The sequence below is a fragment of the Leucoraja erinacea genome, chromosome 2 (genome assembly GCF_028641065.1).
Source record: "Leucoraja erinacea ecotype New England chromosome 2, Leri_hhj_1, whole genome shotgun sequence".
Taxonomy (NCBI): domain Eukaryota; kingdom Metazoa; phylum Chordata; class Chondrichthyes; order Rajiformes; family Rajidae; genus Leucoraja; species Leucoraja erinaceus.
In genome coordinates this window covers 28232817-28376995 of record NC_073378.1, presented here as the reverse complement: position 1 = coordinate 28376995, position 144179 = coordinate 28232817, and the positions used below count along the sequence as shown (strand labels likewise).

Here is a 144179-nt window from a genome sequence, read left to right as displayed (position 1 = left end):
CTCCCGCACTCCAAAGACGTGCAGGTTTGAAGGTTAATTGGCTTCGGTAAAATTTTAAATTGGGCCCCTAGTGTGTGTAGGATAGTGTTAGTGTGCGGGGGGGGGGGGGGGGTCGCTGATCGGCATGGACTAGGTGGGCCGAAGGGCCTGTTTCCACTCTGTATCTCTAAACAAAGCTAAAAAAGGTGTCAAGCTGGATAGGGTGCAGAGAAGATTTATGAGGATGTTGCCAGGACTTGAGGGCCTGAGCTACAGGGAGAGGTTGAGTAGGCTGGGTCTCTATTCATTGGAGCGCAGGAGGATGAGGGGAGATCTTATAGAGGTGTACAAAATCATGAATGGAATAGACCGGGTAGACGCACAGAGTCTCTTGCCCAGAGTAGGGGAATCGAGACCTAGATGGCATCGGTTGGGCCGAATGGCCTGTTTCCATGCTGTATCGCTCCATGACTCTATAGCAATATGGGGTTATTTTATTTAGTTTAGTTTAGAGATACTGCGCGGAAACAGGCCCTTCGGCCCACCGAGTCCACACCGACCAGCGATCCCCACACACTAACACTATCCTACACACACTGGGGGCAATTTATAATTTAAAGAAACCAAAGTAGCCGACAAACCTGCACGTCTTTGTGTGTGCGTGTGTGTGTGGGAGGAAACCGAATATCTCGGAGAAAACCCACGCAGGTCACGGGGAGAACATACAAACTCCGTGCAGACAGCGCCCGTGGTCAGGATGGAATCCGGGTCTCTGGCGCTGTGAGGCAGCAACTCTACCGCTGCGCCACTGTATGGAACGAGCTGCCAGAGGAGGTAGTTGAGGCTGCTCATGGGACTATCCTAACGTTTAAGAAAAAACAAGTTAGACATGGATGGGACGGGTTTGGAAGGGAAATGGGCCAAACGCGGGCAGGTGGGACTGGTGTAGCTGGGACATTGTTGGCCGGTGTGGGCAAGTTGGGCTGAATCAGAATCAGAATCAGAATCAGAATCAGAATCACACTTTATTCGCCAAGTATGTTTTGCAACATACAAGGAATGTCATTGGCCAGGTCAGTCATACAATTAAAAAGCAGCAGACTCAAAAACACATTTTAACATGAACATCCACCACAGTGACTCCGACACATTCCTCACTGTGGTGGAAGGCGAAATAAAGTTCAAGTCCTTTCCCTTAGTTCTTCCTCAGTCGTGGGCCTCGAGCCCCCGTTGATGGGAGGGTCTTGACTCCCGTAGCCGGCGGTATTCGGGCCCTCCGCATCGAGGCGGTTCACTCCCACATTGGGGGGGGATGTCAGCTCCTCCTCGCTGGGCGATCGAACCTCGTGTCGGGGCTGGTCGAACCTTCTGTGGCGTTGGAGCTCCCCGTCTATCCTCTCCCTAGACTGCGAGCCCTTGTTAGTAAGTCGGCAGGCCGCGGTGGGAGTGATCCCAGGCAAGGGATCAGCTCCGATGTTAAGTCCACGCCCCGTGGTGGGGCTCACGACAGTCCGAGGAGGCCTCCAGCTCCAGCGATGGTAGGCCGCAGAGCCTGGAGAATGGGATCCGAAAATTGATCACATCTCCGCGAAGATAGGAACGTTTCCCCCGATCCCCTTCCCCCTCCCCCCACATAAAACCAACTGAAGAACATTAAAACAAACTTTTAACACACTAAAGAATAATAATAGACAATAGACAATAGACAACAGGTGCAGGAGGAGGCCATTCGGCCCTTCGAGCCAGCACTGCCATTCAATGTGATCATGTCTGATCATCCCCAATCAGTACCCCGTTCCTGCCTTCTCCCCATATCCCCTGACTCCGCTATTTTTAAGAGCCTTATCTAGCACTCTCTTGAAAGCATCCAGAGAACCTGCCTCCACCGCCCTCTGAGGCAGAGAATTCCACAGACTCACAACTCTCTGTGTGAAAAAGTGTTTCCTCGGCTCCGTTCTAAATGGCTTACCCCTTATTCTTAAACTGTGGCCCCTGGTTCTGGACTCCCCCAACATCGGGGACATGTTTCCTGCCTCTAGCGTGTCCAAACCCTTAACAATCTTATATGTTTCAATGAGATACCCTCTCATCCTTCTAAACTCCAGAGTGTACAAGCCCAGCCGCTCCATTCCAACAACAAGGATGGAAAAACAAACAGACTGCCGGCAGGGCGGCCATCTCCCCGGCGCCCCCTGGTAGTCCTGAAGGGCCCGTTTCTACACTGTATCACTGTGACTCTATGTCCCACCAGAGAAAAGAAGCTGGTATATTCTGTTAGAGAAATACCAGTTAGTGAGTGAGTTAGTGAGCTGCTCACTTGAGATGGAAGGCCATCTCCGATTTCCAATCTCCTGCCCTGTCACGCACCACTGATATATTGGACTGAAAGCACATTGAAAGATGGGGATTGGTAAATATAAGTGATGATGTTTCTTTGCCCTGGTTATGACTGCCTCGGGGGATACTCCATCATACAGACTGAGGCTGACTGGCTCGGAGAGACATAGAGACATACTGCATGGAGACAGGCCCAGCCTACCCATAGGAAGCATTTTATCGGGATGCATCACAGCTCGGTTTGGGAACAGCTCCATCCAAGACCAGCGAGAAACTGCAGCGAATTGTGGACGCAGCCCAGACCATCACACAAACCAACCTCCCTTCCATTGACTCCATCTACACCTCACGCTGCCTCGGCAAGGCCAGCAGCATCATCAAGGACCAGTCTCACCCCCGTCCATTCCCTCTTCTCCCCTCTCCCATTGGGCAAGAGGTACAGAAGTGTGAAAACGCACACCTCCAGATTCAGGGACAGTTTCATCCCAGCTGTTATCAGGCAACTGAACCATCCTATCACCAACCAGAGAGCGGTGCTGAACTATTATCTACCTCATTGGAGACCCTCGGACTAGCGTTGATTGGACTTTACTGGCTTTACCTTGCACTAAACGTTATTCCCTTTATCCTGTATCTGTACACTGTGGACGGCTCGATTGTAATCATGTGTTGTCATTCCGCTGACTGGTTAGCATGCAACAAAAGCTTTTCACTGTACCTCGGTACACGTGACAATAAACTACACTGAACTGAACATTTCCCATCTACACTATTGTCCTCCAGAGCATGGAAACCGGCCCTTCGGCCCAACTCGCCCATGCTAACCACCATGTCCCATCTACATTGCCCCAACCCTCACTTCCCATCCCCACACGGACCTTTGCACGGCACGGTGGCGCAGCGTTAGAGTTGCTGCCTCACAGCGCCAGAGACCCCGGTTCCATCCTGACTACGGGTGCTGTCTGTACGGAGTTTGCACGTTCTCCCCGTGACCGCGTGAGCTTTCTCCGGGTGCTCCGGTTTCAACCCACACTCCAAAGAGGCAGGAAACATGTTCCCGATGTTGGGGGAGTCCAGAACCAGGGGCCACAGTTTAAGAATAAGTCGTAAGCCATTTAGAATGTAAACTTTATCTCACAGAGAGTGGTGAGTCTGTAGAATTCTCTGCCTCAGAGGACGGTGGAGGCCGGTTCTCTGGATGCTTTCAAGAGAGAGCTAGATAGGGCTCTTAAAGATAGTGTAGTCAGGGGATATGGGGAGAAGGCAGGAACGGGGTACTGACTGGGGATGATCAGCAATGATCAAATTGAATGGCAGTGCTTACTCGAAGGGCCGAATGGCCTACTCCTGCACCTATTGTCTATTGTCTATTGACTGGGAGAAATGTAGAACTCAACAGAGGAGCACAAAGGGTTTAATTAAAAGGGGGAAAGTAGAGCATGAAAGAAAGCTTGCGGGGAATATAAAAACTGACTGTAAATGTTTCTTTAGATATTTAAAAAGGAAAAGATTAGTAGAATGTAGGTCCCTTACAGTCAGAGGCGGGTGACATTATAATGGGAAACAAGGAAATAGCAGAACAGTTAAACAAGTACTTTGGTTCTGTCTTCACTAATGAAGACACAAACAATCTCCCAGAAATACTAGGGGACTGAGGATCTAGTGAGAGGGAGGAACTGAAGGAAATCCACATTAGTCAGGAAATGGTGTTAGGTAAACTGTTGGGACGGAAGGCAGATAAATCCCCAGGGCCTGATGGTCTGCATCCCAGAGTACTCAAGGAGGTGGCTCTAGAAATTGTGGATGCATTGGTGATCATTTTCCAATGTTCTCTCGAATCTGGATCAGTTCTTGTGGAATGGAGGGTAGCCAATGTAACTCCACTTTTTAAGAAAGAGGGAGAGGGAAAACGGGGAATTATAGGCCAGTTTGCCTTACGTCGGGAATGGGGAAGATGCTGGAGTTGATTATTAAAGATGTTATAGCAGCACATTTGGAAAGCAGTGACAGGATCGGTCAAAGCCAGCATGGATTTAGGAAGGGGAAATCATGCTTGACCAATCTTCTGGAATTTTTTGAGGAGATAACAAGTAGAATAGATAAGGGAGAGCCAGTGGATGTGGTGTATCTGGACTTTCAAAAAGCTTTTGACAAGGTCCCACACAAGAGATTAGTGGGTGAAATTCGAGCACATGGTATTGGGGGTAGGGTATTGACATGGATAGAGAACTGGTTGGCAGACAGGAAGCAAAGAGTAGGAATTAACAGGTCCTTTTTAGAATGGCAGGCAGTGACTAGTGGGATGCCGCAAGGCTCGGTGCTGGGACCCCAGTGGTTTACAATATATATTAACGATTTAGACGAGGGAATTAAATGCAACATTTCTAAGTTTGCAGATGACACAAAGCTGGGTGGCAGTGAGCGCTGCGAGGAGGGTGCTATGAGGCTGCAGGGTGACTTGGACAGGTTGGGTGAGTGAGCAGATGCATGGCAGATGCAGTATAATGTGGATAAATGTGATGTTGTCCACTTTGGTGGCAAGAACAGGAAGCCAGATTATTATCTGAATGGTGTTGGATTAGGAGAAGGGGAGGTGCAACGAGACCTGGGTGTGCTTGTACATCAGTCACTGAAAGTAAGCATGCAGGTTTAGAATGGATCAACTGGGCTTGTATTCACTGGTATTTAGAAAGATGAGAGGGGCTCTTATAGAAACATATAAAATTCTGAGAGGATTGGACAGGGTAGATGGAGGAAAAATGTTTTTGATGTTGGGGGTGTCCAGAACCAGGAGTCACAGTTTAAGAATAAGGGGTAGGCCATTTAGGACTGAGCCTTTAGGGTGAAGGGAATCAAGGGATATGGGGGGAAAAGCCAGAATGGGGTACTGATTTTGGATGATCGGCCATGACCATATTGCCTTCTGCACCTATTTTCTATGTCTATGTTTTTATAGGGAAATGCTAGGAACTATAGGCCAGTGAGCTTAACATCTGTAGTTGGTAAGTTACTGGGATAGGATATACAGGCATTTGGATGGGCAAGGGCTGACTAGGGACAGTCAGCATGGTTTTGTACGTGGGAGATCGTGTCTCACAAATCTGATTGAATTTTTGAAGACGTGACCAAAAAGGTCGATGAGGGCAGAGCTGTAGATGTTGTGTACATGGACTTCAGTAAGGCATTCGACAAGGTTCCGCATGGTAGGCTGCTCTGGAAGGTTAGATCGCATGGGATCCAAGGAGAGATACTGTAGCTGAATGGACAGCAAATTGGCTCCATGGAAAGAAGCAGAGGGTGATGGGGGAAGGTTGCTTCTCAGACTGGAGGCCTGTGACTAGTGGTGTGCCTCAGGGTTTGGTGCTGGGCCCGTTACTGTTTGTCATCTACATCAATGATTTGGATGAGAACATACAGGGCAAGATTAGCAAGTTTGCTGATGATACAAAAGTGAGTGGTTTTGCAGATAGTGAAGATGGTTGTGAACGATTGCAGCAGGATCTGGATCGATTGGCCAGGTGGGCGGAGGAATGGTTGATGGAATTTAATACAGAGATGTGTGAGGTGTTGCATTTTGGGACGTCAAACAAGGGCAGGACTTACACAGTAAATGGTCGGCCTCTGGGTAGTGTTGTAGAGCAGAGGGATCTAGGAGTACAGGTTCATGGTTCCTTGAAGGTCGAGTCGCAGGTAGATAAGGTGGTCAAAAAGGCTTTTGGCACTTTGGCCTTCATCAGTCAGAGTATTGAGTATAGAAGTTGGGAGGTCATGTTGCAGTTGCATAAGACGTTGGTGAGACCACATTTAGAATATTGTTTTCAGTTCTGGGCACCATGTTATAGGAAAGATATTGTCAAGCTTGAAATGGTTCAGAAAAGATTTACGAGGATGTTGCCAGGACTCGAGGGTCTGAGCAATAGGGAGAGGTTGAGCAGGCTGGGTCTCTATTCCATGGAGCACAGGAGGATGAGGGGAGATCTTATAGAGGTGTATAAAATCAAGAGGGGAATTGATTTGGTAGATGCACAGAGTCATCTAGTTAGATTAGAAATAGGAGGATATTGCAGATGATTAAGTGGCTTGAAAAATGGTGCAAGGGGGAGGGATTCAAATTTCTAGGGCATTGGAACCAGTTCTGGGGGAGGTGGGACCAGTACAAACAGGACGGTCTGCACCTGGGCTGGAATGGAATCAACGTCCTTGGGGGAGTGCTTGCTAGTGCTGTCGGGGAGGATTTAAACTAATGTGGCAGGGGGGTGGGTGCAAGTGCAGAGAAGCAGAGGGGTGTAAAATGAGGGTAGAAGCATTAGGTAGCAAGGTGAAAAGTAAAAGTGGCAGGCAGACAAATCCAGGGCAAAAATCAAAAAGGGCCACTTTTCAACATAATTGTATAAGGGGTAAGAGTGTTGTAAAAACAAGCCTGAAGGCTTTGTGTCTCAATGCGAGGAGCATTCGTAATAAGGTGGATGAGTTGAATGTGCAGATAGCTATTAATGATTATGATATAGTTGGGATCACAGAGACATGGCTCCAGGGTGACCAAGGCTGGGAGCTGAACATCCAGGGATATTCAATATTCAGGAGGGATGGACAGAAAGGGAAAGGAGGTGGGGTAGCGTTGCTGGTTTAAGAGGAGTTTAACGTAATAGAAAGGAAGGACATTAGCTTGGAGGATGTGGAATCGATATGGGTAGAGCTGCGAAACACTAAGGGGCAGAAAACGCTAGTGGGAGTTGTGTTCAGGCCACCTAACAGTAGTAGTGAAGTTGGGGATGGCATCAAACAGGAAATTAGAAATGCGTGCGACAAAGGTAAAACAGTTATAATGGGTGACTTCAATCTACATATAGATTGGGTGAATCAAATTGGCAGGGGTGCTGAGGAAGAGGATTTCTTGGAATGTATGCGGGATAGTTATCTAAATCAACATGTAGAGGAACCAACGAGAGAGCAGGCTATTCTAGACTGGGTATTGAGTAATGAGGAAGGGTTAGTTAGCAGTCTTGTTGTGCATGGCCCGTTGGGCAAGAGTGACCATAATATGGTTGAGTTCTTCATTAGGATGGAGAGTGACATTGTTAATTCAGAAACAAGGGTCCTAAACCTAAAGAAAGGTGACTTTGAGGGTATGAGACGTGAATTGGCCAAGATAGACTGGCAATTAATTCTTAAAGGGTTGACGGTGGATATGCAATGGAAGACATTTAAAGACTGCATTGATGAATTACAACAATTGTTCATCCCAGTTTGGCAGAAGAATAAATCAGGGAAGGTAGTGCATCTGTGGATAACAAGGGAAATAAGGGATAGTATCAAAACAAAAGATGAAGCATACAAATTAGCCAGAAAAAGCAGCCTACCAGGGGACTGGGAGAAATTCAGAGTCGAGCAGAGGAGGACAAATGCCTTAATTAGGAAAGGGAAAATAGATTATGAAAGAAAACTGGCAGGGAACATAAAAACTGACTGCAAAAGTTTTTATAGATATGTGAAGAGGAAAAGAGGCAAATTGAAAAACTACTTTGGTTCTGTCTTCACTAAGGAAGACATAAATAATCTGCCGGAAATAACCAGGGACCGGGGGTTAAATGAGATGGAGGAACTGAGTGAAATCAATCAATCAATCAATCGTTCAATCAGTTTTATTCGTCACATTGCACATAAAGTGCAAGTGAAATGAATATGTCAGCAGCGGTACAATGATAAAAAACACACAAAAACACAATAAAAATTTAACACAAACATCCACCACAGCATTCATCACTGTGGTGGAAGGCACAAAAATTGGCCAGTCCTCCTCCATTTTCCCCCGTAGTTGTGACCGCAACCCTCCGCAGCCGTTGCTGCGGGCGTCCAGATGATAAAGGATAAGGTAAAAGTCAAGGTAAGTCCAGGATCGCCTCTTCCCCACCGGAGACCGCGGCTTCAGGCTGGTGTAGGCCGCAGGCCGGTGGTCGAAGATTTAAAATTCGCACCGCAGCCAGAAGCACAGCAGACCGCAGGGCCGACGGTCGAAGCTCCCCTCCAGGGGTGATGGTAAGTCCACGCCGGGTCCGCGGTAGAAGTTGGCCGCGGGCCGGCGGCGATGACTTCTTCTTCTCCCGGGTCCCCCACGAGGGATCCCGGGCTGCAGACGCCGCGCCAGCTGGAGCTCTGCAGACCGCGGCTTCAGGCTGCCGGCTGCCGCGAGCCCCAGCGAGGGGTCACCCGCTCCATGCCGAGTCCGCACTGCGCCCGCCGCTGAAGCCCCGGGCGCGTCTCCGGGAAAGGCCGCGCCGATCCCTGGGAAAAGTCGCCTCTCCGTGGAGGAGGCGACCAAAGCAGTTTCCCCCTTAGCCCCCCACACCACCTCCCACACAAAACGCACCGAGAAACATCAAAAACATACTGTAAAACACACTAAAAAAACAAATCAAGTAGAAAAAAACCAACACGCTGCTGACAGGGCGCCGGCTTGCAGCGCCCCCACCGACCTAAAAAATCCAGGTTAGTCGAGAAGTGGTGTTAGGTAAATTGAATGGATTAAAGGCCGATAAATCCCCATGGCCAGATAAGTTGCATCCCAGAATACTGAAGGAAGTAGCTGCAGAAATAGTGGATGTATTAGTGATAATTTTTCAAAACTCTTTAGATTCTGGAGTAGTTCCTGAGGACTGGAGGGTAGCTAATGTAACCCCACTTCTTATAAAGGGAGGGAGAGAGAAAACGGGGAATTACAGACCAGTTAGTCTAACATCGGTAGTGGGGAAAATGCTGGAGTCAGTTATTAAAGATGGGATAGCAGCACATTTGGAAAGTGGTGAAACCATTGGACAAAGTCAGCATGGATTTACGAAAGGTAAATCATGTCTGACGAATCTTATAGAATTTTTCGAGGATGTAACTAGTAGCGTGGATAGGGAGAACCAGTGGATGTGGTGTATCTGGACTTTCAGAAGGCTTTCGACAAGGTCCCACATATGAGATTAGTATGCAAACTTAAAGCACACGGTATTGGGGGTTCAGTATTGATGTGGATAGAGACCTGGCTGGCAGACAGGAAGCAAAGAGTAGGAGTAAACGGGTCATAGAAACATAGAAACATAGAAATTAGGTGCAGGAGTAGGCCATTCGGTCCTTCGAGCCTGCACCCCCATTCAATATGATCATGGCTGATCGTCCAACTCAGTATCCCGTACCTGCCTTCTCTCCATACCCCCTGATCCCCTTAGCCACAAGGGCCACATCTAACTCCCTCTTAAATATAGCAAAATATAGGGTCCTTTTCAGAATGGCAGGCAGTGACTAGTGAGGTACCACAAGGCTCAGTGCTGGGACCCCAGCTATTTGCAATATATATTAATGATCTGGATGAGGGAATTGAATGCAACATCTCCAAGTTTGTGGATGACACGAAGCTGGGGGGCAGTGTTAGCTGTGAGGAGGATGCTAGGAGGCTGGAAGGTGACTTGGATAGGTTGGGTGAGTGGGCAAATGTATGTTAGATGCAGTATAATGTGGATAAATGTGAGGTTATCCACCTTGGTGGCAAGAACAAGAAAGTAGACTATTATCTGAACGGTGGCCAATTAGGAAAAGGGGAGATGCAGCGAGACCTGGGTGTCATGGTACACCAGTCATTGAAAGTAGGCATGCAGGTGCAGCAGGCAGTGAAGAAAGCGAATGGTGTGGTGCGTGGGTCTCAAAAGGAGGTACGAAGTCCAGTGTTTGAGAAGCACCTTTATTTTATTCCTCCCGGTTGAAGGGAAGACGAAACCAGAGGAAGATGGCACCCAAACCCTGCCTTTTAAACCCTCCGGCTGAGGGCCGCCTCTGGACTGCACCACTCCTGTGCCGAGGGGTTCGGCAGTATAATGGCACGACCCTTAGGAGCCGCCACAATGGCATGTTAGCATTCATAGCAAAAGGATTTGAGTATAGGAGCAGGGAGGTTCAATTGCAGTTGTACAGGGTCTCGGTGAGACCACACCTAGAGTATTGCGTACAGTTTTGGTCTCCAAATCTGAGGAAAGACATTCTTGCCATACAGAGAAAGTTCACCAGAATGATTCCTGGGATGACAGGACTTTCATATGAAGAAAGACTGGATAGACTCGGCTTGTACACGCTAGAATTTAGAAGATTGAGGGGGGATTTTATAGAAACTTACAAAATTCTTAGGGGGTTGGACAGGCTAGATGCAGGAAGATTATTCCCGATGTTGGGGAAGTCCAGAACAAGGGGACACAGTTTAAGAATAAGAGGGAAGTCTTTTAGGACCGAGATGAGAATATCATTTTTTACTCAGAGTGTGGTGAATCTGTGGAATTCTCTGCCACAGAAGGTAGTTGAGGCCATATTTAAGAGGGAGTTAGATGTGGCCCTTGTGGCTAAAGGGATCAAGGGGTATGGAGAGAAGGCAGGTATGGGATATTGATTTGGATGATCAGCCAAGATCATGTTGAATGGCGGTGGAGGCTCGAAGGGCCGAATGGCCTACTCCTGCACCTATTTTCTATGTTTCTATGTCTCTTGCCCAGAGTAGGGTAATCGAGGACCATAGGACATATGTTCAAGGTGAAGGAATCTGAGGGGTAACTTTTTCACACAGAGGGTGTTGGATGAATGGAACAAGCTGCCGCAGGAGGTAGTCGAGGCTGGGACTATTTTTTAAGAAACAATTAGATAGGTACCTGGATGGGACAGGTTTGGAGGGATTGGGCCAACCGCAGGCAGGTGGGTCTAGTGTAGATGGGACATGTTATCCGGTGTGGGCAGGTTGGGCCGAAGGGCCTGTTTCCACGGTATACCACCCAACGACCGAAAAGGTTAACTCAGTTCTCTCTTCACAGCTGCTGCCTGATCAGCAAAAGGCAGCAATTTCTGTTTTAAATATAGGTTTATTTTGGATATTTGGTAATCAACAGGAAACAGTGAGATATCTTTCTGATGCCAAGGAACATTTCCAACTTAATGGTCCGCTCCCCAAGCAGTTCCAGTTGTTTCCGTAGTTCACTGTTTAAGATTCACTTCTCTATTTATCTTGAAACATAGAGTCCGAGAGTGATACAGCGTAGAAACATCGAAAATAGGTGCAGGAGGAGGCCATTCGGCCCTTCGAGCCAGCATCGCCATTCATTGTGATCATGGCTGATCATCCCCAATCAATAACCCGTACCTGCCGTCTCCCCACTTCCCCTGATTCCACTAGCCCCTAGAGCTCTATCTAACTGTCATATGAGGAAAGATTGAAAAGACTAGGCTTGTATTCACTGGAGTTTAGAAGGATGAGGGAGATATCTTGTAGAAACATATAAAATTATGAAAGGACTGGACAAGCTAGATGCAGGAAAAATGTTCCCAATGTTGGGCGAGTCCAGAACCAGGGGCCACAGTCTTAGAATAAAGGGGAGGCCATTTAAGATTGAGGTGAGAAAAAACATTTTCACCCAGAGAGTTGTGAGTTTGTGGAATTCCCTGCCACAGAGGGCAGTGGAGGCCAAATCACTGGATCCTCCAAGAACTGGTCCTTCAGCACACCGGGTCCGCGCCGACCAGCGATCCCCGCTATTGTGGTTCAACATTATCCTACACACTAGGGACAATTTACATTCATACTAAGTCAATTAACGTACAAAGCTGCACGTCTTTGGAGTGTGGGAGACAATAGTCAATAGACAATAGGTGCAGGAGGAGGCCATTCGGCCCTTCGAGCCAGCACCGCCATTCAATATGATCATGGCTGATCATCCCCAATCAGTAGCCAAAACCGAAGATCATCCACAGCAGATCACGGGGAGAACGTGTAAACTTCGTACAGACAGCACCCGTAGTCGGGATCGAACCCGGGTCTCCGGCGCTGCATTCGCTGTAAGACAGCAACTCTACCGCTGCGCCACCGTGCCGTGTGTATGGACTGGAGGAGAAAGTGAGATAATTTGTCAGGCCCACCCCCCCCCACACACGCCCCGCACCCCCATCCCCCACCCCCCCCAACCCGCACCCCACCCCACCCTAAACCCCAATCTCCCACCCCACCCTCACCCCGCATCCACCATTCCCCCCCCCCCCCCCCCCACCCCCCCACACCCCGCACCCCCAACGCCCACCCTGCATGCTGGTGGGACCGGCCCTTTAGGTTGCGCTCGCCGCATGCAGGCACGTTCTGGTACTGGGACTGGCCCTTGGCGCATGGAGTCACATGCTCGTGAGACAGTCCCTTAAGTGTTGATCTGTGTGTGTGTTAATGGTATTGAGCGTGTGTGAGTGTGTTTTTATGTTAGTCTGTGTGTGCATGTGCGCCTGCATATGCGTGTGCCGGAGTGTGTGTGTGCGTGTGCCAGAGTGTGTGTGTGCGTGTGCGTGTGAGAGTTTGTTTGTGTGTGTGTCTGTCTGTCTGTGTGTTAGTCTGTGTGTGTGTGTGTATATAAGTGTGTGTGTATGCGTATATGAGTGTACCTTTAAGAACAGCTTTGGGGAGCGTGTGTTAATCTCACTCTCACTTCCCTGTGTGTTTCTGGGTGTGCATGGCCCCAGTGCCACGCCACACATGAGTTTGTCCTGATTCACCATCTCCATTGCGACATGTATATCTGGAATAAGAATATTACGCTCCAGGGTGTGAGCTACAGGAAGAGGTTGAGCAGGCTGGGTCTCTATTCCCTGGAGCGCAGGAGGATGAGGGATGATTTTACAGTTCAGAACTGCTGTAAATTTGGGAGGAACAGCAGCAGCAGATTAGCAAGAGATACAACTGATTGGCTCTAGCCCAAGTGGGAGGAGAGAAGTGAGTCAGTGTGGGAAAACAGTTGAAAACTGAGGAATTTGCTTTGTAAATTGGTAAATCAGGCAATTTATCAGTCAATTTAAGCAAGACGGCTCTTAGCGAGCGGCAGTGAGTGAGCGGCAGTGTGAGTCTTTGGCTCGAGAGTCTTTGGCGCTGAGGAGAGGAGACCATGCAATACGCTTGAGAGGTAGAGACGAAAGAAGGAGATGTCAGGCAAGCTGATTCAGTGCGATGCTTGCAGTATGTGGGAGGTCAAGGACACCGCTGGTGCCTCTGGCTGCTACAAATGCGAAAAATGCATCCAGGTAGAGCTCCTGAAGGGCCGTGTTGGGGAACTGGAGAAGCAAGTGGATGACCTCCGGTTCGTACGAGAAACGGAGTCGTTCCTCGACAAGTCCTACAGTACGATTGTTACACCTTAGGTACTGGAAGAGAGAAGGTGGGAGTCAGTGAGAAAGGGAGGGAAGCATGGAATACCAACGTCCCCGGGTGGTGTACCTCTTGTAAACAGGTTCATCCGCTTAGAAGCTGTCGGGACAGAAGACGTTGTTACACTGAGCGGCGGATTGGCTTGCGATGCAAACAGGGCTGTTGAGCCAAAACCAAATAGGCCAAAGTCAGGCAAGGCCATTGTAGTGGGAGACTCCATTGTGAGAGGTATGGACAGGGGTTTCTGCGGCAACAGACGGGATGCAAGGATGGTGTGCTGCCTTCCCGGTGCCAGGATCCAGGATGTCACGGACAGAGTGCAGAAAATCCTCAAGGGCGAAGGTGAACATCCGGAAGTGGTTGTGCATGTCGGCACAAACGATGTTGGAAAGAAGGGGATGAATATTCTGCAGCTGGAAGAGAGCTTGGAAAAATGTTGAAAAGCAAGACCTCCAGGGTTGTTATCTCCGGTTTGCTTCCAGTTCCTTGTGCTGGCGAGAGCAAGAACAGGGAGATACGGGACCTGAACTTGTGGCTGAGGAAATGGTGCACGGGGCAGGGATTTAGATTCTTAGATCACTGGGATCTGTTTTGGGGTAAGGGGGAACTGTACAAAAGGGACGGATTGCATCTTAACAGGTGGGACCAGCATTCTGGCAGGCAGGTTTGCCACTGCTACACGGGTGGCTTTAAACTGAATAAGGGGGGTGGGGTGTTGAATGGGATAGTGGAGGATGGAGTTAAAGGGAAAGGGTTTCTTAAATGTGTGAGCGTAGAGACAGAGGGGTGTAAAATGAGGGTAGAAGCAATAGGTAGCAAGGTGAAAAAGTAAAATGGCAGGCAGACAAAACCAGGGCAAAAATCAAAAAGGGCCACTTTTCAACATAATTGTATAAGGGGTAAGAATGTTGTAAAAACAAGCCTGAAGGCTTTGTGTCTCAATGCAAGGAGCATTCATAATAAGGTGGATGAGTTGAATGTGCAGATAGCTATTAATGACTATGATATAGTTGGGATCACGGAGACATGGCTCCAGGGTGACCAAGGCTGGGAGCTGAACATCCAGGGATATTCAATATTCAGGAGGGATAGAGAGAAAGGAAAAGCAAGTGGGGTAGCGTTACTGGTTAGAGAGGAGATTAATTCAATGGAAAGGAAGGACATTAGTTTGGAGGATGTGGAATCGGTATGGGTAGAGCTGCGAAACACTAAGGGGCAGAAAACGCTGGTGGGTGTTGTGTACAGGCCACCTAACAGTAGTAGTGAAGTTGGAGATGGTATCAAACAGGAAATTAGAAATGCGTGCGACAAAGGCAAAACAGTTATAATGGGTGACTTCAATCTACATATAGATTGGGTGAATCAAATTGGCAGGGGTGCTGAGGAAGAGGATTTCTTGGAATGTATGTGGGATAGTTATCTAAATCAACATGTAGAGGAACCAACGAGAGAGCAGGCTATTTTAGACTGGGTATTGAGTAATGAGGAAGGGTTAGTTAGCAATCTTGTTGTACATGCCCCCTTGGGCAAGATTGACGATAATATGGTTGAGTTCTTCATTAGGATGGAGAGTGACATTGTTAATTCAGAAACAATGGTTCTGAACTTAAAGAAAGGTAACTTTGAGGGTATGAGACGTGAATTGGCCAAGATTGACTGGCAATTAATTCTAAAAGGGTTGACGGTGGATACGCAATGGAAGACATTTAAAGACTGCATGGATGAACTACAACAATTGTTCATCCCAGTTTGGCAAAAGAATAAATCAGGGAAGGTAGTACATCCGTGGATAACAAGGGAAATCAGGGATAGTATCAAAGCGAAGGATGATGCGTACAAATTAGCCAGAAAAAGCAGCATACCGGAGGACTGGGAGAAATTCAGAGACCAGCAGAGGAGGACAAAGGGCTTAATTAGGAAAGGAAAAATAGATTATGAAAGAAAACTGGCAGGGAACATAAAAACTGACTGCAAAGGTTTTTATAGATATGTGAAAAGAAAGAGATTATTTAAAACAAATGTAGGTCCCTTGCAGTCAGAAACAGGCGAGTTGATCATGGGGAACAAGGATATGGCGGACCAATTGAATAACTACTTTGGTTCCGTCTTCACTAAGGAAGACATAAATAATTTGCCGGAAATAGCAGGGGACCACGGGTCAAAGGAGTTGGAGGAATTGAGTGAAATCCAGGTTAGCCGGGAAGTGGTGTTGGGTAAATTGAATGGATTAAAGGCCGATAAATCCCCAGGGCCAGATAGGCTGCATCCCAGAGTACTTAAGGAAGTAGCTCCAGAAATAGTGGATGCATTAGTAATAATCTTTCAAAACTCTTTAGATTCTGGAGTAGTTCCTGAGGATTGGCGGGTAGCAAATGTAACCCCACTTTTTAAGAAGGGAGGGAGAGAGAAAACGGGGAATTACAGACCAGTTAGTCTAACATCGGTAATGGGGAAACTGCTAGAGTCAGTTATTAAAGATGGGATAGCAGCACATTTGGAAAATGGTGAAATCATTGGACAAAGTCAGCATGGATTTACGAAAGGTAACTCATGTCTGACGAATCTTATAGAATTTTTCGAGGATGTAACTAGTAGCGTGGATAGGGGAGAACCAGTGGATGTGGTGCATCTGGACTTCCAGAAGGTTTTCGACAAGGTCCCACATAAGAGATTAGTATACAAACTTAAAGTACACGGCATTGGGGGTTCAGTATTGATGTGGATAGAGAACTGGCTGGCAAACAGGAAGCAAAGAGTAGGAGTAAACGGGTCCTTTTCACAATGGCAGGCGGTGACTAGTGGGGTACCGCAAGGCTCAGTGCTGGGACCCCAGCTATTTACAATATATATTAATGATCTGGATGAGGGAATTGATGGCAATATCTCCAAGTTTGCGGATGACACTAAGCTGGGGGGCAGTGTTAGCTGTGAGGAGGATGCTAGGAGACTGCAAGGTGACTTGGGTAGGCTGGGTGAGTGGGCAAATGTTTGGCAGATGCAGTATAATGTGGATAAATGTGAGGTTATCCATTTTGGTGGCAAAAACAGGAAAGCAGACTATTATCTAAATGGTGGCCGACTAGGAAAAGGGGAGATACAGCGAGACCTGGGTGTCATGGTACACCAGTCATTGAAGGTAGGCATGCAGGTGCAGCAGGCAGTGAAGAAAGCAAATGGTATGTTAGCTTTCATAGCAAAAGGATTTGAGTATAGGAACAGGGAGGTTCTACTGCAGTTGTACAGGGTCTTGGTGAGACCACACCTGGAGTATTGCGTACAGTTTTGGTCTCCAAATCTGAGGAAGGACATTATTGCCATAGAGGGAGTGCAGAGAAGGTTCACCAGACTGATTCCTGGGATGTCAGGACTGTCTTATGAAGAAAGACTGGATAGACTTGGTTTATACTCTCTAGAATTTAGGAGATTGAGAGGGGATCTTATAGAAACTTACAAAATTCTTTAGGGGTTGGACAGGCTAGATGCAGGAAGATTGCTCCCGAATTTGGGGAAGTCCAGGACAAGGGGTCACAGCTTAAGGATAAGGGGGAAATCCTTTAAAACCGAGATGAGAAGAACTTTTTTCACACAGAGAGTGGTGAATCTCTGGAACTCTCTGCCGCAGAGGGTAGTCGAGGCCAGTTCATTGGCTATATTTTAGGGGAACAGAGGGTATGGAGAGAAAGCAGTTACGGGATACTGAGTTGGATGATCAGCCATGATCATATTGAATGGCAGTGCAGGCTCGAAGGGCCGAATGGCCTCCTCCTGCACCTAATTTCTATGTTTCTATGTTTCTTATAGAGGCGTACAAAATCATGAGAGGAATAGATTGGGTAGTCGCACAGAGTCTCTTGCCCAGAGTAGGGGAATCGAGGACCAGAGGACAGACACAGACGCACACGGGCACGCATACAGCCACACGCTCGTGCACGCATGCGCAAGCGCACGCGCACTCGCACGCACACACACACGAACATAGACACAAACACACACGCACCAACACACACACAGACACACACAAGGGTGGGTGACATTTCGGGTCGGAACCCTTCATCAGACGACATTCCATCTTATTCCCCCAGCTCCCCTCCCCGCCCACTGGTGACTAAGCCACTTCACGGAACGTGAGTCTGAAGAAGGGTCCTCACCCGAAAGATCGCCCATCCTTCTACTCCAGGAGTAACTCAGCGGGTCAGGCAGCATCTGTGGAGAACATGGATAGGTGACGTTTCACAGAGTGCTGGAGTAACTCAGCGGGTCAGGCAGCATCTGTGGAGAACATGGATAGGTGACATTTCACAGTGCTGGAGTAACTCAGCGGGTCAGGCAGCATCTGTGGAGAACATGGATAGGTGACGTTTCACAGAGTGCTGGAGTAACTCAGTGCTTTCACTCTTCGGCACCTCTTGCATGATGGGAGAGGGGAGAAGAGGGAGTGATCGGGATGAGACTGGTCCTTGATTATGCTGCTGGGGAGTGTGGTCTGTGTGATGGACTGGGCTACATCCACAATTCTCTGTAATTTATTGCGGTGTTGGACAGAGCTGTCTATGGTGCATCAGTAGAAGTTTGTCCGAGTTACTGGAGACATGTTGGAATTCCTCAGTCTCGTCAGGAAGTAGAGGAGTTGGTGTCTTCTTGGCCATTGCTTCCATGTGGTTGGTCCACGACAGATCATGGTCCAGACTGTCTGTGGAATTCTCTGCCTCAGAGGGCGGTCGGTGGAGGCAGGTTCTCTGGATGCTTTCAAGAGAGAGCTAGATAGGGCTCTTAAAAGCAGCGGAGTCAGGGGATATGAGGAGAAGGCAGGAACGGGGTACTGATTGGGGATGTGTTCAAGAAGGAACTGCAGATGCTGGAAGATCGAAGGTACACAAAATTGCTGGAGAAACTCAGCGGGTGCAGCAGAATCTATGGAGCGAAGGAAATAGGCGACGTTTCGGGCCAAAACCCTTCTTCAGACTGATGGGGGGTGGGGGGGAAGAAGGAAGGAAAAGGGGAGGAGGAGGAGCCCGAGGGCGGGCGGATGGGAGGGTGGGAGGAGACAGCTAGAGGGTTAAGGAAGGGGAGCAGACAGCAAGGGCTAGCAAAATTGGGAGAATTCAATGTTAATGCCATCCGGACGCAAGATCCCCAGGCGGAATATGAGGTGCTGTTCCTCCACTGATTGGGGATGATCAGCCATGATCACATTGAATGGCAGTGCTGGCTCGAAGGGCCGAATGGCCTTCTCCTGCACCTATTGTCTATTGTCTACCTTAAACATAGTACATAACCTCAACGACTTCCGCCCAGTTGCACTTACCCCCATCATCACCAAGTGCTTCGAGAGGCTGGTCCTGGCACACCTCAAAAGCTGCCTACCCCCCACACTGGATCCCTATCTGTTTGCCTACCGCAAGAACAGGATACGGAGGATGCCATCTCAACGGCACTTCACTCCGCACTTACGTAAGAATGCTGTTCATCGATTACAGCTCAGCATTCAACACCATTATATCATCAAAACTGATGACCAAACTCGGTAACCTGGGCATCGACCCCTCCCTCTGCAACTGGATACTGGACTTTCTAACCAACAGACCCCCACTTATGAACTTAAATGAACATAAAACCAGTAATTATTTATTTAGTGTGGGGACACTTCCTGAGTTGGTACAAGGCTCATATCTGAAGGATATGGGGATTCATTGTTCCGCTCCGATAAGCATTCACTGTCACACCCCTTCATGATATTACTGTTCTGCCAACATCTTGGGGCAAAGTTAGACATTGTCCATGTATAGATAAAGACAATTATATCAGAGTGGCGCAGCTGGTAGTGCCCGCTGCTTCGTAGCTCGTTCAGCCCGAACCCGTCTTTGAGTCACAGGGCCCTAGAGAGACCACACCTGGAGTATTGTGTGCAGTTTGGGTCCCCAAATTTGAGGAAGGACATTCTTGCTATTGAGGGAGTGCAGCGTAGGTTCACCAGGTTAATTCCCGGGATGGCGGGACTGTCGTATGCTGAGAGAATGGAGCAGCTGGGCTTGTACACTCTGGAGTTTAGAAGGATGAGAGGGGATCTTATTGAAATAAATAAGATTATTAAGGGTTTGGACACAGTCACACACACACACACACACACACACACACACACACACACACACACACACACACACACACACACACACACACACACACACACACACACACACACACACACACACACACACACACACACACACACACAGAATTGTTTTTCTCTTTGATCATATTGTCTACAGTGGACTATGTTTACATATTCTTTTATAATAAATATTTTACTTGAAGGAAAGATACAATACAGCTGACGTAATGCATTACATTTCCCTCCATTTTGTTTTTTTATATATAACAACAAAGTTACCCTCACCCACACTCCCTGAACACACCATGGCAGCTGATTTGTTCACAATACAACATAACACAAATACGGATGCACATTTTGACACCAACACCTCTGCATTCTTCCAAGGAGCAGGCCCGTACGGACCCACAACATGTCAGATGGTCCAGAATGCACTCGTTCATTATGCATCAACCGTCCTGTGAGGTTAACAACATTTGTGTAAACAAAAATAAATAAATAAATAAATAAAAGTACAGCAGGCAGTGAAGAAAGTGAATGGCATGTTGGCCTTTATAACAAAAGGAATCGAATATAGGAGCAAAGAGGTCCTTCTGCAGTTGTACAAGTTAGGGCTTTATTCTTTAGAGCGCAGAAGGTTAAGGGGGGACTTGATAGAGGTCTTTAAAATGATGAGAGGGATAGACAGAGTTGACGTGGATAAGCTTTTCCCACTGAGAGTAGGGAAGATTCAAACAAGGGGACATTGCTTGAGAATTAAGGGACTGAAGTTTAGGGGTAACATGAGGGGGAACTTCTTTACTCAGAGAGTAGTGGCTGTGTGGAATGAGCTTCCAGTGAAGGTGGTGGAGGCAGGTTCGTTTTTATCATTTAAAAATAAATTGGATAGGTATATGGACGGGAAAGGAATGGAGGGTTATGGTCTGAGTGCAGGTATATGGGACTAGAGGAGAATACGTGTTTGGCACGGACTAGAAGGGTCGAGATGGCCTGTTTCCGTGCTGTAATTGTTATATCAATGTTCAAAGTTCAAAGTAAACTTTATTGTCAATTCAAATAAATTGGATTGAAATTGCGTTTCCCCATACTCCAAATGTGCAAGTAATATTTATAACACAGACAGACAATATACCAATAAGATAGACACTATACATTATTTAAAATATTCACAGTGTGCCACACTAGTAAAATTTTGAGGTATGTTATTAAAGTGCAATAATAAAGGTGCAATATAGAAAAGTGCAAATAGCATACTGCAGACATTGCGTTAGTTAAATGTTCATGGAATTTTCTTGAGTGTGTTGAGTAACCTGATGGCCTGAGGGAAAAAGCTGTTTTTGAATCTGGTGGTTTTGCTCCGCATGCTGCGGTAGCGTTTGCCAGATGGTAGGAGAGTGAACAGTTTGTGTGCTGGGTGGGTGGTGTCTTTGATGATATTGGTTGCTCCCTTGCAACAGCGAGATGGGTATAAGTCCTGGATTGCAGGTTGGGGTGATCTGGTGATCTTCTCTGCTGTCCTCACCACTCTCTGTAGTGCCTTCTGGTCAGCAGCAGAGCTGACCATATATGGTTATATGGTTATATGGTTACAGAGCCCTGGTGAGACCACACCTGGAGTATTGTGTGCAGTTTTGGTCCCCTATTTTGAGGAAGGACATTCTTGCTATTGAGGGAGCCCAGCGTAGGTTTACAAGGTTGTATCGGCTAACACAGACACATTCCTTGAGACTAAAAAAAACGAGTTCGGATCATGCTTTTTACTTTGGGAAACTTTAATAGCTTACTTGAGAGGTCAAATCATATCTTATACATCATACGCTGATAAAGAACGTTAGAAGGAAATGCAAACCCTGTCACAATCCATCTTGGTCCTGGACAGGCAATACACTGAAGCACCCACTGCTGAATTATATAAAAGCCCTGCTGATTTACAAGTAAAATACAATCTTCTATCTACTAACCAAACAGAACAACTAACTCGACTCGTGGTCTCTGTTATGTATATGGTGACAAGGTGAGCCGGCTTATGGTTCACCAGCCGCATCACGACTTATTCCTCAGATAAGAGACGCAGACCAAAACATAACAAGCAATCCAAAAGAAATTAATAATACTCCACAGCCTTTTATTCTTCTCGTTACACCGCAGAATACCCCTCAGATACAATAGACAATAGACAATAGGTGCAGGAGTAGTCCATTCAGCACTTCGAGCCAGCAGCGCCATTCAATGTGATCATGGCTGATCATCCCCAATCAGTACCCCGTTCCTGCCTTCTCCCCATATCCCCATATTATCTTTAAGAGCCCTATCCAGCTCTTTCTTGAAAGCATCCAGAGAAACGGCCTCCACCGCCCTCTGAGGCAGAGAATTCCACAGACTCTCTGGGCGAAAAAGTGTTTCCTCGTCTCTGTTCTAAATGGCTTACCCCTTATTCTTAAACTGTGGCCCCTGGTTCTGGACTCCCCCAACATCTGGAACATGTTTCCTATCTCTAGCGTGTCCAAACCCTTAACAATCTTTTATGTTTCAATAAGATATCCTCTCATCCTTCTAAATGTACAAGCCCAGCTGCTCCATTCTCTCAGCATATGACAGTCCCGTCATCCCAGGAATTAATCTTGTGAACCTACGCTGCACTCCCTCAATAGCAAGAATGTTCTTCCTCAAATTAGGGGACCAAAACTGCACACAATACGCCAGGTGTGGTCTCACTAGAGCTCTGTACAACTGCAGAAGGACCTCTTTGCTCCTATACTCGACTCCACTTGTTATAAAGGCCAACATGCCATTCACTTTCTCACTGCCACTGCCTGCTGTACCTGCATGCTTCTGCTTCCTGTTTTTGCCGCCAAAGTGGATAACCTCACATTTATCCACATTAAACTTCTTTCACCCTGCATAGCATCTCATAGATCACCCATCCCAATGTGCATGGCCCCGCGCCCTCTTTCGCATAGACTAATGAACAAGGACCCCCAGATCCCATTGTACTTCCCCTTTTCCCAACTTGACGCCATTTAGATAGTAATCTGCCTTCCTGTTTTTGCCGCCAAAGTGGATAACATCACATTTATCCACATTAAACTTCATCTGCCATGCATCTCCCCACTCCCCCAACCTGTCCAAGTCACCCTGCATTCTCATAGCATCCTCCTCACAGTTTACACTGCCACCCAGCTTTGTGTCATCTGCAAATTTGCAAATGTTACTTTGAATCCCTTCATCCAAATCATTGCTGTATATTGTAAATAGCTGCGGTCCCAGCACCGAGCCTTGCGGTACCCCACTTGTCACTGCCTGCCATTCTGAAAGGGACCCGATAATCCCGACTCTTTGTTTCCTGTCTGCCAACCACTTCTCTATCGATGTCAGCACTCTACCCCCAATACCATGTGCCCTAATTTTTCCCACTAACCTCCTATGAGGGACCTTATCAAATGCTTTCTGAAAGTCCAGATACACTACATCCACTGGCTCTCTCTTGTTCATTTTCCTCGTTACATCCTCAAACAATTCCAGAAGATTAGTCAAGCATAACTTCCCCTTCGTAAATCCATGCTGACTCATGTCATTGTTTTATCTGTGACACATGACAATAAGACACTCTTGACTCTTGACTCCTCTACTGAGCAGGACACTCTGGAATCATGCATCTAGCCTATACCAGCCAGTTGACTCCACCGCTAATCAGCCCTCTCTCACTGCAGCCCAGACGGTCATTTGTCTGTGCTCTGCCTCAGGGCAAAGCCTGGCCCAAGACGTGACTCACTGCGGAGAAATCCGGCTTCTGAGATGTAAGGTACAGATACTTGAAAGTGTACTTCATCAGGCTGCTTAGAAAAGCTGGTCTGCACTGTCGCCCTCTCACCCAGGTCTACAAAGGACTGATAGAGAGCATCCTCACCACAGGCATCACGGTGTGGTATGGAAACACCACACAGACAGAGCGGAAGGCTCTGCAAAGAGTCATAAAGACTGCAGAGAGGATTATCAGAACGGAACTCCCCTCCATGGATACAATCTATACACAGCGCTGTCAAAAAAGAGCAGAGAGAATCACCAGAGACACACTACATCCAGCTCACTCCCTGCTCAAACACAAAAACTGCACAAACAACCTCAGACACAGACGAGCGGACAGCATCGTCACAAATAGAACACGCTTTTTTAAGAGCTTCTTCCCTGCCACAGTGAGACTCTTGGCCAAAACAAAATGAACTGATGTCCTGACCTACCTCATAGCACATCATATTATATTATATTATATTGTCTCCTGGGCCTGTGCAATTTACAATGCAATCAACACTTTTTATATAGGGTTTGTGTAATTGACAATGCTCTCACTTTCCCCTTTATAGAGGGTTTTAGGCATTTTCTATCTTTTATAGTTCTAGAGAAGTATATGTTTTATAGATTATGTGACTTCTGTGTGTCTTTATAACTTGACTAGACTTGACTCGGTGAACAACCGCACAAGAGCTCCTATGTGTGTAAGCACAAATGGCAAACAAAGTTTTTGACCTTTGCCCTTTGACATCCAACCAGGAAAATGTATTGAACTGAACTGCTTCTTCCCCTCTGTTATAGACAATAGTTCGTGCCTTCAGTACCCTGTTCGTGCCTTTTCCCCATGATCCCCTGACTCTTAAAGGGCTCTTAAAAATAGCGGAGTCAGGGGATGTGGGGAGAAGGCAGGAACGGGGTACAGATTGGGGATGATCAGCCATGATCACATTGAATGGCGGTGCTGGCTCATAGAAACATAGAAACATAGAAATTAGGTGCAGGAGTAGGCCATTCGGCCCTTCGAGCCTGCACCGCCATTCAATATGATCATGGCTGATCATCCAACTCAGTATCACATACCTGCCTTCTCTCCATACCCTCTGATCCCCTTAGCCACAAGGGCCACATCTAATTCCCTCTTAAATATAGCCAATGAACTGGCCTCAACTACCCTCTATGGCAGAGAGTTCCAGAGATTCACCACTCTCTGTGTGAAAAAAGTTCTTCTCATCTCGGTTTTAAAGGATTTCCCCCTTATCCTTAAGCTGTGACCCCTTGTCCTGGACTTCCCCAACAGGAAGGCTGATTATTATCTAAATGGTGTCAAGTTGGAAAAAGGGGAAGTACAACGGGGTCTGGGGGGCCTTGTTCATCAGTCTATGAAAGTAAGCATGCAGGTACAGCAGGCAGTGAAGAAAGCGAATGGCATGTTGGCCTTTATAACAAGAGGAGGCGAGTATAGGAGCAAAGAGGTCCTTCTGCAGTTGTACAGGGCGCAATCTTCCTGCATCTAGCCTGTCCAACCCCTTAAGAAGGGCTCGAAGGGCCGAATGGCCTACTGCTGCACCTCCTGTCTATTGTCTGCTATCTTTAAGAGCCCTATCTAGCTCTCTCTTGAAAGTATCCAGAGAACCGGCCTCCACCGCCCTGAGGCAGAGAATTCCACAGATTCACAACTCTCCGGTTGAAAAACTGTTTCCTCGTCTCTGTTCTAAATGGCTTACTCCTTATTCTTAAACTATGGCCCCTGGTTCTGGACTCTCCCAACATCGGGGACATGTTTCCTGCCTCTAGCGTGTCCAAACCCTTAACAATCTTATATGTTTCAATAAGATCCCCTCTCATCCTTCTAAACTCCAGAGTGTACAAGCCCAGCCGCTCCATTCTCTCAACATATGACAGTCCCGCCACCCCGGGAATTAACCTGGTAAACCTACGCTGCACTCCCTCAATAGCAAGAATGTCCTTCCTCAAATTAGGGGACCAAAACTGTACACAATACCCCAGGTGTGGTCTCTCTAGCGCCCTGTACAACTGCAGAAGGACCTCTTTGCTCCTATACTCAACTCCTCTTGTTATGAAGGCCAACATGCCATTCGCTTTCTTCACTGCCTGCTGTACCTGCATGCTTACTTTCATAGACTGATGAACAAGGCCCCCCAGACCCCGTTGTACTTCCCCTTTTCCCAACTTGACACCATTTAGATAATAATCTGCCTTCCTGTTTTTGCCACCTAAGTGGATAACCTCACATTTATCCGCATTAAACTGCATCTGCCATGCATCTGCAGATCAGGTTTCTGAACAGACTTTCCATCGTCTAGGGTATTGGCCGATTCACCTCTACCCCATTGTGGACATTGGTCATAAGTCATCGGAGCTTAATTAGGCCATTCGGCCCATCGGGTCTGCTCCAGCATTCAATCATAGCTGATCTATCTCTCCCCCTAACCCCATTCTCCTGCCTTCTCCCCATAACTCCTGACACCTGGACTAATTAAGAATCTGTGAATCTCCATCTGAAATATATCCACTGACTTGGCCTCCACAGCCGTCTGTGGCATTGAATTCCACAGATTCACCACCCTCTAAAGAAATTCCTCCTCAACTCCTTCCTAAAGAAAATTCCTTTAATTCTGAGGCTGTGACCTCTAGTCCTAGACTCTCCCACTAGTGGAAACATCCACTCCACATCCACTCTATCCAGGCCTTTCACTATTCGGTAAGTTTCCATGTGGTTCTGCCCCTTGTCTCTGGAACTGATGACTGTAACCTAGGAATCCAACCCTCTGAACTGCACTTCTCGTCACAGTGTGTGGGTGTCCACTCCAGTTAACTTTCTAATTGCTAGACCTTCTGCCTCACAGCGCGGAGACCCGGGTTCCATCCTGACTGCGGGTGCTGTCTGTACGGAGTTTGCACGTTCTCCCCCGTGACCTGCGTGGGCTTTCTCCGGGTGCTCCGGTTCCCCTCCTACACCCCCCCAAAAATGTACAGGTTTGTCGGTTAATTGGCTTTGGTAAAAACTGTCAATAGTGTGTGTAGGATTGTGTTAGCGTGCGGGGATCGCTGGTCGGCACGGACTCGATGGGCCGAAGGGCCTGTTTCCCTGCTGTATCTCCAAACTTCAAACAAACAAACTTACAAAGGCGTAGAGTGATACAGTGTGGAAACAGGCGCTTCAGCCCAACTTGCCCTCACCGACCAACATGCTTCATCTACAGATGGGGATTGGAGGAACAGCACCTCATATTCCGTTTGGGTCAGCACCGGAAATTGGAGGAACAGCATCTCATATTCCGTTTGGGGAGTCTGCATCCCGGGGGCACGGAACATCGAATTCTCCCGTTAGTCCTTGCTGTCTTCCCCCCTGCTGTATCTCCCAAACTTCCTCCTTTTCCCTTTCTTGTCCCCGCCCAAACAAACAAAACTTACAAGTCTGAAGAAGTGTTTACAGTGTGGAAACAGGCCTATTTCCTTCGCCCATAATGCTTGCCCTCACCGAGTTTCTCCAACTTTTTTGTGTAACCTCCTCATCTACACTAGTCCCATATAGTCGCACCTGCCTGCATTTGCCCCAAACCCTGCTAAACTTTTCCTATCCACGTACCTAAACTAAACTAAACTAAACTAAACTAAACTAAACTATGAAGAAGTATGAAGAAGGGTTTCGGCCCGAAACGTTGCCTATTTCCTTCACTCCATAGATGCTGCCGCACCCACTGAGTTTCTCCAGCACTTTTGTCTACCTAAACTAAACTATACGTGTAGGAAGGAACTGCAGATGCTGGTTTACACTTCTTCTCCTTCTTGCGTATGGCGTGCACAGCCCAAAGTTGTAGGACAACATGTTCTATTTGATATTGCTTGATTGTGCACGCCGGGTTGATTGGATTCGTCGAAACAGGTGAAGGTTGCAATCTCCCACCCCCTGGTTTACACTGAAGGTAGACATAAAAAGCTGGAGTAACTCAATGGGACGGGCAGCATCTCTGGAGAGAAGGAAGGAGGTGACATTTCAGGTAGAGACCCTTCTTCAGTCTGAGGCCAATTAACGTCAACTATCCATGTTCTCCACAGATGCTGCCTGACCCGCTGAGTTACTCCAACACTCTGTGAAACGTCACCTCCACAGATGCCTGACCCGCTGAGTTACTCCAGCACTCTGAAACGTCACCTATCCATGTTCTCCACACATGCTGCCTGACCCGCTGAGTTACTCCAGCACTCTGTGTCTATCTTCGACACGTCAGTGTATAAAACGTCGAGACCAATGGATGATGAATATATGTCCACTTTATGTGTCATGATAATATGATTGGGGTTACACACACACACACACACACCCTGAGCAATATTACAGCAGACAATTGCTGTGGAGTGCGGTCACTATGTCTGTGTGGCTAGTCTGTGCATGTTCTTAGCTGATGTGTAATGAGAGAGTTATGCCTCCATCTACACTTCACGCTGCCTCGGGAAAGCAGCGAACGCAATCAAAGACTTGTCCCTGATCCACCCCCTTTTTAGTTTAGCTTAGTTTAGAAATACAGTGCGGAAACAGGCCCTTCGGGCCGACCGAGTCCGTGCCGACCAGCGACCCCCCCCCGCGTTCTGGCACCATCCGACACACACTATAGGGACAATGTACATTTATTAACCTGCACGTCTTTGGGGTGCGGGAGGAAACCGGGGCACCCGGAGAAAACCCACGCAGGTCATGGGGAGAACGTACAAACTGCCTCACAGGGCGGTGGAGGCCGGTTCTCTGGATTGTTTTCAAGGGAGAGCTAGATAGGGCTCTTAAAAATAGCGGAGTCAGGGGATATGGGGAGAAGGCAGGAACGGGGTACTGATTGGGGATGATCAGCCAAGATCACATTGAATGGCGGTGCTGGCTCGAAGGGCCGAATGGCCTACTCCTGCACCTATTGTCTATTGTCTATTGTCCGTACAGACGGCACCCGTAGTCAGGATGGAACCCGGGTCTCTGGCGCTGCGAGGCAGCAACTCTACCGCTGCGCCACCGTGACGCCCATTTTGGGCAGAAGTTCATGCTCATAAATCATAGGATCAGAATGATGTCATTCGGCCCATCAAGTCTACTCCGCCATTCAATCACGGCTGATCTATCTCTCCTTCCCAACCCCATTCTCCTGCCTTCTCCCCATATCCCCTGACACCCGTACTAATCAACAACCCATCTATTTCTGCTTTAAAAACATCCACTGACTTGGCCTCCACTGCCATCTGTGGGCAATGAATTCCACAGATTCACCACCCTTTGGCTAAAGACGTTCCCCCTCGTCTCCTTTCATAAGGTACCTCCTTTAGAAGGTACAGAAGCTTGAAAGTGCACTCCACCAAACTCAGGAAATAAAACTAAACTAAATTAAACTAAAGGAACAGCTTGTGTAGGAATGAACTGCCGGTGTTGGTTTCAATCGAAGGTAGATATAAAAAGCTGGAGGAACTCAGCGGGATAGGCAGCATCTCTGGAGAGAAGGAACGGGTGATTCTTCGGGTCGAGACCCTCTTCAGAAATGTCATCCATTCCTTCTCTCCAGAGATGCTGCCTGTCCCGCTGAGTTACTCCAGCATTTTGCGTCAATCTACAAAGAACAGCTTCTTCCCCTCTGTTATCAGGCTTCTGAGCGGTCCTTCCACAAGCTGGGGTGCTGTCCGATTCACCTCAACCCCATTGTGGACATTGGACTTTGTCTCTGGAACCGATGCGCTACAATGTGGGATTCCCAAACCTATGAACTGCAGTGCCAGTTACTTTGTGTAGGTAGGTTTACCAACGCTAGACTCAGAGAGCTGGAGTAACTCAGCGGGTCAGGCAGCATCTGTGGAGAACATGGATAGGTGACGTTTCACAGACTGCTGGAGTAACTCAGCGGGTCAGGCAGCATCTGTGGAGAACATGGACAGTCCACGTTTCAAGTCGGCACCTTTTTTTGACCCGCTGAGTTCCTCCAGCACTTTGTCTCTTGGCTTGCATCTGCAGATTCCTGCATCACTCGCTCTGAAGAAGGGTCTCGACCCGAAACCTGTTCAACCCGTTCCTTTTCTGCACAGATGCTGCCTGTTCCCGCGGAGTTACTCCAGCACTCTGTGTCTTTGCTGAAGACGGGATGGGGCATCTGCAGTTCTCTGTGTCTGGCGAGCGGCCAAGGGGCGAGTGTGGAGAGGCGGGGGGGGGGGGGGGGGGGGGGGGGGGGGGGGGGGGGGGGGGAGAGAGAGAGGGGGCTGGTCTATGGACAATGTATAAAGAGAGGGCGGAGAGGAGAATTCACATCCAGCCTCTCCCACTCAGGACCGTTCCTGCAGCGTCCAGTCCCGGGCTACAGGTCAGTGTCGCCGCCAGCGCTGCGTGGCCCATCTCTCCTCTCTCTCTCTCCCCCTCTCTCTCTGCCTCTCCCTCTCTCTCCCCTCTCTCTCCTCTCCTCTCTCTCCCTCTCCCCAACCCCCTCCCCCTCCCCCCTCTCTCTCTCTCTCCTCTCCCCCTCTCCTTCCTCTCTCTCTCCTCTCTCTCTGCCTCCCCTCTCTCTCACCCTATGTGTGTGAAATGGGACCCCCACTTTCCCGAGAGTTACTCTTCCTTCGAAAGTTTAAAAACTGTCGCGTCTGCATTTCAAACTTTCAAAGGAAAAGCTGCTGTGTGGGGAAATTGGATTCCCGAGAGTTAAATCCTTCGAGAGTTTAGAGACTGCAGACGTGGGGGTTTCAAAAACACAGAGTGCTGGAGTAACTCTGTGCAAAATTGGCAGCATCTGTGGAGAACGAGGATAGGTGACGTTTCACACAGTGCTGGAGTAACTCAGCGGGACAGGCAGCATCTCTGGAGAGAAGGGATGGGTGACGTTTTAGGGTTGAGACCCTTCTTCAGACTCCAGAGCTGGAGATGCAGGGATCTCGAGCAAAGAGACAAAAGTGCTGGAGGAACTCAGCAGGTCAGTCTGAAGAAGGATCCCGACCTGAAAGCTGGACTGTCCATTCCCTCCACAGATGCTGCCTGACCCGCTGAGTTACTCCAGCACCCTAAAACGTCACCCATCCCTTCTCTCCACAGATGCTGCCTGTCCCGCTGAGTTACTCCAGCACTCTGTGTCTATCTTCGGTGTAAACCAGCATCTGTAGTTCCTTCTAGTGCGTGGGCTTTGCTCCTGAGTTGGATGATCAGCCACGATCACAATGGCGGTGCAGGCTCAAAGGGCCGAATGGCCTACTCCTGCACCTATTGTCTATGTTTCTATGCTCCCTCTCTCCCTGTGTCCATCCCCCACCCTAGTAGTACTAGTTTCTATGTTGTCTTGTTGAGTCTCATTGTCTGTAACTGGTTTTCACCTAGCCCACAGCTAACAATGGCCAGTTTCCTTGATGATCATCACTTTTTGTTTGCATGTCTTTCATTGATTTGTTCTATATCTCTCTACATCACTGTCTATATCTCTCGTTTCCCTCTCCCCCGACTCTCAGTCTGAAGAAGGGTCTTGACCCGAAATGTCACCTATCCATGTTCCCCACAGATGCTGCCTGACCCGCTGAGTTACTCCAGCGCTCTGTGTCTTTGTTTGGTGTAAGCCAGCATCTGCAGTCCCACCCCCCCTCTCTCCACATCTCCAGTGTCTGCAGTTCATCACACCTGGCTTCTCGCTGCCGTTTGCCTTGAGGGCTGAAACTTGAGTCAGAATTTTGGCTCAGAACGGCTGCAGTTTTTCAAAGAATATTCCCCCCCCCCCCCTCTGCCCTTGCGTCTGTTTTGTTGATTCACAGAGCAAGTGACCATGGAGTGATTTTATCTGGAGGATAAAAGTGCTGGAGATTGAGGGGAGACTTGATAGAGTGCAGTTTTGGTCCCCTAATTTGAGGGAGGACATTCTTGCTATTGAGGTAGTGCAGTGTAGGTTTACAAGGTTAATTCCTGGGATGGCGGGACTGTCATATGCTGAGAGAGTGGAGCAGCTGGGCTTGTGCACTCTGGAGTTTAGAAGGATGAGAGGGTTTCTTATTGAAACGTGTAAGATCGTTAAGCGTTTGGACACGCTAGAGGCAGGAAACATGTTCCCGATGTTGGGGGAGTCCAGAACCAGGGGCCACACAGTTTAAGAATAAAGTGGTAAGCTATTTAGAACGGAGATGAGGAAACACTTTTTCACACAGAGAGTTGTGAGTCTGTGGAATTCTCTGCCTCAGAGGGCGGTGGAGGCAGGTTCTCTGGATAATTTCAAGAGAGAGCTAGATAGGACTCTTAAAAATAATTGGGGATGATCAGGCATGGTCACATTGAATGGTGGTGCTGGCTCGAAGGGCCGAATGGCCTACGGGAATAACGTTTAGTGCAAGGTAAAGCCAGTAAAGTCTGATCAAGGATAGTCCGAGGGTCACCAATGAGGTAGATAGTAGTTCAGCACTGCTCTCTAGTTGTGGTACGATGGTTCAGTTGCCTGATAACAGCTGGGAAGAAACTGTCTCTGAATCTGGATGTGTGCGTTTTCACACTTCTGTACCTCTTGCCCGATGGGAGAGGGGGGAGAAGAGGGAGTGGCCGGGGGTGCGACTGGTCCTTGATGATGCTGCTGGCCTTTCCGAGGCACTGGACTGTTCTGTCTTCTATGCTTTGAGTCTCATTCTGCTTATGACGTTGATTAGACCACAGCTTGAACACAGAGTATGGATCTGGCAACCACATTTACAGGAAGCGTTGCCGAGGCTGTTGAGGAATTTACGAGAATGTTTCGGGGACTGGGAACTATTGGCCGAGCTCGCGCGCACGCACACATCAGAAACAATTTTACTTTTGATGTTTTCTTTCTAAACAGCGACGGAGGTGAAAAATAACAGATGTTTAAAACTATTTAAGAGGCTTTTGGAAAGGCAGGGAATGGAGGGACATGCACTGTGTACAGGTGGATAAGGGTTGGTCTTGGCATCATGTTCAGCATGGACATTGTGGGCCGAAGGGCCTGTTCCTGTGCTGTCTCCCACATTCAAATGAACTCGGATAGAATAATTAATTTAATAAAAATGCTGGAGAAACTCAGCGGGTGAGGCAGCATTTATGGAGCGAAGGAAATAGGCGACGTTTCGGGCCGAAACCCTTCTTCAGACTGATGTAGGGTGGGGTTGGGGTGCAGGGGGGGGAGAAGAAAGGAAGAGGAGGACTGAGGGAGAGCTGAGCAGGGAAGGAGACAGCAAGGGCTATCGGAAGTGGGAGAAGTCAATGTTTATGCCGCTAGGGTGCAGACTGCCCAAGCGGAATATGAGGTGTTGCTCCTCCAGTTTCCAGTGGTCCTCACTCTGGCCATGGAGGAGGCCCAGGACAGAAAGGCCGGATTGGGAATGGGAGGGGGAGTTGAAGTGCTGAGCCACCGGGAGATCAGGTTGGGTAATGAGGACCGAGCAGAGGTGTTGGGCAAAACGATCGCCAAGCGTAGGCTCAGTCTCATCGATGTTGATCAGCTGATACCTAGAGCAACGGATGCAATAGATGCGGTTGGATTAATAATTAAGGCATTATCTTTCCTTGTCAAACCAGAGGGACACAGGTTGAAAGTAACTTGTTGGAGGGAGATGATGTCAAATGTTTTCACCAAATGGAAACAGGCCCTTCGGCCCAGCTCACCCATGCCGACCAACCAACATGTCCCAACTACACTAGTCCCACCTGCCTGCATTTGGCCCACGTCCTCTCAACCTGTCCTATACATGTACCTGTACAAATACCTATTCAATGCTGTTGTGGTAGCTGCCTCGACGACCTCCTCCGGCAGCTCGTTCCATACACCCACCACCCTCTGTGTGAACGAGTTGCCCCTCAGGATATGAGAATGGAGCAGCTGGGCTTGTGCACTCTGGAATTTAGAAGGACGAGAGAGGATCTTATTGAAACATAGAAGATTGTTAAGGGTTTAGGACACGCTAGAGGCAGGAAGCATGTTCCCGATGTTGGGGGAGTCCAGAACCAGGGACCACACACAGTTTAAGAATAAGGAGGAAGCCTTTTAGAACGGAGATGAGGAAACACTTTTTCTCACAGAGTTGTGAGTCTGTGGAATTCTCCACCTCAGAGGGCGGCAGAGGCAGGTTCTCTGGATGCTTTCATGAGAGAGCTAGATAGGGCTCTTAAAAATAGCGGAGTCGAGGGATATGGTGAGAAGGCAGGAACGGGGTACTGATTGTGGATGATCAGCCATGATCACATTGAATGGCAGTGCTGGCTCGAAGGGCTGAATGGCCTACTCCTGCACCTATTGTCTATTGTCAGGATCCTGTTACGTCTTTCCTGCGCACCCGCCCCCCCCCCCCCCCCCCTTCCCCCCACCTTAAACCCACTTGGTGCACCTATTCCGTATAAAAGACTCTGTACATTACCATATCTTTTCCTCTCATGATTTTGCACACCTCTATAAGATCACCCCCTCATCCTCCTGTACTCCATGGAATAAAGAATAAAGTCCCAGCCTGCCCCTGCAACCTCTCCCTGTAGCTCAGGCCCTCGAATCCTGGCAACAGCCTCATAAATCTTCGCTCCATCCTTTCCAGCTCGACGACATCCTTCCTTTAGCTGGGCGACCAGAAAACTGAACGGTAATGCTCCAAAGATAGACACAAAGTGCTGGAGTAACTGAGCTGGTCAGGCAACATCTCTGGAGAGAGAGCCCTTTGAGCCAGCACCGCCAACTGCAGAAGGGCCTCTTTGTTCCTATACTCAACTCCTCGTGTCATGAAGGCCAACATGCCATTCCCTTTCTTTACTGCCTGCTGTACCTGCATGCCTACTTTCATTGACTGATGAACCAGGACACCCAGATCCCATTGTACTTCCCCTTTTCCAAATTTGACACCATTTAGATAATAATCTGCCTTCCTGTTTTTGATACCAAAGTGGATAACCTCACATTTATCCGCATTAAACTGCATCTGCCATGCATCTGCCCACTCCCCCAACCTGTCCAAGTCACCTTGCATTCTCATAGCATCCTCCTCACAGTTCACACTGCCACCCAGCTTTTGCTGGACTCTCGTCAGAGAGAGAAGAACTTCAAATGACATATCTTGACAAGATTTTGCAGTGGAGCGGACGAGGTGTGTGGAGAGGAAGTGCAGACACTGTTTTATGCTGGTTTACCCGTTTATGCTGGTTTATGCTGGTTTACCCTGGTTTATGCTGGTTTATGCTGGTTTACCCTGGTTTATGCTGGTTTACCCTGGTTTATGCTGGTTTATGCTGGCTGGTTTATGCTGGTTTACCCTGGTTTATGCTGGTTTATGCTGGTTTATGCTGGTTTATGCTGGCTGGTTTATGCTGGTTTACCCTGGTTTATGCTGGTTTACCCTGGTTTATGCTGGTTTATGCTGGTTTATGCTGGTTTACCCTGGTTTATGCTGGTTTATGCTGGTTTATGCTGGTTTACCCTGGTTTATGCTGGTTTACCCTGGTTTATGCTGGTTTACCCTGGTTTACCCTGGTTTATGCTGGTTTACACTGGTTTATGCTGGTTTACACTGGTTTATGCTGGTTTACCCTGGTTTACGCTGGTTTACCCTGGTTTATGCTGGTTTACGCTGGTTTATGCTGGTTTACTCTAGTTTACACTGGTTTACCCTGGTTAACGCTAGTTTACACTGGTTTACCCTGGTTTACGCTAGTTTGGTTTACACTTGATTTACCCTGGTTAACGCTAGTTTACACTGGTTTACCCTAGTATACGTTGGTTTACCCTGGTTTACCCTGGTTTACGCTGGTTTATGCTGGTTTACGTTGGTTTACCCTGGTTTACGTTTACGCTGGTTTACCCTGGTTTACGTTGGTTTACCCTGGTTTATGCTGGTTTATGCTGGTTTACGCTGGTTTACCCTGGTTTACGTTGGTTTACCCTGGTTTACGCTGGTTTATGCTAGTTTACGCTGGTTTACACTGGTTTACCCTGGTTTACGTTGGTTTACCCTGGTTTACACTGGTTTTTCCCTAGTTTACGCTGGTTTAAGCTGGTTTACGCTGCTTGACAGTTAGTGGACTAGGGGTCACTAGGTGACCACCCAACCTCCGATCGGCCCGTCCCCAGGGCGTGCTGTTTTGCCGTGATCTTTGACGGTCGTTCACTTTGTGTCCCGGCAGGTTTGCAGGGAGGAGATGTCGGACGTAGGCAGGGACAACGCCCCCAGGAGCAGGCCCGTGATGTCTCACGTGGGTCGGAGCGCCACCCCCTCCAACAACAACAACGATGAGGAGAATCCCGTCCCAGACTTCCAGTACTTTGGCCTGACGCCCAGATCACCTCCCAGCCTGCAAGGTAGTTACTGCCGATTGTCATCAACGTTACAGCTATTGCTGGAGCCTAGTTGCCTTTAATAGAAACATAGAAACATAGAAAATAGGTGCAGGAGTAGGCCATTCGGCCCTTCAAGCCTGCACCACCATTCAATATGATCATGGCTGATCATCCAACTCAGTATCCTGTACCTGCCTTCTCTCCATTACAACGGGATCTGGGGGTCCTTGTACATCAGTCTACGAAAGTAAGCATGCAGGTACAGCAGGCAGTGAAGAAAGCAAATGGCATGATGGCCTTTATAACAAGAGGAATCGAGTATAGGAGCAAAGAGCAAAGAGGTCCTTCTGCAGTTCTACAGAGCCCTAGTGAGACCACACCTGGAGTATTGTGTGCAGTTTCAGTCTCCTAATTTGAGGAAGGACATTCTTACTATTGAGGGAGTGCAGCGTAGGTTTACAAAGTTAATTCCCGGGATGGCAGGACTGTCATATGCTGAGAGAATGGAGCAGCTGGGTTTGTACACTCTGGAGTTTAGAAGGATGAGAGGGTATCTTATTTAAATAAATAAGATTGTTAAGGGTTTGGACACACTAGAGGCAGGAAACATGTTCCCGATGTTGGGGGGAGTCCAGAACCAGGGGCCACAGTTTAAGAATAAGGAGTAAGCCGTTTAGAACGGAGACGAGGAAACACTTTTTCTCACAGAGAGTTGTGAGTCTGTGGAATTCTCTGCCTCAGGGGTCGGTGGAGGCAGGTTCTCTGGATGCTTTCAAGAGAGAGCTAGATAGGGCTCTGGGGAGAAGGGGATATGGGGAGAAGGCAGGAACTGGGGCACTCATTGGGGATGATCAGCCATGATCACAGTGAATGGCGGTGCTGGCTCGAAGGGCCGAATGGCCTACTCCTGCACCTGATGTCTATTGTAATATTTAATCAGGCGGACAGTGAAACTAGTTGGAGAATGAGGGTGGGGGAGGGATGAAGAGAGAGGGCTTGCCAGGGTTACTTGAAGTTGGAGAAGTCAATGTTCATACCGCTGGGGTGTAAACTACCCAAGGGATATATGAGGAGCTGTTCCTTCAATTTGCGTTGGGCCTCACTCTGACAGTGGAGGAGGCCCAGGACAGAAAGGTCAGATTGGGAATGGGAGGGGGAGTTGAAGAGCTGGGCAACCCGGAGATCAAGTCGGTTAAGGCGGATTGAGCGGAGGTCAGTTTAGTCTTGATTAGATTTAGATTATTGTCACGTGTACCGAGGTACAGTGAAAAGCTTTTTGTTGCGTGCTAACCAGTCAGCGGAAAGACAATACATAATTACAATCAGGCCGTCTACAGTGTATAGATATGGGCAAGCAAGTGGGCATTAAATGTAAGGGGGAAGTATACATCTAATGGCTAGATCTTTAACAGTATTGATGTACAAGACTGATCCCAAGTGGGTTAATGTATGTTGAGCGTTTGATGGCACTGGGCCTGTACTCGCTGGAGTTTAGAAGGTTGAGTGGGGGGTGACCTCATTGAAACTTACAGAATAGTGAAAGGCCTGGATAGAGTGGATGTGGAGAGGATGTTTCCACCAGTGGGAGAGTCTAGGACCAGAGGTCACAGCCTCAGAATTAAAGGACGTTCTTTTAGGAAGGAGATGAGGAGGAATTTCTTCAGTCAGAGGGTGGTGAATCTGTGGAATTCTCTGCCACAGACGGCTGCGGAGGCCAAGTCAGTGGATATTTTTTAAGGCACAGATAGATAGATTCTTGTTTAAGAAGGAACTGCAGATGCTGGAAAATTGAAGGTAGACAAAAATGCTGGAGGGTGAGGCAGCATCTACGGAGTGAAGGAAATGGGCAAGGTTTCGGGTCGAAACCCTTCTTCAGACCCGATAGATAGATAGATTCTTGATTAGTGCGGGTGTCAGGGGTTATGGGGAGAAGGCAGGAGAATGAGGTTGGGTGGGAGGGAGAGATAGATCAGCCGTGAATGAATGGTGGAGTAGACTTGATGGGCCGAATGGCACAATTCTGCTCCTCTCACATGACCTTATGACCTTACAGAGGGATGTTGGGGTCCATAACTCCCTGAAAGTGGCAGCAAATGTAGAGAGAATGGGGCACAAGGCATGCGGTATGCTTCGCTCCATAGGTTGGGGTATTTATAACAAGGGCTAAAATTCCATGACATTTGATCAGGAAGCATAGAAACATAACACAGCATAGAAAATAGTAGCAGGAAGAGGCCATACAGCCCTTCGAGCCAGCAAAGTAGTAGATCTCCCTTGGTCATTGACTGACCATGGGTGATGCATCCTGGTCGGATGCAAGCCTGGGCGATGTCATATGGAGGACAGGCTGTTGCCCATGCAGCACGTCCCCCCTCTCCACGTCGCTGATCGATCCAAAGGAACAGCAGGGCCGTTACAGATTGGCACCTTTCCCTCTCCTAGACGGACTGCCTTCCCAGGCTGACGAGCCCCATCTGCCCGAGACTCGTGGGGGCGGGAGCGTCTACCTTCCCCTGCAGGTCTATAGCCATTCAATGTGATCATGGCTGATCATCCCCAATCAGTACCCCGTTCCTGCCTTCTCCCCATATCCCCTGACTCCGCTATCTTTAAGAGCCCTATCTAGCTCTCTCATGAAAGCATCCAGAGAACCTTCCTCCACCACCCTCTGAGGCAGAGAATTCCACACTCACCACTCTCTGTGAGAAAAAGTGTTTTCTCACAGGTGAAAAGGATTTCCGTATCTGGAGTATTGCGTGCAGCTCTGGTCACCCCCATTACAGGAAGCATGTGGGGGCTTTGGAGAGGGTGCAGAGGAGGTTTACCGGAATGATGCCTGGATTAGAGGGTTTCAGCTACAGGGAGAGGTTGGACAGACTTGGGATTGTTTTCTCTGGAACGTCAGTGGTTGAGGGGAGACCTGGTAGAAGTGTATAATGTTATGAGAGGTGTAGATAGGGTAGACAGTCAGAACCTTTTCCCCCAGAGTGGAAATGTCCACCACTAGAGGGCGCAGCTTTAAGGTGAGAGGGGCAAAGTTTAAAGGAGATGTGCGGGGCAGGTTTTTTTTACACAGAGGGTGGTGGGTGCCTGGAACGCGCTGCCAGAGGTGGTGGTGGAGGCAGATACGATAGTGGTGTTTAAGAGACTTTTGGATCGGCACATGGATATGCAGGGAATGGAGGGACATGGATCAGAGGAGATTTCAAGAACCTGAGAGGTGACGTTTCTGGTCGGGACCCTTCTTCAGACAGGTAAATAATTAGTAAACTGCAAATGCTGGTTTATACCAAAGATAAAAACAAAATGCTGGAGTAACTCAGCGGGTCAGGGAGCATCTCTGGAGGAAAAGGATGGGTGATGTTTTGGGTCGAGACCCTTCCTCAGACTCTGGAGACTGTCTGAAGACGGGTCCCGACCATGTGCTCCACAGATGCTGCCTGACCCGCTGAGTTACTCCAGCACTCTGTGAAACGTCACCTATCCATGTTCTCCACAGATGCTGCCTGACCCGCTGAGTTACTCCAGCACTCTGTGAAACGTCACCTATCCATGTTCTCCACAGATGCTGCCTGACCCGCCGAGTTACTCCAGCACTCTGTGAAACATCACTATCCATCTGTGATTTTTGAGCGTTTTTCTATGACGTGGGAGTGAGTCTATTATGGTGATGAATATTGGTATTGATGAATATTGATGAGTGGTAGATTGGGAAGACGCTGACTTTATGAAATGCCATTGCACAAGGAGGTTGATTGATTAAGCTTGCGACAGTTTGATAGATTTAAGAAACCTGCAGGTTGGAGGAGCAGGCCGTAAATGTTTCAGATTGTAATCGTAGCTCTTGCTATTAACACAGCGTGTGAGAGGGTCATTCAGAAATGTTAAGTATCCAGACGACATTTCGACCTAAAATCAATTTCTTTGCAAAATTATAATCCATCAAACTGCTGGTTTCGCCAAGAGAAGTTCAATGAATACTTCAGGAAAAAATCGGAATGAAGCCAAGCAGTCGTTCCAGGTGCGGCAGAGGTTCACCTGCACCTCCTCCAACCTCATCTATTGCATCCGCTGCTCTAGGTGTCAGCTGATCGGTGAGACCAAGCGTAGGCTTGGCGATCGTTTCGCCCAACACCTCCGCTCGGTCCGCATTAACCAACCCGATCTCCCGGTGGCTCAGCACTTCAACTCCCCCTCCCATTCCGAATCCGACCTCTCTGTCCTGAGCTTCCACCCACCATCCTCTCTGTAAAAAAAACCTGCCCCGCACATCTCCTTTAAACTTTGCCCCTCTCATCTTAAAGCTGCGCCCTCTAGTGGTGGACATTTCCACCCTGGGGTAAAAGGTTCTGACTGTCTACCCTATCAATGCCACTCGTACTGTTATGGCCTTCCATCAGGTCTTCCCTCGACCCGCAGCGATTCACTGTGCACACATTATGTGGCCGGCATCATTTGAGTTTTTCTCCCCCTAATCTGTACAACAGGAGCTACCCAGCTTTGCACCAGTGTTTTGTAGTCATCTATGAATAAGGCATGATGATACCCTGGATGGCACAGTGGTGCAGTGGGTAGAGCAGCTGCCTCACAGCGCCAGAGATCCCAGTTCGATTCCAACTTCGGGTACTTGAAAAAAATATATATTTTAGGGATACAGCATGGAAACGGGCCCTTTTTGGCCCGCTGAAAATGATCCCCGCACATTAACACTATACTGCACACACTAGGGACGTATTTTATACACATACACCAAGCCAATTAACCTACAAACCTGCACGTCTTTGGAGTGTGGGAGGAAACCGAAGATCTCGGAAAAAACCCAGGCAGGTCTCGGGGAGAACGTACAAACTTCCTACAGACAAGCACCCGTAGTCGAGATCGAACCCGGGTCTCCGGCGCGGCCAGCGCAGTAAGGCATCAACTCCACCGCTACGCCACCGTGCCGCCCTGTCTAGCTTAGTTTATTACCGTCACGTGTATCGAGGTACCGTGAAAAGCTTTTGTTGCGTGCTATCCAGTCAAAGAATATAGATGATTCCAATCGAGCCGTCCACAGTGTACAGATACAGGATAAAGGGAACAGCGTGAATAACGTTTCGTGCAAGATAATGTCCAATAAAATTCAATCAAGGATAGTCCGAGGGTCTCCTATGAGGTAGATAGTAGTTCAGGAATGCTCTCAGGTACTGGTAGGATGGTTCAGTTGCCTGATAACCGCTGGGAAGAAACTGTCAGCGTGGAGTTTGTACGTTCTTCCCGTGACTGCGTGGGTTTCCTCCGGATGCTCCGGTTTCCTCCCACGTCCCGAAGACGTGCAGGGGTTTGTAGGTTAATCGACCCTCTGAAAATTGTTCCTAGTGTGTGCGGGGAGTGGATGAGAAAGTGGGATAGTGTAGAACTAGTGTGAACGGGCGATCGCTGGTGGTCCGAAGTGTCTGTTTCCGAGCTGTATCGCTTGAAACAAACAGTTAGTTGTGTTGGGGGGGAAAGAAGAAAGGAAAAAGGAGTTGAAGTGTTGAACTTCAACTCCCCCTCCCACTCCGTATCCGACCTCTCTGTTCTGGGTCTCCTCCATTGCCAGAGCGAGCAACACCGGAAATTGGAGGAACAACACCTCATATTCCGCCTGGGGAGTCTGCATCCTGGGGGCATGAACATTGAATTCTCCCAATTTTGTTAGCCCTTGCTGTCTCCTCGCCTTCCTCAGTCCCCCTGCTGTCTCCTCCCATCCCCCAGCCTTCAGGCTACTCCTCCTTTTCCCTTTCTTCTCCCCGCCCCTCCCACCCCCGATCGGTCTGAAGAAGGGTTTCGGCCCGAAACGTTGCCTATTTCCTTTGCTCCATAGATGCTGCTGCACCCGCTGAGTTTCTCCAGCATTTTTGTCTACCCTAAACTAAAACCCATGTTTGGGTCTGAGGTTAAATGTGGGTCGAGCCGGGACAGGGGAACAGAATTCCACCCATTATGGACATCTGTGGCCCAGCTGCATTTTTACAACCACCCTCCTCTGATTTGGAAATGAAAACAGATGTCTTTTTAAATTGGTTGAATTTAAGTCCTTCAGCTGTTGCTGTAGTCGTTTCGGGAATGTGACCCTTGGACCGAGAACCTCATATGGCAGCAGTTACTGGCCCCGTACAGACCAGCAAAGGGCCTGTCCCAATTACGCGGTTTTTTTCGGCGACTTGCCGTCATGGTCGCAGCTGGTGGCCGAAAATGTTCAACATGTTAAAAATCCAGCGGCGCCCAGAAAAAGGTTTGTCTCTTTGGGCGTCAACATGTCTCGGGGTGACGCCGGTATGGTTGTGAGTTGCCGCCCAAAAGAGTCGTGCCTTTTGGAGTTACTCAGCGGGACAGGCAGCATCTCTGGAGAGAAGGAATAAGTGACGTTTCTTCAGACTGAAGAAGGGTCTCGGCCTGTCTGTGTGTGTGTGCGTGCGTGTGTGTGCGCGTGTGTGTGCGTGTTTGTGTGTGTGTGTATGTGTGTGTGCGTGTGTGCGTGTGCGTGTGTTCCACTCTGACAGTCGCTGTTCCAGTTGTAGGTTTTTCAGAATGCTGAAAAATCACCTAAGTGGGACAGGCCCATGAGATTCTCCATAATATTGAATTCCGATTAAACATAGTCACAGGTCTCCAATGAGGTTGGCGGGAGGTCAGGACCACTCTCTAGTTTTTTGTTTTTGTTTTTAAAGATACGGCGATGAAGCAGTCCATTCGGCCCATCGAGTCCACACTAACCAGTAATCCCTGCACATCAACACTATCCTACACACACTACGGACAATGTTTACATTTATACCAAGCCAATGAACCTACAAACCTGTACGTCTTTGGAACCAAAGTTCTTGGAGAAAGACCACGCAAGGGAGAACATTCAAATTCCATGCAGACAGCACCCGTAGCCAGGATTGAACCCATGTCTCTGGTGCCATTGGTACCAGGGAGGTTGGTTTGTGTGATGGTCTGGGCTGCGTCCACAATTTGCTGCAATTTTGTGCGGGTCTTGAATGGAGCTGTTCCCAAACCGTGCTGTGATGCATCCCGATAAAATGCTTTCTATGGCACAATAGATCCACATCTATTGTGTGGGAGTGGGGGGGGAGGACCTAATTGAAACTTGCCGAATAGTGAAAGGCCTGGATAGAGGTGGATGTGGAGAGGATGTTTCCACTAGTGGGAGAGTCTAGGACTAGAGGTCACAGCCTCAGAATGAAAGGACGTTCCTTTAGGAAGGCGATGAGGAAGAATTTATTTCTATGAATCTGCGGAATTAATTGCCACAAACGGCTGAGGAGGCCAAGTCAATGGATATTTTTAAGGTGGAGATTGACAGATTCTTGATTATTACGGGCGTCAGGGGTTATGGAGGGAAGGCAGGAGAATGGGGTTAGGAGGCAGAGAGAGATCAGCCATGATTTTTTCGCACAGAGAGTGGTGAATCTCTGGAACTCTCTGCCACAGAAGGTAGCTGAGGCCAGTTCATTGACTATATTTACGAGGGAGTTAGATGTGGCCCTTGTGGCTAAAGGGATCAGGGGGTATGGAGAGAAGGCAGGTACAGGATACTGAGTTGGATGATCAGCCACGATCATATTGAATGGCGGTGCAGGATCGAAGGGCCGAATGGCCTACTCCTGCACCTATTTTCTATGTTTCTATGTTTCTATGATTGAATGGCGGAGTAGACTTGATGGGCCTAATGGCCTAATTCTGCTCCTATCACTTATCAGCACAGGCCCAAATCTTCGGTAGACAAAAATGCTGGCGAAACTCAGCGGGTGAGGCAGCATCTGTGGAGCGAAGGAAATAGGTGACGTTACGGGTAGAGACCAGGCCCAAACCATAGAAACATAGAAATATAGAAAATAGATGCAGGAGGAGGCCATTCGGCCCTTCGAGCCAGCTCCGCCATTCATTGTGATCATGGCTGATCGTCCCCAATCAATAACCCGTGCCTGCCTTCTCCCCATATCCCTTGATTCCACTAGCCCCTGGAGCTCTATCTAACTCTCTCTTAAATCCATCCAGTGACTTGGCCTCCACTGCCCTCTGTGGCAGGGAATTCCATAAATTCACAACTCTCTGGGTGAAAACGTTTTTTCTCGCCTCAGTCTTAAATGGCCTCCCCTTTATTCTAAGGCTGTGGCCCCTGGTTCTGAATCTCCGATCATTTACATTTGTAAAGATGGCAGTGTTTTGGTTTTTTTTGCATGCAAAGATCAGAATGCTCTTGGGACTGTTCTGAATTTTATAAAGCAACTAAATGCAGATGTACGAATCGAATAAAAAGAAGCATTTGGCATGGGAATCCTTTCATCTTGCTCATGAAAGATGCATTTTTGCCTGGATAAAGCATTTACTGACATTCTTTTCTTTCATAATATCTTTTCCATCAAGTTTCATCTTAAGTTGATGCGTTATTCGCGCCTGCTGGAATCCATCAATGGAAAAACAATTCGGCTTTGATAAAATCATTTAAGTGCTGACCCAAAATTAATTTTGATGAAACATTTTTGTCATTAGCCCTCGGATTTCCAGCAGTTCTCACTGCACAGAGTGCTGGCGTAACTCCTGATGCTGCCTGACCCGCTGAGTTACTCCAGCACTCTGTGAGACGTCACCTATCCATGTTCTCCACAGATGCTGCCTGACCCGCTGAGTTACTCCAGCACTTTGTGTCTACAGTATCTTCGGTACAATCCAGCATCCGCAGTTCCTTCGAATGCAAGAGGCTGTCAATCTCTGCTTTAATAATATCCACTGACTTGGCCTCCACAGCCTTCTGTGGCAAAGAATTCCACAGATTCACCACCCTCTGACTAAAAGAAATTCCTCTTCATCTCCTTCCTAAAGGAACGTCCTTTTATTCTGAGGCTGTGTCCTCTGGTCCTAGACTCTCCCACTAGTGGAAATATCCTCTCCACATCCACTCTATCCAGGCCTTTCACTATTCGGTAAGTTTCACTGAGGTTCCCCCCCCCCCCATCCTTCTAAACTCCAGCGAGTACAGGCCCAGTGCCGTCAAACGCTCATCATTATGTTAACCCACTCATTCCTGGGATCATTCTTGTAAACTCTCCATGTTCTCTCTTGTAAACAACATGTGCTGACTCTCCCAGAGCCAGCACATGTTGTTATGTCCAACTTCAAAGACTCGGGTGATGTGCGATTTTTGTGGCTCTGAAGCATCGTTGCATTTGGCAAAAACATCCAGGTTTCTTGGAGCCAAAGTTCCCTCTGGATGACAGACAAAGGCAAGTGAGAAGTCTGTGTGCCGTGCTGTTTGGCACTCGCAGAGGTCACGTTGCAGTTGTATAAGACGTTGGCGAGGCCACATTTAGAGTATTGTGTTCAGTTCTGGGCGCCATGTTATAGGAAAGATGTTGTCAAGCTGGAAAGGGCGCAGAGAAGATTTACGAGGATGTTGCCAGGACTAGAGGGTGTGAGCTACAGGGAGAGGCTGGGCCTCTATTCCATAGAGCGCAGGAGGATGAGGGGTGATCTTATAGAGGTGTATAAAATGATGAGAGGAATAGATCGGGTAGACGCACAGAGTCTCTTGCCCAGAGTAGGGGAATCGAGGACCAGAGGGCATGGGTTTAAGGTGAGGGAGGAAAGATTTAATAGGAATCTGAGGGGCATTTTTTTTTATACACAAAGGTGGATGACTTCTGTACAACATCTGTGCCGTAGAGTCATACAGAATCTTTCACATCACGTCCCTTCTTCGGACTGAGATACCACTGACTGAGACTCGCAGCCACTGAGTTACTCCAGCACTCTGTGAAACGACAGGCAGAATCTCTGGAGAGAAGGAATGGGTGACGTTTCGGGTCGAGACCCTTCTTCAGACAGGTTAGGGACAAGGGAAACGAGAGATATAGACGGTGATGTGGAGAGATAAAGAACAATGAATGAAAGATATGCAAAAAAGTAACGTTGATAAAAGGAAACAGGCCGTTGTCAGCTGTTTGTTGGGGGAGAACGAGAAGCTGGTGCAACTTGGGTGGAGGAGGGATGGAGAGAGAGGGAATGCCGGGGTTACTTGAAGTGAGAGAAATCAATATTCATACCACTGGGCTGTGAGCTGCCCAAGCACAAATATGAGATGCTGTTCCTCCAATTTGCGTTTCACCTCACTCTGACAGTGGAGGAGGCCCAGGACAGAAAGGTCTGTGTGGGAATGGGAAGGAGAATTAAAGTGACCGGCAACCGGGAGATCGGGTAGGTTCAGTAGATGCTACATGTTGGTTGGTGTGGGCAGGATGGGCCGAAGGGCCGAAGGGCCTCCTTTTATGCTGCCTATATCGCCAGAACCAGAACCAGGGGCCACAGCTTAAGAATAAGGGGTAGGCCATTTAGAATGGAGATGAGGAAACACTTTTTCTCACAGCGAATTGTGAGTCTATGGAATTCTCTGCCTCAGAGGGCAGCGGAGGCAGGTTCTCAGAATGCTTTCAAGAGAGAGCTAGATAGGGCTCTTAAAGATAGCGGAGTCAGGGGATATGTGGAGAAGGCAGGAACGGGGTACTGATTGGGGATGATCAGCCATGATCACATTGAATGGCGGTGCTGGCTCGAAGGGCAGAATGGCCTACTCCTGCACCTATTGTCTATTGTCATGACTGTATAATGTTGAACTGTACAGCACAGGGACAGGCCATTCGGCCCACAATGTCCATGCTGACCCCGATGCCAAGTTGCTGTAACCTGTGTGCGCACGTTGCTATGGTTTCAGGCTTCCTGGAGGTGTGGGGCGTGGAGGTCCACGCTAGGCCCGACGATGTGAACAAGGCGCAGCATCACACACAGTTCTATGACTGCAACAACCTGGTGGTGAGACGTGGACAACCCTTCCAGATCACCGTCACCATCAGCCGGCCCTACAAAGCTCAAACCGACAAGCTGTGGGTCGAACTGCTCATCGGTGAGAAACACACACACACACACACCCACACACATACACACGTACACACACACACACACACACACACACCGCACACACACACACACACACACACACACACACACACACACACACACACACACACACACACACACACACACAGACACACACACGCACACACACACACACACACACACACACACGCACACGCACACGCACACACACACACACACACACACACACACACACGCACACGCACACACACACACACACACACGCACACACACACACACACACACACACACACACGCACACACACACACACACACACACACACACACACACACACACACACACACACACACACACACACACACACACACACACACACACACACACACACACACACACACACACACAATTTACTAATCCAATTTACCACACCTTCATCCAGACCTTTGATGTACATGACAAACACACAAAGGACCCAACACAGATCCCTGAGGCACCCCACTAGTCACCTGCCTCCAACCCGACAAACAACTATCCACCATTACCCTCTGGCGTCTCCCATTCAGCCACTGTTGAATCCATCTTGCTACTCCTGCATTTATACCCAACAGTTGAACCTTCTTAACCAACCTTCCATGAGGAACCTTGTCAAAGGCCTTACTAAAGTCCATATAGACAACATCCACTGCTTTACCCTCGTCAATTTCCCTAGTAACCGCTTCAAAAAATTCAAGAAGATTAGTCGGTTTTCTCCGGGTGTTTCCCCCCACACTCCAAAGACGTGCAGGTTTGTAATAAAATTGGCTTCTGTAAATCGTCCCCAGTGTGTGTAAGGATTGTGTTAGTGTGCGGGGTGATCACTGGTCGGCACGGTCTCAGTGGGCCGAAGGGCCTGTTTCTGCACTGTATCTCAAAACTCTAATGTCCAACCATGCTCTCACCAACTACAGAGTAGTCCTGACCTCTCATCTACCTCATTGGAGACCCTTGGACTATCTTTAATTGGACTTTAACTTGTACTAAACGTTAGTCCCTTATTCTCGATCTGTATTCTGAATGGGTCGATCATGTAATCATGTATAGTCTTTCTTGTGACTGGACAGCATGCAACAAAAGCTTTCCACTGCACACGTGACAATAAACTAAACTAAATATTAAATATTACCTTCAAGGAACTTATGCACGGCTTCCCTTTTGTAACATAGATCCAGGGATAGTCAGAAGGTCATTAAGTCATAATTGATAGGAGCAGATTTGGCCATTCGGCCCATCAAGTCTACTCCCCCCATTCATTCATGGCTGATCTATCTCTCCCTCCTAACCCCATTCTCCTGCCTTCACCCCATAACCCCTGACACTTGTACTCATCAAAGATCTATCTATATCTGCTTTAAAATGTTGAGCTCGAACTGAGACTTGACCCAAGTGTTGTATGTAACGCAGGTGTTGTATGTGACACAGGTGTTGTATGTGACTCAGGTGTTGTATGTGACACAGGTGTTGTATGTAACACAGGTGTTGTATGTGACACAGGTGTTGTATGTAACCCAGGTGTTGTATGTGACCCAGGTGTTGTATGTAACGCAGGTGTTGTATGTGACACAGGTGTTGTATGTGACTCAGGTGTTGTATGTGACACAGGTGTTGTATGTAACACAGGTCAGGTGTTGTATGTGACACAGGTGTTGTATGTAACTCAGGTGTTGTATGTGACCCAGGTGTTGTATGTAACACAGGTGTTGTATGTAACCCAGGTGTTGTATATGACACAGGTTTGTATAACCCAGGTGTTGTATGTGACACAGGTGTTGTATGTGACACAGGTGTTGTATGTGACACAGGTGTTGTATGTGACACAGGTGTTGTATGTGACACAGGTGTTGTATGTAACCCAGGTGTTGTATGTGACACAGGTGTGTATAACCCAGGTGTTGTATGTAACACAGGTGTTGTATGTGACACAGGTGTGTATAACCCAGGTGTTGTATGTGACACAGGTGTTGTATGTGACACAGGTGTTGTATGTAACATAGGTGTTGTATGTGACACAGGTGTTGTATGTGACACAGGTGTATGTAACACAGGTGTTGTATGTGACACAGGTGTTGTATGTAACACAGGTGTTGTATGTAACACAGGTGTTGTATATGACACAGGTGTTGTATAACCCAGGTGTTGTATGTGACACAGGTGTTGTATGTGACACAGGTGTTGTATGTAACACAGGTGTTGTATATGACACAGGTGTGTATAACCCAGGTGTTGTATGTGACACAGGTGTTGTATGGGACACAGGTGTGTATAACCCAGGTGTTGTATGTTACCCAGGTCGCTACCCGAGTGCCGTGAAGGGAACATACATCCCGATTTACCTGCAGGACGAGCTGGTGAAGGGGAGGTGGGGAGCGAAGGTGATCTCTGCCCAGGGCAACACCCTCGGCCTCTCCGTCCTCTCTCCCGCTGACTGTATCGTGGGCAGATTCCGCATGTATGTGGCCATCATGACCTCGCACGGAATACGCAGGACCTCACGGGACAAGGCCACCGACATCTACTTCATCTTTAACCCTTGGTGTAAAGGTACTGCCTGCTTTACGTTTCAGCGATTTCCGTCTGAAGAAGGGTCCCGATCCAAAACGTCACCTATCCATGTTCTCCACAGATGCTGCCTGACCCGCTGTGTTACTCCAGCACTCTGTGAAACGTCACCTATCCATGTACTTCACAGATGCTGCCTGACCCGCTGAGTTACTCCAGCACTCTGTGTCTACAGTATCTTCGGTACAATCCAGCATCCGCAGTTCCTTCGAATACAAGAGGCTGTCAATCTCTGCTTTAATAATATCCACTGACTTGGCCTCCACAACGTCACCTATCCATGTTCCCCCACAGATGCTGCCTGACCACATCTGGAGTATTGTGTACAGTTTTGGTCTCCTAATTTGAGGAAGGGCATCTTGTGATTGAGGCAGTGCAGCGTAGGTTCACGAGATTGATCCCTGGGATGGCAGGACTGTCATATCACGAAAGATTGAAAAAACTAGGCTTGTATTCACTGGAGTTTAGAAGGATGAGGGGGAACTTATAGAAACATATAAAATTACAAAAGGACTGGACAAGCTAGATGCAGATAAAATTTTCCCAATGTGGGGTGAATCCAGAACCAGGGGCCACAATCTTAGAATAAAGGGGAGGCCATTTAAGACTGAGGTGAGAAAAAACTTTTTCACCCAGAGAGTTGTGAATTTGTGGAATTCCCTGCCACAGAGGGCAGTGGCGCAAAATCACTGGATGGATTTAAGAGAGAGTTAGATAGAGCTCTAGGGGCTAGTGGAGTCGAGGGATATGGGGAGAAGGCAGATACGGGTTATTAATTGTGGACGATCAGCCATGATCACAATGAATGGCAGTGCTGGCTCGAACGGCCGAATGGCCTCCTCCTGCACCTATTTTCTATGTTTCTATGACCCTCTGAGTTACTCCAGCATTCTGTGTCTATCTGCCATCTCCCACACACTGCACGCCTTGTTATAAAATCATCCACTCCCTGAAAAATGTCAACAACGTTGGTGAGGCCACATTTGGAGTATAGTGTTCAGCCTTGGTCACCCAGCTATAGTTAGTCTTTGGAACTCATTGCCACACAGGGCTGTGGGGACCAAGTTAGTGGATATTTTTAAGGCAGAGTCAGGCAAGTTCTTAATTAGTACGGGCTTTAAGGGTTATGGGGAGAAGGCAGGAAATTGGGATTAGGAGGCAGAAATCAGCCATGATTAAATGGCGGAGTAGACCCGAATGGCCGAATTCTACTCCTATAACTTGTGAACTTGTAAAGATGAATAGGAAGGAACTGCAGATGCTGGTTTATACCGAAGACAGACACAAGGTACTGGAGTAACCCAGCGGGTCAGGCAGCATCTGTGGAGAACATGGATAGGTGACGTTTCACAGAGTGCTGGAGTAACTCAGCGGTTCAGGCAGCATCTGTGGGGAACATGGATAGGTGACGTTTCACAGAGTGCTGGAGTAACTCAGAGCGGGTCAGGCAGCATCTGTGGAGAACATGGATAGGTGACGTTTCACAGAGTGCTGGAGTAACTCAGCGGGTCAGGCAGCATCTGTGGAGAACATGGATAGGTGATGTTAATGCTCAGTTTGCTTTTTCAAACTGAAGGTAGAGGGAGGGGAACTGGAGGTGGGTAATGGCCAGAAATGTTTAAAAAACAGGTACATACATAGGACAGGTTTGGAGCGATATGGGCCAAGCCCTGGCAGGTGGGTCTAGTGTAGATGGAACATGTTGGTCGGTGTGGGCAAGTTGGGCCGATGGGCCTGTTTTCACGCTGTATAACTCCTTGACTCTATTGGTGGTGAATCTGTAGAATTCTTTGCCACAGACGGCTGTGGAGGCCGTGTCAGTGGATATTTTTAAGGCAGAGATAGATAGATTCCTGATTAGTGCGGGTGTCAGAGGTTAATGGGAGAAGGCAGGAGAATGGGGTTGAGAGGGAGAGATAGATCGCCCATGATTGAATGATAGAGTAGACTCGATGGGCCGAATGGCCTAATTCTGCTCCTGTAACTTGTGATCTGTGGACTCTATGTGGATTAATGTGAGGTTGTCCACTTTGGTGGCAAGAACTGGAAGGCAGATTATTATCTGAATGGTATCAGATTAGGGAAAGGGGAGGTGCAAAAATATCTGGGTGTGCTTGTTCATCAGTCACTGAAAGTAAGCATGCAGGTACAGCAGGCAGTGAAGAAAGTTGGGATATGCTGGCCTTCATTGCGAGAGGAGTTGAGTAAAGGAGCAATGAGGTCCTACTGCAGTTGTACAGAGCCCTATTGAGACCACACCTGGAGTATTGTGCGCTGTTTTGGTCCCCTAATTTGAGGAAGGACATTCTTGCTATTGAGGGAGTGCAGCGTAGGTTTACAAGGTTAATTCCCGGGATGGCGGGACTGTCATATGCTGAGAGAATGGAGCGGCTGGCCTTGTATACTCTGGAATTTAGAAGGATGAGAGGATATCTTATAGAAACATATAAAATTCTTAGAGGATTGGACACGCTAGATGCAGGAAACATGTTCCCGATGTTGGGGGAGTCCAGAACCAGGGGTCACAGTTTAAGAATAAGGGCTAGGCCATTTAGGACTGAGATGAGGAAACACTTTTTCACCCAGAGAGTTGTGAATCTGTGGAATGCTCTGCCTCAGAGAATGTTATTGTATTTTTTATTTTATTTTTGTGTTCTTTTTCATTGTACCGCTGCACTTTATGTGCAAATGATGAATAAAACTGATTGATTGATTGATTGATTGAGAAGGCAGTGGAGGCAGTGGATTGATTGAGAAGGCCAAACTGGTAGTTTTCAAGACAGAGTTATATTTAGCTCTTAGGGCTAATGGAATCAAGGGATATGGGGGAGAAGGCAGGAACGGGGTACTGATTGTGGATGATGAGCCATGATCACATTGAATGGCGGTGCTGGCTCGAGAGAGAGAGCTGAATGGCCTACTCCTGCACCTGTTGTCGATGTTTCTATGTTGTCCATCTGTGGGTCTTCGGCCTGTCAGCTGACTGTTGTCCCCATCTCTTGTTCTGCTGCGTTCCTCCCGCCTGTGTGACGGGACCTCCTGTATGGACCAGAGGATGCGGTGTATCTCAGCGATGATGACCAGCGCCAGGAGTATGTCATGAACGACGTGGGCTGCATTTACTACGGAACTTCCACTGATGTGACCAGCAGGTCGTGGATCTACGGGCAGGTTTGTCTCTCCCTCCTACGGTTTCAATTTGCTATGTAACAGTGTGCAGTGTAGGTTTACAAGGTTAATTCCCGGGATGGCGGGACTGTCATATGCTGAGAGAATGGAGCAGCTGGGCTTGTACACTCTGGAGTTTAGAAGGATGAGAGGGTATCTCACTGAAACAATTAAGATCGTTAAGGGCTTGGACATGCTAGAGGCAGGAAACATGTTCCCAATGTTGGGGGAGTCCAGAACCAGGGGGCACACAGTTTAAGAATAAGGGGTAAGCCATTTAGAACGCAGACGAGGAAACACTTTTTCTCACAGAGAGTGGTGAGTCTGTGGAATTCTCTGCCTCAGAGGGCGGTGGAGGCCGGTTCTCTGGATACTTTCAAGAGAGTGCTAGATAGGACTCTTAAAGATAGCGGAGTCAGGGGATATGGGGAGAAGGCAGGAACGGAGTAGTGATTGGGGATGATCAGCCATGATCACATTGAATGGCGGTGTTGGCTCGAAGGGCCGAATGGCCTACTCCTGCAACTATTGTCTATTGTCTATTGTCAACATTGACTTCTCCAACTTCAAGTAACCCTTGATTCCCCTCTCTCTCCATCATGGAGTTATAGAGTCACAGAGTGCTGCAGTGTGGAAACAGGCTCTTCGGCCCAACTCGCCCACACCGGCCCAGCTACCCTCGTCCCACCTGCCCTGCGCTTGGTCCATAACCCTCCAAAACTGTCCTATCCATGTACCTGTTTAACTGTTTCTTAAACGATGGGATAGTCCCAGCCTCAACTGCCTCCTCTGCCAGCTCGTTCCATACACCCACCACCCTTTGTGTGAAAAGGTTACCCCTCGGGTTCTTATTAAATCTTTCCCCCTTCACCTTGAACCCATGTCCTCTGGTCCTCGATTCCCCTACTCTGGGCAAGAGACTCTGTGCATCTACCCGATCTATTTCAATCATCCCTCCACCATCCGAGTTCTCCGACCAGTCTGACTGTGCTCCTGACTAAATTTTATATTGTCTGCCTCGATGTCACCTTCCCCTAGCTAGCAAAGATCTATTCTACATTTGCATTGTCTTCGTCCCCGTTGATGTCTCGTTTTCACACCTCATCCTTCCATATATCTGTGTCTCCCTTTACCCTGACTCTCAGTCTGAAGAAGGGTCTCGGCCCGAAACGTCACCCATTCGTTCTCTCCAGAGATGCTGCCTGTCCTGTTGAGTTACTCCAGCTTTTTGTGTCTATCTCCACCATTTCATGAGTGATAGACGCAGAATTAGGCCATTCGGCCCATCAATTCTACTCTGCCATTCAATCACGTTTGATCTATATCTCCCTCCTAACCCCATTCTCCTGCCTTCTCCCTGTAACCTCTGACACCCATACTAATCAAGAATCTATCTATCTCTTCCTTAAAAATACCCATTGACTTGGCCTCCACAGCCGTCTGTGTGGCAAAGAATTCCACAGATTCACCGCCCTCTGACTAAAGAAATTCCTCCTCATCTCCATCCTAAAAGAACGTCCGGTAATTCTGAGGCTGTGAGCTTTGGACCTAGACTCTTCCACTAGTGGAAACATCCTCTCCACATCCACTCTATCCAGGCCTCTTTATGTTTTCATTTTTAATAAGCATTTTAATATTGCATATTGATTGAGTCAAGCAGAGGTTCACCAGGTTAATTCCCGGGATGGCGGAACTGACATAGGATGAAAGAATGGAGCAGCTGGGCTTGAATTCACTGGAATTTAGAAGGATGAAAGGGTATGTCATTGAAACATATAAGATTGTTAAAGGTTTGGACACGCTAGATGCAGGAAACATGTTCCAGATGTTGGGGGAGTCCAGAACCAGGGGCCACAGTTTAAGAATAATGGGTAAGCCATTTCGAACTGAGATGAGGAAAAACTTTTTCACAAAGGGAGTTGTGAATTTGTGGAATTCTCTGCCTCAGGAGGCAGTGGAGGCCAATTCACTGTATGCATTCAAAAGAGAGTTAGATTTAGCTCTTTGGGCTAGCCGTTCTCTGGATACTTTCAAGAGAGAGCTAGATAGGGCTCTTAAAGATAGCGGAATCAAGGGAGATGGGGAGAAGGCAGGAACTGATTGTGGATGATCAGCCATGATCACAGTGAATGGTGGTACCGGCTCGACGGGCCGAATGGCCTACTCCTGCACCTATTGTCTATGTTTCTATGTAATAGGACGGCAACTGGCCCACACAAAGTTCAGTTCGTTCGGTTCAGTTTAATGTCACGTGTACCGAGGTGCAGTGAAAAGCTTTTGTTGCGTGCTATCCAGTCAGCGGAAAGATAATACAATACATGGGTGACAATTGGATGGTGGTGCAGTGGGTTGAGTTGCTGCCTCACGGCGCCAGCGACCCGGGTTCGATCCCGACTACGGGTGCTGTCTGTACGGAGTTTGCACGTTCTCCCCGTGACCGGCGTGGGTTTTCTCCGGGTGCTCCGGTTTCCTCCCGCACTCCAAAGACGTGCAGGTTTGTAGATGCATTGGCTGTGGGAAAATTGTCCCCAGTGTGTGTAGGATAGTGTTAATGTGCGGGGATCGCTGGTCGGCGCGGACCCTGTGTGCCGAAGGGCCTGTTTCCACGCTGTATCTCTAAACTAAGTTAAAATACATGATTACAATCGAGCCATTTGCAGAGTACAGTGTATGTGGAGGGAGGGATAGACCAGTCATGATTAAATGGCGTGATAGACTTGAAGGCTTTCATTGCAAAAGGATTTGAGTATAGGAGCAGGGAGGTTCTACTGCAGTTGTACAGGGTCTTGGTGAGACCACACCTGGAGTATTGCGTACAGTTTTGGTCTCCAAACCTGAGGAAGGACATTATTGCCATAGAGGGAGAGCAGAGACGGTTCACCAGACTGATTCCTGGGATGTCAGGACTGTCTTATGAAGAAAGACTGGATAGACTTGGTTTATACTCTCTAGAATTTAGGAGATTGAGAGGGGATCTTATAGAAACTTACAAAATTCTTAAGGGGTTGGACAGGCTAGAGGCAGGAAGATTGTTCCCGATGTTAGGGAAGTCCAGGACAAGGGGGTCACAGCTTAAGGATAAGGGGGAAATCCTTTAAAACCGAGATGAGAAGAACTTTTTTTTTCACACAGAGAGTGGTGAATCTCTGGAACTCTCTGCCACAGAGGGTAGTTGAGGCCAGTTCATTGGCTATATTTAAGAGGGAGTTAGATGTGGCCCTTGTGGCTAAGGGGATCAGGGGGTATGGAGAGAAGGCAGGTACGGGATACTGAGTTGGATGATCAGCCATGATCATATTGAATGGCGGTGCAGGCTCGAAGGGCCGAATGGCCTACTCCTGCACCTAATTTCTATGTTTCTATGTTTCTATGAAGGGCCGAATGGCCTAATTCTGCCCCTGCCATTTATGAGCCTGAATAATGTTTAGTGCAAGATAAAGTAAAGCCCGACCAAAGATAGTCCGAGGGTCACCAATGAGGTAGATAGCAGCTCAGGTCTGCTCTCTGGTTGTGGTGGGATGCTTCTGTTGATTGAATGGCAGAGTAGACTTGGTGGGCTTTGATGAGTAAACTTATGAGCTTATTAAATGTGTAGGAAGGAACTGCAGGTGCCTGTTTAACCCGAAGATAGGCACAACAAGCTGGAGCAACTCAGAGGGACAGGCAGCATCTCTGGAGAGAAGGGATGGGTGACGTTTCGGGTCGAGTCTTAAGAAGCGTCTGGACCTGAAACGTCACCCATTCCTTCTCTCCATAGATGCCGCCTGACCCGCTGAGTTGCTCCAGCTTTTTGGGTCTATCTCCACCATTTCAAAAGTGATAGACGCAGAAAAGGCTATTCGGCCCATCAGGTCTACTCCGCCATTCAATCAGGGCTGATCTATCTCTCCCTCCCAGCCCCATTCTCCTGCCTTCTCCCCATAACCTCTGACACCCGTACTAATCAAGAATCTATCTATCTCTGCCTTAAAAATATCCATTGAATTGGCCTCCACAGCCATCTGTGTGGCAAAGAATTCCACAGATTCACCACCCTCCGACTAAAGAAATTCCTCCTCATCTCCTTTCTAAAAGAACGTCCGGTAATTCTGAGGCTGTGAGCTCTGGTCCTAGACTCTCCCACCAGTGGAAACATCCTCTCCACATCCACTATATGCAAGACTCTGTACATTTTTCCATCCTTGTTGTTCATTTTTAATAAGCATTTTAATATTACTCCAGCTGTTTGCGTCTATCTATCTGATGAACTTATTATCCTGACATAAGTTAGTTGTCTGATCAGAATCTAATCGTCTGTCTTGCTGTTTGTTTCCTTCCAGTTTGAAAGGAATGTACTGAACGCTTGCATCCACGTTCTGGACCGGGCGCGGATGCCTCTACAGTCCAGGGGTTGCCCCATCAATGTGTGCCGTGTGGCATCTGCCATGGTGAGTTACATGTAGCCTCGAGGGCAACGATAAATGCCCCCTGTCAATAGACAATAGACAATAGGTGCAGGAGTAGGCCATTCAGCCCTTCGAGCCAACACCACCATTCACTGTGATCATGGCTGATCATCCCCATTCAGTACCCCGTTCCTGCCTTCTCCCCATATCCCCTGACTACACTATCTTTAAGAGCCCTATCTAGCTCTCTCTTCAAAGTATCCAGAGAACCGGCCTCCGGACTCTGAGGCAGAGAATTCCACAGACTCACCACTCTCTGTGAGAAAAAGTGTTTCCTCGTCTCTGTTCTAAATGGCTTACTCCTCATTCTTAAACTGTGGCCCCTGGTTCTGGACTCCCCCAACATCGGGAACATGTTTCCTGCCTCTAGCGTGTCCAAACCCTTAATAATCTTATATGTTTCAATGAGATACCCTCTCATCCTTCTAAACTCCAGAGTATACAAGCCCAGCTGCTCCATTCTCTCAGCATATGACGGTCCCGCCACCCGGGAATGAATCTTGTAAACGTACGCTGCACTCCCTCATTTGATATCACACTTCATGAGTTCTAGGAGCAGAATGAGGCCATTCGGCCCCTCAAGTCCACCCCGTCATTCAATCATGGCTGATCTTTTCCCCCTTCACCTTAAACCTGACCAACTCGCCCACACCGGCCAGCAATGTCCCACCTACACTAGTCCCACTTGCCTGCGCTTGGTCCATATCCCTCCAAACCCATCCTATCCATGTACCTGTCTAACTGCTTCTTAAACATTGCAATAGTTCCAGCCTCAACTATCTCCTCTGGCAGCTTGTTCCATGCACCCACCACCCTCTGTGTGAAAAAGCTACCCCTCGGATTCCTATTAAATCTTTTCCCCTTCACCTTGAACCTATGTCCTCTGGTCCTCGACTCCCCGACTCTGGGCAAGAGAATCTGTGCATCTACCCGATCTATTCCTCTCATGATTTTGTACACCTCTACAAGATCACCCCTCATCCTCCTGCGCTCCTAGGAATAGAGACCTAGCCTACTCAACCTCTCCCTATAGCATCTTCCCGAATCTATCTATCTCTGCCTTAAAAATATTCAGTGACCTGACCACAGCCATCTGTGGCAAAGCATTCCACATATTCACTGCATTCTGATGAAATAAATATCAAAATAAATTCCTGCTCATCTCCTTCCTAAAGGAACAACCTTTAATTCTGAGGCTGTGACCTCTGGTCCTAGACTCTCCCACTAGTGGAAACATCCTCTCCACATCCACTCTATCCAGGCCTTTCAGTATTCGGTAAGTTTCAATGAGAACCCCCGCCCCCCTCATCCTAAACTCCAGCGAGTACAGGCCCAGTGCCGACAAACACTCATCATCATACGTTAACCTACTCATTCCTAGGATCGTTCTTGTATTATTGTTATGTGTACCTGGATACATTGACGGCTCTGGGCCTGAACAAAACCTTTAGAAAGGAGATGAGGAGGAATTGTGTTAGCCAGTGGGTGGTGAATCTATGGAATTCATTGTCAAGGACAGCTGTGGAGACCAAATCATTGGTTTAGATAAGTTTTATATAGTTTATTGGCATGAGGTACAGTGAAAAGCTTTTATTGTGTGCTATCAAGACAGTACATGATTACAATCGAGCTGTCCACAGTGTACAGATACATAATAAGGGAGTAACGTTCAGTGCAAAATAAAGCCAGCAACATCTGATCAAAGATAGTCCAGTCGATGAATGAATGAATGATTAAGTTTATTGGTCAAGTATTCACATACCAGGAATTTGCCTTGGTGCTCCGCCCGCAAGTGACAACATACATACAGTGACAGTTAGGAATGACACATAAAACATTATGGTATTCTTAAGGAGATAGATAGATTATTGATTAGTGCAGATGTCAGGGATTATGGTGAGAAGGCAGAAGAATGGGGTTAGGGGGGAGAGATAGATCATCCATTATTAAATGGTGGAATAGACTTGTTGGGCCGAATGGCCCAATTCTTCTCCTATCACTTATGACCTTATGAACCTCAGTTTAGTTTATTGTCACGTGTACCGAGGTACAGTGAAAGGCTTTTGTTGCGTGCTAACCAGTCAGCGGAAAGACAATACATGATTACAATCGAGCCGTCTACAGTGTACAGATACATGGTAAAGGGAATAACGTTTAGTGCAAGGTAAAGTCAGCAACATCCGATCAACGATACTCCGAGGGTCACCAATGAGGTAGATAGTAGTTCAAGACCGCTCTCTGGTTGTGGTAGGATGGTTCAGTTGCCTGATAACAGCTGGGAAGAAACTGTCCCTGAATCTGGAGGTGTGCGTTTTCACACTTCTGTACCTCTTGCCTGATGGGAGAGGGGAGAAGGGGGAGTGACCGGGAGTGCGACTGGTCCTTGATGATGCTGCTGGCCTTGCCGAGGCAGCGTGAGGTGTAGATGGAGTCAATGGAAGGGAGGTTGGTTTGTGTGATGGTCTGGGCTGCGTCCACAATTCTCTGCAATTTCTTACGGTCTTGGATGGAGCTGTTCCCAAACCGAGCTGTGATGAATCCCGATAAAATGCTTGATGAACAGTTGTTTTCTTGACCTAAGAGGAATATTATTTGCGTTGGGAGAAATGTCTTTGAAGCATGTGGCACGAAGCGTGATTTGGACCCGAGATTGCCAACATGTAAAGCAACAAGTGAGCTGTTGTATCCTTGCATCTCTCAAGCTGTTGACTTGGATGTCCTCAGCAGTGCAAGTTCCCTAATTGCCTTTTAAATTTAAATTTATTCAGTAAATTTTCAGTCAAGGGCCTGCCCACTTGGCAATCATTTCCTTTTTTTTTTTTTTTAATATTTTTTATTAGAAGTACAATAATGTAATACATAAGTACCTAATACATAATGAGATATTACAGTTCATGTACAACTTCTTGTTTCAAATTTAACAGAATAGAACAGAAAATGAGACAAGCCAAGATAGAGAACATAGAAACATAGAAAAATAGAAAATTGGTACAGGAGTAGGCCATTCGGCCCTTCGACCCTGCACCGCCATTCAATATGATCATGGCTGATCATCCAACTCAGTATCCCGCACCTGCCTTCTCTCCATACCCCCTGATCCCTTTAGCCACAAGGGCCACATCTAACTCCCTCTTAAATATAGCCAATGAACTGGCCTCAACTACCCTCTGTGGCAGAGAATTCCAGAGATTCACCACTCTCTGTGTGAAAAATGTTTTTCTCATCTCAGTCTTAAAGGATTTCCCCTTTATCCTTAAACTGTGACCCCTTGTTCTGGACTTCCCCAACATCGGGAACAATCTTCCTGCATCTAGCCTGTCCAACCCCTTAAGAATTTTGTAAGTTTCTATAAGATCCCCCCTCAATCTCCTAAATTCTAGCGAGTATAAACCAAGTCTATCCAGTCTTTCTTCATATGAAAGTCAGAAAAGAGTATCGTAAGCAGTGATGATAGTGTTAGTTCGTGAGATAGTACAGAAAGCCCAGAGAAAAGGTAGAAGGGGATGGAGGAAAAAAGAGAAATAGAGAAAAAGTAAGGAAATAAAAAGAAAGAGATTGAGAGAGATTTACCTATATCTTTATCCACCCATCACCCGGTTCTGGAACGTTTAATTTCTAAGGTAATGTTGCACCATATGCTTGTAAAAAGTAGATAAAAGAAGACCAAATCATTAAGAATTGGTCTGCTTTGCGATTATTTTCGGCGACTGCCGGCGTTATATCAGCGTCGCCAAAAGATTTTGAACATTTCAAAATCCAGCGGCGACAAAAAAAATGTTGCGTCACTTGAAAAAAACACCGCGCGCCAATGCGTCGTCACGCCGCAGTGATCATATACGTCAGTCAATGATGCCGGCAGTCGCCGATAAAATCGCCAAGTGGGACAGGCCCTTCAGCCTCTCAGTTAAATGAAAGAAGGATAATCATAAAATTCACCTCATGTTAAAATGGCGGGGAGCAGTCACAGAGTCATCGACGTCGGAATCTGGCCCTTGGGCCCTGCTCACCTACGCCGACCAACGTGCCCCATCTACACTAGTCCCGTGCTAGGTGGCACGCGGTAGAGTCGCTGCCTCACAGCGCCAGAGACCCGGGTTCCATCCCGCTTGTACGGAGTTTTTACCTTCTCCCCGTGACCTGTGTGTGTTTTCTCCGGGTGGGCCGAATCAACGGTTTCCATGCTATATGTATAAACTAAACCAAACTCCAAAGACGTGCAGGCTTGTAGGTTAATTGGCTTTGGTAAAAAATGTCCCCAGTGTATAGGATAGTGCTGGTGTAAAGGGGGGAGGGGGGGAATCGCTGGCTGGCACAAACTCGATGGGCTGAAGGGCCTGTTCGTGCACTGTATCTCTAACGTATTTTTCTCTGCGCAGATTAATTCGAAGGACGATGCGGGCGTGCTGGTGGGGTGTTGGGATGGGAAGTACATTGATGGAGTGGCCCCCACAGCCTGGAACAGTAGCGTAGAGATACTGCTGCTGTACTACAAGAACAGACAACCTGTCTGTTTCGGACAGTGCTGGGTCTTTGCTGCCGTGCTCAACACAGGTACACAAGCACGCGCACACAGGCATGCACACGCACATGCACGCACACAAGCACGCACGCAAGCACACGCACGCAGGCATGCACACACACACACACGCAGGCACGCACGCACGCACGCACACACGCGCATGCATGCACACATGCACGCACACACTAACACACACACTCACGCACTCACACACACCCACACGTACGCATGCACACACGCACGCACGCACGCGCACACTCACACACAAACATGTGACCTTATGACCTTGTATGTCTATATAAAATCATGAGAGGAATAGATCGGGTAGATGCACAGAGCCTCTTGCCCAGGGTAGGGTAATCGTGGACATAGGTTTAAGGTGTGGGGCAAAGGAACCTCTATTCCATGGAGCGCAGGAGGATGAGGGGTGATCTTATAGAGGTGTACCAAATCCTGAGATGAATAGATCGGGTAGATGCACAGTCTCTTGCCCAGAGTAGGGGAATCGAAGACCAGAGGACATAGGTTCAAGGTGAAGGGGAAAAGATTTAATAGGAATCTGAGGGGTAACGTTTCCACACAGGTGGGTGTCTGGAACAAGCTGCCAGAGGAGGTAGCTGAGGCTGGGACTGTCCCATCGTTGAAGAAACAGTTAGACAGGTACATGGATAGGACAGATTTGGAGAGATATGGACCAAACGCAGGCAGTTGGGACTGGTGTAGCTGGGACATTGTTGGGCGTTGTGGGCAGGTTGGGCCGAAGGGCCTGTTTCCACACTGTATCACTCGGTGACTAGATTCTGTGTGTGTAGCCGCCACTGAGAGGGTGGGTGTTGATGGCGTTGTGTTATTGTGACCCTCCCTAGTGCTGCGATGCCTGGGCCTCCCCACCAGAGTGGTCACCAACTTCTCCTCAGCCCACGACAACGATGCCAACCTGCACACAGACATCATCCTGGACCAGGACGGGAAGAAGATGCTGGAGCTGACCAAGGACTCCATCTGGTACGTTAAGAGAGAATGATGTCATATGCTGAGAGAATGGAGCGGCTGGGCTTGTACACTCTGGAGTTTAGAAGGATGAGAGGGGATCCCATTGAAACATATGATAGTTAAGGGTTTGGACACACTGGAGGCAGGAAACATGTTCCCGATGTTGGGGGAGTCCAGAACCAGGGGCCACACAGTTTAAGAATAAGGGATAAGCCATTTAGAACGGAGATGAGGAAACACTTTTTATCACAGCGAGTGGTGAGTCTGTGGAATTCTCTGCCTCAGAGGGCGGTGGAGGCCGGTTCTCTGGATAATTTCAAGAGAGAGCTAGATAGGGCTCTTAAAAATAGCGGAGTCAGGGGATATGAGGAGAAGGCAGGAACGGGGAACTGATTGGCAGGAACGGGGAACGTTGCCGAACCAGCAGGTCGAGGAACAGCTTCTTTCCGGCGGCTGTCACTCTACTCAACAACGTACCTCGGTGACTGCCAATCCTCCCCTTTATTCTAAGACTGTGGCCCCTGTTCTGGAATCGCCCAACATTGGGAACATATTTCATGCATGTAGCTAGAACAGTCCTTTTATAATTGTATATGTTTCTATGAGATCTTCCCCCCCCCCCCCCCCCCCCCCCCCCCCCCCCCCCGGTCACTTATTATTATTTATTCAAATCGTTTGCTATGTCGCTCTCTTCCAGGGAGATGCTAAATGCATTTCGTTGTCTCTGTACTGTACACTGACAATGACAATTAAAATTGAATCTGAATCTGAATCTGAATCTGAATCTGATTGTGGATGACATTGAATGGTGGTGCTGGCTCGAAGGGCCGAATGGCCTACTCCTGCATCTATTGTCTATTGTCTCCCATAAGCTTACAAAAATAGAAACATAGAAAATAGGTGTAGGAGGAGGCCATTCGGCCCTTCAAGCCAGCACCGCCATTCATTGTGATCGTGGCTGATCATCCCCAATCAATAACCCGTGCCTGCCTTCTCCCCATATCCCTTGATTCCCCGAGCCCCTAGAGCTCTATCTAACTCTCCCTTAAATCCATCCAGTGACTTGGTCTCCACTGCCCTCTGTGGCAGGGAATTCCACAGACTCACAACTCTCTGGGTGAAAACGTTTTTTTCTCACCTCAGTCTTAAATGGCCTCCCCTTTATTCTAAGACTGTGGCCCCTGGTTCTGGACTCGCCCAACATTGGGAACGTTTTTCCTGCATCTAGCTTGTCCAGTCCTTTTATAATTTTATATGTTTCTATGAGATCTTCCCCTCATCCTTCTAAAGGCCTGTGGGTTAATTCCCAGGATGGCAGGACTGACGTATGATGAAAGAATGGGTCGACTGGGCTTGTATTCTCTAGAATTTAGAAGGATGAGAGGGTATCGTATAGAAACATGTAACATTCTTAGAGGATTAGACAGGCTCGATGCAGGAAAAATGTTCCCAATGTTGGGGGAATCCAGAACCAGGGGTCACACAGTTTAAGAATAAGGGGTCGGCCATTTAGAACTGAGATGAGGAAAAACCTTTTCACCCAGATAGTTGTGAATCTGTGGAATTCTCTGGCACAGAAGGCAGTGGAGGCCGATTCACTGTATGTTTTCAAGAGAGAGTTAGATTTAGCTCTTAGGGCTAACGGAATCAAGGGATATGGGGAGAAAGCAGGAACGGGGTACTGATTGTGGATGATCAACCATGATCATATTGAATGTAGGTGCTGGCTTGAAGGGCCGAATGGCCTACTCCTGCACCTATTTTTCTATGTTTCTATGTTTATTTGACCTGGTATAAATGCAATTTGCCCCTAGTGTGTGTAGGATAGTGCTAGTGTGCGGGGTGGTCGCTAGTTGGCGCGGACCCAGTGGGCTAAAGGGCATGTTTTCGTGCTGTTTCGCTAAACTAAACTGAAAACGATTAACCTACAAACCTGTACGTCTTTGGAGTGTGGGAGGAAACCAGAGCACCCGGAGAAAACCCACGCGGGTCAAAGGTACAAACTCCGTACAGACCGGTAGTCAGGACCGAACCTGGGATCCTGGCGCCGTGAAGCAGCTGCTCTACCCGCTGCGCCACTACGCCGCCCAACTGCATCTGCCTCCACCACCACCCTCCCGGCACCCACTATTGAGAGAGCAGTTTTTTTCCAGTTCAGTTTAGTTTCTTGTCACGTGCACCAAGGAACAGTGAAAATCTTTTTTGTTGCGTGCTCTCTAGTCAGCGAAAAGACAACACATGATTACCCTCATCTATTGCATCCGCTGCTCTAGATGTCAGCTGCTCTACATCGGTGAGACCAAGCGCAGGCTTGGCGATCGCTTTGCCCAACACCTCCGCTCGGTTCACAATAACCAACCTGATCTCCCGGTGGCTCAGCATTTCAACTCCCCCTCCCATTCCGAATCCAACCTTTCTGTCCTGGGCCTCCTCCATGGCCAGACTGAGTCCCACTGCAAATTGGAGGAGCAGCACCTCATATTTCGCTTGGGTAGTTTACACCCCAGCGGTATGAACATTGACTTCTCCAATTTCAGGTAGTCCTTGCTTTCTCCCTCTTTCCCCTCCCCTTCCCAGCTCTCCCACAGCCCACTGCCTCCGCCTCTTCCTTTCTTCCCCCACCCCCTCACCAGTCTGAAGATGGGTCTCGACCCTGAAACTTTGCCTATTTCCTTCACTCCATAGATGCTGCCTCACCCGCTGAGTTTCTCCAGCATTTTTGTCTGCCTTTGATTTTCCAGCATCTGCAGTTCCTTCTTGAACATGATTACAATCAATCCATTCACTGTATTTGATTTATTTTCTCACTTCAGGTAGCCCCGGCATTCTCTCTCTAACGCACCAGCTTCTCCTTTTCACCCAACAAACAGCAAACAACGTCCTGCCCCCTTTATCATTGTTACTTTTGTGCGTTTCTTTCGTTCCTTGTTCTTTATCTCTCTACATCTTAATCTATATCTCTCGTTTTCCTTATCCCTAACCAATCTGAAGAAGGGTCACGACCCGAAATGTAACCCCTGCCTTCTCTCCAGAAATGCTGCCTGACCCGCTGAGTTACTCCAGCACTGTGTGAAACGTCACCTATCCGTGTTCTCCACAGATGCTGCCTGACCCGCTGAGTTACTCCAGCACTCTGTGAAACGTCACCTATCCATGTTCTCCACAGATGCTGCCTGACCCGCTGAGTTACTCCAGCACGTTGTGTCCGTCTTCCATTCACAGTCTATAGATACCCTCTATTGAAACAACCTCTGTTGAAGAATATTTAAGAAAGAACTGCAGATGCTGGAAAAATCGACGGTAAACAAAAAATGCTGGAGTAACTCAGCGGGTGAGGCAGCATCTATGGATTGAAGGAATTGGCGAAGCTTCGGGTCGAGACCCTCTGCCAATTTGTGGAATTCCCTGCCACAGAGGGCAGTGGAGGCCAAGTCACTGGATGGATTTAAGAGAGAGTTAGATAGAGCTCTAGGGGCTGGTGGAATCAAGGGATACGGGGAGAAGGCAGGCACGGGTTATTGATTGGGAACGATCAGCCATGATCACAATGAATGGTGGTGCTGGCTTGAAGGGCTGAACGGCCTCCTCCTGCACCTATTTTCTATGTTTCAGATGTCTGCCCTCGATTAAAGAATGTTCTCAACATACCTTGCGATAACTTTTAATATTCAACATCTGAAGACTATCTGCAGATATTTTTAAATAATTGAAAGCATGGATGTTTAAACGTGAAAGTTAAAAAGAGGTGTCTGTGTAGCGTGTGTTAATGCAGTTTGGCATTCTCAAACACGCCCATCTCCTGGGAGGCTGAATGTACTCGGCTAATTGAAATATATTTAGATTCTTCCTCAGCTGTTTACCACATTTGAATCTGGGTTGCCATCAGTTGAAAGCAAGTGCCTGCCTTCAACCCTTTCCCACCACCATATGCTTTATTAGTTTAGTTTAGTTTAGAGTTACAGCGCGGAAACAGGCTCCTCAGCCTGCCGAGCCTGCGCCGACCAGCGATCCCCGCACATCAGAATCAGAATCAGATTTTATTCGCCAAGTATGTTTTGCAATATACGAGGAATTTCACTGGCCAGGTCAATCATACAATAAAAAGCAACAGATCACTCATTTTAACACGAACATCCACCACAGTGACTCCTACACATTCCTCACTGTGATGGAATGCGAAATAAAGTTCAAAGTCCTTCCCTTAGTTCTTCCTCAGTCGGGGGCCTCGAGCCTCCGTTGACGGGACGGTATTGACTCCCGTAGTCGGCGGCGTTCGGACCCCCCGCGTCGAGGCGATCAGCTCCCGCATCGGGGGGGATGTCAGCTCCACCGCGCTGGGCGATTGAACCTCGTGTCGGGGCTGGTCGAACCTTCTGTGGCGTTGGAGCTCCCGACTCGCCTCTCCCTAGACTGCGAGCCCTTGTTAGTAAGTCGGCAGGCCGCGGTGGGAGCGATCCCAGGCAAGGGATCAGCTCCGATGTTAAGTCCGTGCCCCGCGGTGGGGCTCACGACAGTCCGAGGAGGCCTCCAGCTCCAGCGATGGTAGGCTGCAGAGCCCGGAGAATGTGATCCGTAAATTGATCGCATCTCCGCGAAGGTAGGAACCGATCCCCTCCCCCCACATAAAACAAACCGAAGACCATTAAAACAAACTTTTAACAGACGCTAAAAATAACATAAAGGTGAAAAAACAAACAGACTGCCGGCAGGGCTGCCATCTTCCCGGCGCCCCCTGGTGGTCTGATAGGAAAGATAGGAAAGATATTTAAGAAGGAACTGCAGATGCTGGAAAATCGAAGGTAGACAAAAATGCTGGAGAAACTCAGCGGGTGCAGCAGCATCTATGGAGCAAAGGAAACATTTCCTTCGATGCTGCCGCACCCACTGAGTTTCTCCAGCATTTTTGTCTACCATAGGAAGATATTGTCAAGCTTGAAAGGGTTCGAGGATGTTGCCAGGGCTAGAGGGTGTGAGCTATAGGGAGAGGTTGACTAGGCTGGGTCTCTATTCCATGGAGCGCAGGAGGATGAGGGGTGATCCAACAGAGGTATACAAAATCATGAGAGGAATATACTCAGGTAGATGGACAGAGTCTCTTGCCCAGACAAGGGGAATCGAGGACCAGAGGACGTAGGATCAAGGTGATGGGGTAAAGATTTAATAGGAATCCCAGGGATAATGTTTTCACACAAAAGGTGGTGGGTGTATGCAACGAGCTGCCAGAAGAGGTATGTGAGGCTGGGACTATCCCATTGTTTAAGAAACAGTTAGACAGGTACATGGATAGGACAGGTATCGAGGGATATGGACCAAGCGCAGGCAAGTGGGACTAGTGTAGCTGGGACATTGTTGGCCGGTGTGGGCGAGTTGGGCCGAAGGGCCTGTTTCCACACTGTATCACTCTGTGACTCTATTAACACTATCCTACACCCATTAGTGACAATTTACATTTGCACCAAATCAATTAACCTACAAACCTCCGCACGTCTTTAGAGTGTGGGAGGAAACCGAAGATCTCGGAGAAAACCCACGCAGGTCACGGGGAGAGAACGTACAAACTCTGTACTGGCAGCGCCCGTGGTCAGGATGGAACCCGGGTCGCCGGCGCTGTGAGGCAGCAACTCTACCGCTGCGCCACACTAGACTACACCCGACAATAAACGAAAGTGAACTGAACGGACTTCCTCTCTCCGGTGTTTTGCGGCACTCTACGATACGGTGCGATAGAACTTTATTTATCCCAGGAGGGAGATTGGAAGTGACATCCAATGACATCCTCGTTCTTCTCGCCCCCAAGGAACTACCACTGCTGGAACGAGTGCTGGATGCTGAGGGCTGATCTCCCACCTCGCTACGGAGGCTGGCAAGTTGTCGACGCCACTCCTCAGGAGACCAGTGAAGGTTTGCCAGGGGTTCTAAGGAGGGTGGGGGGGGTAGGGGGTTGAGGGATCAAGGAAAGAGCGTTTACGTGGCAGCCCTGTTTCCACCAACCTGTCATAGAAACATAGACATAGAAATATAGAAATTAGGTGCAGGAGTAGACCATTCCGCCCTTCGAGCCTGCACCGCCATTCAATATGATCATGGCTGATCATCCAACTCAGTATCCCGTACCTGCCTTCTCTCCATATCCCCTGATCCCTTTAGCCACAAGGGCCACATCTTAAATATAGCCAATGAACTGGCCTCAACTACCTTCTGTGGCAGAGAATTCCACAGATTCACCACTCTCTGTGCAAAAAATGATTTTCTCATCTCGGTCCTAAAAGACTTCCCTCTTATCCTTAAACTGTGACCCCTTGTTCTGGGCTTCCCCAACATCGGGAACAATCTTCCTGCATCTAGCCTGTCCAACCCCTTAAGAATTTTGTAAGTTTCTATAAGATCCCCCCTCAATCTTCTAAATTGTAGCGTGTACAAGCCGAGTCTATCCAGTCTTTCTTCATATGAAAGTCCTGCCATCCCAGGGATCAGTCTGGTAAACCTTCTCTGTACTCCCTCTATGGCAAGAATGTCTTTCCACTGCCACGCACAAGAAGCGACAAGACGGACACCATTGTGTGCAGATGTGGAGAAGTGTGTTCCAGCTCTGGGCTGGACAACTTGTAATCTTGTGTTGTGGACACGACAAGATGAAGAAGAGGCACTGGCAGCATAATTAGGCTATTCAGAATTCGGACGAGAGCTCTAGGGAGAGATTGAGCAGGCTGGGACTCTATTCCATGGAGCGCAGGAGGGTGAGGGGCGATCTTGTAGGGGTGCACAAAATCATAGATCGGGTAGTCTCTTGCCCAGAGTAGGGGAATCGAGGGGCAGAGGACATGGGTTCAAGGTGGAGGGGAAAAGATTTAATAGGAATGTGAGGGGTAACTTTTTCCACACAAAGGGTGGTGGGTGTATGGAGCAAGCTGCCAGAGGTGGTAGTTGAGGCTGGGACGATCGCAACTTAGACAGGTACAAGGATAGGACAGGTTTAGAGGGATATGGGTCAAACGCCGACAGGTGGGACTAGTGTGGCTGGGACGCGTTGGCCAATGTGGGCAAGTGGGCCGAAGGGCCTGTTTCCATGCTGTATCTCTCTAAGCTTCTATGTACAGAGGTACAGTGAAAAACCTTTTTGTTGTATACTATTCAGTCAGCGGAAAGAAGGTCTGAAGAAGGGTCTCGACCCGAAATGTCACCCATCCTTTTTCTCCAGAGATGCTGCCTGACCCACTAAGTTACTCCAGCACTTTGTGTATATCAGCGGAAAGACTATACATGGTCACCATTGAGTCGTCCACTGTGTACAGATAAAGGATGAAGAGAATAACGTTTAGTGCAAGAGGAACAATAACAAGAGAAATCGAATATAGGAGCAAAGAGGTCCGTCTGCAGGGCCCTAGTGAGACCACACCTGGAGTATTGTGTGCAGTTTTGGTCCCCGAATTTGAGGAAGGATGTTCTTGCTATTGAGGGAGTGCAGTGTAGGTTTACAAGGTTAATTCCCGGGATGGCGGGACTGTCGTATGCTGAGAGAATGGAACGGCTGGGCTTGTACACTCTGGAGTTTAGAAGGATGAGAGGGTATCTCATTGAGACGTATAAGATTGTTAAGGGCTTGGACACGCTAGAGGCAGGAAACATGTCCCTGATGTTGGGAGAGTCCAGAACAAGGGGCCACAGTTTAAGAATAAGGAGTAAGCCATTTAGAACGGAGACGAGGAAACACTTTTTTTCACAGAGAATGGTGAGTCTGTGGAATTCTCTGCCTCAGAGGGCGGTGGAGGCAGGTTCTCTGGATGCTTTCAAGAGAGAGCTAGATAGAGCTCTTAAAAATAGCGGAGTCAGGGGGTTATGGGGAGAAGGCAGGAATGGGGTACTGATTGGGGATAATCAGCCATGATCACATTGAATGGCGGTGCTGGCTCGAAGGGCCAAATGGCCGACTCCTGCACCTATTGTCTATTGTCTATTGACTGTATATATATCTACCGCTGGGTGGAGCCGTATGACAGCAGCCTCGTCCAGAGTCTGTCCGTCCTTTTCTTCTTTTTTACGTTATTTTCAGCATGTTTTAAAAGTCTGTGTTAATGTTCTCTGGTTTGTTTTATGTGGGGGGTGGTGGGGGGGAGGGGAGGGGGAAACCTTTTTTCAATCTCTCACCTTGCCGGAGATGCGATTGTTTTCCGGTCACTCTGTGGCCTAACATCATGGAGCTGGCGGCCTTGATCGGGACTGACTTTGAGCCCCACCGTGGGGACGTGGACTTACCATCGGAGCCTGCGATCCCTTGCCTGGGATCGACGCTCCAACCGCGGCCTGCGGATTCCAACATCGAGGAGCTCGCAGTCTCGGGTCAAGACCGATGTCGGGAAGCACGAAGTTCGACCAGCCCCGACCCGGGGTAGATTGCCTGGCGCGGGGGAGCTGAGATTCCCCCCCGATGCAGGAGCTTGATCGCCACCACCGCCGGCTACGGGAGTAAGATCGTCCCGTCAACGGAAGGCTCGAGGCCCCCGACCGCGGGAGAGCAAAGAAGGGAAGAGATTGAATTTTTTTTTTCCCATCACAGTGAGGAATGTGGAGGAGTCACTGTGGTGGATGTTCATGTTAAAATGTATTTTGTGTGTTCTGTTGCTTTTTATTGGTATGACTGTACGGCAAATCAAATTCCTCGTATGTTGCAAAACATAACTTGGCTAATAAAGTAATATTTTGGTTATGATGATTGATATTATTATTATCTTTAGTTTTGTATTACGTGGGTGGTGGGTGGGGGAAACTTTTGAAAATCTCTTTCCTGGACGGAGATACAACTTTTTCCATATCGTATCTCCGTCTGCGCTGCAGCCAAACATCGTGGAGCTGGCGGCCCCTTGGTCAAGGACCGACTTCGGGAGCTGCAACCGCCCCAATCGCGGGAGCTTCGATCGCCGACTGCGGGTGGTTCAACTGCCCTGACAGTGGGAGAAAAGGAAGGAAGAAGATTATACTTCCATCACAGTGCGCTGTGGTGGATGTTTATGCTAATTTTTATGTAGTCGTGTGTCTTGTTGCTTTTTTTGTGTGACTGTGGCAAATCAAATTCCTTGTATGTTCTTACATACATGGCTAATAAATTGTCTGTACGTATGTTGTATGTATACTTATATGTACATATGTGTATATGTATATGTACACACACACTTATATATACACACGCACACACACTTGTGTAAAGACACACACATACACTTATACACCCACACTTAAATATACATACACACACACACTTATATATATACATGCACACACACATATATACATCCACACACACACATATATACATACACACACTTATATATACATACACACACACACACTTATATATACATACACACACTTATATATACATACACACACACACACTTATATATACACACATACACACACACTTATATACACACACACACACACTTATATACACACACACACACACACTGTAGATTAACCCTTGTTAATCCATACCATTTATAATCTCCACTACACATATATACATGGTACATGGTATTACAGTACTACACTAACAAAGACAGCCGGCTCTTAGAAGCCACGCCGAGCTGGGTATGAATGGCTGGCAGTTTGAATGTTCTGTATTGCTTATGGAATAATGACTAATGTTTCACCATGTATGTTGTTGTGGATCATTCACAAAGGTGGTGTCAGGAGTACCCATACAGATACAGGTGAATATATATATACAGTACATATATTCTCGATAATCTGATTGTGCCATTCCTTGTTCCTTTCGTCAGGCATGTACCGGTGTGGCCCGGCCTCTGTCATCGCCGTTAAAGAGGGCCAGGTCTGCTTCCCGTACGATGCACCTTTTGTCTACGCTGAGGTGAGTGAGACTTGAGTAAAGACGGAATATCACACAGAGAATATCTGCGCGCTGTGGAACCTTGGCACAATGAAAGACATTGCGTGTCAGGGGTTTGTGGGGGAGCGGGCAGGAGAATGGGATTTTCGGAGGGAGAGATAGATCAGCCATGGATTGCATGGCGGAGTAGACTCGATGGGCCGAATGGCCCAATTCTGCTCCCGTCGCTTCTGCTCCTGTCAGTTACGATTATGCCGGCGAGAGGGCCTGTACATCGGGCCGCCCGTAGCGGCGACTGCAGGGGGGTTCAAAGGCCCCGGCCACGGGTGAACAAAGAGGAAGTTTGATTGAACTTTATTGCCGTCCCTCACAGTGGGAAACGTCGATTCCGCTGTGGGGAATATTTTTATTCGTGTGGCTGTATGATAACTCAAATCTCACTGCACCAATTGGTGCACGTGACAATAAATGTAACAAACTATTATCTCAATGGGGTTAAGTTAGATAAGGAGGAGGTGCAGCGAGACCCGGGCATCCTTGTACACCGGTCACTGAAAGTTGGCTTACAGGTGCAGCAGGCAGTGAAGAAAGCTAATGGAATATTATGAATGGCCTTCATAACAAGAGGATTTCAGTATAGGAGTAAAGAGGTTCTTCTGCAGTTGTATAGGGCTCTGGTAAGACCAGATCTGGAGTATTGTGTACAGTTTTGGTCTCCTAATTTGAGGAAGGACATCCTTGTGATTGAGGCAGTGCAGCGTAGGTTCACGAGATTGATCCCTGGGATGGCGGGACTGTCACATGAGGACAGATTGAAAAGACTAGGTTTGTATTCACTGGAGTTTAGAAGGATGAGGGGATGGATCTTATAGAAACATATAAAATTATAAAAGGACTGGACAAGCTAGATGCAGGAAAAATGTTCCCAATGTTGGGTGAGTCCAGAACCAGGGGACATTGTCCATGAATAAAGGGGGAGGTAAGACTGGGGTGAGAAAAAAACATTTTCACCCAGAGAGTTGTGAATTTATGGAATTCCCTGCCACAGAGGGCAGTGGAGGCCAGTCACTGGATGGATTTAAGAGAGAGTTAGATAGAGCTCTAGGGGGCTAGTGGAGTCAAGGGATATGGGGAGAAGGCAGGCACGGGTTATTGATAGGGAACGATCAGCCATGAACACAGTGAATGGCGGTGCTGGCTCGAAGGGCCGAATGGCCTCCTCCTGCTCTATTTTCTATGTTTCTTCTGTTTTACGAACTTGAGCTTGAAGTTGAGAACATGACCTTTACAACCCTTTGGTTTGGGGATACAGCGCGGAAACAGGCGTAGCGGCGACCGCGGGGCCGACCAAATCCCCCGACCTAAAGGGCCTGTCCCACTTTCACACCTAATTCACAACCTTTTTTTTATAGTGAACATTTTTTAGGCTGGAAAAATTCGCCTTCCCTCACTTAGTGAAACATAGAAACATAGAAATTGAGGTGCGCAGGAGTAGGGGCCCTTCGAGCCTGCACCGCCATTCAATATGATCATGGCTGATCATCCAACTCAGTATCCCGTACCTGCCTTCTCTCCAAACCCCCTGATCCCCTCAGCCACAAGGGCCACATCTAACTCCCTCTTAAATATAGCCAATGAACTGGCCACAACTACCCTCTGTGGCAGAGAGTTCCAGAGATTCACCATGGGGAAAAAAGTTCTTCTAGTTTTAAGGATTTCCCCTTTAGGAGCTGTGACCCCTTGTCCTGGCTTCCCTAACCGGGAACAATCTCCTGCATCTACCGGTCACCCCTTAAGAATTTGAAAGTTTCTATAAGTGCATCTTCTAAACTAGAGAGTATAAACCAAGTCTATCCAGTCTTTTTCTTCATAAGACAGTCTTGACATCCCAGGAATCAGTCTGGTGAACCGTCTCTGCACTCCCTCTATGGCAATAATGTCCTTCCTCAGATTTGGAGACCAAAACTGTACGCAATACTCCAGGTGTGGTCTCACCAAGACCCTGTACAACTGCAGTAGAACCTCTCTGCTCCTATACTCAAATCCTTTTGCAATGAAAGCTAACATATACCATCGCTTTCTTTACTGTGCTGCACCTGCATGCCTACCTTCAATGACTGGTGTACCATGACACCCAGGTCTCGCTGCATCTCCCCCTTTCCCAATCGGCCACCATTTAGATAATAGTTGTGATTTTTTTGCCACCAAAATGGATAACCTCACATTTATCCACATTATACTGCATCTGCCCAACATTTGCCCCCACTCACCCAGATCCAAAACCCTGCAGTCTTGCATCCTCCTCACAGTTTGCCCCCCAGCTTAGTGTCATCCGCAAACTTGGAGATATTGCCTTCAATTATCCAGATCATTATATAATTGTAAATAGCTGGGGTCCCAGCTGAGCCTTGGGGTACCCCACTAGTCACTGCCTGCCATTGTGAAAAGGACCCGTTTACTCCCTACTCTTTGCTTTGTTTGCCAGCCAGTTCTCTATCCACATCAATACTGAACCCCCAATGCCTTGTGCTTTAATGTAACTAATCTCTTATGGGGACCTTGTCGAAAGCCTTCTGGAAGTGATACACCAATCCACTGGTTCTCCCCTATCCACGCTACTTTACATCCTCGAAAAATTCTATAAGATTCGTCAGACATGATTTACCTTTCGGAATCCATGCCTTTGTCCAATGATTTCACCACTTTCCAAATGTGCTGCTATCCCATCTTTAATCACTGACTCTAGCAGTTTCCCCACTACCGATGTTAGACTAACTGGTCTGTAATTCCCCATTTTCTCTCTCCCTCCCTTCTTAAAAAGTGGGGTTACGTTTGCTACCCGCCAATCTTCAGGAACTACTCCAGAATCTAAAGAGTTTTGAAAGATTATTACTAATGCATCCACTATTGCTGGAGCTACTTCCTTAAGTACTCTGGGATGCAGCCTATCTGGCCCTGGTGATTTATCGGCCTTTAATCCATTCAATTTACCCAACACCACTTCACGGCTAACCTGGATTTCACTCAATTCCTCCAACTCCTTTGACCCGCGGTCCCCTGCTATTTCCGGCAAATTCTTTATGTCTTCCTTAGTGAAGACGGAACCAAAGTAGTTATTCAATTGGTCCGCCATATCCTTGTTCCCCATGATCAACTCCCCTGGGCAAGGGACCTACATTTGTTTTAACGATCTCCCACATACTAAAAACTTTTGCAGGGCCTGCCTCTTTCCACTTTTCACGACCTAATTCACAACCTGGTTTTTTTCTCCCGTGGTACATTTTTTCTGGCTAATTTGTACGCAAAAATTTCCCTTGTTATCCATGGATGTACTACCTTCCCTGATTTATTCTTTTGCCACTTGATGCCACGAGTACCTGCGACTAGCACCTACCTACGACCTACCTACGACCTAATTATGACCTACCTACGACCTACCTACGACCTCCTACGACCTACGTGACGACCATGCTGAGAATACGAGTCAAGGGCAAACTCGGCAGAGGTCGTGAAATAGGTCGTGAAAGTGGGACAGGTAACACTATCCGAGGGTCAATTTACACATACACCAAGTGCAATTAACCTACAAAGCCGCACGTCTTCGGAGCGTGGGAGGAAACCGAGGATCCCGCGGAGAACCCACGCAGGTCACGGGGAGAAGGTACAAACCCGGTGGTCAGGATGGAACCCGGGTCTCTGGCGCTGTGAGGCAGCAACTCTACCGCTGCGCCACCCTGTGTGTAAACCGATGGTGGTTTTCTTCTTCCAGGTGAACAGCGACGTTGTGTACTGGACCCAACAGAACGACGGGTCGCTGGTGAAAGGGGAGGTGAAGACTGACGAGATCGGCACGTTGATTCTCACCAAGCAGGTTGGGTCGGATATGAGGATGAATATCACCGATCTGTACAAGTACCCGGAAGGTAGGTACCACAACCAACATTGGTGGCACAGTGATCAGTTTAGTTAGTCGTCACGTGTACCGAGGTACAGTGAAAAGCTTTTGTTGCGTGCTAACCAGTCAGCGGAAAGACAATACATGATTACAATCGAGCCGTCCACAATGAACAGATACAGCATAAAGGGAATAACGTTTAGTGCAAGGTAAAGCCAGCAACATCCGATCAAGGATGGTCCAAGCATCACCAATGAGGTAGATGGGAGGTCAGGACCGCTCTCTGGTTGGGGTAGGATGGTTCAGTTGCCTGATAACAGCTGGGAAGAAACTGTCCCCGAATCTGGAGGTGTGTGCGTTTTCACACTTCTGTACCTCTTGCCCGATGGGAGAGGGAGTGACCCGGGTGCGGCTGGTCCTTGATGATGCTGCTGGCCTTGCCGAGGCAGCGTGAGGTGTAGATGGGGTCAACGGAAGGGAGGTTGGTTTGTGCGATGGTCTGGGCTGCGTCCACAATGCGCCGCGATTCCTTGCGGTCTTGGACGGAGCTGTTCCCAAACCGAGCCATGACGCATCCCGATAAAACGCTTCCTACGGCGCATCTGTAGAAGTTGCTGAGAGTTGTCGGGGACATGCCGAACGTCCGAAGCCTTCTAAGAGAGTAGAGGCGTTGGTGTGCTTTCATGGTCGTTGCTTCAATATGGGTGGTCCAGGAAACGTGTTGGTGATATTGACTCCTGGGAATTTGAAGTCTTCAACTATCTCTACTTCGGCGTCGTCAATGCAAACTACCACTTTGCTTCCTGAAGTCGACCACAAGCGGCGGGAACTCTACCGCTGCACCACCGGGGCATTCAACGTTGGGCCACCTGACTGGACAGGAATGGTTCAGAGATATCTGGGCCAAACGTGGGACTGGTGTAGCTGGCTGCCACTAGTATAACCATATGACCATATAACAATTACAGCACGGAAACAGGCCATCTCGGCCCTACAAGTCCGTGCCGAACACTTATTTTCCCTTAGTCCCACCTGCCTGCACTCATACCACTAGTGTTTCAACACTTGCTCATTCAGCCCACCTTGTGATTCCTCGCCTCTAGCCAAGAGTCTGAAGCAAAATCATGACCTGCGTTCTAATAGTCATTGGACAACAGGAGCAGCTGTAGGCCATTCGGCCCCTCGAGCCAGCACCGCCGTTCAATGTGTTCACGGCTGATCATCCACAATCAGTACCCCGTTGCCGCCTTCTCCCCATATCCCCTGACTCCGCTATCTCCAAGAGCCCGATCTAGGTCTCTCTTGAAAGTATCCAGAGAACCGCCCTCTGAGGCAGAGAATTACACACTCACAACTCTCTTGGCCTTCATAACAAGAGGAGTATATGAGCAAATAGGTCCTTCTGCAGTTGTACAGGGCCCTAGTGAGACCACACCTGGAGTATTGTGTGCAGTTTTGGTCTCCAAATTTAAGGAAGGACATTCTTTAAGTGCAGCGTAGGTTTACAAGGTTAATTCCCGGGATGGCGGAACTATCATATGCTGAGAGAATGGAGCGGCTGGGCTTGTACACTCTGGAGTTTAGAAGGATGAGAGGGAATTTCATTGAAACATATGAGATTGTTAAGGGCTTGGACACGCTAGAGGCAGGAAACATGTTCCCGATGTTGGGGGAGTCCAGAACCAGGGGCCACAGTTTAAGAATAAGGTGTAAGCCATTTAGAACGGAGATGAGGAAACACTTTTTCACACAGAGAGTTGTGAGTCTGTGAAATTCTCTGCCTCTAAGGGCGATAGAGGCTGGTTCTCTGGATACTTTCAAGAGAGAGCTAGATAGGGCTCTTAAAGATAGCGAAGTCAGGGGATATGGGGAGAAGGCAGGAACGGGGTAATGATTGTGGATGATCAGCCATGGTCACATTGAATGGCGGTGCTGGCTCAAAGGGCCGAATGGCCTCCTGCACCTATTGTCTATTGTCTCTGTGTGAAAAAGCTTTTCCTCACCTCCGTTCTAAATGGCTTACCCCTTATTATTAAACTGTGGCCCCTGGTTCTGGACTCCCCCAACATCCCTCCCCTGGTTCCTCAATTCACACCTTATCTCACACTTAATGTCTTTTCATCGCCATCCTTTGTCCAACCACATCATAATCATAATCATAATCACACTTTATTAGCCAATGTTATTTTTTGCAACATACGAGGAATTTGATTTGCCGTACAGTCATACCAATAAAAAGCAACAGAACACACAAAACACATTTTAACATGAACATCCACCACAGTGACTCCTCCACATTCCTCACTGTGATGGGAGGCGAGAAAAAAGGTTCAATCTGTTACCATCTTAGTCCTCGAGCCTTCCGTTGACGGGGCGATCTTGGCTCCCGTAGCCAGCTGTCTTTCCCTCTGCGTCGAGGCGATCAAGCTCCTGCATCGGGGGGGGGGGGGATCTCAGCTCCCCCGCGCCAGGCGATCGGACCCCGGATCGGGGCTGGTCAAACCTTCTGCGTCATTTGGAGCTTCCCGACATCGGTCTCGACCTGAAACTGCGAGCTCTTCGATGTTGGAATCCGCAGGCTGCGGGTGGAGCGTCGATCCCAGGCAAGGGATCGCAGGCTCCGATGGTAATTCCACGCCCCGCGGTGGGGCTCAAAGTCAGTACCGAGCAAGGCCGCCAGCTCCATGATGTTAGGCCGCAGAGCGACCGGAGATACGATCCGGAAAACAATCGCATCTCCGGCAATGTAATGGATTGAAAAAAAAGTTCCCGCTCATTCCCACATTAAACAAACCAGAGAACATTAACACAAACTTTAAAAACACACTAAAAGTAATAAAAAAGACGAAAAGACAGACAGACCGTTGGCGGGGCCGCCATCACTGACAGCGCCACCTGGTGGAATCTGCCTACTGAAAACTCCCTCTCCTGTCTGAAGAAGGGTCTCAACCCGAAACATCACCCAATCCCTGTCCCGCTGAGTTACTCCAGCATTTTGTGTCAATCTTAACATCTGCAGTTCCTTCACACACACCCACCTCGCCTATTTCCACCTATCACTCACCGGACTTCGTCCTGCCCCACCTCTCTTCCAGTCTTCACACGCTCCCCCCACCATAATAAGTCTGAAGAGGGTCCGGTCCAGAAACGTCACCTATCCATGTTCTCCAGAGATGCTGCCTGACCCGCTGAGTTACTCCAGCACTCTATGAAACGGGATTGTCATATGTTGATAGAATGGAGCAGCTGGGCTTGTACACTCTGGAGTTTAGAAGGATGAGAGGGCATCTCATTGAAACATATAAGATTGTTAAGGGTTTGAACACACTAGAGACAGGAAACATGTTCCCGATGTTGGGGAAGTCCAGAACCAGGAGCCACAGTTTAAGAATAAGGGGTTAGAAAGGAGACCAGGCAGCATTTATTTTCACAGAGAGTTGTGAGTGTGTGAAATTCTCTGCCTCAGACGGCAGTGGAGGCCAATTCTCTGGATATTTTATCGAGAGAGTTATGCTGAGCTCTTAAAGATAGCAGTCAGGGGATATAGGGAGAAGGCAGGAACGGGGTACTGATTAGGGATGATCAGCCATGATCACATTGAATGGTGGTGCTGGCTTGAATCCAGAACCAGGGGCCACAGTTTAAGAATAAGGAGTAAGCCATTTAGAACGAAAACGAGGCAACACTTTTTCACACAGAGAGTTGTGAGTCTGTGGAATTCTCTGCCTCAGAGTGTGGTGGAGGCAGGTTTTCTGGATGCTTTAAAGTGAGAGCTAGATAGGGCTGTTAAAGATAGTGGAGTCAGGGGATATGGGGAGAAGGCAGGAACAGGGTACTGATTAGGGATGATCAGCCATGATCACATTGAATGGCGGTTCTGGCTCGAAGGGCCGAATGGCCTCCTCCTGCACCTATTGTCTATTGTCTATAGTCTATTGTGACATTTCACAGAGAGCTGGAGTAACTTAGCGGGACAGGCAGCATCTCTGGAGAATATGGATAGGTGACGATTCAGGTCTGAAGAAGGGTCATGACCCTATACGTCACCTGCTCCTTCTCTCCAGAGATGCTGCCTGACCCGCTGAGTTACTCCAGCATCTTGTGTCTGTCTTCAGGGTAACATATGTTCCATGTTCTCGATGACAAATTTTGATCGCAGGTTTTGATACGTTTTCTGATTCATCGGTAGGTTGCTTCATCAAGAAATGGCTTATTTTGGCAGCATCTGATGGCTATGTTGTATAATGTAGAAGATGGCCTTTACATGACCTTTCTAAGGCAATGTAACTTCACTCCTGCCCAACACTGAGTTATTCAGCAAATATGTTCCTCACCCCCTTCCCCCAGCTGAAGAGATTTTTGTCATCATTCCCGGGATGGCGGGACTGTCATATGCTGAGAGAATGGAACGGCTGGGCTTGTACACTCTGGAGTTTAGAAGGATGAGAGGGTTTCTCATTGAAACACATAAGATTATTAATGCCCCTGTCCCACTTAGGAAACCTGCACGGAAACCTCTGGAGGCTTTGCGCCCCACCCAAGGTTTCCGTGCGGTTCCCGGAGGTTTTTGTCAGTCTCCCTACCTGCTTCCACTACCCGCAACCTCCGGCAACCACCTGCAACCTCAGGGAACCACACGGAAACCTTGGGTGGGGGCGCAAAGTCTCCAGAGGTTTCCGTTCAGGTTTCCTAAGTGGGACAGGGGCATAAGGGTTTGGACACGCCTCCTGTTACTACCCCTCCCATCTTTCTATCTTTAACACCCTTTAATAGGCAGAGGTTGATACAGTTAAGTGGTTTATTTCTCCCAGCGTTGACATTAATGATGGCTTCATGAATTCAATTCAGAGACTTCAAATTGGTTCATCTGCACCGTTCCGTCACATTAACGAGATTTACTACATGGCTGAGCCTTGACCTTGTGTACACTAACGAGTGAGTTTCTAACACGCATTAGAACTACACCCGTCCGCATTCTTACTTGGAGTCATAGAGTGATACAGCGTGGAAACAGGCCCTTCGGCCCAACTTGCCCACACCGGCCAACAACACTAGTCCCACCCGCCTGTGTTTGGCCCATATCCCTCCAAACCTGCCCGATCCAAACTTGTCTAACTGTTTCTTAAACGATGGGATAGTCCCAGCCTCGACAACCTCCTCTGGCAGCTTGCTCCATACACCCACCACCCCTTGTGTGAAAAACGTTGCCACTCAGATTCCTTTTAAATCTTTTCCTTTTCAACCTTGAACCTACGTCCTCTGGTCCTCGATTCCCCTACCCTGGGCAAGAGACTCTGTGCGTCTACCCGATCTATTCCTCTCATGATTTTTAATACACCTCTATAAGATGACCCCTGTTCCTCCTGCACTCCAAGGAATAGAGTCCCAGCCAACTCAAACTCTCCCTGTAGCACAGAAGGCAGGAACGGGTACTGATTGGGGATGATCAGCCATGAGGGAGAAGTTCGCACGTGACATACGGCGTCGAGGCGGCTGCGGTACGGCAGGCCGTTGCCGCGCGGAATTTTTGAACACGGTCAGTTTTTCGGAGCCCCGCGCGATGTCGGGACCAGCTCCGCACAACTACATACGGCTCCGGCGATCGAAGTGGGACCGGGCCTCGCGAGGCCGTACGGCTCAAGCGACCACGTTAGGCCGCGCTTGCTGCATGGAGTCGCATGCTCTTGGGACAGGCCCTTCACAGGAGGCGAATCTCCAGCTGGCATGGATCTAGGGGTCACCGAGACACACAAGCTCCCCGACCATCACAAGGTTGCAATCCAACGGCGTGAAGAGAGAGAGGGAGAGAGATGATAAAAATGGGAATTTTGAAGGTTCTGTAGTTAAACAGCAAAGGTTTTTTTTTAATGAGTATATAATCAAAGAGGTGAAATGCATAATGTGTTAAAAAATGCCTCAATGCCAGAGTTGAATACTGATCCACACATTTAGCTTTTCACTGCTCCAAGTTTATGAATTTTTAATTGCCAGTTAATAAATTTTTAATTTAAGTTGAATTTAGCTTTGGGGGTGAAATACTTTATGTTGCGTCTTCAGGGAGAGACTTGGCTGCCTGATTATATTCACCAACGACTGAGTCAGAATAAAGAGTGGGTTCCCATCTTGAGACTCCTAACGCCATTGCGCCCATCACAAGCAGAGTCCCGGGACTGACATATGATGAAAGAATGGGTCGACTGGGCTTTAGAAGGAAGAGAGGATTTCTTATAGAAACTTATACAATTCTTAAAGGATTGGACAGGCTAGATGCAGGAAATGTGTTCACCGATGTTGGGGGAGTCCAGAACCGGGGGGGGAGATCACAGTTTAAGAATAAGGGGTAGGCCATTTAGGACTGAGATGAGGAAACATTTATTTGTGAATCTGTGGAAGAGAGAATGGAACGGCTGGGCTTGTACACTCTGGAGTTTAGAAGGATGAGAGGGTTTCTCATTGAAACACATAAGATTATTAATGCCCCTGTCCCACTTAGGAAACCTGAACGGAATCCTCTGGAGACTTTGTGCCCCACCCAAGGTTTCCGTGCGGTTCCCGGAGGTTTTTGTCAGTCTCCCTACCTGCTTCCACTACCTGCAACCTCCGGCAACCACCTGCAACCTCCGGGAATGGCACGGAAACCTTGGGCGGGGCGCTAAGTCTCCAGAGGTTTCCGTTCAGGTTTCCAAAGTGGGACAGGGTAGATTTAGCTCTTTGGGCTAACAGAATCAAGGGATATGGGGAAATAGGCGGAACTGGGAACTGATTTTGGATGATCAGCCATGATCGTATTGAATGGCGGGTAGACCAAAATGCTGGAGAAACTCAGCGGGTGAGGCAGCATCTATGGAGCGAAGGAATGGGCGACGTTTCGGGTCTCGACCCCATAGATGCTGCCTAACCCGCTGAGTTTCTCCAGCATTTTTGCCTACCTTCAATTGCTCCAGCATCTGCAGTTCCTTCTCAAACATATTGATTGGCGGTGCTGGCTCGAAGGGCCGAATGGCCTACTCCTGCACCTACCTATTGTCTATTGCCTATTGAATGCTGGTGCTGGCTCGAAGGGCCGAATGGCCTACTCCTGCACCTGTTTTCTATGTTTCTAAACTTCCACCCTCCCCCCACCCTCCAGGCAGTCGTGAGGAAAGGTCGTCCCTGGAAACGGCGGTCCACTTCGGAGTTGTAAAGCCAGAGGCACCAAAGGACCTACCGAAGGACGTATCAGTCAAGGTGCAGGTGGATGAGAACATCATGGTGGGCTCCAACTTCACGCTGGCTCTGGAGTTCAATAACCACAGCAACGAAAGCCGCAGTGCGGAGGTCCAGATTTATGGATATGTCATGTTCTACACGGGAGTCCCAAAGGTCCAGGTGACAGATGAGAACATCGAGGTGGAGATGGAACCTAATGAAGGTAAGACCCGACGTCCAATGCCTTCTTCATGTAGAGTCCACCCTGCAGATGCTGGTCTACTCAGCAGGTCAGGCAGCATCTGTGGAGAACATGGATAGGTGACGTTTCACAGAGTGCTGGAGTAACTCAGCGGGTCAGGCAGCATCTGTGGAGAACATGGATAGGTGACGTTTCACAGAGTGCTGGAGTAACTCAGCGGGTCAGGCAACATCTGTGGAGAACATCAGGCAACATCTGTGGAGAACATGGATAGGTGATATATCGGGTCAAAAGTCTTCTTCAGACTTAAAGGAGGGGGTGGGGGGGGGGGGGGGAATAAAGTGGGGGGTGAGAAAAGATGAGCTCTCCAGGTCTCTATCTCTTACTATTCAAACTCTATTCAAAGGTCAAAGTTAAATTTTGCCAGTTTTACTTATCTAAATAGTGACAGAGTTTATGTGCCGGAAGGAACTGCAGATGCTGGTTTACACCGAAGACAGACACAAAATGCTGGAGTAACTCAGCGGGACAGGCAGCATCTTTGGAGTGAGGGAACGGGTGACGTTTCATGTCAAGACCCTTCTTTAATCCATCACTGGAAATAAGCAGGTTACACAAAAAAGCTGGAGAAACTCAGCGGGTGCAGCAGCATCTATGGAGCGAAGGAAATAGGCAACTTTTCAGAAGAAGGGTTTCGGCCCGAAACGTTGCCTATTTCCTTCGCTCCATAGATGCTGCAGCACCCGCTGAGTTTCTCCAGCTTTTTTGTGTAACCTTCGATTCTCCAGCATCTGCAGTTCCTTCTTAAACACTGGAAATAAGCACCTTGCCACACTAATGGGGCTGTCCCAATTGGGTGACCTAGTTGGCGAGTTTCGAAGAGTTGGAACAAATGTCATGTTGAGAGACCTCCTTCAACTATGTTGAAGACTAGCTACGACTAACTTCAGGAAAATTGGACACCGAATAGTGGAGAGTGAAGCCAACCTCCTTCGACCTCCCTTCGCCTATGATGAAGACTATCTACGACTACCTTCGACTACCCTCGATTACCTACGACTAACGTGCCGACCTACTACGACCAAACCTACGAGTAAATGGCAACCTTTTTTCTCCATGGCGACCTTTTTTTACTCGCGGGCATTCTTCAACGTTGAAAAATACGCCGCGACCTAGTCGAGGCCTCGAGTACATGGAGACCACCCTCGAGCATGAAGGAGAGTTACGAATAGCCTCCTACGACCTCGTGTCGACCATGCTGCGAGTACGAGTCGAGGGCAAACTCGCAAGAACTCGCGGATTAGGTCGCCCAAGTGGGACAGCCCCTTAAAGCAAAACTCTCTTAATCTCCCTCTCCCTCTCTCTCTCTACCCACCTCAACACAACACAGCCGGAACTGATTGAAACTTTACCGAATAGTGAAAGGCCTGGATAGAGTGGATGTGGAGAGGATGTTTCCACTAGTGGGAGAGTCTAGGACCAGAGGTCACAGCTTCAGAATTAAAGGACGTTCCTGTAGGAAGGAGATGAGGAGGAATTTCTTTAGTCAGAGGGCGGTGAATCTGTGGAATTCTTTGCCACAGAAGGCTGTGGAGGCTGAGTCAGTGGATATTTTTATGGCAGAGAGAGATAAATTCTTGATTACTACGGGTGCCAGAGGTTATGGGGAGAAGGCAGGAGAATGGGGTTAGGAGGGAGAGATAGAATGGCGAAGTAGACTTGAGTAAGTTAGTAAGTAAGTTTATTGACCAAGTATTCACATACAAGGAATTTGCCTTGGTGCTCCGCCCACAAGTATCAACATGACATACAGTGACAGTTACGAATGACTCAGAAAATACGAAACATTAATATTAATAAAACATTAATGATAAAACACCATTGATCAAACATGTGAACCAACAAAATACCAGAAAAAAGGGAGGCTACAAATTTTTGGCTGTTGAGTAGAGCAACTACTCGTGGATAAAAACTGTTTTTATGTCTGGCTGTGGCAGCTTTGACAGTCCAGAGTCGCCTTCCAGAGGGAAGTGATTCAAAGAGTTTGTGGCCAGGGTGAGAGGGGTCAGAGATGATCTTGCCCGCTCGCTTCCTGGCCCTTGCAGTGTACAGTTCATCAATGGAGGGAAGGTTGCAGCCAATAACCTTCTCTGCTGATCGGACGATTCGCTGCAGCCTCCAGGTGTCGTGCTTGGTGGCCAGACCATGATGGAGAAGGTGAGAACAGACTCTACGATGGCCGTGTAGAATTGGACCATCATTGTGTTTCCTCAACTGCCGTAGGAAGTACATCCTCTGTTGTGCCTTTTTGACTGTGGAGTCGATGGTAGTCCCCCACTTAAGGTGCTTGGAGATGATGGTTCCCAGGAACTTAAAAGACTCCACAGTCTTGATGGGCCGAATGTGACCTCACATTAACTTAACTGTTGAGCCAGATCTGAACCAAATTGCCAGTGGTGACTCATTGCCATGTCCTCCGTTAATTAGTTATATTAGCCATTAAAGTCAGAGCTATAGAATAGTACGTTCTGAAACCTTTATTACGATTTGATGTGTGGGACATGCAGTGTGTTTTGCATTCGCTTCCCATGGATTTACGGCAGATTTGTCCTGTATTTTACATTTCATAGTGAAAAATGTGATCAGCAAAAAAACAAAACGATTAAATAGACAAATGAACCCGTTTTTGAGAACTTAGTCCAACTGATTCAAAGAGGAAAGTTTTAGTTTGGAGATCCAGTGTGGAAAGGTTCGGGCCCTTCGGCCCAGGGAGTCTATGCCGTCCATTGATCACCCGTTATCCCACTTTCTCATCGGCTCTCCAGTGGCGCTGGTGCCAGCAGCCTCCACCTACAGCCCGGTATCTTTTTGTTTTTTTGTTTATTTAGTTATGAAAAAGTGTGTTTTTTTGTGTGTTTTTGGTGTTTTTATGTGGGGGAAGAGGGCACGGTGCGGGGGATACCGTCCTTCAGCCGCTTCCTGGTGAGGATGCGACTATTATTTGAGTCGCGTCCTCGCCCCCCCCCCCCCTCCCCCCACAGCGGCCTACCTACCTGGATTGGCGCGGCCTTTCCTGCCGGGATCGACCAGAGCTCCAGCAGCGGCGGGACAGCGCTGGAACATCGCGGGGCTGGCGATGCCTTACCGGGGGTCGCCGTCTGGAGCCCGGAGTGCCGGACCTGCTGCACCGACATCATGGAGCTGCGGTTTGCGGAGCTCCCAACGCGGGCGGCGCTGATGGACAGCGCGGGGTCCTGTGACTCTGCCCGGCTCGGCCTGTGGACTCAGGAGCTGCAGACTCCGGCAGCGGGAGGCGGCTGATCAGGAGGTCCGGGCCGCTGAGGAGGAGGATGCTCACCGTCGGGGTTCGGCGTCGGCGTTCCACCAGCCCGGCGTGAGGGCCTGAACATCGGGCCACCCGGGGCGGCGACTGCGGGTGCTCGGAAGGCCCCGACCACGGATGAACACGGAGGGGAGGCTGGCTGGACTATGGTGCCTTCCTCACCTTGGTGCCATTTATGTTATGTTGTGTCGTGGACTTTGTGTTTGTGCTTTTTTTTAATTCAATTTCAATTTTATTTTTAATATGTTTATTATTTATTTATCATTTATTTATTTATGATTTTTTTATTTTTATGATACTGCCTGTAAGGGAAATTAATTTCGTTGTCTCAAATTGAGACAATGACAATAAATTTGAATACAATACAATACAATCGCCACATACTAGGGGGCAATTTACAGAGGGCCGATTAACCTACAAAACCCATACATTTTAATTAGAAACTAGACCCCTGCATCCCCTCTCTCCCCATCCCTCCGAACCCAAGTCATTGTAACCCAAGTCATGGCTCGAAGGGCCAAATGGCCGACTCCTGCACCTATTGTGTATTGTCCATTGTCTGTTGAGATGTGGGCGGAACTCGGAGCAACCGGAGAAAACCCACGCGGTCACTTGAGAAACGTACAAACTTATTTGTGCTTGAGTTTAATTTGAGTTCAGTTTATTGTCACATGTATCGAGGTACAGTGAAACCCATTTTGTTGCGAGCTCTCCAGTCAGCGGAAAGACTGTACATGATTACAATCGAGCCGTGTACAGATTCAGGATAAAGGGAATAAAGTGAAGTACCGTCCCACCAACGGACACGAGTCCAGAGCCCAACAAGCCACAGTCAGCGGTAGAGAGGAAGATGGAAGGAAAAAAGCAGAATGGAGCAGTCACTGGCTGTGGCTGAAGAGAAAAGATGCTGTCTGGGCTGCCACGTGACCATCTAGAGACTAACCATAAGACACACACCCAGGGCTGATCACCCTGCCTCGATTGAGGGTGTCTTGTGATAAAAGGCCGAAACACCCAGTGATGTTGAGGTACACAACCGAAGATGTGTCTGATTGGTAGCAAAATTACCTAGTGGTCACCCCCAAGAATACCAAATGTCAACTGTAGTGAAAAACCTTAGACAATAGACAATAGGTGCAGGAGTAGGCCATTTGGCCCTTTGAGCCAGCACCGCCAGTCAATGTGATCATGGCTGATCATCCCCAATCAGTACCCCGTCCCTGCCTTCTCCCCATATCCATTTTTAAAAGCTCCATCTAGCTCTCTCTTGAAAGCATCCAGAGAACCTGCCTCCACTGCCCTCTGAGGCAGAGAATTCCACAGACTCACCACTCTCTGTGAGGAAGTGTTTCCTCGGCTCCGTTCTAAATGGCTTACTCCTTATTCTTAAACTCTGGCCCCTGGCTCTGGACTCACCCTACATCTGGAACATGTTTCTTGCCTCTAGCGTGTCCAAACCCTTAACAATCTTATATATTTCAATGAGATTACCTCTCATCCTTCTAAATTCCAGCTGCTCCATTCTCTCAGCATATGACAGTCCTGCCATCCCAGGAATTAACCTTGTAAACCTACGCTGCACTCCCTCAATGGCAAGAATGTCCTTCCACAAATTAGGGGACCAAAACTGCACACAATACTCCAGGGATTGCAGGATTGCTATGACCGACTCCTGGAATATTTAGGGATTGTCACATCCAGTCCTACTAATCAATGTAACATTTGGTGCATGATAAAGGCAGTAAAGTCCGATCAAAGATAGTCCGAGGGTCTCCAGTGAGGTAGATAGTAGCTCAGGACTGCTCACTCTAGTTGTTGATAGGATGGTTCAGTTGCCTGATCACAAATGGGAGCTGGTATCTCCACAAGGTTCCAAACTTTAGTTTAATTTAGTTTAGAGATACATCGTGGGAACAGGCCCTTTGGCCCACCGAGTCCACACCGACTGACGATCTCCCCAACTCGTATCCTGCACTCGGGACAATTTTCGATTGTACAAAAGCCAATTAACCTACGATCCTGCACGTCTTTGGAGTGTGGGAGAAAAACCGGAGCACCCGGAGAAAACCCCACGCAGGTCACGGGGAGAACATGCAAACTACGTACAGACAGCACCCGTAGCCAGGATTGAACCCGGGTCTCTGGCACCGTGACGCAGCAACTCTCCAGCTGCTGCGCCACCGCGCCGACCTACTCAGAGCTGAAACATTAGTGATCCTTTCAAAAGTCAAGAGAATTTAATTGTTAATTTCACGGGCATTGGAACAATGACATTTTTACTTCCTGTCGCTCAGCAGTGTTATTAACACAATGACACACAAATAAATATACAATAATCAATAATCAATAATCATCATCATAATCATCATCGTTGAAAACATCAACGGGCACGGTGCCGTATGGGCTTGTCCCACGTAGGCGATTTTTTCAGCGATTGTCATAGTCATAGCAAGTCACTGAAAAACCGGTAACTGTATGCTCCCCCCCCCCCCCCCCCCCGACAATGTCTACAATTTACCACCTAGTCGACGTCAAGCTAGTCAACACCCCGCGACCCATTAGGACGTCCACCTATGACCACACCCACGACAACCTACGACCCTACAGGCGACAACCTACCACAACCGAAGTCAACCCACGTCCGCCCGTGACAAGACTCTACGACCCTGTCGGCGACAACTGAAGACAATTTGGTCGCCGGTACCTGTCGCCGGGAGACGTAGGTTGACGTAGGTAGTCGCCAATGGAATTCACCGAAGTCAGCAACGGCGACAACCAACGTCATCCTGGCGACAACCTACGACACACCGACGTCAGGATAAGTCGAGCGACGCTCATTGGTGTCAAGCTCCATGTCGCCAAAAAGTTTTAAGCATTTCAAAATCCAGCGGCGACCAGAAAGACGCTACGACTCTTTGGGCGACTTGAGGAGACGACTCACGACCATACGGGTGTCACCCCAGCGACCACGTGGCGACAGCCTAGTCGCCTGTAGTCGCCTAAAAAAATCTTCTAAGTGGGACAGGGGCACAATGCTATGTTCGACAATGATCGCAACTTCTGTTGAAGTGTGGACGGCCGTTGGCTCGCTCGGAGATCATCCGTCCTTTGACAGGTCTTGTTTTTGGTCCTGCTGTGGGGTCCACAACCCCCTCCTCACCTGGCAAACCTATCCGACCATGGAGCAGGCAGCACGGGATTACATGGTACCTGTGGCGGGGAGAACTTCCCCCTGACCTGAATACAATAAATAGAAGGGGTTAGAAACATAGACAAATAGGTGACTTAGGCCATTCGTGCCAGCACCGCCATTCAATATGATCATGGCTGATCATCCCCAGTACCCCGTTCCTGTCTTCTCCCCATATCCCCTGACTCCGCTATCTTTAAGAGCTCTATCTAACTAAAAGCTTCTTTAGGTATGTGAAGAGGAAAAATTAGTTAAGACCAAAGTTGGACCCTTGAAGACTGAAAAAGGTGTATTTATTATGGGGAACAAGGAAATAGCAGAGGAGTTAAACAGGTACTTTGGATCCGTCTTCACTAAGGAGGACACAAACAATCTTCCTGATATAGTAGTGGCCAGAGGATCTGGGGTGACGGAGGAACGGAAGGAAATCCACATTAGGCAGGAAATGGTGATGGGTAGACTGATGGGACTGAAGGCTGATAAATGCCCAGGGCCTGATGGTCTGCATCCCAGGGTACTTAAGGAAGTGGCTCTAGAAATCAAGGAATTGAGTATAGGAGCAAAGAGGTCCTTCTGCAGTTTTACAGGGCACTAATGTATTGTGTGCAGTTTTGGTCTCCTAATTTGAGGAAGGACATCCTTGCTATTGAGGGAGTGCAGTGTAGGTTTACAAGGTTAATTCCCGGGATGGCGGGACTGTCATATGCTGAGAGAATGGAGCGGCTGGGCTTGTACACTCTGGAATTTAGAAGGATGAGGGGGGATCTTATTGAGACATATAAGATTATTAAGGGTTTGGACATGCTAGAGGCAGGAAACATGTTCCCGATGTTGGGGGAGTCCAGAACCAGGGGCCACAGTTTAAGAATAAGGAGTAAACCATTTAGAACGGAGATGAGGAAACACTTTTTCACACAGTGAGTTGTGAGTCTGTGAAATTCTCTGCCTCAGAGGGCGGTGGAGGCCAGTTCTGTGGATACTTTCAAGAGAGAGCTAGATAGGGCTCTTAAAGATAGCGGAGTCAGGGGATATGGGGAGAAGGCAGGAACGGGGTACTGATTGTGGATGATCAGCCATGATCACATTAAATGGCGGCGCTGGCTCGAAGCATCGAATGGCCTACTCCTGCACCTATTGTTTATTGTCCTATACAACTGCAACATGACGTCCAAACAAAATATAAGTTGTGTTTCGGTCTCTGTGTCTCTGTCTCTGTGTCTATGTGTCTCTGTGTTTCTGTGTCTCTGTGTCTCTGTGACTCTGTGTCTCTGTGTCTCTGTGACTCTGTGACTCTGTGACTCTGTGTCTCTGTATCTCTGTGACTCTGTGTCTCTGTCTCTCTGTGACTCTGTGTCTCTGTGTCTCTGTGACTCTGTCTCTCTGTGTCTCTGTGTCTCTGTGTCTCTGTGTCTCTGTGTCTCTGTATCTCTGTGTCTCTGTGTCTCTGTCTCTCTGTGACTCTGTGTCTCTGTGTCTCTGTGTCTCTGTGTCTCTGTGTCTCTGTGTCTCTGTGTCTCTGTGTCTCTGTGACTCTGTGTCTCTGTGTCTCTGTGTCTCTGTGTCTCTGTGTCTCTGTGTCTCTGTGACTCTGTGTCTCTGTGTCTCTGTGTCTCTGTGTCTCTGTGTCTCTGTGTCTCTGTGACTCTGTGTCTCTGTGTCTCTGTGTCTCTGTGTGTCTCTCTGTGTCTCTGTGTCTCTGTGTCTCTGTGTCTCTGTGTCTCCGTGTCTCTGTGTCTCTTTGACTGTGCCTCTGCGGACTCTGCCACTCTGCGACTCTGTGACTAGTACTCGAGGCTGCTGCGGTTTTCCATGTGCCGGTATCATGGTCTCCTCCACCGCCTTCTAACCAACACTCGATCTCACTGCTTTCAGTCCAACAGGCGCAAGTGGTGATCAAATCCAAGGACTATGAGGACAAGCTGGTGGAACAACTCACCCTGCAGTTCCTCATCACGGCCACTGTCCCTGAGACGGACCAACGTCTGGTCATTGAGAAGAAGGTCACTCTGCAGATTCCCAAGCTGAGAATTTCGGTAAGGCACCAGCTCATTTCAGTTCAGTTTGGTTGACTGACAGGTGTCGTGAAAATTGCCGTGAAAAGCTTTTGCTGCACACTAACCAGCCAGCAGAAAGGCAGTACGTGATTGAGTCTGAAGAAGGGTCTCGGCCCGAAACGTCGCCAATTTCCTTCGCTCCATAGATGCTGCCTCACCCGCTGAGCTTCTCCAGCATTTTTGTCTACCTTTGATTTTCCAGCATCTGCAGTTCCTTCTTGAACATGATTACAATCGAGCCGTTTGCAGTGTACAGATACAGGATAACAGAATAACGTTCCTTAAGCTTTTCACTGTACCTCATGACAATAAACTAAAGTGAACTGAAACTGAACTCAGGGGCCCAACCCGAGCGACTATTAGCGTGCTAGACACAGAAGCAAATCTACAATCACACAATAGACAATAGACAATAGTTGCAGGAGTAGGCCATTCGGCCCGTCGTGCCAGCGCCACCATTCAATGTGACCATGGCTGATCATCCCCAATCAGTACCCCGTTCCTGCCTTCTCCCCATATCCCCTGACTCCGCTATTTTTAAGAGCCCTATCTAGCTCTCTCTTGAAAGCATCCAGAGAACCGGCCTCCACCGCCCTCTGAGGCAGAGGATTCCACAGTCTCACAACTCTCTTGCATGAAAAAGTGTTTCCTCATCTCCAGTTTCTCCAGCAATTTTTTGTCCACCTTTGATTTTTCCAGCATCTGCAGTTCTTTCGTAAACGTGTTGACAGAAGGTGCGCGGCCGTGCTGGCGGCATTGCGCAGGATGCGGTACAGACAGAGCTCGGCGCTCGGCGGGCCGGATGATTACGGGGAAAACTATCCGCCTGCGGGCCGGATGATTTTGGGTTGCGGGCTGCATTCGGCCCGGGGGCCGTAGGTTACCGACCCCGTCATAAGGGATAGGAGTAGAATTAGGCCATTCGGCCCATCAAATCCACCTTTCAATCATGGCTGATCTATCTCTCCCTCCCAACCCCATTCTCCTGCCTTCTCCCCATAAACCCTGACACCCGTAATAATCAAGAATCTATCTATATCTGCCTTAAAAATATCCACTGACGTGGCCTCCACAGCCTGTCTGTGGCAAAGAATTCCACAGATTCACCGCCCACTGACTAAAGAAATCTCATCTCCTTCCTAAAAGAACGTCCTAAAAGCCGGAATGGGGTACTGATATTAGATGACCAGTCATGATCATATTTTTCTATGCTAAGCTGCGCTAAACTAAACCAAACTAAACTAATCTTAATTCTGACGAAAGTCACAAAGAAAATAGCAGTGAAAAGGAAAGACATTTTTACAATCACTGGATATTATCCCTCTGATGGAATTTACTTCCATTTCAACCATCAAGAGTGACAACGTTTAAGGGAGATTGTTTCATTAATCGGCACTGGGCCTGTACTCGCTGGAGTTTAGAAGGATGAGGGGGAACCTCATTGAAACTTACCGAATAGTGAAAGGCCTGGATAGAGTGGATGTGGAGAGGATGTTTCCACTAGTGGGAGAGTCTAGGACTAGAGGTCATAACCTCGGAATTAAAGGACGTTCCTTTAGGAAGGAGATGAGGAGGAATTTCTTTAGTCAGAGGGTGGTGAATCTGTGGAATTCTTTGCCACAAAAGGCTGTGGAGATCAAGCTGTAAGGCAGCAACTCAGCCGCTGCACCACCGTGACCACCGTGGTCGGCATGGACAAGTTGGGCCGAAGGGCCTGCTTCGTGCTGAGTGACTGTGACATGGATGAATCGTCAATAACTACTACCTCTCCTCACAGGTCGAAGGTGAAGTGGCGTATGGGAGAGAGGTGTCTGTGGTCGTCCAGTTCACCAACCCCCTCACAAAAACTCTGGAACATCTGGTTCTGCGCGTTGACGGGCTGGACTTCACCAGGCCTGATCTCATGTTGTTCAGGTAAGAATCATCCATGGGGTCTGAGTACGAAGAAACATAGAAACATGGACAATAGGCGCAGGAGTAGGCCATTCGGCACTTCGATCCAGCACCGGAAGGAGATGAGGAGGAACTTCTTTAGTCAGAGGGTGGTGAATCTGTGGAATTCTTTGCCACAGACGGCTGCGGAGGCCGTGTCAGTGGATATTTTTAAGGTGCAGATTGACAGATTCTTGATTAGTGCGGGTGTCAGGGGTTATGGGGAGAAGGCAGGAGAATGGGGTTAGGAGGGAGAGATAGAATGGCAGTGTAGACTTGAGTAAGTAAGTAAGTAAGTTTATTGAAAAAACAGGTGAATTAGGGCATTTGGCCCTTCGAGCCAGCACCGCCATTCAATGTGATCATGGCCGATCATCCACAATCAGTACCCCGTTCCTGCCTTCTCCCCATATCCCCTGACTCTACCATCTTTAAGAGCTCTATCGTGAAAACATCCAGAGAATTGGCCTCCACTGCCTTTTGAGGCAGAGAATTCCACACTCACCACTCTCTGTGTGAAAAAGTTTTTCCTCGTCTCCGTTCTGAATGGCTTATCCCTTATTCTTAAACTGTGTGTGACCCCTGGTTCTGGACTCCCCCAACATCGGAAACATGCTTCCTGCCTACAGCGTGTCCAAAACATGAATAATCTTATATGTTTCAATAAGTTGTTATTGGGGGCGCTGTCCTGTGCACGGCTGCCCAGCCAGCAGCTGTCTGTCTTTCCATCTTTTTTATTTTTTATTTTAGTTAGTTAAGTGTTTTGTTTGGAGGTCTAGACTTTTTTTATGTGGGGGGTGGGGTGGGGGGGGGAAGGGGGAAGCTGCTTTTCTACGGTCCCTACCTGGTCGGAGAGGCAGCTTTTCTCCGGGCTGCAGCTTCGACCCGTCCTCGCAGCCTACCAGCGGGCCTGGAGCGGCGTTTCCTGTTGGGGACCGCCCAGAACCTCGGCTTCGGTGGCGGCACAGCGCTGGAGCGTTATCGCGGAGCGGGCGATGCCTTGCCTGGGTCGCTGCGCTGGAACTCCAGTGAGCTGAGACCGCCGGGTAAAACATCGCGGAGCTGCGGGTCTGTGGAGCGGCCAGCTGCAGGCGGCGGCGCCGAACTTAACAACGGGAGCCTGGGATCTTGCGACGAGATCGCCAGTTGTGGAGCTCCAACCGGCGCGGCCTTGTTGGCTTCAGAAGCTGCGGCCTCCAGTACGGAAGCGGCCGTTCCAGGGTTCCCAGGCCGCTGGGAGAATTCTCCCGACGCCGGAGCAACATCACCCGGCGAGAACGGCCAGGGACATCGGGCCTCCGTAGAGGCAACTGTGGAGGCCTCAATGGGCCCGACTATGGGTGAACTGGGGTTGGGGACTGGACTTTGTCCCTTCCCTCATGGTGGGAGCCATTGTGGGGGGATGTTCTATGTGTTTAAGACTCTTATTGGTGTTGTCTGTATTCTTTTTTTGTGTGCTGCAAAATGGCAAAAAGCATTTCACTTCACTACACCTGGGTGTATGTGAATGTGACTAATAAAATCCCTTTGATACCTTTGAGATCCCCTCTCATCTATTCCTATTCCGATTAGGAGTATTCCTATTGAATCTATCCCCCTTCACCTTAAACCATATGTCCTTAGTTTCCTGACTCTGGTTAAGAGACTCTATGCATTTACCCGATCTATTCCTCTTATGATTTTATATACATCTATAAGATCACCCCTCAGCTACCTGCACTCGAACGAATAAAGAAATAATGAATTGAACTAATTTTTGCTCAGGTATTGCACCCATCAATTTAATTGCTCCAGAACCAGGGGCCACAGTTTAAGAATAAGGAGTAAGCCATTTAGAACGGAGACGAGGAAACACTTTTTCTCACAGAGAGTGGTGAGTCTGTGGAATTCTCTGCCTCAGAGGGCGGTGGAGGCAGGTTTTAGTTTAGAGATACAGCACGGAAACAGGCCCTTCAGCCCACCGGGTCCGCGCCGACCTGCGATCCCCGCACACCAACAGTATCCTACACCCACTAATGACAATTTTTACATTTGTTACCAAGCCAAGTAACCTACAAACAAACCTGCGCGTCTTTGGAGTGTGGGAGGAAACCGAAGATCTCGGAGAAAACCCACGCAGGTCACGGGGAGAACGTAAAACTCCGTACAGACAGCGCCCGTAGTTGGGATCGAACTTGGGTCTCCGGTGCTGCAATCGCTGTAAGGCAGCAACTCTACCGCTGCGCCACCGTGGCTTCTCTGGATGCTTTCGAGAGAGAGCTCGATATCTTAAAAATAGCGTAGTCAGGGGATATGGGGAGAAGGCAGGAACGGGGTACTGATTGGGGATGATCAGCCATGATTACATTGAGTGGCCGTGCTGGCTCGAAGGGCCGAATGGCCTACTCCTGCACCTATTGTCTATTGTCTATAATTACCATATTACATATGTATTACTGCATTTACGGGACAGTTTAAGCTGATGCAAGTAAGAATTTCAATTCAATTCAATTCAATTCAATTCAATTCAATTCAATTCAATTTATTTGTCATTTAGACACCTTGAGGTCCAAACGAAATGCCGTTTCTGCAGCCATACATTACAAACAAATAGACCCAAGACACAACATAATTTACATAAACATCCATCACATCGCTGTGATGGAAGGCCAAAAAAACGTATCTCTCCACTGCACTCTCCCCCCCCGATGTCAGAGTCAAAGTCAAAGCCCCCGGCTGGTGATGGCGATTGTCCCGCGGCCATTAATGCCACGCCGGGTGGTGCGAGGTCGCACACCGGGTCTTGGTGTTGGAGCCCCCGGCGTGCGCTCGCAGAGTCCCGCAGCCATTCCAAGCCGCACGGGGCGGTGATGTCAGGCCCCGCTCCAGGAGCTCTTCGACCCCGCAACTCGGGCGGGAGAAGTCGCCGTAGCGGGAGCCCTGAAAAGCGGTCTCCGCGATGTGAGGTGAATCGTCGGCACCAGAGCCCCCGGTCTTCCTGTTGGAGGCCGCTACTCGTTGCAGCCCCAACGACAACGGAGACCCGACAAAGAAAAGGTCGGGTCTCCCGTGCAGGGAGAGATTAAAAGTTACCCCCTCCCTCCCACCCCATCCCCACCCCCCCCCACACACACACACCCAACAAAAAATAACAAAAAACTACATAAAAACTTAGACAAAAAATAATAAAAACGCAGACGGGCTGCAGAGGCCGCTGCTGACGAGAGTCGCGCCGCCTACCGGAGTCACAAGGAACTGTAGATGCTGTAATCTGGAGGATAACACGGTGCTGGAGTAACTCAGCGAGTCAGGCAGCATCTCTGGAGAACACGGTGATGCTGGTGATCGGACTTGCCCTTGATTAACATCCTTCTCCACAGTAATCCAGGCGTAGTCTCACCAATGTTCTAGAGAGAGATAGAGAGGGGAGTGAGTGTTTTATTGTCATGGGCCCCGAAATGTAACAGTGCATTCTTACGTACAGGAGCACAACAGATGTGTGAATATAGTACTCACAATTTGAAATTTGAGTTACCAGGCAGCACACAAATAAGATAAACACAACACTATAGAATTTAACGTAACACATATAAAACATCCCCCACAACGGGATCAATGTTTCACAGCAGGACAGAAAGGTTGGATTCGGAATGGGAGGGGGAGTTTAAGTGCTGAGCCACCGGGAGATCAGGTTGGTTATTGCGGACTGTGTGGAGGTGATGGGCGAAGCGATCGCCAAGCCTGCGCTTGGTCTCACCGATGTAGAGCAGCTGACATCTAGAGCAGGGGATGCAATAGATGAGGTTGGAAGAGGTGCAGGTGAACCTCTGTCTCAGGTGAACGACTGCTTGGGTCCTTGGATGGAGTCAAGGGGGGAGGTAAAGCGACAAGTGTAGCATTTCCTGCAGTTGCACGGGAAAGTACCTGGGGAGGGGGTGGTTTGGGGGGAAGGGAAGAATTGATCAGGGAGTTACGGAGGAAGCGGTCTCTGCGGAAAGCCGAAAGAGGAGGAGATGGGAAGATGTGGCCAGTGGTGGCATCCCGTTGGAGGTGGCGAAAATGGCGGAGGATTATCTGGGTGGGAAGGGACGAATTGACCATAATATTTTAAACAATATCTTAAACAATAATATTTTATTGCCACTTGTACATAGGTACAGTGAAATGCTTTATTTTGCATACTGCCCAGGCAGTGAACCCAGGTTCGATCCTGACCATGGGTGCTGTCTGTACGGAGTTTGTACGTTCTCCCCGTGACCTGTGTGGGTTTTCTCCGGGTGCTCCGGTTTCCTCCCAAGTCCCAAAGATGAGTCAGCCATCTTTTAAATTCAGATTTAAATTTAAATTTAAACTTCAGACTTTCCCTCGATTTTAGTGATACAGCGCGGAAACAGGCCCTTCAGCCCACCGAGTCCGTGCCGCACATTAACAGCGATCCCCGCACACTAACACTATCCTACACACACTGGGGACAATTTACAATTATACCAAGCCAATTAACCTACAAATCTGCACGTCCTTGGAATGCCTGTATGGAATATTGTGAGCAATTGTGGGCCCCATATCTGAGGAAGGATGTGCTGGCTCTGGAGAGGGACCAGGAGGAGGTTTACAAGAACGATCCCAGGAATGAGTGGGTTAACATATGATGAGCGTTTGTCGGCACTGGGCCTGTACTCGTTGGAGTTTAGAAGGTTAGAGAGATGACCTCATTGAAACTTCACCGAATAGCGAAAGGCCTGGATAGAGTGGATGTGGAGAGGATGTTTCCACTAGTGGGAGAGTCTAGGACGAGAGGTCATAGCCTCAAAATTAAAGGACGTAGCTTTCAGAAGGAGATGAGGAGGAATTTCTTTAGGTAGAGGGTGGTGAATCTGTGGAATTCTTAGCCACAGACGGCTGTGGAGGCCAAGTCAGTGAATATTTTTAAGGTGCAGATTGACAGATCTCCTCCACCGCCCTCTCAGGCAGAGAATTCCACAGACTCACCACTCTCTGTGAGAAAAAGTCTTTCCTCGTCTCCGTTCTAAATGGCTTATACTCCTTATTCTTAAACTGTGGTCCCTGGTTCTGGACTCCCCCAACATCGGGAACATGTTTCCTGCCTCTAGCGTTTCCAAGCCCTTAACAATCTTATATGTTTCAATGAGATGCCCTCTCATCCTTCTAAACTCCAGAGTATACAAGCCCAGCCGCTCCATTCTCTCAGCATATGGCAGTCCCGCCATCCCGGGAATTAACCTTGTAAACCTACGCTGCACTCCCTCAATAGCAAGAATGTCCTTCCTCAAATTAAGGGACCAAAACTGCACACAATACTCCAGGTGTGGTCTCACTAGGACTCTGTACAACTGCAGAAGGACCTCCTCCAAACCATTGAAATTACAAAACGTTTGGCCTGTCCCTAATTCTGCTCCTATCATTTATGCGTTGTATCTCTAAATGGGCCCGGTCCCGCTCGGTGATTTATTTCAGCGACTGCCGGTGTCGCATACGGGTTGCCAAAAGATTTTGAACATTTCAAAATCCAGGGGCGACAAAAAAAAATGTCGCGACACTTGAAAAAACACAGCGCGCCAATACGTCGTCACGCCACGCCACGTCACGCCGCGAATTTTTCGGTGACCTGATACATCAGTCGCCGAAAAAAATCGCCAAATGGGACAGGCCTTTGGCACCGAACTAAAGCGAGGAATGTGTTTTTTGACCCACAGCCACCTCCCTGAGAACGAGACGCTGAGGGCGAATTTCTCCGTGGTCCTGCGGAGACACGGGAGGTGGAAGATCATCGGCAGCTTGGACTGCCCGGCGCTGCGCCAGGTGGGCGGTGAGCTGGAGCTACACGTCCAGTAGAGACGGCAACACCCAGCGGCTGGGAACGCACCCAGCCTAGAGGAACAAGATACGCAACCCGTGACAACTCCCTCTCAAACAGCACCGAAACGTTGCCTATTTCCTTCGCTCCATAGATGCTGCTGCACCCGCCGAGTTTCTCCAGCTTTTTTGTGTACCTTCGATTTTCCAGCATCTGCAGTTCCTTCGTAAACACCTCATAACTCGCTTGGCTAGTTTACACCCCAGCGGTATGAACATTGACTTCTCCAACATTGACTTCTCTAACTTCAAATAGCCCTTGCTTTCCCTCTCTCTCCATCCCCTATCACTTCCCAGTTCTCTCACTAGTCTTACTGTCTCCGCCTACATTCTATCTTTGCCCGCCCCCTCCCCTGACATCGGTCTGAAGAAGGGTCTCGACCCAAAACATAACCCGTTCCTTCGCTCCAGAGATGCTGCCTGACCCGCTGAGTTACTCCAGCACTCTGTGAAACGTCACCTATCCATGAGTTTCTCCAGCACTCTGTGAAACGTCATCTATCCATGTTCACCACAGATGCTGCCTGACCCGCTGAGTTACTCCAGCCCTCTGTGTCTTTCTTTGGTTTAAAGCAGCATCTGCAGTTTCTTCTGACACGAGCAACATAAACTGTCATCATCTGTCCATTCGTCACAGGAGCTTAATTAGGCCATTCGGTCCATCAAGTCTACCCCACCATGCAATCATGTCTGATCTATATCTAACCCCATTCTCCTGCCTTCTCCCCATAACCCCTGACACCCGCACTAATCAAGAATCTATCAATCTCCACTTTAAAAATATCCACTGACTTGGCCTCCACAATGAATTCCACAGATTTACCACCCTTTGACTGAAGAAATTCCTCCTCATCTCCTTCCTATTAGTCTCAGTGTCATACAGCATAGAAACAGGCCCTTCGGCCCAACTTGCCCACACCGACCAGAGGACATAGGTTTCAGGTGAGATGGTGAAAGATTTCACGAGAACCTGAGGAACAACTTTTCCACACAGAGGGTGACGGGTGTACAGAACGAGCTGCAGGAGCAGGTGGTTGAGGCTGAGACTATAACAGCATTTAAAAAACATTTGGACAGGCACATGGATAGGACAGGTTTAGAGGGATATGGGCTGAATGCGGGCAGGTGGGACAAGTGTAGCTGGGGCATGTTGGCCGGTGTGGGCAGGTTGGACAGAGGGATGTTTTTTCCACGCTGTGTCACACTGTGACTCTTCAGTTCTCCAGAGATGTTGCCTGATGCAGCCAGCCACACACCATCCTCTGTGAAAAACAAACTTTCCAACTTCCAATTCACCGAGCGGCACGGTGGCGCAGCGGGTAGAGTTGCCGTCTCACAGCGCCGGAGACCCGGGTTCCATCCCGACAATGGGTGCTCTCTGTATGGTGTTTGTACGTTCTCCCCGTGACCTGTGTGGGTTTTCTCCGGGTGCTCCGGTTTCCTCCCGCACTCCAAAGACGTGCAGCTTTGTAGGTTAATTGGCTTGTTACAAAATTGTAAATTGTCCCTTGTGTGTGTAGGATAGTGTTAATGTGCGGGGATCGCTGGTCAGCGTGGACTCGGTGTGCCGATCAGCCTACTTCCGTGATGCATCTCGAAATTAAACTGAACCACAGTTAACATCTCGGACAGAAACAAAAAGCTGGAGTAACTCAGCGGGACAGGCAGCGTCTCCGGAGAGAAGGAATGGGTGACGATTCTGGTCAAGACCCTTCTTCAGACTGAAGGGCCTGTCCCACTTGGCGATATTTTCGGCGACTGCCGGCGTCATTGACTGACGTATAAGGGTCGCCGAAAGGTTTTGAACATTTCAAAACCCAGCGGCGACAAAAAAATTGTTGCGACACTCGAGGAGACACTGCGCGTTAATACGTCGTAATCGCCGCATCACGTCGCGACTTTTTCGGTGACCTGATATGTCAGTCAATTATGCCGGCAGTCACCGAAAAATTCGCCAAGTGGGACAGGCCCTTCAGAGAGAGTCAGAGGAGTGAGAGACTAGAGATATGGAGACTAGAGGCTAGAGATATCGACTCCCACCGTAAAGTGGAGGAGCAGCACCTGATATTTCGCTTGGGTAGTTTACACCCCAGTGGCATGAACATTGACTTCTCCAATTTCAGGTAGTCCCTGCTTTCTCCCTCCTTCCCCTCCCCTTCCCAGCTCTCCCACAAGCCCACTGTCTCCGCCTCTTCCTTTCTTCTTCCCGCCCACCCCCCTCATCAATCTGAAAGTGACCCGAAACGTCGCCTATCCCTTCATTCCATAGATGCTGTGTCACCCGCTGAGTTTCTCCGCTGGAGCAGCGGGGCTTGTACACGCTGGAGTTTAGAAGGATGAGAGGGTTAACATATAAGATTGTTAAGGGGTTGGACACGCTAGAGGCAGGAAAAATGTTCCCGATGTTGGGGGAGTCCAGAACCAGGGGCCACAGTTTAAGAATAAGGAGTAAGTCATTTAGAACGGAGACAAGGAAACACTTTTTCTCACAGTGAGTTGTGAGTGTGGAATTCTCTGCCTCAGAGGGCGGTGGAGGCAGGTTCTCTGGATGCTTTCTAGAGAGGGCTAGATAGGGCTCTTAAAGATAGCGGAGTCAGGGGATATGGGGAGAAGGCAGGAACGGGGTACTGATTGGGGATGATCAGCCATGATCACAGTGAATGACGGTGCTGGCTCAAAGGGCAGAATGGCCTACTCCTGCACCTTTTGTCTATTGTCTATTGTCCAGCATTTTGTCTTTCAGAGATATAGAAGGGTAAGGTGTGAAAACGACAGATCAAAGCAGACTGATCAAAGCATGAAGGAAATGTAGAACGTTTGATTGTCGGCTGAGGGGGAAGGTGACAATCAGTAATATTTAATCAGGAGGCCCGTCAGACTAGTCGAGAGAACGAGGGTGGGGGCGGGGATGGAGAGAGAGAGGGGAAAGCAAGGGTTACTTGAAGTTGCATCTCCTATGTTTGCTGTGCTTCTGTCACAGTTGCATCTTCAGCAGAGAGGCCAGCTGCGGCTCGGATCTCACTGAGTCAGGCAGCGTGTGGGCAGCTCTGTGTCGGGGGCGGGGGGAGGGGGGCGGTGAGGAGCAAGCAGCTCTGTCACACACCTCGCCCCATGGCTGAGACATGAAGCCCTCGCCCCAGCTGCTCACAAGGGGAGACGGAACGCATGTCCATCTGCTGCCTGCTCCTGTCCCAGCCACTTAGTCGCAGAGTCACAGGGTCACCGAGCCACACGACACAGAAACACATACAACACAGAACAGTCCAGAAGGTTGAGGGGGGATCTTCTAGAAACGTACAAAATTCTTAATGGGGTTGGACAGGCTAGATGCAAGAAGATTGTTCCCGATGTTGGGGAAGTCCAGAACAAGGGGTCACAGTTTAAGGATAAGGGGGAAATCTTTTAGGACCAAGATCAGAAAAAAAAAATTCACACAGAGAGTGGTGAATCTGTGGAATTTTCTGCCACAGAAAATAGTTGAGGCCAGTTCATTGGCTATATTTAAGAGATAGTTAGATGTGGCCCTTGTGGCTAAAGGGATCAGGGGGTATGGAGAGAAGGCAGGTACGGGATACTGACTTGGATGATCAGCCATGATCATATTGAATGGCGGTGCAGGCTCAAAGGGCAGAATGGCCTACTCCTGCACCTATTTTCTATGTTTCTATGTGTATGTTTCTATGCAAGGTAGGCACAAAAAGCTTGAGTAAAAGGCTTGTCCCACTTGGTTATTTTTTTCGCCGACTGCCGGCATCATGGACTGGCGTATCAGGTCACCGACAAATACGCGGCAACATTGTTTTTGTCGCCGCTGGATTTGGAAATGTTCAAAATCTTCTCGCGACACTGATACAACGCCGGCAGTTGCCGAAAAAAATCGGCAGGTTGGGACAGGCCCTTTAACTCAGCGGGACAGGCAGCATCACTGGAGAGAAGGGGTGGATGACGTTTCGGGTCGAGACCCTTCTTCATACAAGCGTAGGCCCGTTGTCCCACCAATGATCTGTGCCAAAAACGATAAGTTGAAAAGTGACAGGGGCAGAATTAGGCCATTCGGCCCATCAAGTCAACCGCCATTCAATCATGGCTGATCTAGCTCTCCCTCCTAACCCTATTCTCCTGTCTTCTCCCCATAGCCCAAGGCACTCCAACTGATCAAAAACTGTCCATCTTCACCTTAAAATATCCATTGACTTGGCCTCCACAGCCGTCTGTGGCAATGATGTTAAGTTAAACTCCCCTCTGCCTGCACGTGATCCATGTCCCTCCATTCCCTGTATATCCATGTGCCGATCCAAAAGCCTCTTCACACCATTATCGTATCTGCCTCATCAGTCCTTGTTCATCAGTCACTGAAAGTAAGCATGCAGGTACAGCAGGCAGTGAAGAAAGCGAATGGCATGTTGGACTTCATAACAAGAGGAGTTGAGTATAGGAGCAAAGAGGTCCTTCTGCAGTTGTACAGGGCCCTAGTGAGACCACACCTGGTGTATTGTGTGGAGTTTTGGTCCCCTTATTTGAGGAAGGACATTCTTGCTATTTAGGGAGTGCAGCGTAAGTTTACAAGGTTAATTCCTGGGATGGCGGGACTGTCATATGCTGAGAGAATGGAGCGGCTGGGCTTGTATACTCTGGAATTTAGAAGGATGAGAGGGAATCTTATTGAAACATATAAGATTGTTAAGGGTTTGGACACGCTAGAGGCAAGAAACATGTTCCCGATGTTGGGGGAGTCCAGAACCAGGGGCCACAATTTAAGAATAAGGAGTAAGCCATTTAGAACGGAGACGAGGAAACACTTTTTCTCACAGAGAGTGGTGAGTCTCTGGAATTCTCTTCCTCAAAGGGCGGTGGAGGCCAGTTCTCTGGATACTTTCAAGAGAGAGCTAGATAGGGCTCTTAAAGATAGCGGAGTCAGGGGATATGGGGAGAAGGCGGGAACGGGGTACTGATTGGGGGTGATCAGCCATGATCACATTGAATGGCGGTGCTGGCTCGAAGGGCCGAATGGCCTACGCCTGCACCTATTGTCTATTGTCACCACCACCCCTGGCAGCGTGTTCCAGGCACCCTGTGGAAAAAAACTTACCCCACACATCCCCTTTATAGCTTTCACCTTAAAAGCTTTGACTTTTCCACCCTGTGGAAAAAGGTTCTGGCTGTCTTCCCTATCTATGCCTCATAATTTTATATACTCCTACACAATATGATATAAAGGGCTGTCTGGAGTCACAGTACGGTACTACCTGCATGACGTTCTGTGGCGAGGGACATAATAATATCTCCATAATAACTTTCATAAGCAGAGTACATCTTAATGCTAAATCTTTATGGATTATTCCTGTTGTACGACAACTATGCTTGCAATGTGTGTAACCATTATCCATATAGTCTCTGAATAAAATTAACTTTGATGCAAACTCATCTTGAAGTCTTCTTTGTGTCAACCAACGACTAAAGTCAACAACCATCATCAAGTTCGCTGACGACATCACTGGTGGGGATGAGTCAGAGTATAGAAGAGAGATCGAGCAACTGTCCATATGGTGCCAGCACAATAACCTGGCCCTCAACACCAGCAAAACCAAGGAACTGATTGTGGACTTTGGAAGGAGTAGGATGGGGACCCACAGCCCCGTTTATATCAACGGGTCGATGGTTGAAAAGGTCAAGAGCTTCAAATTCCTGGGCATGCACATCTCTGAAGATCTTCCCTGGTCTTTCTGAGAACACTGATGCAATTATTAAGAAAGCACATCAGCGCCTCTACTTCCTGAGAAGATTACGGAGAGTCGGTTTGTCAAGGAGGACTCTCTCTAACTTCTACAGGTGCCCGTTATTCTGGGCCCCGTATCTGAGGAAGGATGTGCCGGCTCTGGGGAGGGTCCAGAGGAGGTTTACAAGAATGATCCCAGGAATGAGTGGGTTAACGTATGATGAGCGTCTGACGGCGCTGGGCCTGTACTCGCTGGAGTTTAGAAGGTTGAGGGGAGGGGGCCTCATTGAAACGTACAGAGTAGTGAAAGTGTTTTAAGAAGGAACTGCAGATGCTGGAAAATCGAAGGTAGACAAAAGTGCTGGAGAAACTCAGCGGGCGCAGGAGCGAAGGAAATAGGAAACCCTTCCTCAGTAGTGAAAGGCCTAGAGAGAGTGGATGTGGAGAGGATGTTTCCACTGGTGGGAGAGTCTAGGACTAGAGGGCACAGCCTCAGAATTAATGGACATTCTTTCAGGAAGGAGCAATTTCTTTAGTTGGAGGGTGGTGAAACTGTGGAATTCTTTGCCACGGACGGCTGTGGAGGCCAAGTCAAGATATTTTTAAGGCAGCGATAGATTGATTCTTGGTTAGGGGTTGTGGGGGGAAGGCAGGAGAATGGGGTTAGGAGGGAGAGATAGATCCGCCATGATTGAATGGCGGAGTAGACTTGATGGTCCGTATGGCCTAATTCTGCTCCTATTCCTTATGACCTTATGAGGTATTATTTTTGCTTGCTGCAGAACATGAATAGAAACATAGAACATAGAAAATAGGTGCAGGAGTAGGCCATTCGGCCCTTCGAGCCTGCACCGCCATTCAATATGATCATGGCTGATCATCCAACTCAGTATCTTGTACCTGCCTTTTCTCCATACCACCTGATCCCTTTAGCCACAAGGGCCACATCTAACTCCCTCTTAAATATAGCCAATGAACTGGCCTCAACTACCTTCTGTAGCAGAGAATTCCACAGATTCACCACTCCCTGTGTAAAAAATGTTTTCCTCATCTCGGTCCTAAATTCAATTCAATTCAATTTATTTGTCATTTGGACCCCTTGAGGTCCAAACGAAATGACGTTTCTGCAGCCATACATTACAAACAAATAGACCCAAGATACAACATAATTTACATAAACATCCATCACATTGCTGTGATGGAAGGCCAAATAAACTTATCTCTCCACTGCACTCTTCCCCCCGGTCAGAGTCAAAGTCAAAGCCCCCGGCTGGCGATGGTGATTGTCCTGCGGCCATTAAAGCCACCCGGGTGGTGCAAGGTCACACACCGGGTCTTGGTGTTAGAGCCCCCGGCGTGCGCTCGCAGAGTCCCGCGGCCATTCCAAGCCGCATGGGGCGGTGCTGTAAGGCCCCGCTCCAGGAGCTCTTCGACCCCGCAACTCGGACGGGAGAAGTCGCCGTTGCGGGAGCCCTGAAAAGCGGTCTCCCTCCAGGGACCCGCGGGCTCCTGGTGCCGCCGTCCGCCAGACCCGCAGTTGCAGCCTCCGAATCTCTGGAGGTCGGGCCGCAGCAGCAGCAGCGCTCCACCACCGCTCCACCCGCTCTGGACTCGGCCAGCTCCGCGACGGTGATGGTGAGTCGTCGGCACCAGAGCCCCCGGTCTTCCTGTTGGAGGCCGCTCCTCGTTGCAGCCCCACCGACAACGGAGATCCGACAAAGAAAAGGTCGGGTCTCCCGTGCAGGGAGAGATTAAAAGTTACCCCCCCCCACCCCCCCACACACACACCCCAACAAAAAATAACAAAAACTACATAAAAACATAGACAAAACATAATAAAAACGCAGACGGGCTGCAGAGGCCGCTGCTGACGAGAGTCGCGCCACCTAAGGGTTTTCCTCTTATCCTTTGTCCCCCTTGTCCTGGACTTCCCCAACATCGGGAACAATCTTCCTGCCTCTAGCCTGTCCAACCCCTTAAGAATTTTGTAAGTTTCTATAAGATCCCCCCTCAATCTTCTAAATTCTAGCGAGTACAAGCCGAGTCTATCCAGTCTTTCTTCATATGAAAGTCCTGACATCCCAGGAATCAGTCTGGGACTAGTTTAGATGGGGCATGATGGGTGGCATGGGCATGTTGGGCCGAAGGGCCAGCTTAGCGATACAGCGCGGAAACAGGCCCTTAGGCAACCGATTCCACGCTGACCAGTGATCCCCGCACACTCACACTATCCTACACACACTGGGGACAATTGACATTTGTACAGAAGCCAATTAACCTACAAATCTGCACGTCTTTGGAGTGCGGTAGGAAACCGGGGCACCTGGAGAAAACCCACGCAGGTCACGGGGAGAACGTACAAACTTCGTACAGACAGCACCCGTAGTCAGGATGGAACCCGGGTCTCTGGTGCTGTGAGGCAGCAACTCTACAGCTGCTCCACCGTGCTGCCCTGTAGAATTTGGAAGGAGTGTGCGGTAGAAAGGAACTGCAGATGCTGTTTAAAACCAAAGATAAACTCCAAGTGTTGGAGTAACTCAGCGGGTCAGGCAGCATCTGTGGAGAACATGGATAGGTGACGTTTCACAGAGTGTTGGAGTAACTCAGCGGGTCAGGCAGCATCTGTGGAGAACATGGATAGGTGACGTTTCACACAGTGCTGGAGTAACTCAGTGGGACAGGCAGCATCTCTGGAGAGAACGAATGGGTGACGTCTTGGGTCGAGACCCTTCTTCAGACTGGTTAGGGACAAGGGAAACGAGAGATACAGACGGTGATGTGGAGAAAAAGAACAATGAATGAAAGATATGCAAAAAATGTAATGATGATAAAGGAAACAGGCCATTGTCAGCTGTTTGTTGGATGAGAACAAGAAGCTAGTGTGACTTGTGTGGGGGAGGGATAATGAGAGAGAGGGAATGCCGGGGCTACCTGAAGTGAGAGAAATCAATATTTATACCACTGGGCTGTAAGCTGCCCAAGCGAAATATGAGATGCTGTTCCTCCAATCACACTGTGACAATCAACTAAATAGACATAGAAAAGACATAGAAAATAGGTACAGGAGGAGGCCATTCGGCCCTTTGAGCCAGCAATCAATACCTTGTCATGGGAGAAAAGTCTCGTGTCAACGTTGTAAATCCTTACAGATAACTCCAGATCCACACTCTGAACTGACTCAGCAAACTATGCAAACTGCTTTGTCAGTACGTTCATAGGTGATAGGAGCAGAATTAGGCCATTCGGCCCATCAAGTCTACTCCGCCATTCAATCATGGCTGATGTATCTCTCCCTCCCAACCCCATTCTCCTGCCTTCTCCCCATAACCCCTGACACTCGTACTAATCAAGAATCTCTCTGTCTATCGCTGCCTTAAATATATCCACTGACTTGGCCTCCACCGCCTTCCGTGGCAAAGAGTTCCAGTAAAACACACACTTCCTGGCGGATTCCGCAGATGATGAGATGCCTAGATATGGTGGACAGTCCGATTCCTTCTTCCCCGGGGTGGAGATGTCCAACACTAGAGGGCGCAGCTTTAAGGTGAGAGGGGGAAAGTTTAGAGGCGATGTGCGGAGCAAGAATTTCACGCAGGTGGTGGTCTGGAAACGCGTAGCCGGGGGGGGGGGGGGGGGGGGGGGGGTGGAGGAGGCAGATACGATAGTGGCAGGGGACTCTTAGATACGTACACAGATGCGGGGGAATGGGGGTACATGGTTATAGAGTCGTACACCACGGAAACAGGTCCTTCAGCCCAATGTGCCCACGCCGCCCAACATGTCCCACCTACACTAGTCCCACCTCTCTGCGTTTGGCCCATATCCCTACAAACCCGTCCTATCCACGCAGGCTGAGGAGATCTGTATAACTTGGCATCTTAGTGTGACTGAGTGCGTCAGAGAGTGACTCCATGTGTCAAAGTGTGTCAGTGTGTGTCAAAGTATGACTGAGTGTGTCAGAGTGTGTCGTGGTGTGTCAGAGTATGACTGAGTGTGTCAGAGTGTGTTTGCCAGTGGCCGTTATCACGGGGCAAGGTTGAATCTATTGTGAAGGGGTGGGGGGGGGGGTAGATTGTGTGGAGCACAGTCTCGTTGCCCGGGCAGTGAACATGACCTTGCTGCATGGCGAGGTAGAAAGAAATGGCTGTGATAAAGGTCGTAATCCCATTACTCTCCATCCATTCATCACGATTAAAATGATAAATGGCGACAAGACCTCCATCTATCCTTCACCACTGTGTCTCGAAGCGGTGAGATCAGTAACGTTTAACATTTTATGTTGAAAAATGATGCTGATCATAAAGACATCAATCTGCCCCGTTAGATCACAACAGGACACCGAGTCCTCTCAGCAAACTCAGCAGTGGGTGCGAGGCACAGGATAGATTCTTGATTAGTACGGGTGTCAGGGGTCGTGGGGAGAAGGCAGGAGAATGGGGTAAGAGGGAAAGATAGATCAGCTGTGATTGAATGGCGGAGTGGACTTGATGGGCTGAATGGCCTAATTCTGCTCCTTGAGCCTATGAACTTATTCCAGCACCTCCACTGTTGTGTGTGACTATAATGTGTCTATATAAAGGGGATGAGGAGGAATCTCTTTAGTCAGAGGGTGGTAAATCTGTGGAATTTTTTGCCACAGACGGCTGTGGAGGCCAAGTCAGTGGATATTTCTAAGGTGGAGATAGATGGATTCTTGATTAGTACGGGTGTCAGGGGTTATGGGGAGAAGGCAGGAGAAAAGGGTTAGGAGAGAGAGGTAGATCAGCCACGATTGAATGGTGGAGTAGACTTGATGTGCCGAATGGCCTAATTCTGCACACTCAGTCACGTTCTAACACACTCAGACACACTCTAACACACTCAGACACACTCTAACACACAATCAGTCACACTCTAACACACTCAGACACTCTAACACACTCAGACACACTCTAACACACACTAACACACTCAGACACACTCTAACACTCAGACACACACTAACACACTCAGACACACACTAACACACTCAGACACACACTAACACACTCAGACACACTCTAACACACTCAGACACACTCTAACACACTCAGACACACTCTAACACACTCAGACACACTCTAACACACTCAGACACACTCTAACACACTCAGACACACTCTAACACACTCAGACACACTCTAACACACTCAGACACACTCTAACACACTCAGACACACACTAACACACTCAGACACACTCTAACACACTCAGACACACTCTAACACACTCAGACACACTCTAACACACTCAGACACACTCTAACACACTCAGACACACTCTAACACACTCAGACACACTCTAACACACTCAGACACACTCTAACACACTCAGACACACACTAACACACTCAGACACACTCTAACACACTCAGTCACACACTAACACACTCAGACACACTCTAACACACTCAGACACTCTAACACACTCAGACACACACTAACACACTCAGACACACTCTAACACACTCACACACTCTAACACACTCAGTCAGCACTAACACACTCAGTCACACACTAACACACTCAGACACACTATAACACAATCAGTCACGTTCAAACACACTCAGCACACTCAGTCACACCCTAACACACTCAGTCACGTTCTAACACACTCAGTCACACCCTAACACACTCAGTCACATTCTAACACACACACTCACTGACACACTCACTCGCACTCTTGATCCACATCCCTCCATTCCCAGCACATCCATGTGTCTATCTAAACACCACTATCGTATCTGCCTCCACCACCACCCCTGGCAGCGCGTTCCAGGCACCCACCACCTCTGTGTAAAAAAAACCTGCCCCGCACATCTCCTTTAAACTTTGCCCCTCTCACCTTAAAGCTGCGCCCTCTAGTGGTGGACATTTCCACCCTGGGAAGAAGGTTCTGACTGTCTACCCTATCTACACCGCTCATAGTTGTAAATACTGCTTGATAAGATCATGTTTTAGACAATAGTCAATAGACAATAGGTGCAGGAGGAGGCCATTCGGCCTTTCGAGCCAGCACCACCATTCAATGTGGTCATGCCTGATCATCCCCAATCTGTACCCCATTCCTGACTTCTCCCCATATCCCCTGACTCCGCTACCTTTAAGAGCCCTATCTAGCTCTTTTAGGAGCAGAATCAGGCTATTCGGCCCATCAAGTCTACTGCACCATTCAATCATGGCTGATCTGTCTCTCCCTCCTATTCCCATTCTCCCCGTAACCTCTTTCTTTCCAATCTCACCAAAGCATCCACATCCTAATTGGGCGGCCAGAACTGCGAGCAATACTCCAATGTGTCAGAAGGTGTAGGTGCTGGTTTACAGCGAAGACACACACAAAATGCTGGAGTAACTCAGCGGGACAGGCAGCATCTCTGGAGAGAAGGAACGGGTGACGTTTCGGGTCAAGAATCTTCAGAGTCTGAAGAAGGGTCTCGACCCGAAACATCACCAATCCATGTTCTCCAGAGATGCTGCCTGACCCGCTGAGTAAAGGGCCTGTCCCACTGTGACGACCTAATCCACGACCTCCGCCGAGTTTGCGCTTGACTCATACTTGACACAGCATGGTCGTCACAAGGTCGTGATGCTAGTCGTAGGTACTCGAGGCATCAAGTAGGTCGGGGCGTTCTTTCAACATGATGAAAAATGTCCACGAGTAAAAAAGCTTTACTCCAGCACTCTGTGAAACGTCACCTATCCATGTTCTCCACAGATCAAGAGTCAAGAGTCAGAATCAATTTAATTGTCATTTGGACCCCTGGAGGTCCAAACGAAATGCCGTTTCTGCAGCCATACATTACACACAAATAGACCCCAGACACAACATAATTACATTTAACATAAACATCCATCACATAGCTGTGATGGAAGGCCAAATAAACTTATCTCTCCACTGCACTCTCCCCCCCCCGATGTCAGAGTCAAAGTCATAGCCCCCGGATGGCGATGGCGATTGTCCCGCGGCCATTAAAGCCACGCCGGGTGATGCGAGGTCGCACACCGGGTCTTGGTGTTGGAGCCCCCGGTGTGCGCTCGCAGGGTCCGCGGCCATTCCAGCCGCGCGGGGCAGTGTTGTAGGCCCCGCTCCAGGAGCTCTTCGACCCCGCAACTCGGGCGGGAGAAGTCGCCGTTGCGAGAGCCCCGAAAAGCGGTCTCCCTCCAGGGATCCGCGGGCTCCCGGCGCCGTCGTCCACAGACCCGCAGCAGCAGCCTCCGACTCAGCAGCAGCAGCAGCGGCAGCAGCAGCGCTCCTCCACCTCTCCACCCGCTCCGGACTCGGCCAGCTCCGCGACGGCAACGGTGAGTCGACACCTGAGTCCCCGGCTTCTTCCTGTTGGAGGCCGCTCCTCGTTGCGGCCTCAACGACACCTGAGACCCGACGAGAAAAGGTCGGGTCTCCAGTGCAGGGAGAGATTCAAAAAGTTTCCCCCCCCCCCCCCCCCCCCACCCCCGCCCCCCCCCACACACACACCCCAACATAAAATAAACAAAACTACATAAAAACAGACAAAAAATAATAAAAAACGCGGACATGCTGCCTGACCCGCTGAGTTACTCCAGCACTCTGTGAAACGTCACCTATCCATGTTCTCCACAGATGCTGCCTGACCCGCTGAGTTACTCCAGCACTCTGTGCAATACTCCAATTCTCATTTAAGCCATGGATTTGTCAAATTGTCAAATTACAAAGATATGAGGAACAGCCAAGCATTTTTCTCACTGTTGGTGGTGGAAAATTACTCTGGAAATGTGTGAAAACAAATGTGAAGGTGACACGTCAAGAAACCACTGGGTGCCTCTGGCATGAGTTACTCCTTCACAGGCTGTCGTTTGTCGACCCCATCTACACTTCACATTGTAGACAATAGCCATTCAATGTGATCCTGGCTGATTATCCACAATCAGTACCTCGTTCCTGCCTTAGAAACATAGAAACATAGAAAATAGGTGCAGAAGTAGGCCATTCGGCCCTTCGAGCCTGCACCGCCATTCAATATGATCATGGCTGATCATCCAACTCAGTATCCTCTACCTGCCTTCTCTCCATACCCCCTGATCCCTTTAGCCACAAGGGCCACATCTAACTCCCTCTTAAATATAGCCAATGAACTGGCCTCAACTATCTTGTGGCAGAGAATTCCAGAGATTCGCCACTCTCTGTGTGAAAAATGTTTTCCTCATCTTGGTTCTAAAAGATTTCCCCCTTATCCTTAAACTGTGACCCCTTGTTCTGGACTTCCCCAACATCGGGAACAATCTTCCTGCATCTAGCCTGTCCAACCCCTTAAGAATTTTGTAAGTTTCTGTAAGATCCCCCCTCAATCTTCTAAATTCTAGCGGGTACAAACCTAGTCTATCCAGTCTTTCTTCATATGAAAGTCCTGACATCCCAGGAATCAGTCTGGTGAACCTTCTCTGTACTCCCTCTGTGGCAAGAATGTCTCCTTCCTCAGATTAGGAGACCAAAACTGTACGCAATACTTCAGGTGTGGTCTCACCAAGACCCTGTACAACTGCAGTAGAACCTCCCTGCTCCTATACTCAAATCCTTTTGCTATGAATGCTAACATACCATTCGCCTTCTTCACTGCCTGTTGCACCTGCATGCCTACTTTTAATGACTGGTGTACCATGACACCCAGGTCTTGTTGCATCTCCCCCTTTCCTAATCGGCCACCATTCAGATAATAGTCTGCTTTCCTGTTTTTGCCACCAAAGTGGATAACCTCACATTTATCCACATTATACTGCATCTGCCATGCATTTGCCCACTCACCCAGCCTATCCAAGTTACCTTGCAGCCTCCTAGCATCCTCCACACAGCTAACACTGCACCCCAGTTTTCGTGTCATCCGCAAACTTGGAGATGTTGCATTCAATTCCCTCGTCCAAATCATTAATATATATCGTAAATAGCTGGGGTCCCAGCACTGAGCCTTGCGGTACCCCACCAGTCCGCCTGCCATTGTGAAAAGGACCCGTTTACTCCTACTCTTTGCTTCCTGTCTGCCAGCCAGTTTTCTATCCACATCAATACTGAACCCCCAATACCGTGTGCTTTAAGTTTGTATACTAATCTCTTATGTGGGACCTTGTCGAAAGCCTTCTGGAAGTCTAGATACACCACATCCACTGGTTCTCCTAGTTACTACTCCATGCTACTAGTTACATCCTCGAAAAATTCTATAAGATTCGTCAGACTTAATTTACCTTTCATAAATCTATGCTGACTTTGTCCAATGATTTCACCACTTTCCAAATGTGCTGCTATCCCATCTTTAATAACTGATTCTAGCAGTTTCCCCACTACCGACGTTAGACTAACTGGTCTGTAATTCCCAGTTTTCTCACTTCCCTCCCTTTTTAAAAAGTGGGGTTACATTAGCTACCCTCCAATCCTCAGGAACTACTCCAGAATCTAAAGTGTTTTGAAAAATTATCACTAATGCATCCACTATTTCTGGGGCTACTTCCTTAAGTACTCTGGGATGCAGCCTATCTAGCCCTGGACTTTCTTATTATTAACGTGTAGGAAGGAACCGTAGGTGCTGGTTTACACCGAAGAAATACGCAAAATGTTGGAGTAACTCAGCGGGACGGGCAGCGTCTCTGGAGAGAAGGAATGGGTGACCATTCCAGGGCTCGAGACCCTTCTTCAGACTGCGAGTCAGGGGCGAGGGAGACATGGAGATAGGAACGGGTAAGGTGTGAAAACGAGCGATCAAAGGGGGCATAGGAAAAAGGAAAATGTTGAACTAGGGGAAGGTGACAACGAAGCAGACAAAGGTAAAATGTAATCAGGAGGAGGACTGGTCGGCGAACCGGTCGGGTGGGGGAGGGGATGGAGAGAGAGGGCTACTTGAAGAAGTCAATGTTCATACCGCTGGGGTATAAGCTGCCCAAGCAAAATACGAGATTGGAGCTCCTCCAATTTGCGCTGGGCCTCACACTGACAATGGAGGAGGCCCAGGACAGAAAGGTCAGTGTGGGAATGGGAGTTAAAGTGTTACATGCAAATATCTAATTACAGTAGATATAATTGTCGGATTAACGCAAATAGTTTTGGAAGCATCAGCAATGTGTCTCGTAATATATCCAAGGACAAGGGAAGATGCAAAAAAGAAATGTTGCAAACTCCACGGGTGTTTAATGTACTGCAGAGTTGGAATGAAACCACCGCCAATCTCAGAGTGAGACGGGAGCCAAAGATTGTGGAGACTGAAGTCAGATTTCATGGTGAGAATGCTAAATATTATTTCAGGGGAAAATCCACCTTCAGATGGTTGGGCAAGGACACAAAATAGTTTAATTAAGGAGAGGCTGGCCAAACTTGTGTAGGCAGGAACTGCAGATGCTGGTTTATGCAGGATGCAAGAATTTAATAGTAAGATTAAACGAGTACTTACCAGTACGAAGTTTGATCTGTATTTTATGAGGAGTTACGATGAGGGATTACGTGAAGAACCCACCCAGCGCGCAGGCGCGGCATACTTCCAAGCAGCGGTGTGGAATCACAGATAGACACTAGTTGAAGTAAAGATAGTGAAGACCAACGAGACATTAGTCCGAATTTGATCTATATAATGAGGGTGGGAGCGGAGGGCACGTAATCCCTCATCGTAACTCCTCATAAAATACAGATCAAACTTCGTACTGGTAAGTACTCGTTTAATCTTACTATTTTACTTCGGAGTCACGTGAGTGACTACGTGAAGACTTCAAAGGTCTGTGATTTCAAACCGTGTAACAGTTATATCACTCACTGCCGAAAGATCATCGAGGGAGGAAGTGGTAGCTAGAGACCAACAAGTTTGTTTAGTTATAAAAGAAATATTTATTAACTATAACAAAAAACAAAATAGCTCCCATGGGCTTTAAATCATAACTTTGCGGTTTTTAAAACGGTATCCGCAAAGACGTCCTGTTCCATCAGCGGTTTGTTGTAAAATCGTTGGAATGTCGATTCCCTTGACCATCCCGCTGCTCTGAGGATGTGGTCGAGGGGAACCTGCATCCTATCCGCCGCTGAGGTGGACGCTGCCCTGGTTGAATGGGATTTAAAAACATTTGTGTTAATCCCTGCCATGCTGAGGACCTGTTTCAACCATCTGGATAATGTTTGGCTGGTTACCCGTCCAAAAGGCTTTCTGTGGCTAACCCATAAGGCTTTCTCTCTCCCTCTTAGCGTTTGGGTTGTGTCTAGATAATGATGAAGGTGGGTCACCACACACAGCCTAGGTTCTGGAGGGTAAGCCCGGAAGATCAACGGGGAGTTTGATGTACCTGGTCTACTTTGTTTTACCAACCCCGGCATGGTGAAAGTAATGGTATCTGGGGTGGTCACCATGTAGTTCAGATTAAGCTGATGGGCGACGACCCTGAACCCTTTGAGCTGAGACAAGCGCCATGAGCATGAGGGTTTTGTAAGTGACCTGTTCCAGGCTCAGGGATCCCACCGGAGGCCAACCTCGAAGGTGTGTGAGAACTACACTCACATCCCACATGTGAGTGTATCTAGGTGTAGGGGGTTTGGTATTAAAGATCCCCTTAAGGAGTCTGATGACTAGAGGGTGGGATCCCACACTATGCTGTTCTATCGGCATGAGGTATGCGGACAGTGCGCTCCGAGCCGTATTGATGGCACTGTAGCTCATCTTGAGATCATGGTGCAGGTGGGCCAGGAACTCCAGCACATCCGAGATCGAAGTCGTCGTGTAGGATGTCCCTGCGTCCAGACAGTACTGTTCCCATTTCCTGATGAAGGTCAGGTACTGTTTCTTGGTGGAAACTCGCAGGGATGCCGACATGGTGGTGATTGTTCTGTCTGATAACCCCAATCCCCGGTAAGGCCTGTTCAAAATCTGGAAACCAGGAGTTTCAATTTTTGGTGGCATGGATGGCTAATGCCAGTTACCGTGTGAGTCAATAATTGGGGGTGGTGTTGAAGGACCATTGGTGTCTCTACCACCATGTCGTGGAACATTGGTAACCATGGTTGGGTAGGCCAGTCGGGCACGACCAGAATGCCAGAGGCTGAGTCTGCCTGAATTTTCTGGAGTACCCGACTGATGAGGCAGAAGGGAGGGAAAGCATAGAAAAAGAAATTTCCCCAGTCCAGCGTGAAGGCATCTACCGCTGCTGCCTCTGGGTCTGGTTCCCAAGCCACATACATGGGTAGTTTGGTGATTTAACCTAGACGCAAACAAATCTATATCTGGCGTACCATATTGCTTGATAATTTTAGCAAATGATTTGGGTCCAACATCCATTCGATGTTGTCGTTGAATTTTCGTGACCTGGTGTCCGCCACTAAATTTAGCTTGCCTGGTAAATAGGCAGCTGATAGCCAAATATGTCTCTCGACACACCATTGCCAGATTATAGCAGTTAATTTGTCGCATGATACTGATTTAAATGCCACCCATGTGCTGGATATAAGATACTGCCGTAGTGTTGTCGATCATAATTCTAACATGCACGTGTCGCATACCAGATGCATATGCTTTTAGCCCATAAAAGGCGGCGAGCATTTCCAAAAAGTTAATGCCCAGTGATTGTAGTAGCGATGCCTCTGAGTTAGTCCATCTGCCACCTGTGCTGTCTTTGGAGTTAGTAGCTCCCCAGCCTAAAGCACTGGCATCCGTTGCAATGGTTATGTTAGGATTGGTTACGGTGATAGGACTGTGACTGTGCCAAATATTGTCAACCCACCACTGAAGTTCTGATTTGGCTTCAGCGGGTAAATCCATTTTGCGATCATAATGCCCCCTATGAAGGCGTAATGCATGAGTCCTTGCTCTTTGTAGATTTTGATAATGCAAGGGCCCATGTTGGGCAGCCGGAAATGCTGCTACTATAGAGCCAATAACTCTGGCTACATGCCGTATTCTAGGTTGCGGTGTGGCAATTAAATGGCTACAAGCTTCAATGAGTGAAACTGTTTTGTTTCTGGGCAGAGTGACAGTCATGTGAATCGTGTCAATAGTGAAGCCTAAGTAATCCATGTTAGTAGTAGGCTCCAATATTGATTTATCTGGGTGGAGGATAAAACCCAAAGTTTCAAGGAGTTGTTTAGTGGCTAACACTCCTGCGACAGCTTGTTCCCGTGTACTTCCTAATATGAGAACATCGTCCAGATAGGCCACTACTAAATGTTTTAGTTCTCTCAATTTCTTCATGGCCACTTTAAGAATTTTCGTAAATAGTCTGGGAGCTGTCGTTAAACCATTGGGCAAAGCTCGGTACTGCCATAGCTGGCCCCTCCAGATAAATTTCAGATATTTAAAGTAATCTTTATGAATGGGTACCAAATAGTAAGCATCTTTGATATCTATGCTTGCCATGTAGTATCCCTTGGAGATCAGTTGTCTGGCAGTGACAAATGTCTCCATTTTGAAATGTTGATACTCAACAGACTGATTGAGTGATGTCAGATCAATAATAATGCGACATCCACCATCTTTTTTGGTTTTGAGAAAAATATTTGATACAAATTCTTGCGGCTCGTGTGTGGTCATTTCTATGATGCCTTTAGCCACGAGCCGATCAAGTTCAGCTTGTCCTTCTACCTTCTCAACTGCCGAGGGAAGGAACACCCTTTGGGGCATGTGCTGAACTGGCGGTTCTACGCCTGGTTTGAATTCAATCTTGTATCCACTAATACTGTTGAGTATAAACTGATTGTTAGTAAGGGAGCACCAAACATGCTTGAAGAACCTCAAACGTCCCCCTGTTAATACTACACCCTTTGTCTGTGTATGTTGACAGGAACCAGACCCACCTACCTCCATGTTCACTTGTGGGGTCGTTTCCGGTGGGTCTGGCCCAAGGTTGTCCGTGTTGGTGCTGCGGTGGGGCGGCGCATCTTCCCACGGCTCCACCCTGGGCCCCGCTCTAAAAAGAGCACTGGGGGTAGTGGGAGGCGGTCACCAGGCTTTCACCAGCTCGGTATCTGCTGGTGGCTGCCGAGGCGTGCGGCCAACTGGGTGTCTTCACCCTGCTCGGTCCTGGCCCTGCCCTCATGAGGCCTACTGGTTTTGCCGCCTCTTCCAACTCCTTGAGCCTTTTGGCCAGATCCGCACCAAATAGCAGCGCCTGTCGTTCGGGCGCTGGAGCTTTACAGAGGCCGGCATATGTTGGGTTGAGGGCAGGCCTGATGTTGTCCCGCCGTAGGTTGTTTAGCTCATACGTGGTGCTGCACATCAGTGCGAGGGCATCCTGCTGGGGTATGGTCAGGTCTTCATCCCCAACGGACCGAGCAAAGGCGGTGACGGCTGCTGAGTGGAGCTTCAGGACTCGCTGCATTTTGACCTCCTGAGCCCTTATGTGCTGCCCCAGCTGGTTCCAGATCTGCCCATTTACCGTCTTGACCCTCAGCGCCTCGCAATTTTCGGGCGCGATGTAGTTGTCAAGGGCCTGCTGGACAGCCTTGTCCTGCAGCGGGTTGTTGGACAGCCTGTTTATAGTTGCCGCCATTCTGGGTGGCAACACCATCCCAGTTGTTGGTGGTGCCGCATATCGGCCCACTACACCCAGTAGCTCTTCTTCCGGCACGCCCGGCATGCTGACGATATCCTCCGCCTGCCCTTGGGATAGGCCAGCCCAGTCCTGGCCTCCCTTACTGCCCTCGAATATAGAGGGTACAGAAGGGTGTGGAGAGGAGGAGGCCAAAGCCCGTCCTCCTGGGAGATGCCGCATCTCCTCATTAATCATACGCTCGAGGAGCTGCCTCATGCAGCTTATCCGAGCGTCTCCCCTTTTCGGTGGGGGAGAGTGTTCCCGTTCCTCCGAATCATCGGAGGACACCGGCCGGTCGGTTTTCTGTGTCGCCTTCCTCCCTGTGCGGGGCGTTGAGATCTGCAGCACTGGGGGCGGCTCGGTGTCGGGTGAGCGGGAGCGTTGAAAAAGCTCCTCCGCTGCGAGAGGCTGCCGTCCCGCTATGGACCCGTCCTCGGGTGGAGTAGGGCAGGCAGTCCTCCTGGCTGGTCGCTTGCGAGAGGCCATTATTCTCTCTAGCGCGACTCTGTAACAAAAAAGGCACTTACCTGAGGTCTCGTCTTTATGCTGCAGCTGGAGAGCCTGGCTCCAGCTGCTGCCGCTGTTGCACTGCTGACGTAATGCCGCGCCTGCACGCTGGGTGGGTTCTTCACGTAGTCACTCACGTGACTCCGAAGTAAAATTGTCCTATCTGGGGCACGACAATAAACTCTCTTGACTCTTGACTGGACTTGATAGACACAGAGTGCTGCAGTAACTCAGCGGGTCAAGCAGCATCTGTGGAGAACATGGATAGGTGACGTTTCACAGAGTGTTGGAGTAACTCAGCGGGTCAGGCAGCATCTGTGGAGAACATGGATAGGTGACGTTTCACATGGGGTGGTTTGGGTGGGAAGGGACGAGTTGACCGGGAAGTTGCGGAGGGAACGGTCTCTGCGGAAAGCAGAAAGTGGAAAGTGTTTAGCAACAGGGTGATCAGGTGGGTCAGTCTCCGATACCGAACCTGCAGCTGATGTGAGATAGACACAAGATGCTGGAGTAACTCAACGGGACAGGCAGCACCTCTGGAGGGAAGGAACAAGTGACATTTCAGGTAGAGACCCTTCTTCAGGCTGATGTGCGTGTTTGCCACCAGTAGGTGGTGCTGCCAACCATTCATTGAGACTGGGCTTCAGACAAGTTCTCTCATAAACCACAGAGTGATACAGCGCGGAAACAGGCCCTTCGTCCCACCGAGTGCACACCGACCGGCGATCCCCGCACACTAACGCTAGCCTACACACACTGGGGACAATTTACATTTTTGTACCAAAGCCAATTAACCTGCAAACCTGCACGTCTTTGGAGTGTGGGAGGAAACCGGAGCACCCGGAGAAAACCCACGCAGGTCGCGGGGAGAACGTACAAACTCCGTACAGACAGCACCCGTGGTCAGGATGGAACCTGGGTCTCTGGCGCTGTGAGGCAGCAACTCTACCGCTGCACCACCGTGACACCAGTGACCGTGTGGGTTTTCTCCGGGTGCTCCGGTTTCCCCCAACGCTCCAAAGACGTACAGGTTTGTCCGTTAGTTGACTTCTGTATAGTTGTAAATTGCCCCTAGTGTGTGTGGGATAGTGTTAGTGTACGTAGATAGTTGGTCGGCACGAACTCGGTGGGCCGAAGGGCCTGTTTCCGCGCCGTACCTCTAAAGTAAACGAAAGCAAAGTGCTAAAAAGATGCTGCCTGACCTGCTGAGTTATTCCAGCACTCTGTGTCCTTATGTGTAGGCCAGCATCTGCAATTCTTTGTTTCTATATTGCTCCCTCTAAATCTTTCCTATCCGCGTACCTGTCCAAGTGTTGTTATAGTCTAGCTTAGGACAGACAAAAATGCTGGAGAAACTCAGCGGGTGAGGCAGCGTCTATGGAACGAAAGAATATGTGACGTCGCCTACTCCTCTGTTCCACAGACGCTGCCTCACCCGCTGAGTTTCTCCAGCATTTTTGTCTGAAGGGTCTCGACCCGAAACATCGCCTGAAGGGTCTCGACCTGAAACGTTGCCTATTCATTCGCTCCATAGATGCTGCCTCACCCGCGGAGTTTTCTCCAGCATTTTTGTCTACCTTCGATTTTTTTTACAGCATCTGCAGTTCTTTCTTAAACATTTAGTTTAGATTAGTTTAGAGATTACAGCGCAGAAACACCCCCTTGCGGCCGACCAGGTCAGCGCCGACCAGCGATCCCCGCACACTAACACAATCCTATCCCTACCTAGGACAATTTTTATATTTACCAAACCAATTAACCTACAAATCTGTGCATCTTTGGATTGTGGGAGGAAACCGAAGAACTCGGAGAAAACCCACGCAGGTCACGGTGGGGGGACGTGCAAACTCCGTACAGACAGCGCCTGTGGTCGGGATCAAACCTGGGTCTCCGGCGCTGCATTCGCTGTAGGGCAGCAACTCTACTGCTGCGTCACCGTGACCGCCCAAATTATCCACGTACCTGTCTAAATGCCTTTTAAATGTTGTCATAATGCTTTCCTCCACTACCTCCCCTTCCAGGCACCCAGCGCACTCTGAGCGAATAAGTTCAATCTTTCCCCTCTCACCTTAAACCTATGTCCTCTGGTTCTTGACTCCCCTACTCTGGTTAAAAGACTGTGCACTTACCCGATCTATTCCTCTCATGATCGTGTACACCTCTATAAGATCACCCCTCATCCTCCTACGCTCCAAGTAATGACAATAGACAATAGGCAATAGGTGCAGGAGTAGGCCATTCGGCCCTTCGAGCCAGCACCACCATTCAATGTGATCATGGCTGATCATCCCCAGTCAGTACCCCGTTCCTGCCTTCTCCCCATATCCCCTGACTCCGCTATCTTTAAGAGCCCTATCTACTTCTCTCTTGAAAGCATCCAAAGAACCGGCCTCCACCGCCCTCTGAGGCAGAGAATTCCACAGACTCACAACTCTCTGTGAGAAAAACTGCTTCCTCATTTCCGTTCTAAATGGCTTACCCCTTATTCTTGAACTGTGGCCCCTGGTTCTGAACTCCCCCAACATCGGGAACATGTTTCCTGCCTCTAGCGTGTCCAAACCCCTAATAATCTTACATGCTTCAATAAGATATCCTCTCATCCTTCAGAGTGTACAAGCCCAGCTGCTCCATTCTTTCATGCTACGACAGTCCCGCCATCCCGGGATTTAACCTTGTGAACCTACGCTGCACTCCCTCAACAGCAAGAATGTCCTTCCTCAAATTTGGAGAACAAAGCTGCACACAATACTCCAGGTGTGGTCTCACTAGGGCTCTGTAGCACTGCAGACGGACCTCTTTGCTCCTATACTCAACTCCTCTTGCTATGAAGGCCAACATGCCGTTCAATTTCTAAACCTCCATGTATCGATCCGGGGTTTTTTTATGTCATGACAGTCCCTGCCTCAACTACCTCCTCTGGTAGCTCATTCCATACACCCACCACCGCACTAGTTGGTGAGAGGACGGTTCAGTTGCCATGACGGTTGAGAAACTGTCCACTTGTTGGTGGGTGCATGGGGTCAAGCTGCCAGAGGAGGTAGTTGAGGATGGGACTATCCCAACGTTCAATGGTCCAACTGTCCTTTATTGTCTCGTGTACCATTTAAGGTACAGCGAAATTCGATTTACCATACTGTCATACCAGTAAAAAGCAACAAGACGCACAACTACATAAAAGTTAACTTAAACATCCAGCACAGCGGACTCCCCACATTCCTCACTGTGATGGAAGGCAATAAAGTCTAATCTTCTTAACTCTTTACTCTCCCACGATCGGGGCAGTCGAACCATCGCCCGTGGGGGCGATCGGAGCTCCTGCGTCGGTCCGATCGAACCCCCTGCGGATTGGAGCTCCCGAAGTCGGCCCTTAACCAGGTTGCCCGAGCTCCACGATGTTAAGTCCCACAGGCTCCCGTAGTTGGAGCTCCCGTGGTCGATCCCCAGCAAGAGGCCGCCAGCTCCTCGATGTTAGGCCGCAGTGCTGATGGAGATACGATACGGGAAAGATATGGCATCTCCATCGAGGTGAGAGATTTAAAAAAGTTTCTCTCAACTACCCCCTCCCCCCCACACATAAAATAAAATAAAAAACATTTTTTTTGTGATGTTTGGTGGACTTTGTGGGAGAATCCGTTGCTCCTCCCGTGCAGCAGGTGGCGCTGCACAGGACCAAGGGAGATGTTGTGTATATCAAAGATTATAGAGCAGATATATAGGTGTATATAGTTTATCCAGTCTGTAGACAGTAGCGAGTGTGCAGTCAGAATCTGTGTGTATGCAGCCATGTTTGAGTCAGAGATCCTACAGCGAGTAAGATAGATCACTCGACGATAAAGACGTAGTACGGTCATGGGCAGATTCATGGGTAATTTTCGGCCCCATTTCCGTAACCGGCTTCCGTCTCCGCACCAAAGATCCCACAGCGGAGCAAAGATAACTAGCGCGGAGACGGATGCCGGTTACGGAAACATCCTCGTAAAAATAAAAGTTATTTGGGAAAAATCTTCACCTCATTTTCAGAATTATAATTTATTAACATAAACTGTTCCCCCGCAACGTTGATTACACTGCGAGTCGGGTCGGGTCGGGTCGGGTTACTGAAATGGATGAAAAAAAGGCCCACGTTCCGCGCCGTTGCGTACTACACGTCAGCCCATTGCATTTAGCAGGAGTGGTCTACCTTGCTTGCTATAGTCTGAAGAAGGGTTTCGGTCCGAAACGTTGCCTATTTCCTTCGCTCCATAGATGCTGCCTCACCCGCTGAGTTTCTCCAGCATTTTTGTCTGCCCCATCCACACTAGTCCCACCTGCCCACGTTCACAAGTCGTAGGAGCAGAAATGGGCCATTCGCCCCATCGAGTCTACTCCGCCATTCAATCATGGCTGATCTATCTTTCCCTCACAACCCCTTTCTCCTGCCTTCTCCCTGTAACTCCTGACACACGCACGAATCTAGTATCTGTCAATTCCCACCTTAAAAAATACCCCTTGACTTGACGTCCACAGGCATCTGTGGCAATGGATTCCCCAGATTCACCACCCTCTGGCTAAAGGCCCATATACCTCTAAACCTATCCTATTCTTTGTTCAGAGATACAGTGCGGAAACAGGCCCGCCGAGTCCGCGCCGACCAGCAATCCCCGCACATTAACACTATCCCACTACACACACTGGGGGACAATTCTTACAAACCAGTTAACCTACAAACCCGCATGCCTTTGGAGTGTGGGAGGAAATCGAAGATCTCGAAGAAAACTCACGCCGGTCAACGTACAAACTCCGTACAGACAGCACCTGTCGTCAGGATGGAACCCGGGTCACCGGCGCTGTGAGGCAGCAACTCTACCGCTGAGCCAACGTGCTGTGGGTAATAGTGTGTTAAAGCTTTAGTGTCATTGACCAGAGGTTTATGGCTCATCTCTCTCCCCCATAAACCACCTGCAGGTTACCAGCCAGACTCGTTAGTAAAAGTCAAGTGGGCCATTTACAGCATTTGAACCATTTCAATTTCATTATTACATTTAATTTTCTTTCAGATGGCTTAACTTATTAAAATTAACATGAAAAAGAGGCAATAAATATTGTAGAAGTTCGCTGAATGGTGAACGCACATACTTCCTAAGTGGCACTAAATACTCTTCATTGTGTAGTTCTGACGTTTATTTTTAGTACCAGTTCCTTCAGCAAGTTAACATATTTTATTTCATTAACATTGGAAAAAGGTGTCTTTGTTGTTAAAAATCGAGACTTTTTCCACACAGAGGGTGGTGGGTGTATGGAACAAGCTACCAGAGGAGGTAGCTGAGGCTGGGACTATCCTAATGTTTAAGAAACAGTTAGACAGGTACATGGATAGGACAGGTTTGGAGGGTTATGGACATAACGTGGGCAGTGGACTAGTGTGGCTGGGACATAGAAACATAGAAACATAGGAAATAGGTGCAGGAGTAGGCCATTCGACCAAGCCAATCAACCTACAAACCTGCACGTCTTTGGAGTGTGGGAGGAAACCGGAGCACCCGGAGAAAACCCACGCAGGTCATGGGGAGAACATGCAAACTCTGTGCAGACAGCGCCCGTAGTCAGGATGGAACCCGGGTCTCTGGCGCTGTGAGGCAGCAACTCTACCGCTGCTCCACCGCACTGCCCCAATTTCAACTCCACGGTGAAATGCTTTTTGCATATTTACACACAGAAACATAAAAACATTGAAAATCAGTGCATGAGTAGGCCATTCGGCCCATCGAGCCAGCACCGCCTTTCTACGGCTGGCTGGCCTTCTTGGCTGATCATCCACAATCAGTACCCCGTTCCTGCTTTCTCCCCATATCCCTTGATTCCTTTAGCCCTAAGAGCTAAATCTAACTCTCTCTTGAAAACATCCAGTGAATCGGCCTCCACTGCCTACTGTGGCAGAGAATTCCCAGATTCACAACTCTCTGGGTGAATAAGTTTTTCCTCATCTCAGTCCTAAATGGTCTACCCACTATTCTTAAACTGTGACCCCTGGTTTTGGACTCCTCCCCCAACATCGGGACCATTTTTCCTGCATCGAGCCTGTCCAATCCTCTAAGAATTTTATATCTCTATGAGATCCTCTCATCCTTCTAACTTCCAGTGAATATAAGCCTATGTTTCCACAGTCCAGTCAGCCCACAAACTTGGCCTACCGCAGCGGTTCCCAATCCAGGCGAGCCTCAGGCTTCTGAGGGCCTCCTCTGTCACCCTCGACCTGCATGGCCCGTGAACTGACGTCCCTCCCCTCCCCTCCCCTCCCCTCCTCCCCTCCCCTCCTCCTCTCCCTCCTCCCTCCCCTCTCCTCTCCTCTCCTCCTCCCCTCTCTCCCCTCCCCTCCTCTCCATCCTCCTCATATCTCCCCCTCCTCTTCACTCCTCTTCTCCCATCCCCTCTCCTCCCCTCCCCTCTCCTTCCTCTCCCCGCTCCTCTCTCCCTTTCCTCTCCTCCTCTCTTCTCTCCTCTCCTCTCCTCTCCTCCTCTCCTCCTCTCCCCTCTCCCCTCCCCTCCTCCTCCCCTCTCCTCTCTTCCCCCTCCTTCTCCTTGCTCTCCCTCCCCTCTCCTCTCTCCCCCTCTCCTCCCCCTCCTCCCTCCCCTCCCCTCTCCTCTCTCCTCTCTCCTCTCCTCTCCTCCCCTCTCCTCTCCTCCCCTCCCCTCTCCTCTCCTCTCCTCTCCTCTCTTCCCCTCTCTTCTCCTCTCCCCTCTCCTCCCCTCTCCTCTCCTCCCCTCTCCTCTCCTCTCCTCCCCTCCCCTCTCCTCCCTCTTCCTCTCTCTCCTCTCCTCCCCCTCCCCTCCCCTCTCCTCCCTCTCCTCTCTTCCCCTCTCCTCTCCTCTCCTCTCCTCTCCTCCCCTCTCCTCTCTCCTCTCCTCTCCTCTCCTCTCTTCTCCCTCTCCTCTCCTCTCCTCTCCTGCCCTCCCCTCTCTCCTCTCCTCCCCTCTCCTCCTCTCCTCACCCGGCCATCTTTGTGTCCCGGCAGTGCCTCCTGCAGCGACATTGAAGGCATTACCCTGGTTCACCCCCCTACCGGCCCTTGCTGTCTCCCTCCCAGCTTCGACGACCGACGAACGTTCAGGTCCTCCGTGCAGGGCTATTGAGGGAGTGCAGCGTAGGTTCACCAGGTTAATTCCCGAGATGGCGGGCCTGTCATATGCTGAGAGAATGGAGTGGCTGGGCTTGTATACTCTTAGTTTAGAAGGATGAGAGGGGATCACATTGAAACATATAAGTTAATTTGGGGTTTGTACACGCTAGAGGCAGGAAACATGTTCCCGATGTTGGGGGAGTCCAGAACCAGGGGGCCACAGTTTAAGAATAAGGGGTAAGCCATTTAGAACGGAGACGAGGAAACACTTTTTCACACAGAGAGTGGTGAGTCTGTGGAATTCTCTGCCTCAGAGGACGGTGGAGGCGGGTTCTCTGGATACTTTCATGAGAGAGTTAGACAGAGCTCTTGAAGATGGGATATGGGGAAGTCAGGGGATATGGGGAGAAGGCAGGAACGGGGTACTGATTGTGGATGATCAGCCACGATCACATTAAATGGCGGTGCTGGCTTGAAGGGCCGAATGGCCTAATCTTGCACCTATTGTCTATTGTCTAAATTTTTTATTTAGTTTATTGTCACGTTTAGTTTTTAGTTTAGAGATACAGCGTAGAAACAGCCCCTTCGGCCCACCTAGTCCGCACCGACCAGCGATCCCCGCACATTAACACTATCCAACACACACTGGGGACAATGTTACATTCTACATTTATACCAGCCAATTAACCTACAAGCCTGCACATCTTCGGAGTGTGGGAGGAAACCGGAGCACCCGGAGAAAACCTACACAGGTCACGGGGAGAACGTGCAAACTCCGTACAGACAGCACCCGCAGTCAGGATTGAACCCGGGTCTCTGGCGCTGTGAGGCAGCGACTCTACCGCTGCGCCACCGTGCCGCCCTGAGGGACAGTGAAAAGATTTTTTCCACGCCCCACCCGAAAGTGGGTGGTATTGCAGATAGCAGATATTTACGAGAATGATCCCAGCAATGAGTGGGTTAACCTATGATGAGCGTTTGTCGGCACTGGGCCTGTACTCGCTGGAGTTTAGAAGGATGAGGGGACACCTCATTGAAACTTACCAAATAGTGAAAGGCCTGGATAGAGTGGATGTGGAGAGGATGTTTCCACTAGTGGGAGAGTCCAGGACCAGAGGGCACAGCCTCAGAATTAAAGGATGTTCATTTAGGAAGGAGATGAGGAGGAATTTCTTAAGTCAGAGGGTGGTGAATCTGTGGAATTCTTTGCTACAGACGGCTGTGGAGGCCAAGTCAGTGAATATTTTTAAGGCAGAGATAGATAGATCCTTGATTAGTGCGGGTGTCAGGGGATATGGGAAGAAGGCAGGAGAATGGGGTTGAGGGAAAGATAGATCAGCCATCATTGAATGTTGGCATTGCCTTGATGGGCTGAATGGCCTAATTCTGCTCCCATCACTTCTGATCTTATGAACTTATGGTGAAGATGGTTGACAAAAATCATCTGATAGCAATTCATGGTACATTGGTGGAAATCAAACACAGATGGTGTCGGAGTTAAGATGCTGGAGAGCGTGGATAGGTGACCTCTTGGGTTGGGACCTCTCTTCAGTCTGTTGGGGGGTGAAGGTGGGGGGGTAAGGGGAACGATACTCTCCAGAGATGCTGCCTGACCCGCTGAGTTACTCCGGCACTCTGTGACACGTCACCTATCCATGTTCTCCAGAGATAGAAAAATAGACAATAGGTGCAGGAGTAGGCCATTTGGCCCTTCGAGCCTGCACCGCCATTCAATATGATCATGGCCGTTCATCCAACTCAGTATCCTGTACCTGCCTTCCCTCCATACCCCCTGATACCTTTAGCCACAAGGGCCACATCTAACTCCCTCTTAAATATAGCCAATGAACTGGCCTCAACTATCTTCTGTGGCAGAGAATTCCAGAGATTCACCACTCTCTGTGTGAAAAATGTTTTTCTCATCTCGCTCCTAAAGGATTTCCCCCTTATCCTTAAACTGTTCTGGGCTTCCCCTCCCCAACATCGGGAACAATCTTCCTGCATCTAGCCTGTCCAACCCCTTAAGAATTTTGTACGTTTCCATAAGATCCCCCTCAATCTTCTAAATTCTAGCGAGTACAAGCTGAGTCTATCCAGTCTTTCTTCATATGAAAGTCCTGACATCCCAGGAATCAGTCTGGTGAACCTTCTCTGCACTCCCTCTACGGCAAGAATGTCTTTCCTCAGATTAGGAGACCAAAACTGCATGCAATATTCCAGGTGTGGTCTCACCAAGACCCTGTACAACTGCATAGAAACTCCCTGCTCCTATACTCAAATCCTTTTGCTATGAATGCTAAAATACCATTCGCTTTCTTCACTGCCTGCTGCACCTGCATGCCTACTTTCAATGACTGGTGTACCATGACACCCAGGTCTCGTTGCATCTTCCCTTTTCCTAATCGGCCACCATTCAGATAATAGTCTACTTTCCTGTTCTTGCCACCAAAGTGGATAACCTCACATTTATCCACATTATACTGCATCTGCCATGCATTTTCCCACTCACCCAGCCTATTGAAGTCACCTTGAAGCCTCCTAGCATCCTCCTCACAGCTAACACTGCCCCCTAGCTTCGTGTCATCCGCAAACTTGGAGATGTTGCATTCAATTCCCTCGTCCAAATCAGAAGGGTTTGGATCTATAACGTCACCTATCCATGTTCTCCACAGATGCTGCCTGACCCACTGAATTACTCCAGCACTCTGTGAAACGTCACCTATCCATGTTCCCCACAGATGCTGACTGACCCGCTGAGTTACTCCGGCACTCTGTGAGACGTCACCGATCCTTGTCTTTCTATAGTATATATCTATATGAGTAGCTGAAGTGTATTATTATTAACTGCGGCAGAACACACCTCCTCTTTTAGACACCAGTGATGGTTTAACTAGAGGACATTAGTGTACAATCAAATTTGTACGAGACTGCCTTGCTATAAATAAGGGCCCGAGTAATAATCCACTATAGAGTGTGAATAGCATACGGCTTATAAATAGGGAGGGTGATTCACTGCTAAAACTATTATTTTGGACCTGACCGTGTTAGCCATGATTTCAAACTAAGATTAAATCAGCTGCATCACTTTTTAAAAGCTTGCAAGCATTTTAATTAGTGAATGAGTGTCATTGTGGCCTTTTCCTGTCAATATGCGGCTATTCTGCGTACAAGCTGGAACAATGAACGCAGATAGATCCTGGTCCTGGTGTTTCCCTCTCACTTAGTCGACCCGAGGAGCTACACATTACACGAAAGGACTCAGAGTGCTGGAGTAACTCAGCGGGTCAGGCAGCATCTGTGGAGAACATGGATAGGTGACGTTTCACAGACTGCTGGAGTAACTCAGCGGGTCAAGCAGCTTCACTGGAGAACATGGATAGGTGATGTTTTAGTTGGGTCAATAGACAATAGACAATAGGTGCAGCAGTAGGCCATTCGGCCCTTCGATCTAGCACCACCATTCAATTTGCAGTTAACTAAAATTGGAGAAGTCAACGTTCATACCACTGGGGTGTAAGCTGCCCAAGCGAAATACGAGGCGCTGTTCCGCCAATTTGCGTTGGGCCTCACTCTGACAATGGAGGAGGCCCAGGACAGAAAGGTCAGTGTGAGAATGGCAAGGGGAGTTGAACTGTTTAGCAACCAGGAGCCCCAGCAGGCCTTGGCGAACATAGCACTAGTGTTTGTCACCTTCCGCTAGCTAACAACGATCTATTCTACATTTTCCTTGAACCTCATCTGCTTTGATCTCTCGTTTTCACACCTTACCCTTCCATATCTCTGTGTCTCCCTCTCCGCTGACTCTCAGTCTGAAGAAGGCTCTTGACCCAAAATGTCACCCGTTCCTTCTCATTAGAGTCATAGAGCGATAGAGTGTGGAAACAGGCCCTTCAGCCCAACTTGCCCACACTGGCCAACATGGCCCAAAGGTACTAGTCCCACTTTCCTCCACTTGGTCCATATCCCTCCAAACATTTCCTGTCCATGTACCTATCTAACTGCTTCTTAAACGTTGGGATAGTCCCAGCCTCAACTACCTCCTCTGGCAGCTCGTTCAATACACCCACCACCCTCTGTGTGAAAAAGTTACCCCTCAGATTCTTATTAAATCTTTTCCCCTTCACCTTGAACCCATGTCCTCTGGTCCTCGATTTGCCTACTCTGGGCATCTCCAGAGATAGACAATAGACAATAGACAACAAGTGCAGGAGTAGGCCATTCGGCCCTTCGAGCCAGGACCGCCATTCAATGTGATCATGGCTGATCATCCCCAATCAGTACCCCGTTCCTGCCTTCTCCCCATATCCCCTGACTCCGCTATCTTTAAGAGCCCTATCTAGCTCTCTTGAAGGTATCCAGAGAACCTGCCTCCACCGCCCTCTGAGGCAGAGAATTCCACAGACTCACCACTCTCTGTGAGAAAAAGTGTTTCCTCGTCTCTGTTCTAAATGGTTTACTCCTTATTCTTAATCTGTGTGGCCCCTGGTTCTGGACTCCCCCAACATCGGGAACATGTTTCCTGCCTCTAGTGTGTCCAAACCCTTAACAAGCTTATATGATTCAATGAGATTCCCTCTCATCCTTCTAAACTCCAGAGTGTACAAGCCCAGCTGCTCCATTCTCTCAGCATATATCAGTCCCGCCATCCCGGGAATTAACCTTGTAAACCTACGCTGCACTCCCTCAATAGCAAGAATGTCCTTCCTCAAATTAGGGGACCAAAACTGCACACAATACTCCAGGTTGTCGTAGGTGGACGTCCTAATGAGTCGCCGGTTGTCGGTAGCTTGCCGTAGCTTGCCGTTGACTAGGTGGTAGATTGTTGTAGACATTGTTGTAGATATTGTCGTCGGGTGGGGGGGGTCCAGACGCTGGATTTTCAGCGACCTGTTACGACTGTGACAGTCGCCAGCAGTTGCCAAAAAAATCGCCTAATTGATAAGTTGGAAATGTACCTTCAAGTTTAGTTTAGAGATACAGCATGGAAACAGGCCCTTCGGGCCCACCGAGTCCACGCTGAACATCGATCACCCGTTCACACTAGTTATCCCACTCCCTTACACACTAGGGGACAATTTACAGAAGCCAATTAACCTACAAACCCGCACGTACATCTTTGTAGTGTGGGAGGAAACCGGAGCGCCCGGAGGAAAACTCACGCAGGTCACAGGGAGAAGGTGCAAACTCCGCACACAGACAGCACCCGAGGTCAGGATCGAACCCGGGTCTCTGGCGCTGTGAGGCAGCAACTCTACCGCTGCACCAGTGAAACAAAATCTGTTCTTTACTTTAAAAATCTGTATAATTGATATCAAATATTCATCATAGATGGTTTTAATCACAGCCCCTGAATGTATTGTACAGTCTAAGGTCGAGCAGCACCTCGTGATGGATGGGTGACTGTACCATTATTGAACTCCTTTAGTTAAGTGCAGACATTTATATTTCAATTGCACCAGCAATCACCTGGGTTTTGCTTTGGCAGCGAATTTAATGCCGTTGACTCATCATTTAATCACAGAAACATGGAAACAGAGAAATATCGTTGCAGGAGTAGGCCATTCGGCCCATCGAGCCAGCACCGCCATTCAATGTGATCATGGCTGATCATCCACAATCAGTACCCCGTTCCTGCCTTCTCCCCATATCCCTTGATTGCGTTCGCCCTGAGAGGTAAATCTAACTCTCTCTTGAGTAAATCCAGTGAATTGGCCTCTAATCATCGAGTTAGATAGGGCTCTTAAAGATAGCGGAGTCAGGGGATATGGGGAGAAGGCAGGAACGGGGTACTGATTGGGGATGATCAGCCGTGATCACATTGAATGGCGGTGCTGGCTCGAAGGGCCGAATAGCCTACTCCTGCACCTATTGTCTATTGTCTATTTTCGTACAGCACGGAAACAGGCCCTTCGTCCCAACCCGCCCATGCCGAAAAAGATGCCCCATCTAAGCTAGTCCCATTTTCCCATGTTTGGCCCATATAGAGTAATACAGCAGGGAAACGGGCCCTTTGGCCCAACTTTCCCCTACCGACCAACATAACCCATCTACACGTCCCATCTGCCCATGTATGGCTCTCTAAACCTATCCTATCCATGCACCTGTACAAATGTATTTTAAAGTGACATGTTGTCACTTGTGGGCAGAGCACCAAGGCAAATTCCTTATATGTGAATACTTGGCCAATAAACTTATTCTTATTCATTCACTCATTCATTCATCATTCACTCAATCATTCATTCATTCACTCATTACTCATTCATTCATCCATTCATCCATCCATTCATCCATCCATTCATTCATTCCATTCATTCATTCATTCATTTATTCAATCATTCATTCAGTCATTCAGTCATTCAGTCATTCAGTCATTCAGTCATTCAGTCATTCAGTCAGACATACATTCATTCAATCATTCATTCATTCAATCATTCATTCATTCATTCATTCATTCATTCATACATGCATTCATCATGCATTCAGTCATTCATTCTTTCATTCATTCATTCAAATGTTTGAGTATCTGACTTTGCTACAATATCTTCTCTGGCAGCTCCTTCCATGCACCTATCACTCGCTGAATTAAAAAGTCCCCTGTCAGGCCCCTGTTAAATCTTTCCCCTCAACTTAAACCTACATAGTCTACAACACCTGCCTAGGATGTTGGTGAGGCCTCAAAAGAGTTCTGGGCACCGTGTTATAGGGAAGATGTTGTCAAGCTGGAAAGGGCGCAGAGAAGATTGACGAGGATTGTGACGGCAATTTTCTAAACTTTACAATGTCCAACTTTTAATTCCTGTCAGAGAAGGAGAGAGAGAGAGAGAGAGAGAGAGAGAGACAGAGAGAGAGAGAGAGAGAGAGAGAGAGAGAGAGAGAGAGAGAGAGAGAGAGAGAGAGAGAGAGAGAGAGAGAGAGAGAGAGAGAGAGAGAGAGAGAGAGAGAGAGAGAGAGAGAGAGAGAGAGAGAGAGACAGAGAGAGAGACAGAGAGAGGGAGAGAGAGAGAGGGAGGGACAGAGAGAGAGAGAGAGAGAGAGAGAGAGAGAGAGAGAGAGAGAGAGAGAGAGAGAGAGAGAGAGAGACAGAGAGAGAGAGACAGAGAGAGGGACAGAGAGAGAGAGAGAGAGAGAGAGAGAGAGAGAGAGAGAGAGAGACAGAGAGAGAGAGAGAGAGAGAGAGACAGAGAGAGAGAGAGAGAGAGAGAGAGAGAGAGAGAGAGAGAGAGAGAGAGAGAGAGACAGAGAGAGGGAGAGAGAGAGAGAGAGAGAGAGAGAGAGAGAGAGAGAGAGAGAGAGAGAGAGAGAGAGAGAGAGGGACAGAGAGAGGGACAGAGAGAGGGAGAGAGAGAGAGAGAGAGACAGAGAGAGAGACAGAGAGAGAGAGAGAGAGAGAGAGAGAGAGAGAGAGAGAGAGAGAAATAGAGAGAGAGAGAGAGAGAGACAGAGAGCGAGACAGAGAGAGAGACAGAGACAATAGACAATAAGTGTAGGAGTAGGCCATTCGGCCCTTCGAGCCAGCACCGCCATTCAATGTGATCATGGCTGATCATCCCCAATCAGTACCCCGTTCCTGCCTTCTCCCCATATCCCCTGACTCTGCTATCTTTAAGAGTCCTATCTAGCTCTCTCTTGAAAGCATCCAGAGAACCGGCCTCCACCGCCCTCTGAGGCAAAGAATTCCACACTCACCACTCTGTGTGAAAAAGTGTTTCCTCGTCTCCGTTCTAAATGGCTTACTCCTTATTCTTAAACTGTGGCCTCTGGTTCTGGACTCCCCCAACATCGGGAACATGTTTCCTGCCTCTAGCGTGTCCAAGACCTTTACAATCTTATATGTTTCAATGAGATCTCCTCTCATCCTTCTAAACTCCAGAGTATACAAGCCCAGCTGCTCCATTCTCTCAGCATATGACAGTCCCGCCATCCCAGGAATTAACCTTGTAAACCTACGCTGCACTCCCTCAATAGCAAGAACGTCCTTCCTCAAATTAGGGGACCAAACAAAACTGCACACAATACTCTAGGTGTGGTTTCACTAGGGCTCTGTACAACTGCAGAAAGACCTCTTTGCTCCTATACTCGATTCCTCTTGTTATAAAGGCCAACATGCGATTCGTTTTCTTCACTGAGAGAGATAGAGAGAGACAGAGAGAGACAGAGAGAGAGACAGAGAGAGAGACAGAGAGAGAGAGAGAGAGTGAGCCAGCCTTCCGCCCAGTAAGCTGCCGCCAACCACCACCTCCACCGGTTGCGCCTGTGCCGAAGGACACCGTGGCTGGCGGGCCGGCAGAAGGAGCCGAGGTAACAGCAAAATTCCGCTGTCCGGTCCCAGCGGCCACTCGCAGCCATCCGAGCTACTTCCCTCCCCGGCCACAATGCGGTGGCTCCGTGCCTGGAGCGCCGCGGAAGCGGTGAGTGAGTTGCTGGCATGAACCCCCGACCCCCTCCTTCTCAACGCTCCTGCCCTCCCCGCAACTTTAGCCCTGGCGGCCGGGCCGAGTTTACTGCTTTGTGCGGCCCAGGCCATGCTGACTAGAGCCAGACTCCCCACGCAGGGAATTCCACAAACTCACAACTCTCTGGATGAAAAGTTGTTTCTCGCCTCAGTCTTAAATGGCCTCCCCTTTATTCTAAGACTGTGGCCCCTGGTTTTGGACTCACCCAACATTGGAAACATTTTTCCTGCACTAGCTTGTCCTGTCCTGTCCTTTTTATAATTTTATATATTTCTATAAGATCCCCCCTTATCCTTCTAAACTCCAGTGAATACAAGCCTAGTCTTTTCAATCTTTCCTCATATGACAGTCCCGCCATCCCAGGGATCAATCTCGTGAACCTACGCTGCACTGCCTCAATCACAAGGATGTCCTTCCTCAAATTAGGAGACTGAAACTGTACACAATACTCCAGATGTGGTCTCACCAGAGCCCTATACAACTGCAGAAGAACATCTTTACTCCTATACTGAAATCCTCTTGTTATGAAGGCCAACATTCCATTAGCTTTCTTCATTGCCTGCCACGCCAACTTTCAGTGACCAGTGTACAAGGACACCCAGGTCTCGCTGCACCTCCCCCTTACCTAACCTAACATATTGAGATAATAATCTGCCCCCTTGTTTTTGCCATCAAAGTGGATAACCTCTCATTTATCTATATTATACTGCATCTGCCACGCATCTGCCCACTCACTCAACCTGTCCAGGTCACCCGGCAACCTCCTAACATCCTCCTCACAGTTCACACTGCCACCCAGCTTTGTGTCATCCGCAAACTTGCTAGTGTTGCTCCTAATTCCCTCTTCCAAATCATTAATATATATGGTGAACAGTTGCGGCCCCAACACCGAGCCTTGCGGCACTCCACTCACCGCTGCCTGCCATTCTGAAAAGGACCCGTTCACTCCTACTCTTCCTGTCTGCCAACCAATTTTCTATCCACGTCAACACCCTACCCCCAATACCTTGGAGTGCAGGAGGATGAGAAGTGATCTTATAAAGGTGTATAAAATCGTGAGAGGAATAGAGTCTCTTGCCCAGAGTAGGGGAATCAAGAACCAGAAAATACAGGTTTAAGATGAAGGGTAAAGGATTTAATAGGAACCTGTGGGGTAAAGTTTTCACACAAAGGGTGGAGGGTGTATGGAACAAGCTGCTGGAGGAGGTTGTTGAGGCTGGGACCATCCCAACATTAAAGAAACATTTAGACAGGTTGATAGATAGGACAAGTTAGAAACATAGAAACTTGGGAAAATAGGTGCAGAAGTAGCCCGTTCGGCACTTCAAGGCAGTACCACCATTCAATATGATCATGGTTGATCATCTAAAATCAGTACCCGTTCCTGCTTTTTACTCATATTCCTAGATTCCTTTAGTCCTAAGAGCTAAATCTAACTCTCTTGAAAACATCCAGTGAATTGGCCTCCACTGGCTTCTGTGGCAATCATCCTATCCAGTGTAACAATGACTGGACCCGTAGCGCTGTACTCAGCACCATGGCATAACCACTAGTAAGTGAGTTTGACCAAGGACAGGGATGTTGCTGGTGCCTATCGATGAAGTGACGTAGCACAATGTTAACAACCCATATCTCTGCGTCCCTAGGCCTAGGAGGTTTTTAGTTGGCGATACCCTTCATAATCTAGATGTCAGAGGGGGAGACCAGAAAGAGTGGTTTATATACTCCACAGCCAAATGATGAGGAGGTACTTCAGGCACTATCAAATGGAATTTTAACTTGTTGTTATAATCCCATAAAACTGAATTTCAATGTTTTAGTCATCCGTGCCGAGTTAAACGTAAAGAAGAATAAACAGTATTTCCCATCTCCTATTCGGTTTGCTGCTATTTGGTGCTATCCCTGCAATCTGCAGTGAGCACTCCTAATGCTTATGGTTAGACAACCCGAGCTGCAGGAAACGGTCTCTCAGAGTCTGTACGTCTATGAATTGATTAATCATGCAGAGGATGGTTTCAACATCACAACTGAACCAGCATCTTTTTTATCCGCAAATAACCATGTAAGGTTTTATGCTCATTCCCCACATCAGCGGGAATCATGGGTATATAACCCAGGCAGGGACTATGAAACCTGGAAGGGGGAATCTTGCTGAATTTTGCAAGACCCGTCTATTGAGGCCAAATGGAGGAAGACATAAAGAACATTCCTCCCTTGTGTAGCGAGAATGCACCCTTCGCCACTAATATGCCTTGTATTTTTTGCAACTGTTGATTGAGCCTGGATGCAAGCATCTCAATCGTTAATGTTTCAATGATCAACAATGTTATTAAATGCTTTGTGCTCACACATTCATTCTGTGTTGTCATTGATTTTGCATGATAATACACCAGTGCTAAATGCGGTTAGGTAAAATTATCACCGGATACTTTGATTTGATTGTACCTTTGTGATTAACATATACCATCACCAAAGTGTATCACCTTGGACTTGTGCTTGCAGGTTATGCATATCCACATGCCCTTTAATGCACAGAATGCACCTGGTGTCCATTGGCAGTTGATACCATAACTGAAAAACTCATGCTAATCCCATCTGCCTCCGTAACTAGAGATGGTATTAGTAGATTTCCCATCTTTGGGCAATAGCATCAGTTTGGAAATGACTGAAGATTTACAGATGAGAGGTTTTTAGTGGAGCAACGCTGAATACTGTTCGTCCATCATTGTGACTTTGTTGGTTTCAGCTGAGAATAGCAGAGGTCTAATCTTTTGTCTCAGAGCTGATCCCAGACAAATAAATGGTTTGATTGTATCCCAATAATGACGTCCACATCTGCACCAGGTGCAGCGAGATGGGGCTCCTAAGGGACCGTATTAGGATCCTGGAGCAGCAGCTCGATGTCCTCTGTCTGGTCAGGGAGAATGAGGAGGTCATAGAGGGGAGTTATAGGGAGGTGGTCACTCCAAAACCACGGGAGAGAGACATGTGGGTCATGCTAAGGAAGGGCAAGGGGCAGAGGCAAGGACAAGTGAGTACTCTCCAATGTCGGTACACCTTGCAAATAAGTACTCCTGTTTGAGTACGGATGGGGGTGACAGCCTACCTGGGGGTAGCGACAGCGGACGGGCCTCCAGCACAGAGACCGGCCCTGTTGCTCCGAAAGGTAGGGACAAAAAGAAGAGGGCAATAGTAATTGGGGACTCTATTGTTAGGGGGTCGGATAGGCGATTCTGTGGATGCAGTCGGGAGACCAGGATGGTGGTCTGCCTCCCTGGTGCCAAGGTCTCGGACGTGTCTCAACGCGTCCAAGATACCCTGAAATCAGAGGGAGAGGAGCACGAGGGTAAAGCAGTGGATGTTGTCTATATGGACTTTAGTAAGGCCTTTGACAAGGTTCCTCATGGAAGGTTGGTTAAGAAGGTTCAACTGTTGGGTATAAATGCAGGAGTAGCAAGATGGATTCAACAGTGGCTGAATGGGAGAAGCCAGAGGGTAATGGTGGATGGTTGTTTGTCGGGTTGGAGGCAGGTGACTAGTGGGGTGCCTCAGGGATCTGTGTTGGGTCCTTTGTTGTTTGTCATTTACATCAATGATCTGGATGAAGGTGTGGTAAATTGGATTAGTAAGTATGCAGATGATACCATGATAGTTGTGGATAATGTAGAGGATTTCCAAAGTCTACAGAGTAATTTAGGCCATTTGGAAGAATGAGCTGAAAGATGGCAGATGGAGTTTAATGCTGATAAATGTGAGGTGCTACACCTTGGCAGGACAAATCAAAATAGGACGTACATGGTAAATGGTAGGGAATTGAAGAATACAGTTGAACAGAGGGATCTGGGAATAACCGTGCATAGCTCCTTGAAGGTGGAATTTCATATAGATAGGGTGGTAAAGAAAGCTTTTGGTATGCTAGCCTTCATAAATCAGAGCATTGAGCATAGAAGCTGGGATGTAATGTTAAAATTGTACAAGGCATTGGTGAGACCAAATCTGCAGTATGGTGTACAATTTTGGTCGCCCAATTATAGGAAGGATGTCAACAAAATAGAGAGAGTACAGAGGAGATTTATTAGAATGTTGCCTGGGTTTCAACAACTAAGTTACAGAGAAAGGTTGAATAAGTTAGGTCTTTATTCTCTGGAGCACAGAAGGTTAAGGGGGGACTGGATAGAGGTCTTTAAAATGATGAGAGGGATAGACAGAGTTGATGTGGACCAGCTTTTCCCTTTGAGAATAGGGAAGATTCAAACAAGAGGACATGACTTCAGAATTAAGGGACAGAAGTTTAGGGGTAACATGAGGGGGAACTTCTTTACTCAGAGAGTGGTAGCGGTGTGGAATGAGCTTCCAGTGGAAGTGGTGGAGGCAGGTTCGTTGGTATCATTTAAAAATAAATTGGATAGGCATATGGATGAGAAGGGAATGGAGGGTTATGGTATGAGTGCAGGCAGGTGGGACTAAGGGAAAAAAGTTGTTCGGCACGGACTTGTAGAGCCGAGATGGCCTGTTTCCGTGCTGTAATTGTTATATGGTTATATGGTTAAATGATTGTCATCAATAGTTTCAGTTGGTATCAACTTAATTTGAATTTAACTGGACGGGTGAGAACCTCAATTTCTCAAATACAGCTATGTGGCTGATAAGGCTAATTTAGTAAAATACAGTATGTTCAATATCATCCAGATTGGCCATGCCACTTATTTGTTTGCTCTGTGCAGTCGAAGCACTGATTGTAGTGATTTGGTAATAATCTGGAAACTGAAGTTAGCCCATTTTGCAACACTGCTGAGTGTATCATTGCGTCATCCAGTTAAATTTCAAATATCTTCTGTGAAAGGAAATGATAACATGGAAGTTATTCAGAAATGTCTATATTGCACATGCGGGTTGAGGCTGTTGACATTGATCAGTCCACATCCCATATTGTGAGCCTGCCTTGAAAGGCAAACTCCACCATACCGGTTGTGCAGTATAAACTAATCTTTTGTTATCCCAAACCAGTGTAAATATTCAAACCAGTTTAAGTATTACCAACTTGTATCCGTGACGGGAGACGTCATCGATGTGGCTCCATACCTTTATCCGAATGGAAGGACTTATGCAACCCGACCCAGGAGCTGCCTCAACCATGTGTGCATGATTTTGTACTTCTGCTCCTGGGAGGTAGAGGAGCTCGAGTACGGGGTTGGCGCATCTTCCAGGAAGGCAGTTCTGGGCTATGGCCTAAAAAAGACCATTGTCCTGGTTGTACGGCCTTCAAGCTTTCACCAGCTTCAGTGCATCGTGGTTTGCTGGTGGGTGTGTAGGGGTGCTGCCGCCGGAGATGTGAAGTCTTGTGTGATGATGTGGCCTTCCTGAGCCCAATGGCCCTCATCGAGCTCCTGCTGCTGGTTGTATTATTCCTGCACCCCCTGCACACTTGTGGTATCTTCAGCCAAAAACCCCTGTCTTCAGAGTCAGCCCAGAAGTGACTCCTAATGCTCCCCTCTGTCGAGGGAGATGCATTATGCAGCCCTCAGTAAGGTGCTGCCTTGGGCGTCCCAGGACCCCATGGTGACTAGACTCCATATACCGGAGCATGTCACGTTGGAGCATCTGCTCCATCAACCGCTCCATGCGGGATATGCGATCACAGTGCTCCCGCCGGCGGTGAGTCTTCACAGCCCGACTTGTCCGAGTCTTCGGGCCTGTCCGACTTTGCTTGGCCTTCCCGTCAGTCTGAGGTGTCGATTCCGACTGTGCAGGTGCCAGGTCGGAGACTGATGATCGATTAGCGATCCAGGCGTAGCCAACCGCTGCTGACTGCCCGCACTCCCGCGGTCCTCCGCAGTCAGTCTCCATTTGGACTTAGTCCATGGTTCCTTTCCTGTAACACATCCTCACAGAAATAGAACTAAACCCCAACCTGAGAGTAAAGAATTTACCTGCAGGTCCTGTTTTAAACCTTCTGCTGCGGGGGCAACGCTCCACCCCCCCTTCGAGCTTGGTCTCGAGGTACTTGTTTGCAGCCGGGGTTACCTTGTAGTTGGGCCTCCCCCCCCCGCTGTGCTGGATATCCCCGCAGACCCTGTGAAAGGGATAGCCGCGATATACATTGTCGGGTGGTATCCCCGCTATATAGGTGCCACTGGCACCAGTATGAAGCCGCTGGCTCCAATGGCCAGAGAGACGACTTCTCCGCGGCCCGCTACCCATATTTCGTGGTCTTCCAAGCGGCTGTGTGTCGGGGGATCCCCGCTGTGTTTCCCAGGTGCTGGTAATATGAGGCTGCTGGCTCCAACGCCAGTGGCCCGAGAGGCAAATTCACCGCCGCCCGCTCCCGCATTCCGCGGTCTTTTATGCAGCTATATGCCGGGTATGCCCGAGGTCGTGACCAGTATTCCCTTGACTGGATCCTCCGGACTTTGCCCCCGGGCTTTAACAGGACCTCTAGGTAGAGATTCCTGTAGGAAGATAAAACCTGGAAAAAGTTTTAAATACTTCCCTTCAGGTCTGACTGTTGGCAGGAGAATCAAGTTCACCCTGCCAGTCGTACGCAATGCGTTAGACGATACGACACGCCTGTGTCCTGGCGGGTTCTTCACGTAGTCACTCACGTGACTCCGAAGTAAAATTCCACAGACTCACAACTCTCTGGGTGAAGCAGTTTTTCCTCATCTCAGTTCTAATTGCCTCAAATGTCTTATTCTTAAACTGTGTCCCTCGTTCTGGCTCTCCCAACATTGGGGACATTTATCCTGCATCTGATGGGACTGAAGGCTGATAAATCCCCAGGACCTGATGGTCTGCATTCTAGAGTACTTAAGGAAGTGGCTCTAGAAATTGTGCATGCATTGGTGGTCATTTTCCAATGTTCTATAGATTCAGAATCAGTTCCTGGGGATTGGAGGGCAGCTAATGTTATCGCACTTTTTAAGAAAGGCGGGAGAGAGAAAACAGGGAATTATAGACCAGTTAGCCTGATATTGGTGTTGGGGAAGATGCTGAAGTCAATTATAAAAGGTGAAATAGCCGCACATTTGGATAGCAGTAACAGGATCGGACCAAGTCAGCATGGATTTACGAAGGGGAAATCATGCTTGACTAATCTTCTGGAATTTTTTGAAGATGTTGCTAGGAAAATGGACCAGGGAGAGCCAGTGGATGTAGTGTACCTGGACTTTCAAAAAGCATTTTATAAGTCCCACACAGGAGATTTGTGTGCAAAATTAGGGCACATGGTATTGGGGGTAGAGTGCTGACATGGACAGAGAAGGTACACAATAATGCTGGAGAAACTCAGCGGGTGCAGCACCATCTATGGAGCGAAGGAAATAGGCGACGTTTCGGGCCGAAACCCTTCTTCAGACTGACGGGGGGGTGGGGGGGGGGGGGGAAGGAAGGAAAAAGGGAGGAGGAGGAGCCCGAGGGCGGGGGGATGGGAGGAAACAGCTCGAGGGTTAAGGAAGGGGAGGAGACAGCAAGGGCTAGCAAAACTGGGGGAATTCAATGTTCATGCCAACCGGACGCAAGCAACCCAGGCGGAATATGAGGTGCTGTTCCTCCAATTTCCGGTGTTGCTCACTCTGGCAACGGAGGAGAACCAGGACAGAGAGGTCGGATTGGGAATGGGAGGGGGAGTTGAAGTGCTGAGCCACAGGGAGTTCAGGTAGGTTATTGCGGACTGAGCGGAGGTGTTCGGCGAAACGATCGCCCAACCTCCGCTTAGTCTCTCCGATGTAAATCAGCTGTCATCTAGAGCAGCGGATGCAGTAGATGAGGTTGGAGGAGATACAGGTGAACCTCTGTCGCACCTGGAACAACTGCTTGGGTCCTTAAATGGAGTCGAGGGGGGAGGTGAAGGGACAGGTGTTGCATTTCTTGCGGTTGCAACGGAAAGTGCCCGGGGAGGGGGTGGTACGGGAGGGAAGGGAAGAATTGACAAGGGTGTTGTGGAGGGAGCGGTCTTTGCGGAAGGCAGACATAGGGGGAGATGGGATGATGTGGCGAGTGGTGGGGTCACGTTGGAGGTGGAAATGGCGGAGGATTATTTGTTGTA

The 144179-nt window shown here is 48.6% G+C and overlaps 1 protein-coding gene across 1 annotated transcript; it reads left to right on the top strand.

The window, feature by feature from the left end:
• The first annotated feature begins 29659 nt into the window (after nt 1-29659).
• LOC129708211 (coagulation factor XIII A chain-like) lies at nt 29660-100289 on the top strand. Its single transcript, XM_055653836.1, has 15 exons — nt 29660-29758; nt 35530-35704; nt 46422-46610; nt 48930-49181; nt 52252-52370; nt 56687-56794; nt 61189-61363; nt 62198-62336; nt 68122-68225; nt 72101-72189; nt 75938-76091; nt 83193-83474; nt 91859-92019; nt 93818-93954; nt 99666-100289. The coding sequence occupies exons 1-15, from the start codon at nt 29672-29674 to the stop codon at nt 99802-99804; spliced, it is 2310 nt and encodes a 769-aa protein (XP_055509811.1). The 5' UTR covers nt 29660-29671; the 3' UTR covers nt 99805-100289.
• Nucleotides 100290-144179: the final 43890 nt, after the last annotated feature.

Coding starts and splice junctions, on each gene's coding strand:
- LOC129708211 (XM_055653836.1), top strand. CDS start 29,672: ATGTATAAAGAGAGGGCGGAGAGGAGAATTCACATCCAGCCTCTCCCA. Junction 29,759..35,529: donor CGTCCAGTCCCGGGCTACAG/GTCAGTGTCGCC, acceptor GTGTCCCGGCAG/GTTTGCAGGGAGGAGATGTC. Junction 62,337..68,121: donor CTGACCAAGGACTCCATCTG/GTACGTTAAGAG, acceptor CTCGCCCCCAAG/GAACTACCACTGCTGGAACG.